Here is a 107025-nt window from a genome sequence, read left to right on the forward strand (position 1 = left end):
ATGGAATTCTCAGAAGTGCCTTTGGGGTGTGAAAAAGTGGGATGTCACCATTTATTTCAAGAGCTAAGTTTGTCCCAGGATCATGAGCCTGGTTTGTACAATCGCGATCAGACAGCCACAATCCCAATCAGGACACGAACAATCCTGATCAGGAGAGCCACGTGTTCCCTGAAATCTATTTCTAGAATTAGAATTTAGTGATTAATTGTCATTGTTGAGTCACCTCAGCACACGGTGCACAACAACGAAATGTGCATTTAACCCATATGTGACATCGTGACATAGCAGGGGGCAGCTAATTCAGCGCCCGGGGAGCAGTGCTTGGGGGCGGTACCTTGCTCAGGGTACCTCAGTGGTGCCTTGCTGGTCAGGGATTCGAACCTGCAACCTTTCGATGATGCAATGATCTTGTTTATATTTCAGAAGCTACTCCACTCTCAACCACAGCAACCAATTTTACGCAAAAAAAAAACAAAAAAACAATGGAGTTTGCCACTTCTACTGTGGCAAGTACAGGATATTAACAAAATGAATTACAGCCCTGGGGGCTATTTCAGTTGTCAAAGGCCCCCCTGCCACAGTTAAAGTTGTGGCCCCGGGGGAGGAGCCTGGAGGGGGTTGTTTTGAGGCCCCTTCTTTACATTAACGACCCCCAATCGAATAATCTTTTCCCATCATTCTTTGAAACGTTCTTACTTGTCAATGAGAAGCTGTGCACTTCAGGTAGCACGTTACGAGTGAGTATGACACCGGCTCCTTGTTCTAGTCATACTGTATATACTATGTAATTTGGTCTCACCCAGTCTGGATTGCATTACCACCACGAAGTGTATTGACAGAGCTAAAGGGTACTTTATAGTTAGTATTTGTAACCCAAACCCATAGATCAGCTCAAACATAATAAATGAACTTAAAAACTCAACAGCCTTCAGCTGTGGTATCTGATAGGCTGGGTCTGCTAGGTTTCGATATCCCCAGAAATCACAGGGATCCTTTATGCATCTGAAATCAGAGTTCGCAGCCTAAATTACCTCATAGTCGCATGCAACACTTCCGAATGCCGTTTTGAAAGTGTATTTAGAATGCGCGGTATATGAACTGCGCCCACATGCATTATTTCACGCACACGATTCCTTTTCATACAAATACCTAAGAGTGAAAGAACAGAGTTAGGAACACTCCTCAGCAACATGAATTGAATCTTTTCCTCGTATTTAGATAGTCGCAACAGAACCGGAAGAAAGGTGTGCGGATGACAGCGAAGTGCCGCAGGCGGTATCGCAAGAGCCGGGTAGGAGGGTGGAGCGACAGGCGGCGTTTCACGGGCAGAGGCGGCGCCCTGGTGCATTGAAAGAGCTGCACGTTGGCAGCGCAGCTTCTCCCCATCGCCGTGCGGAGACTGCGTGCGGGGGCCGCTGTGGGTGCAGCCAGCGATCGGCGCTGTTATAAAAGCTGCGGTGCTTCGCGAGGCAGGAGCGCGTCAGTATTTCTGCAGCCGCCCATCCCGCGTCTGGTTTTTTTTTCTTTTCTTTTTTTTTTTTTTTTTTACGGATTGTCTCCCCACCACATCTTCCCCTTCTCCCCCCCCCTCTCGGATAACTCTTCTCTGATAAGGAAAGTCTGGTGTATGGTTTTGGCTGAAGCTCGCAAGATGTCTCGTACCGACGAGGTCCACCGTATAACGGAGAATGTCTACAAGGTAAAGTCCCTCCCAGCAGTGGCGGCTGCCAGCCCGATTAATGATTTTCGCTATGTTTTCGAAATATATAGCGCTTTTTCGGGGTTCTTCGGATGCTTATATCTGCTCCAATACAAGCGGTTACTATGACTGACCTTTGTCATTACAACAGGTAACCTGTGAACTCCCTCTCCAAATGTAGCAAAGCGAAACAATTTAATGTATCTTATTTTTCCCCAGTCGGAGTGATTAAAATAAGAGACACAGTGTGTTGGTTTTTTTTTTTATTGTTATTTATTTATCTATTTTTGCCGCTGGCGTGAAGAAATGCTCTCGGTGATTCCCAAACTCTGCACTTACCCGCAATGGAATGTTATTTAAAAGGGAAATCGGCTCCACGTACTCCAGCGATCTGGCCATCGCCGTCTGGAGCTTTTTAGGTATTAATTAGGGATGATATCAGTAGGAAATAATTAATTGCATGTTGTTAAAATTCGTTATACCCGATGGAGCGCCCGGACTTTGAAGTGCGATCGGAAACCTGTGGAGTCGTGACACTATGTGCAACAGTGCGCAATCTGCCGGTCATCTCTGCGCCTGAATGACTGCGGAGAGCCGTGTGAACAATGATCAGTCTGATCGGCTGGATTCACCAGCACGCTCTTTGGGGCTGTAGTACGATTCTCATTATACATGAGATCTTCAGACAGACGTGTGGTTTCCAAATAATCGGGAAATTCTGTGTCGCGACAGGCATAGCAAACAAGCCTTCAGGCTTCCTAGTGTTAAAAACCAGTTTTGCGAAATATGTAAAGCTATAAAATACTTTACTTTCAGGGTTCAAGTTTACGGTTCGTTGGGTTTTCTAAGTAATTCGGAAGGTCGTGAGCTGGGATTTTTTTTCATTCTGTTCTTTAAAGGTAAAAGTGTGATATAACTGATTTAAGTTAGGCTATAGTGAAAATGCTCTTGTTCTCCCCACCTAAGTGAATATGTCAGTTGGCAAATGAACCAGAAATACTAGCTGCATACTGTGCCTTTAGCCAGAGAACTTGGCACCTGATACTTAAAATAAGACTGTGCGGTTCTAGTTCCCGCAGACACGCACACGCACATGCACAGCCCCGTAGACGGAAGTCCGCAGTGTCTCTGACAGGTAGATAATGCGATGCATGGTGGTGTTTGTGGGGAGAGAAAGAGAGAGAATCTGCTAAAGAAAGCGTTGTGAAGAAACGATGGACGGGTGTGAGTGATGGAATCTGTCGGTCCCTTACGCTCCCTCCCCTGCCTTATGCCGGCCGCCCCCGCGCGCCCACACAGGCGCGGGCACGCGCAGCCTGACATCAGGATATGGGTCGTAACTCCAGGAGCTGTGAAGCGGCTCCCTCTACTGTATACCTTCTTAAGAGATAGTACTCAGATCCCTGCGCCCCCCCCCCCTCCTAGCCCCAACCCAGCAGGTGCTGACATTAATAGGGCATTTTGTCTCCGTCTGTGCAGCATATGTGGATAGAATAACGCATCAGCACAATAATTGCTTTGGGCGCCATTTTGTTGTAGAAGCTTAACTGTTTTTGTTGTGCTTTTAACGAGAGAGAGAGAATAAAGCTTAAGGAACAGTGAGAGCAGGGTAATTATGACACTGTGAACTGTGCGGCTCACCCCCCACCCCCCCCAGAGCTTGGAGGGTTGATCACCGGGACCACCTGTTCAGTCCAACATGCTCGGCTCTGTGCTGTGAAATGTGCAAACCCACCACGACAGGAGAGAAGCCTGGTGTGAGGGAGAGAACCCCCCCCCCCCCACCTTTGGCTATTCTTATTTCTCTCCAAACCAGCTGGTAGAGAGGTGGAGGAGGCGGAAGTGCAGAGAGAGTCAGATCTTTGGTGTGGCTTGGAGCTTCTGCTCATCCTCCATTCCTCGTGCAGTCTCCCTCCCTGCCAGCAGGGGGCATAGTAGTTTCCAACCTGTAGCTCACTTGTTCCAATCGGAGGAGGGATTCTCTGGTGTCCCTCGTTGCAGGGTGCTTAGCACAAATTGCTCCTATGAAGTGTCTGGCTATATAAATAGGCTGGTGATGGGTATGAATGTTAGTCACTCTGAATAACGCAGCGCCCATTGAGCTAAAAGTAAATGTAGGCCAAGGTGAGCAATATAGGCTCTTGGCAGGGGCCACGTCTGTTTGACACCCAACTTATCAAAAGTGCCACCTTGAGAAGTTGATTGTGGGGCAGGCGGTGTCGGGATTTTTATTCCCCTTGAATGGGGGGGGGGGTTCAGGAGTTGCCCATGTCGTCTGCTGATATGACTGGGAGTCCTTGTGCTAGCGCTGTGGTTTTGTTAGCCAAGGGCAGTGGGCCGGGTTAGGTTTATTGATGCAGAGGAAAGGAAAAGAAAAACATGGACCTGGGACCAAAGTTAAACATGTTTCAGTGGTCTGGAATCATCGTGACCTGCTGTGGCAAGATTGGTGGGGAGGGGCATAAGAGGGGCCGTAAATTTGTACAGAGGGGCCAACCTTACCATTAGCCAATGATACGCTTTGATTCGATGAGTGACGGGGAAGTGGATACTATGGCAACCAATCAGCTTTCAGCTGGTGCCTGTGGCCCCGCCCCTATATTCACTCATGGACTGTAGCTGTCAACTCTATCAGTGACAAGAATGATATGGCTGGTACACTAGGCTGCACAGAAACATATCATCCAGTGTCAGACTGTTCTGGGTCAGTCTGCTGCTCCGATACGAAGCACAGCTGATGTTCCCACAGGCCTCTGCCCAAGGAGAGTCTGAAATCTGCCCTCCAGCCTGCATCCACAGGTACAGCTGATTAATGGAGCGCCACTTGAACCTGAAGCTCTGTGACTGGTTGCCGCTTGTGTCGCAGAAACCTGCGGTGGTCTGGAATCATTCACGGGAGCATGGGGGTGTTTAATTATGTGCCTGGGGGGGGTGGGGGGGTCACAGGTTTTGTTGGCATGTCTTTGCACAGATGGGCCTCCCCTAGAATTCCAGGTGTAAAGAAGGTGCTAATTAAAAGCATATCTAAAAGCTACAGGGTGCAATCCCTGGGGGACTAGAAGCGTAGATCCCCATCTGGAGGGATGTGTGTGCGGAGAGGGATGTGTGTGCGGAGAGGGATGTGTGTGCGGAGAGGGATGTGTGTGCGGAGAGGGATGTGTGTGCGGAGAGGGATGTGGTGAGGCTTATGAATAGGATGGGAAGGTCTACCTGGGGCCTCGGCCAACTAGAGGTGGGAGTCTCCGAAAGGAGGCGTGGTGTCTGCCCCCCTCCCCCGCAAGGTTAAGAAGGGGCAGGAGTAGATGATACCTTTCAGGCGGGTGTTTCAGGGTCTCAGACGTGAGTCACAGGCAGAGCTGGGTGACTCTACAGCCAGACTTGCATGGTTGAGGTATTTGTTAAGCTGAGGGATTATCTTAAACCCTCTGCTAGTTGGTTGAACCCTAACCCTACCTCCCACTACTGAGTCGCCCTCTGGTGAGGATTACAGGCCTGGGAGAGCCTGGCCCTCAAAGGCTTCTCTGAGCTGTTTTTCCCCTTGGCTCTGCTGATTGGCATAGTCGTCAAAGTTGATATTTCCGTGCAGTGATCCTTCCTTGGTGTGGCAGCTGCCAGTCATTCCTTGATTGATATTCCCAGCTAGACCTCCAGCCCTTCAGATCTGCCCCGGACAGAATAAAGCGCAGGAGCAATACCGTAGATCTGTAGAGTCTACAGTTGGTGATCTGTGAATTTAGACAGTGGCTTCGCAAACGTTCGTGGCCCAGCAAGGCCCGATGGATGGTTTGACACACTGGCAGGCAGTGTGGTGTGGCTCAGTGGTACAGAGAGGTTTGTATGTGTACAGCTTTAGTTGCCTTTGAGGAGACCTTATTTATTTATTTATTTTACGAGGACTTGTTCATTATCAAATCATCTTTCTTCTCCTGCCTCTGGGTTAGTTGGAATTGCAAATGTGCACAAAGGTAGAAGTGTGTGTGTGTGTGTGTGTGTGTGTGTGTGTGTGTGTTTATGCTCATTTTTGTGTATTCTGTCTTAACATTGTCCCAGTAATGCCCTTTACTCCCTTGTTCACAAAACCCTATTTTAAATTCCACGTCACCGTTTTCACCTTCATACTGGAAGCCTGGAATTCATCTCCCCGAAAGCTGCTGCTTTAAGTTAAATGGGGCAGTGTGTGGCTCATTGGGTTTGGGTGCTGTGCTTGTGGTCAGAAGGTCGCTGGTTTGGAATGATGTCCCCTTTGGGGCCCTGAGCTGGGCCCTTAACCCCCCAGTTGCCCCAGGGACTGCCTGCTAAGCCTGGTAACTTCTGCACTTAAGAGGAAGGTGCAGCCTTAGTTTACCCCCCCCCCCATCCTGAGGTCAGCTTTAGAGGACATGCTCAGAGTCCTGCTCCTTAAGCACAGTGGCGTTGTGGCCCTGCAGAGCTGCTGTGTGCTTTCTGGGTGGTGCCCCACCACAGACCGATACCACGCCAGGCTGTGCTGGTCTGCGTGAGAGTCAGCGATCACACAGGCTGCACACCGGGCCTTTGAGGGAGGCGTAATGCCTGGGCGAGGCGGTTTGATTTATGGATCTGTTTGGCTGTGGTGACTCTGCGCTGATGGGAGGGCCGTGCACATCTCCTCCCCCCCCCCCCCCCCCACCAGGTAGGCTAGCTTTCCACCAGGAGAGGCGGTCAGTGCAGTCTGACACCCAACCGCACCCCGCCTGTTGCCTAGCGAGGAATCTCGTTTGCGGCGCGACGGAAAATGAGAGGCCATCGGGCGGCGGTTTGATCTGTGAAAGTTCTCCACACCCCCCCCCCCCACCCCTCCCCACTTCTGTTAGATCTGAACAGATTTGTTCCTTAGCAACACACACTCGAAGCATTTCTGTCACCTCCGTGAGATCTGGGAGCTGGGCTTCCCGCCTCTGCGTCTACCTCTAATTCCTGTAATGAAAATAAACCGTCAGGAGTGACATGTTTAAGCAAGTTTCATCTCCCAAGGAAACTCTTGGCACGACTTGCCGGGTACTTTATTTATGCTTTTGGCTAAAAAAAAAAATAAAAAAATAAACTACAGTTGAGACCTGCTTTGTAGCTTAACCTCAAGGTCACGTGAAAGGGGGTCATCAGCACTCGGTGACTGGACCGTTTCTCGTTTTGGTTATGATTAGAAGGTCCAGAGTCTCCAACCAGAATCCTTCGGGTCTGGTAGAGCTACAGTCTGGAATATTTGGCTCTTTAAGCCAAACCATTGAGCAAAGCAAAAGATGACATAATGCCTTAGGCTTCGTAATATTGCATATATTAAAGTAACAACAATGTGGTTTATTACCTAAGGAGGTACATGTACCAATAATCCAATAATACACTTGAATCAGACTATTGTGAATCTACATTTTTTTTTTTTCTTCTCCTTACGCCCACCTTCTCTCTGTTGTGGGGGTGGAAAGAACCTGTTCCGAGCCCCCCGCACACACACACCCACCCACCCCACCTCACCCCCGTTACAAATTTTCCCAGCGTTTTTATTCTCGCTCGTCCTCGTCGCTTAGTGAACGCGGCCGCCTACGAGGAGGACGGCGATGGCCGTGCTCGGCATTCTGGAACGTTCTGAGCCAGTCTCATCCAAAATAAGGCCATTTCAGTCCCCCCTCCCTGCAGGCTGCTCAGCCAAAACATGGTCAGGCATCAGGAGCCGAAAATCGGCCTCAGTCATGTCTTTTCTCCACCCCGTCAAATAACACGACTAACGTCTGGTTTTACGATGAGAATTTGGGTTTAGTTCTCACTCTGTCGGTACCTGTCTGAATTTGTTTTCTTGTGGTTCTTACTCACCTTTTGTTTTAACCCTGTCGCTAAGGCAACAATTGCTAGAGTAAACTAGTAATGTTACGGACACCCTGTGACGTGTTCTGGGTGTGTTTCATCCTTCACGGAACTTTTCCGAAAGTTTTGCCAAAATACAGCGTCGTTAGCATGAGTTTAGTGTGGGATGTTGTTCTTGATAAGATCTACAGTGGTGCCATGTGACTCGGCAGGTTAGGTCACCGTGTCTGTACTCGGAAGGTCGTCGGTTCAAATCCTGGGGTTGGTAGAGTGACGTCACCGTTGGGTCCTTGAACAAGGCCTTCCAGGTGCTCTAGGAACTGGTTGGTCCTGCTTTCTCAAAAATATTTAAGGTAGGATAGTGTGGAGACTGCGGTATAAAGGACACTTTCTTTCAGTGGGAGAGGTTGTTCTGCTGCAGTATTGAGACTTTGTCCGATGATGAGCCTTGTTTAAAGGAGACTTCTGGTGTGGTTTGGTTTGGTGTGGGCGTGCGTCTGCTTCATTAATATGATTTAATGTGGGAGGCTATTGTAGCGAGAGAGGGAGATATGAGACAGGGAGAAGTCAGTGGGAAGGAGAGGGACGGACCGACTGAGCGAGGAAGGGTTGAGGAGGAGGCAGGCTAGGAGCGTGTTGGTAGTGGGGGGGGGGGGGCATACTGAGTGACAGTGCAGAGCTCTGTATCTTCATGGAAATGGCTCCTAATTACTGCGTGCTGCTCCAGGACTGTAATTACAGCTGGAGAAAGAGCGCGAGGCAAGGCAAGGAGGCCGGCGTGTTTTCTGCATGGATCATGACTGAATCAGAGCCGCCAGGACGCCTGTGTGTGTGTGTGTGTGTGTGTGTGTGTGTGTGTGTGTGTGTGTGTGTGTGTGTGTGTGTGTGTGTGTGTGTGTGTGTGTGTGTCTCCTCCACTTGCTTACTCTTCAAATTTCACTTCCTTGTGCTGTGCCTCGTCTGTGTCAAGCCAGCAAGATCTTCGGTGATGCAGGTTTTCTTTTTTTTTTTTTGGACACACAGCTCTCTCAGTGGATTCTGGGAAACCTTTTGGTGTAATATGGGCGTTACATTGTTAAACATGTATATGTGTGCGTGTGTGCGTGTGTGTGCGCACACGTGTTCCCTCTTTCACACTCGCAAAATAGAAACCTTCAGGTCAGGTGAACTGGTGGCCACTGTTGGCATGGAAACCGTTGCTGTTGACTGGCCATTTTCTTCTAAGTGCAGTCTGTATGAATATTGAGAGTAGGTTCTCGGATCAATGACGGGAGTGGCCGAACTATCAAGCCCTCACCGAGTGACGGTTCCCAGAGATCGTCTATCGACTCATTCCCCTCTCATCGACCGCCTCCTCCAGGCCAGAGCCAAGACCTGGGAAATCAAACCAGACCCTTTTAAAAGGATGTTTTTCTATAGTTGCTCACTGGAATGTTCTGTGGCTGCTCAGAGGTTTGTGAGATCGGTGGATGGCCCTGAAAAGGTTGTTCCACTACCAGGCAAATGAGGTAAGGTATTGTAGCTGTAGATCAGTCTTCGCTAGATGACTCTCATCTGACCCTCTCATTTCACTATTTGCGGTATGCCTCAGTCTCCCAAAGGCATGCAGGGAGAGGCGGCACCTCTAGTGGCAGTATTGGTGGGTGGGATTGGATTTTGTGTGGTAAATAACTAGTTATTTTGACTTCCATGGTTGTGTCGGCTTGGCCGGTTCCCATTGGGCCAAACACGTCAAGACTTCAGTTCTTCAAATCTCTACTGCAGTCACGGGGTTCCACCCACCCAAGGCTGTGCTGTTTTGCCCTAAGTGAATTCATGAGGTGCTTTATTGGGTTCATGGTTCCTCTTCTGCCTGCCTGTGTGCGTGTTGATTGGGTGAGGATGTGCAAGCTCTCCTACAGGCCTGCCTGCCATGTTTACTTGCTCCCTATTACACTCGGGCTGGTCAGTCGGCCTGGGACGTCCTCTGCACACGCATGCCATCGATTGTCCGCTTGTGCTGATCTTTCTGCCCGTCTGTCTATCAGCCATGCAGGCCTCATTGGCCCTTATCTACCACATCTCTGTCCCTCAGGGCATCCATGTCTAGGCCAGTTCTTTCCTCGTAGGCAAAGCTGCCTTTGCATATGCCGGTCAATCGGCAATGGGCTCGCACGACCCATAGCGTAGCGCTTCATGCTAACGTGTCACGCGATGTGCAGAGCTGCGAGGGGGGGACGAGCCTCCCCCGCCACCCGTAACACATCCCCGGCCCCCTCGCCCACCCCAGTACCACATTCCCACGAAGCTTCCATGGTTTGTTACAAAAGGGAGTCCTAGTCTGTCCCTGGCTCTGCCTTGCCTCCGGGGGAGGGAGGAAGGTCATGCAGATGAGCCATTTGAGGAATCTAAGGGCAGATAGCGTGAGGGGGGGGGGCTGTTAGGTGGAGCTTGTCTGTGATAATCTGCCTCAGTCTGCCAGCGCTTGGTATACGAGAACGTCCCCCACGAGATCAGAGTCCAAAGCTTTCCCCTGTGGTGGATGCCCTCCATAAAATTACATTTTTCTTTCATATAAATTTCTAAGAAATTAAGCGGCAAAGTCCTGTTTTATAAGCTTTAATCCTTTTTTTTTTTTGGAGGTTGGATTAGGAGACCCTCTGCAGCAGAACACAGAGTCAATCCCCACAGCAAATACGAAAGAGTATGAAGCAGATGTACATCTGTGTACGGAGATGGCCGCATGGGGAGTTTCCGGGCTGTTCCGTGAGCGCAGCCCGTCTCGGTGCCCTGGCTGCACTTTTGCGTCCCCAAGCCCTTGCCCGCGGAAACCAACCAGCTTACCCAGAGTTTTACTCATCGCTGTTTATTTGCTGTTCCACTGCTCACTCGCTGCTTACTTCTGAGTAATTTTAGATTATGACATGGACACATTGACGGACATTCTCGTATGTGTGCGTACACACACACACACACACACACACAGACTCATAAGTCAACAGCCAATGCCTTTTGGCTTGATCACCTGTGTGATCACACATCCATTGGATTGGGTGTGTTCAGATAATCGCTGTTTGTTGACACTTCTAAAAGGCCACAGAGGTGTGTGTGTGTGTGTGTGTGTGTGTGTGTGTGTGAGCACACGCACACATGCAGGCGGGGATGCTTCCGGATGTTTCCGCATCTGTATCTCGACAGAGAGAATCAAGGCCTTTGCTCCTGCTGTGAGGTGGCAGGCCTCCTCCCCAGATGTCACCTCTGTGCCTCTGCTCACACTCTCTCTCTCTGCCTCTCTCTCACCCTGTTCCTCGCGGCACGGGCAGGTAGAAGGTAATTACCACCTACTACCTGTGCCTCGTCGCCGACTCCCAGTGGGCGAGCAGAGGTGTGGCCGTCGCCAGTCATTATCAGTGTAATAATTAGGAATCGCATCTTGCCCGTTGCTCTCGTGGTCGTTACATGCCGTTTCGGGGTACGGTCTCCGTACAGCCCCAGCGTAGTCCCAGCTGTATCAGTAATGCCTTAGTAAAAAAAAAAAACCTTTTGGTGACTTTGCGATCTGCAGGTCAAAGTGTCATATTGGCAGTGAAGTGAATTGGATCAAATTACATGTGGAATTTTTATGATCTCTTATTATTATTATTATTATTATTATTATTATTATTTTAATCTCCTGCCTGTCCCTTTTTGACCTTTTCCCAACTCTGCAGCAGTTCTGGCCGGTGTTTCTCACCAGCGCTGTGGCTGCTCCGTAAAGGCGGGGGGGGGGGGGGGCACCGCCTTGCCCCCCCGCCCCCACCCTGGCTCTCTGTGATGGGGGTGTTGCCCATGTTACCGGACGTGAACCTTAACTCAACCCCCTCATACCTCCTTTAGCTTGTCCTCATGCGGAGATGGAGCATCATTGGATGGGGGGGGGGCTTTGTTCCTGACTCATCACTTATCCCTCTGATTTCTCGCTGGCTGAGATTCTATGGTCAAAAAAATCCCATCATCAGGTCACTGAAGCGTTTTCGCTACTTCGTAAATGCTTAGCTCGATGCTAAGGGATAGATGCTAAGGGGAGTATATCGGTAAGATCGTCCCGTCCCTCCCTGCACTGTGCGTGCGCTTTATACTTTCAGCAGCCCTGCTGCTTCACTGGACAGGAATTGCTGACCGTGTCCCTCCTTCCTAAGTTGTAAGAGAAACCCAAATCTTAGCCAGAAGTTTCATGTAGCTTCAGGGCTTCGTTTTCAATTAGCTTGGATCATGATGGATGACGGCACTTTAAGAAGACAATGCGATGGGCAGAATTTGTCGCGGGGTTCAAGGACGATGACAAATCGCTCTCTGGCTTTTTCCTGAAAAATGTAGCTGTGTTCCTGGTAACTATTGGTTAAGCGTCTCTGCACACTTCCAATCTAACCAGTTTAACCAAATACCGGATCCTGGGATTGTCAGTAATTAAATCCAGATTACCGGCAGATGGAGATTTCCCTCAGTGCCATAAGTTGAAAGCCCTTGCCTTAAGAACATCCAGTCACATACTGATTTAACCTCCTTACTTGTTTGTGTAGAGCGATACCTGTTGATACACCCCTGCTACTTTTTGGGAAATATGGTCATTAATATTCTATTGGGTCCTCCTAGGGACAGTGATTTGGTCTAATCAGAGACCACCCAAGCTGCTGGGGTTAACAGGCACAGGCATAAATCATATAAATGACTCATTATCATCATCCACATTATTAATTATCATCATTATGGTTATTATGGTTAATAGTAGTAATGATGATCCATCCGTCAACAATAGCAATTTATTATTTTTGCTCCAGGGGTGGCCTGACCCCATGCGCTCACTGTGTGTGTGTGTGTGTGTGTGTGTGTGTGTGTGTGTGTGTGTGTGTGTGTGTGTGTGTGTGTGTGTGTGTGTGTGTGTGTGTGTGTGTGTTTGTCACAATGCCCCCACAATGTGATTAAAAACCTGTTGTTTTGATGCTGTGGGGACCGTTTTTTCTATCCCCACAAGGGAAATTCCATTTTATAAAAATCTGTGATTGCAATCAGAAAACAAAACAAAAAATAGTCTTATATTTTGTTTGGTTACTTGTGGTTGAGATTAGGGCTGGGTAGGGGTTAAGGTTGTGTGTGTGTGTGTGTGTGTGTGTGTGTGTTTGTCTCAGGAGAGCAAGATGAGACGTGCAAGGATTGAATTTAGCTGTACCTTGTCACCTGTGCAATAACAAAGGCAATCCTATTCTGTTCAATTACTGTGTGATGTCTTCCTCCCTATGACTTGCACGTCGTTCCTTGACCAACCCAAACTGAAGCAGCATACTTATGGCCGTAATGATGATGTCGCAGCATGGACATCTCGCTTCCTGCATGCCGGTTCACACCCTCATTCTCGTCCCACCTGACAATGCCCTGCTAAATCCACGTCTGCCCCCTGACATGTGATGATCCACTTAGACGCGTGATTGTTAAATCTTCCTGGATGGGTTTTTTTGTGTGCAAGTAAAGCCTTGTATAAGAGCAGGGATAGTTATGCTTTATATCCCGAAGGGTGTGGTACCCTTCCTGTTTGAGCGCGCCTACCGTTTTTGTGCCTGAACATGTCGCCGTATGATCAACCCCGTCCCCATTGTTCGGCGCGCTGAACTCAAGATGTCTGGACTATAATGATGCCGTAGTAAAAGACCCGGCCTGCTTTGACGCTGCAGGACCAGGAGGTGAGTAATCTCCTCCTTTATGGCAGCAGGAACAAGACTAGTTCTGAGTGGAGCTTTGGGGATATTTGGTATCAAAGAACATGTTGCCTGGATTTGAAGTCCTCGGTTTTTTCCCCCCTCCCTGTATGTATGTAATACAATATTTCATCCCATTGAGATCTTTCACTTTGACTGCAACTGGCTTTTTGGCAAATTTTCTTGGAGGAAGTTCAAGTGCGGATATTATAATGTGATCTTATTTAGCATATTATGTCCATTCTTTCATGTTTTTTTTTTTTTATATAGAATTGTTTTCTTTGGCTGGTTTTCGCAGCCACGTCCCTCAGGTTTCAAAGCTCCTCCCCCAATATTAGAGCCCCACCCCCCAGACATATGCCCGCTGTTCTAGGGTCATGCCTGGACGTGTCCCTGCGTCAGACGGCGCCCCCGATCCTCCTCAGAATCAATGCTCGCTCTGTTCCCGTTTTTGTGCAGTCCCAGTTTCTCCCTGCTGTGGCAGGCTGCCAGATCACGGGGTAGGGAAGGTGACCCCTGGCATCAGCCAACCAGCGCCCTCGACAGGGCAGGGTCAAGCGGGCAGATCCGAGAGTGGCATGTCGTGGCTGTGGCGATTTGCACGCTTCGTACTACGGTTTTGCTGTTGGGGCTCAGTCCTTCTCGTGACGATTCCTCGTGTTTACTATAGTTGCACACGGACGGTCTCAGCTGGGATCTTGTGAGCCTTTGCTGGGAGAACGGCTATAGGTTTATGGGGTCAATGAGGTCTGGCTCCAGTCCCGACACATGAAAGATGCTTGCTGATCGCGATGGTGTGAGAGTTTCATGGGAGGGGCACTGCAGTATTTCTGCTACACGCATGTCGTCAGTTCTCTCACACAGTCGTACTCGTGACCAGTTGCTGGATACTTGCCCCCCTCTCAGCATCCTGGTTTCTCCACGGTACAAATTATGGTCTGTGACGCAATAAGCCTCCAAAGATGGCCTCTGATTTCAACTCTTCCCTCTCCCAAAACTAAAATGGCAACAAGGCAGTATATTGTTGTTCCCCAGCAGTGCATGCTCGTGGTCGTCCTGGTACGTGAGCCGGTGTTTGCTGCGTGTCTGTGTGTGTGTGTGTGTGTGTGTGTGTGTGTGTGTGTGCGTGTGTGATCTATCCAGAAATACAGGCTATGATGACAGCTCCTTCTCCTGCTAAAGAACTGTACTATTTCTGTTGCAGACCATCATGGAGCAGTTCAACCCCTGCCTGCGAAACTTCGTTGCCATGGGGAAGAACTACGAGAAGGCCCTCTCCGGTAAGCACACGAATGGCTCACCAGGTTCCTCTGCAGCTCCTGTTCTGCTGTCCCGTCACTAACCCCTGGACGATATCGGGGCGTGGTTCGCAAATAACGAACGAAAGCCAAACTGCGGAACGTAACATGGGCTTTATTTTTAACTTCTGGACGTTCGTTCCCGCTTCGTGCTGATGGTGGTTGGATGCTTCCTGAATATTCAGCCTGCTTTGGCTGTGCAACGGTGGGGAATCCCGGGGGGGAGGGGGGTCCTTCTGGAATGTGATGTGGTTTTCTTTGTGTGGTGTCCCCCCCCCCCCCCCCAAATTTCATTGCATATCAGAAGGTCTTGAAGGAAGGACTCTGCACCTTTTGCCTTTGTGCCTATATGCCTTCCTCCATTTCATTTGTCTACCTGTAATCAGAAGGTCACGGGTTCAAATCCCAGGGTCAGCAGAGTGATTTCACCATTGGGCCCTTCAGTATGGCCCTTAACCCTTAATTACTGTCTCACTCTGCTTTCCCAATGAAAAAAATGGGTGTTATTTAAAATAGAAGTGTCTGCTAGATAAGTAAAATGCATGCAAATATGTATACTGTACATAAATTCCCCACGTATTTGAGTTTGGGTGGTTGCATGTTCAGAAAATTATCTAAAATGTCTCATTCCAGTTTCTTTATCTACATATATGAGCCTGTTCATTGATCAGCACTCAAAGCTGGGCGGGTAAAGCGTATTGCGCTCACAGGGGTCCAGGCCTTGTCACTCCCATTTACAGACCTATATTTTTCAAAGTAAGTTCAGCTGGGGCTTGTGACTGTGATTTGATTTGTGGCAGCGTGCCTCGTAAGTGGACGATTGAGAGGTAAATTTCATAAGAACTTGAGCATTTGTTCTCAAGCCAGGAAATGTTCTCCTGGAATTTCAGTATCATTGTGCCTGTACATTACTTTAGACAAAAGCTTTTGCGAAATAAATGCAACTAAATTGCAGGCATGGCGGTAATGCTTTCTTTGGTTGTTTTGAATGCATTATCGCGTTGCCGGTGGGAGGGATTTCAGAAAAGCAAAGCTCAGGGTTATTCAAAGATATATGTTTGCCTTACTGTTCTTTCTGTTATGGGTGATTTTCACCCGTCTGGTTCAGCGGTTCCGATGCGTTTCAGTCAGTTTTCCAATCATCTTGTCAATCATTCACCTTGAGGATCCTCCCGGATGAGCCATTGGTGCAGGTTCTGAGTGTCCGAGGCTGATCCTGGAGGGAGAATGCTTGAGCATTTAGGAGCGAGCATCCAGGGGTGCTGGTCACGTTCTGGGGAAACGACAATATTTCTGGTCCAGAAGCTGTCGTCTCTAGACTGTAGCTACCAACCTCTCAGCTCTTCATCTTCCAAGGGACGTGTAATCCTCTTTGTGGTCCGCGTCTGCCCCCCCCCCCCCGGCTTCATGCTCCAGGAAGGCAAAGCACTCAGGTTATCTGAGGCTAATCCCTTCTACCCCCCTGCTTGCTCACGTGCTCCTCTGACGGGCCTCACCCCTCAGCGGCATCTGGGTCTCTTGAGGTTTACTGGTCCACCTACTTTTGAATTTTGGTCGCCATGGTAAAGTAGCGTAGCACGCTAGCTGTGTTATCCAATGGCGTCGCAGCTCAGGGGGCCCAGAGCATATTTAGCATGTGGGTGTTCTTTTGGCCCCTGCACAAGCACATCCTATAGACATTTTTAGATCTGCCAGATTCTGTTTTGTCAAAGCAAGAACTGAATTTTAATGGTTCTTGAACTCGCTCCATGTGAGGCTGTTTGTATCTTGGCTCTTGCTCAAACAATTCCTCTTAATTACGCATTTAGGACAACAGTTTTTAACATCGGGGGAAAAAAAAAAAAAAAAAAAAAGTGCAACTGATATTTAGGTTCGATTAGTGTAAACAGTGCATCTGATTAAATACCAGTTGAGGTGATTTAAGTTGGGAGTTGGTGGAATGGAATGGAAATTGAAAAATACCTGCGGAGATGTTGAAGATGTTGAGTTGAGGGGGTAATAAAGTGAGGCTGAGAAGGGGTTCTCTTAACAGTACATAGTAATCATATAACTTTTACAAGTTGGGTGTGACTTATGTAAGCAGTATATGAGGTGAGGTTCAGGCATTTGTGTGCACAAAGAATCCAAACTCTTGGAGACTGAGTAAACGGTTCAGTCTGACCTCCAACCTCATGCCATCATCAACGTTGACGGCTAGTATGAAGGGACTAGATCCCGAAATTATTTCCCAGCACAGAAAACATTCATATCAAAGATTAATTTTTATTTCAAAATCATAAAAACCAATGGACCATCAAAGGGCATGAAAGAAATATTTGTCGGTCTAGATATGACCAAAAAAAAGCAGAGCAAAACAGCATACTGAACCTCGAGTCTGAGTATATTACACGATGGGTCAAACTGACTGGTATTTAGAACGTTTTCTTGTGCACATGATTATCACCGGCCCCGACACCCAGAGCGGGGTGGTGTTCAGCTTCATATTTTTGTTTAAATTTAAAGGGGAGCTGATCTGCGGTTAAATTGCATTCATTTATTTAGTAGATTTTTGTGTTTTTAATCTAAAGCGACATAAATGAGAGAGCATGACCGGTTACTCTCTAGGGTAATTCGTTTTGAGGGCCTTCCTCAAAGGCCCAGTGGTGACCAACCCCGGGATTTGAACCTGGGGCCTTCCATTTACAAGCACAGCATGCTGACCTTCTGAGCCGTGCACTGCTCCCACACCATGCCTTGACGTGCTTCCTTCATGCCCACAGGTGTGACGTTTGCTGCCAAGGGCTACTTCGACGCTCTCGTGCGGATGGGAGAGCTGGCCAGCGAGAGTCAAGGATCCAAGGATCTCGGTGAGTCTCTTCTCTGACTGTCCCTGCCCGTTGTGCCCCCCCAGTACCACAGTACTGCCCCCCCTGGGGGGGGGGGGGGAGGTGAAGAGAAGAATGTGGATGTCACATGTTCAGGTAAACTCACTCATGGGTTAGAGAACACTGTAGCACTAAAGGCTTTTCATTAAAATCATTTTAGATGTTTGTCTACTGCCTTGTCGGTTCAGATGTTTGCCCCACCCTATACCAATTAACTGATTCGGATCATTATTCATTATTTGTTTCAAGAACTAGAGTGACTTGCTTTATCTTGAGTGATGCCAAATCGATCAAAGGAACCGATTTCACCTCTGGCTCTGGAATCTATTCTCAGAATCCTAGTTAGAGGTTTGCCTTGCAGATGTGGGTGTGGATGAAACAGTTTGGGAGCATTTGTATGGCTGGGAGGAAGTTGCCACGGGAACTAAAAGGACAAGAAGTAAAATTTAACAAGTCAGGCAGTCAGCAGAATCAGCCTGTTATTTCCGAAATGCCTTCTGTAAAGAGGAACATCACCCGAAATTCGGGGCAACAAATTGGAACAAATCTCCTTAAAAACAAACCCACAGGAAGATATTTCGGTTCCCATTTCTATTGTAAGTATTTGCAGTATAAAAATAATGGATTACGTAAAATGTTAATCTGATATGCTGGCTCACCGCCATGGCATTTATTCCGTTTTGTGGTAATTTCTGTGTGTGTGTTTTTTTTTTTAAATATGTTACTTTATTGTGATGTCCAGAGAAAATATGGGGCCATTTACCCTTTGCCTGTGGCCGTTCCCCATGAATCCTTGGGGCTGTCAGCAGCGAGAGGGCAGATAACTGGGGAAATGCATGCTGGGAGTGTGTGCTGAGCTAGACAAGCAGGAGCGGTAAACAGGAGGGTAAACCCGACAAGCAGGAAGTTGTATTCAGGGCGAGTCATGTGACCTGGAAGTGTCCCACATGCATTCTGGACCAGCAATTCTGGTTTGTCCTAAACCAATCTGCCCTGCTGACTCACAGAGGTGTTTTACAGAGCTGGCTTTGGGGGTGGCTGCTGGCATTTAGCGATTGTTTATTCTATTGGTTTGTCTTGTTAAATTGAATTCAGTTTGCATTATTGACAGTTGCCCCCCCCCAAGCTGTGCGACATCAGTTCCTAATGCTGGTAGACCTTGGGGGGCGGGGGGGTGGGGAGGGGTGCTTCCATGATTCCATGTGCTGACCCCCATACTCCCTACCACGGGTTCCTTCTACGCTTGGGCTGTTCTCACCGTTCACAGGGTCTGCTTATGGTCTGCCAGAGGGATCAGCACTTTTATGTTTATATGTGTCGGTTTGGGGGGGGGAATGCCAGGTCTGCCTGTGTGTGCGTGTGTGGATTATGTTTATATCACATTGTGGGGACCTGTTGTTTTGATGTTGTGGGGACCATTTTTCAGGTTATTTTGTTTGGTTATTTATGGATAAGGTCATTAGGTTGGTATTAGAGTTTTCCCCATAGAAATGAATGGAGAGTCCAAAGATTACAAAAGTGTGTGTGTGTGTGTGTGTGTGTGTGTGTGTCCGTGAAGCATCTTAACGTGACACCATCCTGCGTAAGTGTCCCCTGGGCTCCCCCGATAGGGCAGCCTGCCCCATATCGCGTTCATCCGCTCTCCCTCATTGTCGTCTCAGGTGCTGGAGCCTGCGTTTCCACCGGCCCTCTCCTCTGAAGCGTTTAGTGGTAGCGCTCGTTATCGCCACGGAGATGATGATGATGAAGGCACTCCGCCAGAGATGGATAGGGACGATCGCGTGTCTGCCTTCTGCTTTGAGTTTGTTTCCATGGTGATTAGCCGAGGTAATGCTTTCGGGGTTAACTGGACGACGTTCCCATCGGAGAGCAGGAATGTGGGATTCCAGTGTGACTGGAAACATTCTGGAATTGCTGGTACCCTCTGCCCCCCCTTAAGGAAGTTGCCAGGGTCTAGCCAGAAATGCAAGGGACCAATGAGAATAAGGGCAATCAAATTGATTGTGTGGTGTTCATTGGCTGAAAGCTCTGACATGCAGTGTAATTCAGTATATCAGAGGATGCCTCCTAAATCCACACTGGAAAAATACTGGAATAAAGTCCCAGTTCCAGCAGGTTTTGTTTTCTGGCAGGACACGACCCTGGAGTCACTCATCTGGACCTCCCTGACTCACAAAGAGGGTTACTTCCTCCACTGCCCCCCCCAAGCACGCAGGCAGAGACATTTGGGAACACTGGCTGATCAGGCTCACTTGTGATCTTCTGCAGCATCACGGTCAAATTGTTTCCAATTTGAAATCGGAACTCAGGCCCCTCTCATGTCCGTCAAGGCTGTCCACAGAGACTGCCTGTTCACATTGTCAAGGCACCCTTGTAAAAATTGTACGAGACCTCGATCACATCTTCCGGTTTGTACACAATCTCTCAAGCTCTGCAGCACCAAAGATAAATAAATAAATAAAACCTCCCCCCCCCCCCCCCATTTATTTGGCTGTCTGCCTTCTGAGGGCATGTGAAATCCACCACTCGGCTGTCCAGCGGAGCCGTCAATCTCCGGGAACATCTTGTCGGATTAAAAAAATAAATAAAAAAATAGGACATCCCCCCCCCACCTGGCATTAATAGGATTGTCACACACCGTATGTGTGTATGTGTGTGTGCGACGTGTGTGCATGCGCACATGCATGTGGTCCACGCCCCTCAGTCCCCGACTCCCACACTCTCCCACGCACCCCTGTTCTGTTTGGTATAATCATTTCCCTGTCACCTTCCCTCCCACACACACGCATCTCTCTCTCTCTCTCTCTCTCTCTCTCTCTCTCTCTCTCTCTCTCTCTCTCTTTCTCTCTACTATCTCCACTAGTCTCTTCCTTCCTCTCCTTCCTCCCACCGTCGTTTCCACTCTTCCTCCTTCTCCCTCCGTCTCCCTCGAGCTCGGGACCGACTGATTGCTGGACTACACGACATTCACGGGAATCGATAACTGGGAAACGGGCTGGCCAGTACGGTGGCCCAGTGTACGTGAAGTTCGCGTGTTCTCCCAGTGTACGTGAAGTTCGCGTGTTCTCCCCGTGACACGTGGATTTCCTCCTGCAGTCCAAAGACAGACAATTAGGCTAATTGGCGTCTCTAAATTTCCTGTCGTGTCTCAATGTGTGCACGCGCGTGCCCTGTAATGGGCTAGCATCCTATCCACTGTGTCCCCCTGCCTCGTGCCATATGCTGCTTGGCAGAGGCTCCAGGTTCCCCCCACGACCCTGTTCCGAGCAGATGGGTGGATGGATGGAAAATAATTCAGGCTTAGTAGGGTGTAGGTCTTCATGGGGGTTCTTCATGTCAGCGCCTGTAGCTGTGTGACTGGATTTGTGTGGGAGTAGTTAATTAATCATTAAATTGATTGAAATTGTAGGATTTCGTGGCCCTCACTCAGGAGTGGACCTGCGCACAGCAGACTGTCACACAGTTGATATTTCGGGCCTCCCTCTGCACTGCCCTCAAGGGTGGGGGGAGGGGGGCACATAACTCAGGGTTTTTTTGCAGCTCAGTGTAGTTTGGTATGAAATGGCAGTTTTCCTTTGTCAGCCCCCCCCCCCCACCAGTACCTCCCCACCTACCCCACCTCCTTGACTGTAGCGGTTTATTTCTGAGCACTACAGTGCCTGCTGGGAACTGGTTAGGAGATACAAGGTCTTCCTCCTCTTCATCCCATTCTGAACACACACCCTCATTCTCATTCAGTTATACGCTCAAACAAACCCTCTGCCTCATTCAGTTATACGCTCAAACAAACCCTCTGCCCTGCATTCATATACACACGCCCAAGCCATTCACACTCTCTCTCACACATTCCATACTTTCTATTCATTCTTGTATACACACACCCTTGTTTACACAGTGACGGACTGCTGCTCTTAATTTATATACATACCTTTCTAATTTGCATGTCCTCTAATATGAAATTCCTACCAGTGCTAACTTGCATATAAAGACTCTGTGCGTGTGTGCGTGCGTGCGTGTGTGTGGATTAGGTTTATATTGCTTTGTGGGAACCATATGTCCCCCACAATGTGATTAAAAGCCTGTTATTCGACTTTCTGGGGACGATTTTTCAGGTCCCCACAAAGATTTGTGAATGCAGTGAAAAGAAGTAAAAATGCCAGAAGTCTCATATTTAGTTTGGTGACTTATGGTTAAGGTCGGGGCTGGGTAGGGGTTAAGGTCGTCATGTTGGGAGTACAGTCTTCCCCATAGAAATGAATGGAGAGTCCCCACAAAGATATAATTACAAAAATGTGTGTGCGTGTATGTATGTGCGTTACTCCTTCTCCCCCCTCCTTAAGTCTCACCTTCCTCTCCCATATACTTATAACATGATGGCCTCTGACCAGCTTCTGACGGTCTGAGATGGGTTTCGGTCTGTCCCACCTCCCGGGTTCCCTTGAGAGAGCGCCATCTTCACGAACCGTGACGACGGACACGAGATGGAGGCCGTAGTTATCCTGGGAGAGTCTCAGTGCCCTCTTAGATTCCAATGGCAGCCATCCAGCAAATTTTTTTATTTTCTTTACTTTTTGCAAATGAGGGCCAGTCAGAGTGCTGGTGCTGTAGCTGGTGGCCATTTTGTTTTTGACTCTTTCCTCTGTCATGCTTTCGCTCTTCTGGTGCAAACGGGAAGTAGTGGGATAGGACGAGAGCAGCACGGGGGCACGTGCTTCACACCAGCTGCTGCCCGATCTGCTGCACGTTCAGTATGGTGATTTTGCACCAAAATAATAAACAAAAATGTGTTTCATTCTGCAAGACTCTTTCTGATAAAACTAACCCAAATTTTTTTTTTTTGCCAATCTACCGCTACCTCCCTCCCCCAACCCAACTGTCAAGTGGTTAGATATTTTGGCTTGATAAAGTGTCTGCTGTCTGGGGGGTCCATTTGGTGGGTCACTGGCCGCCTGGCGTGTTGTCAGTCTGTGCCACACTCATCCCAGCATGGAGAACAGAGCCTTCATTTTCCTAGCGGCTCACCATCCTCACCTGTAGGGGGCAGGGTTGAGTCAATCCGACAGGCCCCGGTATTATTGGCGTCTGGATAACGGGGGGGCGATGTCATCGCCGAGAGGGCAGTAGCACCCCAGCCAGGTCTAATTACAAAAGCGCACAGCATTGTCTGCAGAAGGGAACACTCTGATCCCTTTCTTTGTTCCACCCCACCCCTTCCATTTTAAGCAAAGGCTGGGAGAGCATCTCATTTTCAAAGAGCACATCGCCCTGTTTGCAGAGGGGCTGCTCGGATTCGAGCGATAGCAGGCTGAAAGCGATCGTTTTGGCTGGCGGCGGAGGGAGGGAGGGATGGATAATTTTCTGGTTTTACATCTTTGCTAGTGGGCCTCACGCTTATCGCACTTTAGTCATGTGCATTTTTAGGCCGCGGAGGTTTGCTGTGGACCGTTTTCGTGTTTCGACCAGTAGGGTGGTTACAATAAATTCTCAGTTCATTTTCCATATTGGATGTTAAGAATAGTGTAGTCTTTGCTCTTTTCAGTGTGTAATATATTACTCTTCCCCTCAACTTTGGGGGGGTCTGCCCTGAGGATGGTCTGAGTTATGTGTTTACACCCAGTGTCCTTGCTTGCTCAGCCTTGTCCATCCGGGGAGGGGTGCTGTGACATCATTGTAGTTGGCTTTCTTAGTGGGTCAGTAGGCTAAGGTAGCTCTGCTCTCGCCCTTTCGAAAGTAACTCCCCAGCCACATTGCCATGGTTCGTGCCCCCCACCCCGCTGATGTACGTCGGCACTTAAGCCACATCGCCCACCCAGTCGACATCAGCCAAGAGCAGGTTGCCAAGGTGGTCAGCGGAAGCGTTGAAGTTGAGCTTTCTGCGTCATTGAGAATTTAATGGGGAGGAGTGACCTCTCCCAGCCAATCGGATCACTGCAGGAGAATTCCCTCCCCAGCCACATTCGAGTCCCACAGCTGAAGGAAGATGGCCCAGTTTTATTTTGCTCGACTTGTCTCTGGGGCCTCCTGCATGTTCCAGTCCTGCATTTTCATTATCGGGTTGCGTACATCTTAAACTGGCTGAGTAGGCGGTGGTGGTAGGGGAGTTTTGCGGACTGACGTGGCACCGACGTGTCATGGGAGGCCATCAGGGGCAGGGCCGCCCACTTTAAACCCACCTCGGCATTCGGCAGCTGTGACGTCAGGCTCTGATGTCCAGGGGCTTGTGGGAAGTATCTAATGTAGGTTCCATGTGGAGCCTTGGAGATCTGCCCGTACACACGGAGCTCTTGGGTCAGGATCTTTGGGGTGAGGTGTTTCAGAGCACGTTTTCAGAAGGGACTCTACATGTCTCAACATGCCCGTGACGACGCGGAGCGGCTTCTGGCCAGTAGGGGCACACCTGCTTGCCGACGGCACCCTCGTCGTCACGGAGACGACTCGTGTCACAGCTGGAGTGTGACGGCCGCAGGAATCGACGGGAGTTTCCCTTGTCTTCACCCAGCTTGGTGTCCTCACTGTGTGTGCATGAGACTTTTCCTCTGACGGGAACAAAGTTTCAGGAAATGCACATTAAAAAACTAAAATACACAAAATCAAATGTTTGATATTAGTTGTCATGTGTTTTACTTTTGGAATGAGGTTAAGAATAGTTGTACTAAATTCAGAATCAGTCAGAACTTTCCAGAAAGACATAAATGCAAACATGCATGCGTGTGTATGGCTTGTCCTTTTGTTCTTGACTTGCCTTGTTTAGAGCAGATATGGCACCTCCCAAGAATGTCCTAGCACCCAAGAAATATGTCCCAATGTCAAGTACTCAACACGCAAGCACCTGATCCTTGGTCATGTGACTCATTTCTGTAGCCTTCGTCCACTCTGTTGTCACAGGGTTTTGCAAACAAAGCCCAACATTGGTATTACGCGTCAGAGTAAATAAGCACGTGTTGCGTAGAGAAATGCCATGTGTCGTGACGAGTAAACATACAGGAAGGCCCTGCTGGGACTCCCGGTACCTCCTAGCCACGCCCAGGTGCAGCACTGCGAACAGCTATAGCACCCCCTGGCTAGCTTTGGGGGAACTGCAACACTGTCACGGTTGCTATGGAACAAAATTTAAGAAACCGGCAAAGAAAAAGCCCAGTGCCATCTTCACCTGATTCATGCTGTATCTTGCATGGAAAATGAGAAGAATGGAGTTTCTGAAAGGTGCTGTTGGGGTTCTGTCACGCGGCATTGCCTCGCTGACTGACGCCATCGCCGAAGCTTCGGTAACCGTGCTGAAATCCGCGGCAATCCGGGGCGCATTCCTTTACTGCATCGGCTGTGTGCCTCTCCTCCCTCTTCCCATTCCGATGCAAGAAACTCAAGCCCATTTGTGGCACATGCTTAATGATCCCCCCAGATATTTGGCGGGGGGGGGGGGGGGTCAAAACAGATTCCATAAACTGTAATTTGATTGCTTGGTTTGATGGGCTTATTCAGTAGGAGAGATTTGGGGTAGGGGGTGATTGGGGGTGGTGTTGAAGTTCTATATATAACAATTAACTTGATAGTCAGGAAGTACATTTCCCAAAGCATGATGGGTAAACTTTTAGCATTTGACCAGATTTTCAGATTTTTAATGCAGGACTAGGGGAACTGAAAAAGCAGGTTTCAAGGCATTCTGAGCAGGAAGAAAAAAGATAACAAGGCCATTATTACAGGGAAACCTGGCAGTGCTGCTCAGTATATTAATATCACCGCAGAAACCTGCTGTCTTGGTGACTAGGGGCACGATGAGGTCATCCTTCTGTGACAAGTGTATCAACCCCCCCCCCACCCCCCCACCACTGAAACCCTTTGTGGATATTCAGTTTCCCATGCAGCATGAGGACTCTAAATGCAATGCTGGAGGCTGCAGTTTTAATATATTCCGGCGTTTTCCGCCTCTCCCCTTCCCCTCGGTCTGACTGGATTCCGCTTCCTGGGGACGCCATCGATTACACCGTCGGCCGGCTAATTAGGCTGCGGCAGCAATGAGATGAGAAAACATTGTCATTTTTCATCTCTGCGGTCATAGGGGAAGAAAAATGCTTATTATATTTTTTCCATCCTGCACCTGCCTGAACACAATAATACATATTTATCCTCATTTTGTACATTAGCACAGTAACATGGGAACTGGGCAGCCTCCGAAGTGCCTGTTCAAATGAGGGGTCCTCAGTCCTGGACCAACTATGAAGAATTTGGCGCTAATCAACAAGCTTTGTATTATTATTATTTATTTAAATATATACAGCTGCTGAGCTGAACACTGATCTCGTTCACATCTCCTCACATGCATTTGTTCCTGTATAAACGGCGAGTTTTTGAAGTCTTTATTGTGCAGAATGACCAGCTGATCGGAAGGGTCAGCTTAGCGTGATTCTCCCGTGCTAAAGATTAGCACAGAGTTGGATGTAACGCATGAATCCCCAGAAATTCCAGGCTTGCGTACGATGGAGGAACCGACCATGATATAATATTATGAAACAAAAATGTATTGAAGTAGCAGCCAGCTCTAAATGATCATTCCCATGGGCATTCATTACGGGGGGGTCGGGGTGGGGGGTTGTAGCCCCTACAATAATCGATACCAGCCAATACACACCCCCTGGACCCCCTTAAATGGGTACAGACCTCGACTGCCCCCCCAATGCTCAATCCAACGTTATGACCTTGATCATTCCCCTTGCACTAAGATTTTGATGGATCTGATTGGCCGGCTCACATCCATGTTTACGCCGCTAACCCAGTGAATATGTCAGTTGGTTCTCTGTTCTGCAGGCTGGTAGCTTTGCTCTTTTGGCAGTAGGAGGAGACAAAAGTACAGAGCTGCTTATGTCAAAGACTGGCTGCCTCCCTGCATTTTAATTTGTTGCTATTTAATTTTTGCTGGAGTCGGTGTGCAGATAACTACATTCCCTGTGCAAAAAGAAGCCTCTTTTTCTATGTAACAGTCCACATCCTATCCACTGTGTGAGTTAATATAGTCCAGTCCAAACCCCCTTACTACGAACTCCGACAGGGTTGGTCTCACACCTGGAGCTGGGAGTCAAGGCTGTGTCCAAAACTGCACCCCCCTCCTCCCCCCCCACAAAACAACAGTCCATTAGCCAGTCTCGCTCCCTGTCTGCGTGGCCTCCAGCAGTCGTTGAGGAGCCTGACTTCTTCAGTGTCTGTAAACAGACCAGCGTATCACCAGGGCCGAGCAGGACCGCCGCGTTGCCATGGTTTCGGAATTCCACTGTGCCACTTTGAGGATCGCTGCTTCTTCCCAATAGCCCAACACTGTGGAAGGAATTCAAGAAATGAAGGCTGTTATTTACTTATTTACTTACTTACCTCCCGACACCAAAATGGCCGCTTTCAGCACCTATTGCAGTGCCTCTATTGACTGTGTCTCTTCCAGTAGCTGGTTAGACCGTACAGGCGATGTTCTCAGATACAAATGTGGCTCAGAGCACCCAAGGCATGTGGGAGCAGGAATCCCCCCCACCCCCCCAAGCAACATCCTCCGCCCTGTACCCTGTGTATGCTAATCCGCTGCGGGCGCTAATGCTGCCTCACAGCATGTGATTCAGCGTGTGATTACCATTAGCTCCGTTCTTCATTCAGTGTAATGTTAATGTTTGCATTAAACAGGAGGCTACTGATTCGTTATGAAACCTCCTCCCCCCCCCCCGACATTACTTTGACTCAGCTTTCCCTGAAGCCAGGGATCACAAGCAACTTATTTAGTTTTGCATCAATCTCCCCAGAATCACAGGAATAAAAAACTGGAATTAGATTAGCCTCTCTGGCCTTTGACGTTTCAGTCGCGCTGCATCGTTTCTGGCTCGCAGTGGTCCTAAGAATTCACGTAGATGGGTGATTTGAACCCCAGTGCATTCTGGGAAGGGTTGAGGTCTGGGGGCAGCCAGCAGGCTATCTGGTCCTTATCAAAGGGGTTTGGCCTCGTCTTGAAACCTCTGTGTCCCATTTTTTATTTTATTTTTTCCCCGGCTAGCGTCTCCAGGTCGTCTCGCTCCCCTCTCTGCTCAGTCTACATCCTCTGTTCTGTGTTTTTTTATATATTTTTATTTTTTTGTTTTTACAATGCATTGCAAATTCAGATGAGGCAGCATGTAGGTATCGTTCACGACGCCCACACACACGTCCCCGGCTGCATGGCTGTCCCCGTGCCCCCCACTCCCCCCACCCCCTCTTTAAGGCTTCAGTTAGAGATTTCTGTGAAATTTATTATTGGATTTAATGACGTTTTGGTAAAACCGCATTTTAATTTTCTTACTCGACTTTCTTTTTTTACTCTTTTAAAGCAGATTTGTTTTTCTTCCTTTCCATATTAATGCACATGTCTTTTTTTTCCAGTGTGTGGTTTTTTAATAGTTGTCCCTGCTTTCTTTCTTTCTTTCTTTCTTTCTTCGTAGAACTAAGTAGTTCCCCCTCTTCCATTCCGTTTGTCTTGTTTCCTGTTTTATAAATGTCTTTTACTGTTGCTCTGTTTGTCTGTGTCATGACCAGTGTTCCGCCCTGTGTTCCCACCCCCCCCCAGTCTTCTCCCCTCCGTCATTGCTGCTGGTTGCTCGTCCTCCGTGTGGTCCTGTGTCTGCATGCTTTCTTGTGCACGCTGAAGTTCTCGCAGGGTCTTTGGTTCTCATCGATGCTCTTTCTCCTCCTCCGTTCTCCCTCACTCTGTCTCTGTCTCTTTCTTTCACATCTTCCCCGGTCCCTGCCTCCCTCATTTCTCCCTTCTCGATGTCGCCCTTGTGCAGGTGACGTGCTGTTTCAGATGGCTGAAGTTCATCGACAGATCCAGGTTCAGCTAGAGGAGATGGTACGTGCCTCCAAGCGCACTCATGCCACAAACTTGTCGTTGAGGCGTGGGAATTGGCTTCCGGACGTTGTCTTTACCCGAAGGACATCAGGAAAATGAACAGGTCTAGATAAATCTCTGGAATGTTCTCAGCCTACCTGCCTCGGTCTGGACCAATCAGAGCCGTCTCCTTTGGGCAGTGCTTTCCGTGGATAATGAATGGTGCCAGAATATTAAAAAATTAAGCAAGGTTTTTCAACAGGCAGTAACAGGCCATCACATTCTCATGATTCGGCGATGATGCACTTCTCGTAAGAACTAAGACCACTAGTCATAGAGCGGCCAAGGTCCAGACACAAAACTACTGTTACAGGTGCCATAAATGACTTAAAGGTCTTAAAGGATGGATTAAAAATTCCTGTTACGCTTCAGATATGCCTTCATATGTCATATACCGTCATAGTAAAAGCACTGCCTTTTGATCTTTGCGACATCTGTTTTGAGTTCTGATGCTGTTCGTGCACAGTAACGACGAACGCTTCATGTGGTCGGTGATGTTCTGTGTTTCTCATCGGCAGAAATATTTACCCAAGAAAGGCTTTTAAAAAGGCTCTTCAAAGGCTGTTAACACTTGCGCTAATTTTAAAGAGCAATTAGTAGGAGCCGTTAAGCAGCGGGTCCTGATGACGAATCAAGGCGAGATGGAGCTGTAACGCCCGGGATTCTGAGCTGAGGGGGCTTGTGTTCAGCTCTTTGGTTCTCATGTTTTCCCACGATGTCGTTCCCCAGCTGAAGTCATTCCACAACGAGCTGCTGACCGAACTGGAAAAGAAGGTGGAGCTGGATGCTCGCTACCTGACCGTGAGTCACATGACTCCTCCCATTTCAGCGATAAGCCACGCCCATGCGGCGGCAGGCGGCTTCCGCCCGCTTCCCTGTGATCTCCTGGCTCCCTCAGACCCTTTGATCTTCCACGATCTAACATCTGGCCTACCAGAACCATGGCGTGTGCCCATGTCTGTTCCATGTTATTCAATGCACGTAAGGTGGGAGGATAAAAGCCAATCATTAACTTTGTTATTTAAAGCCTGTCATTTGATTGGCCAGAGGTACTAGTGGAACTACACTGAAATCCCCGGCAATCTAGTTGACATCAGTGCAGTTTTCATTTAATTCAAGCATCATAAAGATCTTTTTTGCAAGAAATAGAGTAAATCCATATTTTTAAAGTTTAATATTAAAGAACTGTGCAGCCTGACTGAGGGAAGACAAATATCAGATTACTCCAGGCATCCATGAAAAGATTAATATCCTTGGAAGAAGTGGGCCACAGCAAAATGGTGCTCATGCAGAGAAAATTGTGAACAAATCATCAGTCAGGAGGATCAAATTAGGTTTGCTAGGCAGACATGCGGATGCAAGCACGGCAGGGGAAGCCTTCCATGCGCATTGAGCACTGCCGAAAAAGGACATTTATCTCTCAGGGTCATGTGACAGTCATGTGACCTCCATTTCTACAGATCAAGAGTAATCTGCAGGGCTTCAGCAATCAGAATATTTTTTTGGATACTCCCTAGACAGGGCTGATTTAAAGCAGGAGCCCCCTCAACAATGACACTGGGTACGCCTCAAGTGCCACAACTCTAACTCCAGTATCTCCCCCCCCCCCCCCCCCCACACAGGCGGCACTGAAGAAGTACCAGATGGAGCATAAGAGCAAAGGTGAGAGCCTGGAAAAGTGCCAGGCAGAGCTGAAGAAGCTGCGGAGGAAGAGCCAGGGGAGCAAGAACCCATCCAAGTATAGCGACAAGGAGATTCAGGTGAGCAGAGGTGGCCGCTTCCAGCCATCTGGAAGCTTTGGAGCCGGCAGGCGCTTCCCATTGGTCGATAGCAGGCAGTGATTGACAGCTCACGGCAAGTCCCGCCCACCAATAGATCTGAAGTCTTTTTGTGTTTGAGAGCCGCTCTCATGCAGCGTCTGATGGGAACGCGCGGTGACTCATGCGGGCCTTCGGTACGGCGCCTATGCCCCCATCCTGCTGACTCAGTCCAAGGACTGTGATTGAGGTTGGGGTGGGGGGTGGGGGGCTGGTGCGAGGGTTTTTAGGAATTGGAACCTAGAGATTAGCGGCGTGTCACCAGTGCTAGATAATGAGACATGAGGGACCACCTCAGCCAGCTGAAATTAAAAGTGTGTGTGTGTGTGACTGCAGTGGGATTGCCCAAGAACATCTGCCCATTGCGACATTTAATACTTAATAGCCATAATTATTTATGCATATATATATATATATAGTAATTACAACTACAGTGACATATATATTTATCCTGAGTCCAGCTGAGTAAATGCAATTTAGTTTCCAATAAGAAAACAACACATTTTCAAATATGCCTGTTCATCTCACAATATCTACAATTAGCCCGACTGTTCGCAAATCGCAGCTGTTCTCATTCACTTGGCTCTGTAATTCAGATGCAATTTTAATCCATCCATCCATTGTCCAACCCGCTTATCCTACTGGGTCGCGGGGGGTCCGGAGCCTATCCCGGAAGCAACGGGCACGAGGCAGGGAACAACTAGGGGGGCCAGCCCATTGCAGGGCACACTCACACACCGTTCACTCGCACATGCACACCTATGGGCAATTTAGTAACTCCAATTAGCCTCAGCATGTCTTTGGACTGTGGGGGGAAACCGGAGTACCCGGAGGAAACCCCACGACGACATGGGGAGAACATGCAAGCTCCACACACATGTGACCCAGGCGGAGACTCGAACCCAGATCCCAGAGGTGTGAGGCAACAGTGCTAACCACTGCACCACCATGCCGCCCTGCAATTTTAATATTAGCCGAAAATTAAGTTCTTTGCTAATAAATCCCTATAGCCTACTTTTTTAATGGGTGGAAAAAAATGAAAGGAGTGCATTCCACTCAACTGTGACTAGTTATGGTTTATAGCATTTGGTTGTCAGTTACAGATATCTCTAACTGAATTCTGACTACATGGATATCAGCTATCCAATTATGTTCTGTAGGCGAGTACCTTTTCCAAGCCGCATGTTGGTTTTGAGCAGTGACGTGCATTTTATCGCTGTCCAATGAAAAACGCGCATCTCAGTAGCGTGGGGGAAAAAAAAACCGCAAGTTCTCAGAAACTACTTTACAAAATAAACTTAACATAATGAGACACCTTTAGCACCGCAAACAGAAAACTACCTTTACACAGCGGTCAGTGAACAGTTTAAAGTTTTAAATGGATTTTTTTTTAAAATTATTCTATGGGATACAATTTTGTTCCAGCCAAATCACCCTATTCACTATTTCCAAGAAGTCGGTAGGTTATCGACAGCCAGTACAAAGGTTTGGACATAACTGTACCCTCTCATACTGTACATCTAGCATTTCACAAAGCTCTTCTAGAGAGTGATAGGATGTTTTATGAAGTCATCTTTGGCTAATTAGATGTTGGTCACTATCAGCAGATCGAGGATAATGGGGGGGTATTCCAGCTATAGTGAAAATTCGCAATAGTGGACAATAAGGACAGTACGATTCACTGGTGCACCAGCATACGGCGCTTTACAGCGCGACTGGCCCAGTTAATAAAGTGTGCGCCAGATACAATTTGGGATGAACGTGGGATGCATTAATTGCTTCTAACATCTTTCGGTAAAATACAATTTATTAATGTATAATTATTATACATCCTCTTATTTTTTAGAAATACCAATTTTTGACCAGTCGTTTTATTTTTAGATCGTTTCTGTACCTGTACCATATTGAATTGCGTAGCTTCATATTCTTTAGCATCAGGTCATATTGCGTTGAATTGCATTGTGTTGGATCAAATCGTACGGAATCACACTGCATCGCATTAGTAGCTGCCTCATATGTACCTTTAATATATCGGATCGTTGGCAATGCATTGGGACGTGTATCACGTTGGCCTCAGTTACTGAAATGCACATCTCTACTGAACATGCGCGCTTTTCCCTGGACAGCGACGATTAGAGATCGTGGATTTTGTTCTTCGTACGAGCATTTCTGTTTGAGATATCCTATGATATATTATGACTAGCTTTTTTTTCCCTGATATTTGATCAGTTTTATTGTTAGCGGTTGTATGTGAGGAAATGTGAGAACATGCGTGTTTTGTGTCTGAATCACGTGTGGGTGCGTGTGCCCATGTGCTCTGGGAGAGCATACAGGATGGGCTGATCGCGTCTCCACGGTGATCAGATGTCTGTTCTCACTTACTCATCGTAGCTGATATGTCTGTTTGTAGCCATAGTACAGGGAGTGAATCTGAGTACATGTCAAGGAGGGAGTCTGAGCATGTGGTTACAGTAGCGTGTTTGTGTGCGCCTTTCACGAGGTGTTGCACAAATCCCACAAGTTGACAGAGCCTTGAAAAGAATGCCGTCCCTAAAATCTGGTTCTCATAAAATGAATTTCATGAGCTGCATAAATTTCCATATTTTGGAGTGGTTTGGGTTCTGTGATGGGTCGGCACCCCATCCTGGGTAATCCCCTGCCTTATGGCCGTAACATCTGAGGAAGGCTCCGGATCCTCGCAAGCCTGTGTAGGACAATTGGGTATATAGGATGGATGGATGGATTTGGATGTTAATTCCATCAAAATGGAAGGCAATGGGAAGCCTCCACAGAAATATCCCCAACATTTGTGTCACCCAGTGGTTGGCTCACTGCCCTGGTCATAGAACATGGTGCTCGGTCATGCCTTGTTCAGAACTGTCCTCTCCATCCCAGACCGTCTTGCAGCCGAGTCCTGAGGATTAATTCCCTGCTTCCCTCACCTCCTTCGCCCCAGATGTGTGAGCAGCAGAGCCACTGGCAACAGGGAGTGAAACTCATTTCTTTCGACAGCACTAGCACAGCCCAGGAGGTTAGAGAGCTAAAGCAGAGGCTTGCAATCATTTGTCACCTTGTAAACAACAGCGAGGAAGCTGTCATTCAAGGTGGGGGGGTGACCGCAGTTTCCCTGGGAAAACAAAGGATGTGGCAGAGCCTGTAAGGCTCTCTAATGAGGGAGGCCTACCTTTCTATCTTGCTGAGCCCATTGAACCCCAGTCACAGCTATGAGTATGGTACGGTCTGAACCTTCCCTCTCACTGCCCTCCTTTGGTTTCTTCCAGTCCCGTAATGCAACTAATTGCCGCCATTTTCTTCCATCACTGCTCTAATGGGGCCTGACAGCAGACTTTGAAACGGTATTCGTTAGGAAAAAACCTTTCCTCGAATTCTAATGATCTTCACCATAGTAGCTCTAAGGCATGGAGGATGATGGCACGGCTCTTCACAGCTGCTTGTTTTTCATGACAGAAGTGATGCTAATAAACAAAGTACCCCCCCCCCCCCAACTCACTCACACAGACACACACCCAGCAAACTCCCAGTCCAGCTCTTCCCTTAAGCATGGGGACCGAATTGTTTGAACGCCACTGCAGCTGTCGGAGCTGCTAGAGAATCTGTTGGAACGGGAAGGAACCTCCTGAAGTATTCGTATGCAGTGCACAGGTGCATTGTGGGAGAAAAAAAAACCGTGACTAGAACAGAACACGTTCCGGGACAAACGGTAAAAACATTTCTGCATTTAGAGGGTGGGGGGCCTTTCCATAAAGACATCAGGGTATAGATACAAACGTGTGTGTGTGTGTGTGTGTGTGTGTGTGTGTGTATGTGTGTGTGTGTGTGTGTCTCTTCTCACACTGGCACCCACCCACGCGCATAACGCTGTGTCTCGTATAGACAGGATGCACTCCTCTAACTTGTGAAAGAGCTGACACTGGTGAACAGCGCAGCCTGGACCGGTACCAGTGTAGGTGGGCGGGATTCGTGTGTTACTGCGACTTAACCGTCCAATGGCGCAGTCACCCAGTGCCCCTCCTATTCGCCTGGCCTCTCGGTGGGCCGGATGACTCAAGGCCCCGCCCGAGGACGGCGGGAGCGACGGCACAAACTGTGTTCCAGCTCCTGTGTCCCCTGTCATCCTGCTGACTCATCAGAATTCTTGGCCCCCCTGCTGTCCACAATCTGGGAGATTCTGACTAGTCATGGGCACGCTGTCACATCTCTACTGGCTTGGTGCTGGGGTACTAATGGTACCGCTGCAGTACTGGGTCTGCTGGTTAGCTTTCAGGCTTCCGGTCATGATCCTACCTCCTGCCTGTATGAGGGGAAATGGAAGTCAGTCCATTTGGCGCAGGGGTGTATGGGGGGCAGCTGAAAGCTGATTGGCTGCCAAAGCACCCCCCCCTCCTTCCCTGTCACTGAATGATTCCAAATGCATCATTGGCTACCAATAAGGTTGGCCCCTCTGTATGAATTATGGTCCCTCGTATGCCCCCACCGTGGAAAAAACACCCTAGTTTGGTGTTGCCAGTTTGGTCTGGTCCGCTGGCTTTTTCGCCAAGCGGCCAAGTCATGTTCCTGTGCTCAGTGCGATACCTCACTGGCGTAGCTGATGCCCCCAGTGTTGTCCAAGTGGGGGTAGGAGGTGACAACCTAAAAAGGCAGCAATGAAGCAACTCCAGGGGCCAATCACCTTCCAGATGGGACCTGTAGCCCCTCCCCCCTGTACACACCCCCACCGGCAGTCACCTCTCCACAGCAACATTCAGTCACAAAACTTTCTTGGGTTTCTGGAACTCCCCAGAAAGTCTGTTCAACCCCAAATGTCACCCCCCCCCCCCCCCCCCCAAAAAAAAAGGAGGAGACCTTACTCTGCACCATTGGTGACCATCTCAACCCAAGTGTCTCAAACTGCTTCCAGATTATTTTCATTTGTTCGCTGCCTGATGAGTTGAAATGGGGAGGGAACAGAGAGGAGATTATGGTTTATTCCCCATCTTACGGCATTTGGAGTTATGTTTTCATTATTTATTCAGAGTAATTAGGCCCCGTTGGTGGGGGGGGGGTGTTTGGTGTTTGGTGTTTGATGTAGCCTGTCACTTGTGCACAGGGGACGTCGTCTTAGGCACCTTGTTGCCATGGAAATCGATGCCTCTCAGACAGAGTTCCTGTGGTGGCACAGCTTCAGCTTAGAGCGAACATCTGCCCGGTGATGAGGTTCTGCATGCTACAGGTGGGCGTGTCCTTTTCACGGTGGACACGCCCCCTGCCTAGTGAGGTTTGAGTGTGTGCATTGCAGATTGGTTCATCAACCTGTGTCTGCCTCTTGAGGATGAGAGACACTTAAAGACAAACTGTCACTTGACTAGACCCAACGTGCAGAGCTATTTACAACTTCGGTGATTAAGCTGTAGATCAGGGATCCCTACGTCCGATCCTAGAGGGGCTGTGACACACTTTGCAGATTTCCCCGCACAAACACACCCACTAAACCTGGCAATTGGCTGTTAAGCTAAATACTTTGTCTTTTGAGCAGGTTAATTTGCAAGTTGTGTTGCAATCCGGCCCTCCAGGACTGGAACTGGGAAACCCTGCACAAGACATTTGGTTCAGTCATTTCCCAGCATGCCGCAGTAACCCGTCCACTTCTTTGTTTTGACTCCACTTGGCCGTAATCTCCAAGGAGTCTTCTGTGTGAGTCATTAATGCATAAAATACTATTTCTTGCATTAAAGGCAGAACACTATTTGCACATTTGGCTGTAAAGCTGATGTCACAATGTTCCATTTTAAAGTAAGGTAATCAAAGCATGTTCAGATTTCGGTTTGATTTTTTTTCTCATTTATTTGTGTTGAGTCCCCTTCATCTGGCCAAGTAGGATCTATCCCAAATCACTGCTATAGTGAAAATGAAGTCTGGGGATCGCTTGGTATTCCGGTACATTCCGGGCAGGCTCTTGATTAAGCTTCTCCCGACGCCAGGACCGTTGATTATACAATCCTTCTGATGCAAATTGCATTCAGCCAAACTCGTTATCTGAAGACGAGCCGTGATCTAGGTGCTGTTGCGTCTGTGGCTGTGACATGAATTGCCTCGGTAAATAGGCTTTACCCAAAGAAAAGGATTTTTATTCCTGCTGAATAAGTTTGGTTTCTGGTATTTCAATTAATTAGTAGTCCATGAACAATTAACTGGGCTATAAATATTCGCTTCATTGGTAACACATTCACTTTTTTGAACGTACCTCATGTTTAGAGAATTATGATTATACATGATTCTGCATTTCCCGTGTATATGTATGTGTATATATATATATATATATATATATATATATATATGAATTCCAGCCCCTTTGTCCATGAGAGCACAGGGAACAAAGCAGGATTACACTCTGGATGGGATGCCAGTCCATCTCGCACAATCATTCAAACTTATGCAAAGTGTGTGATTTAATTAGAGGAACAGAAGCTAAACTGGTAATTAGCGGAGAGAAAACCGACGTACCGTGCAAACTGATGGGAGACCCCTTTAATACAGCACAGCCAAGCCCTGAGTCTGAGGCATGAGATGTGCATTTAGATATATGTAATATTTGCATCCATCTTCTGTTCTGTAACATCTCTCCCCCCCCCCCCCCCCCCCCAGTACGTGGAGACCATCGGCAGCAAGCAGAGCGACCTTGACAGCTACATCGCCGAGAGCTACAAGACGGCGCTCTCGGAGGAGCGGAGGAGGTATTGCTTCTTAGTGGACCGCCAGTGTGCCGTGGCCAAGAACAGCAACGCCTACCACGGCAAGGTGAGGGGGGCGTGGGGTCAGAGGTCAGGTGAGGGGGGCGTGGGGTCAGAGGTCAGGTGAGGGGGAAACAATGGAGCCTCAGTCTCAAATGTTTAGCTTCTTGGTGCTCGATAAACGAACGACAATGAGATGCCTTTCAAGCTGGCCGGGTATCGGCGCCATTGATCCGACTTGCCATGACAAGCCACCAATCGCGCCGTCAAACATGGTATTTACTGTCACTCATTTACAGCCGGTCTGTCATAAGATTGCTGAGTCACTGTGGCATTCATGTGACGTGTGCTGAAAGGATCTCTGGGAGCGTGTGCGTGTGCGTGTGTGTGTGTGTGTGTGTGAGAGAGAGAGATGCATGCTCTTTGGGAAGATCTTGAATGGCAGCCCCAGTCTCTCTCTCTGGACGGAGCTGCTTGATGCCCAGAGAGAGAGAAGGGCTCGGGGGGGGGGGGGGCACATGGAGAATGTCAGGTCCAGCCGCTAACCACCGTGTGTGGGCGTGTGTGGGAGGGGTTCGGTCTGATCCTGCTAAAGTGCTCTCTAAAGTGGGGGGGGAGACAGAGACAAACGGTTGTCTATGTGACTCATAGACAGGAGGTAAATGAGATGGGGGGGCGGACCTCAGATTGTACTGTATCCCTGTATCCTTCACTCACAATGAGGGGGGCAGGGGGGAATGGATGGATGGATGGAAGATGATGTGGGTACAGATGGATGGATGGATGGATGGAAGATGATGTGGGTACAGATGGATGGATGGATGGACGGAAGATGAGGGATGGAGCAGCCAGCCAATGTGAATCGCAGCCAGGCAGGGCTGTTGTGTATGGGCGTGGTGGTGTGTGGCGTGGCGTGGCGTGGCGAGCTCGGTGGGGCCTTTTACACCCACGTCGGCAACATGCTATGCCCCCTGCAGTTGGACGCACTCAGCACACTGCGGTCTCTGGGTACCCCTGCCTTCCCAGCTCATTAAGCTCTTACCAGTACTACCATCTTTATGAAGAGTTTTAATTAACAACTTGGTGCTGGAACTGTCATTAACGATCTGATAAAAATCTAATTAAACCCTTTAATTGATTTCTCTCCAGCTTTCCTGGAGCATCATTACGGGTGATTGTTTTCCAGTTATTGTGACTGTAGATGGACCCCCGTGGATCTTAGGGTCAATGTTGGTTTTCCTTGCATCTAGGGCAAAGATCTCCTGACCCAGAAGATCCCGATCTGGCAGCAGTCCTGCTCGGACCCCAACAAGCTCCCGGAGCGAGCCATCATCCTCGCACAGCAGCTCACCGCGCCGGGCGGAGGCCTCATCTCCAGCCCTCTGCACTCCTCCAAAAGCAACCTAGTCATCTCTGACCCCATCCCCGGGGCCCAGCCGCTGCCGGTGCCCCCCGAGCTGGCAGCCTTCATGGGCAGCTCCCAGGTAAGTCCTGCTTTTTGGATGTTTTTGTTGGGGGAAAAAAATGGCTCTTGCCCTCTGACTTAACCCTTAAACCCCAATGAACCTTGAGTCATGCAAGCTAAATAAATAGAGCAGAGAGACCCGGATTGGCCTCAGCAAGCCTTCAGTTCCCTGGGGAAAATGAGAAAAACAAATGGATTTTTTATTATTATTATTTTTTTTTAATCCTCCCCCTTCATTTTCCGGCCTATTCGGCAAGAGCAGCTCATGCCATGTGGCCAATCAGAAGGTGTTGTCCTGAGGCCCCCCCTAGGCCAAAACAGGAAGCCGGCCTCAGCTCTTTTCTTAATGACCAGAGTTCCTTCAATTCCACCCCCAGGGGGCGCCACTGACAGCTACTTTTTTTTTTTTTTGTACTGTTGCCCCTTTTATAAACGCTGGATGTGCAGCTGTCGCAGCTTCTATTTTGCATGAGAAGGGGGGGTGCTAAGTTTTGGAGGGAGTATGTTTAGATTATTCACAATCTGGCTCTGCACTCCCCCCTCGTTCAGAACCTCCTGTCCAAAACTTCCCGGAGCAGGATCTCGGTACAGATTGTCCACACCGTACTGCTCTTTCAGTACGCAGCTTTCACGGACCCCCCCTTTATTCTGCTTCGTTTACGAGGGACAGAGCCCCGGATGGGTGGGTGCGCGCCTCCCAAATCCCCACCTCATTAATGCAGCTCCCTCCCCACCCCGGACTGCAAACGCAAGCACCCTCCCTGCCATGTGCTTAATGAGACCCCTCCCCCCCCCCCACCGTGGCTTTGGCTGGCAGGTCTGGGTGTGGGCTGGGATGTAGGGATTTCTCGGCTAGCCTTGCAACACCTCCTCTGTTTACTAGGCTATGGGTGTAAATGAAGTCGTTAAGCAGCGCATATTAATTACAGGGGCGCCTCAGAACACACTCGACACACTTTGCAGCGTGCTAAATTATTACTTATTGTAGATTATGCATAGTGTGCCTCAACGCAGCATTCGCTAACCCCGCCCCAGCTACTTAGAAACCACGTCTAGAGACCTATTTTTAAAGCCACTGGGGGAAATCAGTGACACTTTTTTTTTTTTTTTTTTTTTTTTGGGGGGGGGGGGTGCAAATTGTTGGTGTCCCAGTGTGGTGTGGCCTCAGCCCTGCGAATGCGTGTCGTTTTTTCAATTTTATTTAAATCGCCTGTTTTTGTGCTCGTGTGTGTCCGATCCCAGAGGATGCTGGGAGCGGACGGAATGTCCCTGATGAATGGCACGACGGGGGTCCATGGGGATGATTACCAGCACTGGGCCGAGGGCCCAGCGGGCCAGGTACGGTCATCCTCCCCCCAGCCACAAGCCCAGACCCAGAGGCAGGTCAGCGACGTGTACTCCAACACGCTGCCTGTCCGCAAGCCGGCACCCGCCAAGAGCAAGGCTTCTGTGGGTAAGCCTACCTCCCCCCGCAAAGCCGGATTTGGTTCCTTCCAGTCTTACCTCATCAAGAGCTGGGAAAAAAAGCGATTATGTCCAATCTCTTTACAAAGACCAACTCTCTGGTAGAGAGGCTGTTTATCGCTCCCCGATAGTCGGGTCCTGCAGCCTCCTAATCTCATGGCAAACTATAAAACGTAGGTCTTTTCAGGGTCGGACTCTTTGGACAAAGTTCAAGTTGCATATTAAAGAGAGAAGCATTTGAGCTGTATAAGCAAGGTAGAAGGCAGACGTCTCTGCAATAGGGTTTAAAATTAATTTTAAAGCAGATGCCTGAGTGTAGCCGGTGCTGTTGTGTTCATCGCCCCCTGCAGGTGAGACCAGGACACTGCCCAGGTCCAGCTCAATGGCGGCAGGGCTGGAGCGTAATGGCCGGACTCGCGTGCAGGCCATCTTCTCCCACACCGCCGGAGACAACCGCACACTTCTGAGTTTCACCGAGGGTGACATCATCACCCTGCTGGTGCCGGAGGCGCGGGACGGCTGGCACTATGGCGAGAACGAGAAGAACAAGATGTGAGCGCGCGGGCCGGAAGGGGGGCCGGAGGGGGGGCCGGAAGGGGGGCCGGAAGGGGCCGGTAGCATGTGCACTTCCTCACTGGACCACACTGTCGAGCAGTTTCACGACTCTAACACACAGCTGCCTCTGGTCTGCATGTCCACCGCGATCCCGTCGGCCTTTTATCATTACACAGTTACACGGATCCATTCAGCACCGGCTCTACCGGAACACTGGTCCTCACCCCAAACCTACATCTCTTACTCGTGCAACTAAGCACATTCTAACTGATCATTTTAATGCAAAATGTGAAAGCTTTTTTGAATTCTCAGTTCAAAAGGACCAGGTAAACACTCCACTTAGAATTTAATTATCTCAATAAAGAATTGCTGGTTTGGTTTATATATTAATCATTTGTTATGGTCAGAGGTGCATATGGGGCGGGGTCAGAGGGGCACTGGCCCCAGCTGATTGGCCCATGGAGCGGGTCCTCCCATGTCACTCACCTATTCAAAACGTATCATTGGATAATTATGATAATGAATTATGGCTGCTTCTATAGTACTGTTCTTCCTGTCCAAATGGTCTCTCTTCCCCCTAACTTCTTCATTATAGGCGTGGTTGGTTCCCCTTCTCCTACACACGTGTACTGCCAGACAGCGAGAGCGACAAGCTCAGAGTCAAGTAAGCGTCCGCCTGGCCACCTGGCTGTTCATCTGTCTTGGGTGTGGCCAAACAGTCAATGTATCCTTTCATATTGCTCGTCACTGCATGGGGCACATGCACAGCAGTGCATCTCACATCAGCATGCCTGTGTTAATGCAGCTGACTCTAGTGTGCCTGTGTTCAGTAATGCAGTTGACACTAGCGTGCCTGTGTTCAGTAATGCAGCCGACACTAGCGTGCCTGTGTTCAGTAATACAGCTGACACTAGCGTGCCTGTGTTCAGTAATGCAGCTGACACTAGCGTGCCTGTGTTCAGTAATACAGCTGACACTAGCGTGCCTGTGTTCAGTAATGCAGCTGACACTAGCGTGCCTGTGTTCAGTAATGCAGCTGACACTAGCGTGCCTGTGTTCAGTAATGCAGCTGACACTAGCGTGCCTGTGTTCAGCAATGCAGCTGACTCTAGCGTGCCTGTGTTCAGTAATGCAGCTGACACTAGCGTGCCTGTGTTCGGTACAACGGGCCTGTTTGTGTTCAGTATTACAAATGCCATCAGCATATCTGTGTCGACTACTGCAATTATCAGCGTGACTGTGTTCCATACTATGGCCCTGGGCCTGCAAGTGTGTCCGTGCTCAGTACCACAGCTCACATAAGCATCCCTGTGTCTGGTACTGCATCATGTCTGCATGCCTGTGTTCAATACTGTGGCCCTGAGCCCCTCTGTGTCGAGTCCTGCAGCTCACGTCAGCATGCACTGTGTTCAGTACCTCGGCCCTGAGCCCCTCTGTGTTCAGCAGCAGCGCTGAGCTTCCTGTATTCGTGCAGCCTGCACCATGGGAAGAGCAGCAGCACGGGGAACCTGCTGGAGCGGGACGACTTGGGCTTTCCAGCGGCCGACTACGGCCTGACAGCCCGAATGCTGGCACAGAACCTGACTCACAGCAGGCCCCGCCCCTACAGTGTGGCGCTGTCGGGCTTCTCGCAGGTGAGAGCGCGCCCCCACGCCCACACACCCGCTGGATGCCTCTCGCATTAATCCAAGCAATGGCTCCTAATTAAAAAGATGAAAGTGGGTTGCAGACCGACGAAGGTAGCTTTGGCATATGGAAACGCCTCTGAGTAAAACCTGCATTCCAGCGTGCTTGTATTTTCAGGGTCCTGCGTTACCGCACTGCATTGTGGGAAGGGAGCAGAATTTTTTACTTGGCTTTGAGGGCCACCAAAATCATTAGAGGAAAAGGAAAATCAGAATCAAAATTGTTTATGTATCTCCAAATCATTTTACATAAAAGTGGTATATTTTAGGGTGTCATGCAAAATAGCCAAGGACCATCAAGACAATCGATATAATAAAACAATACATGCAATACTGTGCCTAGTGAAGGTATTTAATTGTTAGGGCTACAGGAAGCATATTGATTCAAGCTCTGGACCTGGGGCTCCAGTATTTAGGCAAGAAGATACATGACCTGAATTGGTCGAGCAAAATACAGCTTAATCCGTCAGTGAATAGCTATGTGACAGCCGCACACTGTGAGCTAATGGCGCCATCTGCTGGCAACGGTTGTAAATTCAGTTTGAGGTGTTTTTTTTTTTGGCTTTCTTTACTTTTTCAGATTTGGGTGTTTGAATCAGTGATGTGAATTTACAGCTTGCTTAGCCAGATGTAACTAAATAGCTTCACGCTCTGGATAAATGATGAGTAAACCAGATGTAATGACCTTGATGTGTTATATCTAAACTACAAACATACTTTTATAATGTCTTTGCTGGAATCCCGTTACGGCCACACTTCTCACGCCCTCGTTTTTCTTCTTTTTCTTCAGCCAGCACATGATGGGTACGAAGACCGGTTTCCTACAAGGTGAGACCGCAGTATCCCTGTTAAGTATAGACCTTTAGGGGTGACAGTGCCAAGATGACACATTCCATCTTCCGGCTGCAGGAACATGGAAGTTAGCTGCTCCTCTAGCAGTTTTTGGGAGGAGCATTTATCCAGCCCTGCTACTGTATCCATAACCTTTGACCTTCTGGGTCAGGGTGTATGTGGATATTAGATTTTGCTTGAGATAGTAACTCTTCGCCTATTTCCTGGCCTAATATGTAGACACTGTAGAGGTAGACTGTATGACAATGTTTATGTTTATGCCCTGGGTACTCAGTTTGGTTGATGGTTCTCTCGTAGCTGATATGCTTGGTCCCATAGATGTGCTCTTGGTCCAGATACTTTATTCTTTCCCTCTATTTCTTTATATTCCACTATTTCCTCAGCGTTTTACTTGCTCTTGCAACGTCTGCCGCCTCTTTGATAGTGTTTTGAGCATCTTGAGTTCGGAATACATTTAGTTCCATCAGGTGGAACTGGTAGCTAACCTGAGAACTGTGTGGGCTGGGGGAGGGTGTGTCTGTGGGTGATGTGACTGAGCAGGGTGAGTTAAAGTGAGGGTTTGTTCTGAAGGACACAGTGTTTTTGGGCTTAGTGACATCATCGCACGGCGTTAAGATAAATCTACCTCTGACATCACAGTCGGCACCCATGAGACTCTGAAGATCCTAACACTGACTGATGTCATTTATTTATTTTTTTTTTACCCAAGTTCCTTTCTTCTCATTTCCGCTTCCCCCACTAACGAGACGGCTATGATCACCTCCCCTTTGGCAACCTTGGCCATCTTGGGTTTTCGAGAATTTTTGAAATGTCGGCCCTTAGCAAACAAGGGGCTGGCTTCGCCTCTTACTGGGAAACCATATACAGTTCAGACAAAAGAGAATTAATGGCCTCAGTTACGTGACCATCACAGTGGACTGCAGTGCCAATCAAATAATGGCTTCCCCTACCCCAATAAGAAAAAATACACTTCCCATTACTTCTTTCTTTACTGGAATGGACTCGATAGCTCTAAAATATAAATATCAATATTTGAAACACTTGTGGTGAATGTTGCAAAAAAAAAAACTTAATTCACATTTTGGCATATTTTTGAACCCCAGACGTAAAAGGCAAATATTTCAAAGGTTCTGAAAAAAAAAATCGATGTTGAGGTTGAACATGTGATCAGAAGTCAGATCTTGTTAGGTGGGAAGGGCTTCCTTGATGTGGCAGGACTGGGTTAGGGATAAGGGGGGTTAGGACATGCAGGAAAAACAGCCTCCCCCCTTCCTAAATCCACTTCTGCCCCCTAGTGGTTGTCTTGCTCCATGTCAGACCTGGCGAGCTTCCTTCTTCTCTCTGTCCCGCAGTTCCGATGGCAAATTGATCTCGACAGTGTGAGAGCAGACAGACACATGCAGATCTGAATAGCACAGCACCCATCCGGCCTACACCTCTGCTGGCTCTGTTTTTGCATCCCCTCCCCCCCACCCATCTCCCTTACTGGGGAGGGCTGGGCGTGTCCTGTCATTTTGTCATCCCCAGTCTACCCCTGCCCCACGGTGGGTCAGAATGCCCCCCAAGATGGGGCAGAAGGGCCACGGTTAATGCGTGTGTGTGTGCAAGTGTGACCCACACTTTTATGGACTCCAGATCTCCATTAATCAGAAGAACGGGATGGACCGTCAAGGAGACAATGCAACGTTTGCTGGTCTCACACACTTCATTTTTTTATTTTTATTTTTTGTGGATTTGAAGGATGAACTGGCAACGTTAAAAGAATAATTTCTCTCCGCTGTGAACAGAGACACGTTGTCTGACCAATCGCCGTCAGTCCGCTTCTTGTCGTTCATTGTCATGGACACACTTTTAATAAAAAGCCACACCAAGGAAGGAATGTGGAAGGAGTTCCAGGGTTAGACCATGGGGGACTGGATTTTAAGAAAGAAAGAAAGAAAGAAAGAAAGAATTCTTGCTTGGATTTGTATTACAAAAGGTTTGGTACTTCACATCCTTTGAGATTTCTCTCTCCTTTTTGTGATGTGATGTTTGCGTTTCTCCGTTTTGGAAATATTGAAATGAGATATATTTTTCTAAAAGTTTGTTTCTGTGCTGCTAAATGAGACTCAGCTGATGAGTAGGACTGCTGGACGTGATGAAAAGTAATGATCCTATAACATGAAAATTATATGTATAAAATGGCTGCTAATGATGAAATGGGATTTATGTTTTGCAAATGGATGGTGGTTTTCTCGACTTTGTTCTGCGGCCAGGACTTTAAAGCAAGACCTGGTTATGAGCCAGTATCAGTGTGTTTATTTTATTTGTTTTGTGAATCAGATATTGTGTGAAATCTAATGTAAATCCTCGTTTCTGAAATCGGTTCAGGCGTGAGAACCAGTACATATTTCCTGTGATGCTGCACTGGGAAGGGGTGTGGCTTCAAATGGCCCCGCCTCATTTTCCACATGGCCCCTCCTACACTTTGCATCTAGTAGAGGAATGTCTTGTAACAGCAAGAGACGGCTGCATTTGCGTAAGTCAGAATGGGAAGAACGCTGCCATTGTTGGCCTTGCATGTCCGTCAAGTGGAACTGCCAGGATCTGATTGGACCCTGTAACTGTTGTAGCTCCTCCCACTGTTTAGTTTTCCATAGTGCAAAGCATCTTTCCATCAGTCCTTGTTCACAGTGCATAAGGAAACCCTTACAAAGATGCTCTGTGGGCCTGATTAACTTTTCTGGATCCCACACCTGATGACAAAGTAATACTTGATGAAATAACGACAAGATTATGTTTGAGTAACGTGTCACATATATGCTGCTGTTTAGTGTTGACTGCTGAGGCATTTTTTTGCCAAGTTTTTTTTTCCCCTATTTCAGGCATATTTTAATGTGTCTGTATTACTTTCTCAAAAGGAATCTGAAGATGGACATATTTGTAAGGGAATTAGTAGGTCCATTGTCATTTGATGTCATCAATTTCCATTCCAGCTTTTAGATGTGAGTTGATCCACCTCTGTTGATGTGTCCTCTGCACAAAAATACAAGGATTGAAACTGCAGCTCTGATGTGAAAGCAGTAGTCAGACATCGGTGTGCAGGTGGTAATGGACTAAACCACAATGTCCAAGCTGTATGCAATTCTGAAATTCACGCTGGACCGGTACTGTGATTCTTATGGTCACCACCCTCTCCCCCCCCCCCCATCCAATGTGGTACAGTCCGAATCCTGTCCAATCACATTTGATACTGAGTCATGTCATCTCCCTGAGCCATGTGTAGCCTTTGGCTGATTGGCTGATCCTGAACCTCCTCCTTGTCTCTTCCCGTCTATTGCCGACGTTGAGGATGAACAGGAAAGAGGATTTTGTTCTGTATGCTACTGCTAATGACCAAGGTCTTCAAGGCTCCATCTCCCTCCACTAGCCTTCCAAAGCATTTTTTTTAAGTTGCTAATTTTGTTTCGATATTGATATTATGGTGACTTTTTTTGCACAAAAAGCAGTGAACCCAGCATCCCTGGGGGCCCAGGTGCCCCGTCCCTCCCCCTCCATGTTTCTAAACTTGGTCTTTCACTGTGTTTCCAAGGTGACTGAAGTGACCAAGGCCCCAGCTCCTTTCCCAGCATCCTTTGCTGGTTCGTTGGTTCCCAGTTGTCTCCCGACTGATCTTTAGTGACTCATGTTATTCCAGCTGATTATTTCATTTTACGTTACGTTATATCCGCTGAGCCGTTTGTGTACTTTGTGCCAGCTTTCTCGTTGACCCTGCTACGTACGTGTCCAGATGCGATGGGAATGAACCAGAATGGCAGGCAGGCAGCCACATGTCCGCAAGGCTGGTGGTCTATATAAGTCTATATAATGGTTTATATAACAGTCTATATTATTGATGTCTTTCCTATCGAACTCGTTTTTGTCGTAAGCAAAAGAAGAACAAAAAAAAAATATATATATATAATCTAAAATGTGTATATTAAAGCGATTTATAGCATGCATGCTACTGGGAGCTCCAGAGCCATGTCATGTTGAAAAATGACCCTGGATGTATGTGACTTTATACTTTGAAAACGGGAAAAAAATAAATTTTTCTTCATACAAAATGTCCTTTTTTTTCCCCTCCCTCCCCCCCCGAAAAGTTTCAATACTTTTTAAATATATTTGAATAGGGCTGTAGTCATGGTGACCGGTATGACATGAGGTCATGGGAGGTACTTTTGGGCCCCTAAAAGCAAGTGACCATGTGACTCAATTGCTGCCTGCTTGCCCCCCCCCTTTCCCCCTCTCTCTCTCCCTCTCCATCCCTCTTTTCCTCACCCTTTTGGATGTCCTTGTTGTTACTGTTGAAATGATTACTGGAGAGATGTATTGTTTGATTTGCTTTGTGAGGCGCAATTCTGCAGTTGGTTGTAACTATGGGTCTCCTGGGTTTATATGTGACATTAACTGTAGCTGTGGATGGGTGAATATGTGAATTTTTAAAGTAAAAAAAAAAAAAGATTGTTACTGTGGGGGAGAAAAAAAAAAGTGTTCTAAGCTAAGCAAGACAGTAATTCATAAAAACAATTGGGATCCAACACTGGTAACACCTAACTGGTAACCTAATAAATAACCAAGTGTTAAAATTCTCACCTAATATAAAGGCAAAAGCTTCACTGAATGATTTGACACAAAATTCTGGCCCAGTTCAGAAATGTCTCTTCTGTAGGATTTAGTTTTTAACAAATATAACATTTTTTGTTAAGTAACCTGCTGTGTTTTCACAAAGCACAACATATGGCATCGTCAACGTGTAACAATGACTCATTTTCTGTAACTTAAAAACAAATCTCTTGCTTTTTCGCAAGTTCCCGCGGCGTTTCTGGTGTCCCTTTTATGCAGCAGACCAAACTGTGTCAGATGTCTCTCTTGTCTGTTTAAAGTTGTAGCCCTCGGTAAGGTGGCACGTCTAAGGTAAGACGTACAAACCCAAAGACTCTCTTTACCTTCCAGTTTGAGTCCAGAGCTTTCCCGCTTTTGAGAGCACAGGAACTCCGTAAGTGACCGGTCTCCGTCACCAACCAGCTAACCAATCATGTGTCTTCTCGCCCCGTCCGGCCTTTTTCTCTCTCTCTCTCTCTCTCTCTCTCCCTCTCTCTGCTGCGATTGGCTGTCTGGCTTTCTGGGGGTGGGGACGGGGCTTCGCTAGTAGTTTTCTTCCAATCCAGTGGCCTCTTTGAATTCTTCTTCATTGCACATATGCACTGTGGTGCCACCTGTCCCAGTCGACATCGTAAATCATCAAAAGCCATTTACCGTAAGCCACTGAAGGGAGCCACGTTTGGGTATGTTGGAAATGTGAACTAACCTTGCATGTCCCTCTGATCACAGCAAAACAAAATGAGCCCTCGGCTTCCCGGTTACTGGTAGATCTCTCTCACTCTCTCCTTTACTATTATTTACTACAGTGTTTCTCAATCCAGTCCTCGGGGACCTACAGATAGCTGGGAGGGAGCAAAAACATGGACTGTCTGGGAGGAAGCTGGGAGGGAGCAAAAACATGGACTGTCTGGCAGGAAGCTGGGAGGGAGCAAAAATGTGGACTGTCTGGCAGGAAGCTGGGAGGGAGCAAAAATGTGGACTGTCTGGCAGGGAGCTGGGAGGGAGCAAAAATGTGGACTGTCTGGCAGGGAGCTGGGAGGGAGCAAAAATGTGGACTGTCTGGCAGGGAGCTGGGAGGGAGCAAAAATGTGGACTGTCTGGCAGGGAGCGGGGAGGGAGCAAAAACGTGGAACCGTCTGTGTGTCCTCGAGGACCGGATTGGGAGACATTGCTTTACTATACTACTTGCTTGTGTAGATGTGGATCAGGGAAAGGCACCCTCCATTGTCTGCATGCTAAGTGATGTTTGGAGGATTAAGCAGGGTATGCATACCAAGCATGCCTGTTAGGGTGGTAAAATCCTCCAGATTCTTTTGAGAAAGGAAGCTCTCGTACTATTAGATGGAAAATGAGTAAGGAGTAACTGAAGGCATGCAATACCATATCACCAGGTGAGCATTGAGAACAAGGCAATCCCAAATGAGCAGCTGTGTTGGATTTGGATCTCTGACGTCTTCATTGGGTTAGCGAATCCTTCCGCTTGGTGTATTAAGTGCAGGCCACTCATTAGCCACCCAACACTTAATCTGCAGCAGCTTTAACTGGGATTGCCCTGTCATTGTGTTTTCTGGGTTTCATCCGTGTGTCCATCGTATGGGAAGCGCGATCGCGCCCGTTTTCCCCCTATTCACCATCTTTTCTTGCCCCCCCCCCCCCCCCCATCCTCCGCTACAGCCACTCTATACCAGAGGTGAGCCCCATACCCCTTGTCCCGGATCTTCACTTCTACTAGCTAAGACATGTCCAGGACAGCCGGAGCCTGACCTGCCCCCGCTGGGACCCGGATGGGACCAGGCACCTTGTCCCCCCCCCCAGTCACCTGGACAGTCTTTGATGCATCTGTAATATTCTGCACAGGGTCCTCACACAAAAAAAAGGGACTGAATGATACTCTGCTTCTTTATGATTTCTTTTGTATATTGACCAATGGTGGTGTTGTTATTCCTTTTTTTCCTCACCCCCCCCCCCAAGCTCTGGACTCCCAGGAAACCCCCTCCCCCTTACACCTTAATGGCTCAGATGAAATTGCCTTTGGTTATAACTCCTTAGAGCGCGTTTGAGAAGCAACCTTTTACAACTTTGTGTAAATACAAAAGCTCTCCCATTGCTTAACGTTTGCACTCTAAGTATTTGCTTCAAAAATTATGTATGTATTTTGAATCTAGGGTTTAGTGAAGAATGTATATGTTCAGACTTGGATATGTATGGATGTAATATTTTAATGGGGACTCGGACCAAACAAAACACTCCTCTCTTTTTGATGTTTATTTATAAAAATTTTGGCATGTTTCCTGTCTGTTCTATTTTGCTGTAGAGGTTTTTAAATGGGGTAGGTCTCTCTTTGGAGTCTGCCCTGCTTAAACCATCCACAGTCAACTTCTGAATCATTCTGTGGTGGGAGGTTCATACAATGCTTATCTTGTTTTAATAACAATGTAAATTTTGTTCGTTTCAGCAGTAAGTTGTTCTAAGACATGGCGTCACTCAGTAGACAGGCTTTAGACTTTTTAGAGCTTTTTAAGATCTTTAACACAATATCTAATACCTACAAGGGAGGTGAAATAAGGTGATTTTTGTTCGTATGAGATATGGGCACATTTCAGCGAATGAATGGATTTAACACTTTGTTGACAATGTTTGGAAGGCTCTGCCCTACAGCTGGATATCTTAGCTCGTTCCCTTCATCATGGCGAGTCAGGACTGGTGTGCACTTGGTGCTCAATGTCACCGCATCACCGCGGTTGACATCAACAATGTCGATGGGACGTGTCCAGACCAGAGGGATTTATCGAAATACCTTGGTCGTTTTTTTTTTTTTAACGGAAGCATGTTGGGGAAAAAAATGTAAAAACTATGCTTGCTCATAAAATGTGTTTTTCTTTTTCATTGATTCTTTAGAACATTATTTTTTTCAGGGTTTAGTCTTTGATTACTAATAAACAACAGTACTAGACTACTAAACAACACCTGTGTTAGCTGTATTGTTTTTTTTTTTGTGACTATTACAATCTAGTATGGAGAGTTCCATTGAAATTGCAGTAGTGTACAGTTGTATTAAGCTATTTATGAACTGGGTACTACATCTTAATTCCATTTGAGCTCTGGGCTTACTGAGCTCAGTCAGTGATTTATTGTATTCTGTATTGCAATCTCCTATTGCTGCACTCAAGTGGTGTTGAAATAGGTGTCAAAGGTCCCGGGTGAATAAAATGTCGATATGCTTGTGTGTGTGTGTGTATGTTTGAGACAGAACAGAACATTTGCCCTTGATTGTGAGGTACTCTCATTTTTGCTATATACTAAATGTGGTCAAACAAGTGAATGCAAGGTTTGTTTTGCTTTGATAATCAGAATGCTTGTGAGAAATGGTCCAGGTGCATCGTGAGTGTAAAGTATTAAATGGCGGGGGGGGGGGGGGAGGTTACCAAGGATGAACTCAAAGCACGTTTTAAATAATTGAATCCAAATCTTGATAAGAAAAATGGTAATTGTATGCTTTTACATGGGATAGTAAAATATATATTTTTCCTGGTGTGTTCTGTTTTTTTTTTTTTTTAAATATACATTTCCTTCAACACTTGTTTCATTTGTCTTTATATTTGTTTAGGGTAAAATGCAATTTCTTGTATTTAATAAAAATAAAATTTCAGCCCCTGCGTGTTTAATATTGTGAAATGGAAGCAGACGGAAATGGGGTCAGATGTTTCTTTTTTTTTTTTTTAGGTCTGAGGCTGTGTGCGAGCTACAGTATATATTTAGACGTGCACATCTGTCTCGGTTATCTTTATGCCGTAGGTCAAGCTGGCTCTTTTTTAGTAATTACTTGTACGGAGAGACGAGAACTGGCTGGACAACAGACGGGAGACACTCGAACGAAAAGAGGAAGGCGAGTGTGCGGGAAGAACCGTCGTCTAATTTATTTGTGATGTATGGTACAGCAGATTGCAACGGAAGGGGAAAACGAACAGAGCACGCCATACGATGGAGGCCATAACCTGACCATCTGTTTGCGGGACAAAGCTACTAGGTTCATCACTCCTGATTGGATACAGCATGTATGATAACTGGAAGCTAATTGGCTGAGCTAACGTTGTTACATCTCTTTGGCAACTATAAACTCTGATACTCCAATTTCTCAATATACTGTATAATACAAAAATAGAACAGATCATAGTCTAGTTAAAACTAAAATGTCATATTAAACCCATAAGTGACACAAACACTGCAGCACTGAATCGGAACTGCTTAAAAATTCAAATTAAAAGTCTAGTTAAGGGCAACAAACCTGTAGACTAGTAGATGGAGTATACGTTGTATTCATGTCTCTCTGGCAATTTCAAAAGGTCAGGCATTCCCACAGCAAAATCGAATTACCATCGATAATTTAGCCGAGCAGGAAAGGACGAGATACATTTGACAGTTACACAAACTCTGAAATAGATCTTTAATCACTGCCATATTATACCATATTATATAACATGATTTTCCCTGCTCGGGACGCATCGATAAGTATTCCACTGTACATCTTGAATTTTTTTTTTGTCATCACATAATTGTGTATATTTCATGTGCATTGTTTACAAAAAAAAGTATTTTTCTCGAATGATATACTAGAACAGTCCTATGTCTATATGCTCATGGGATTACGAGTAAATCTCTTGCATCCTTTGACGAGAGCTGATGGTTTTTGACGTGTGATGGAAATTGTCTGAAATGAGGCGAAGGAAAATGTCCTTATTCACGCAGTGGGGTGACGGACATGGAGGCCATTGCCCTCCCTACTACATTGGAGGGGGGGGGGGGGCTCTGGAGAGATAACAGAACCACCCCATTTACCCACTTCTGAAGGAGCCGTCGGACTCCATGTGGCACCGGAGCTGCAAGAATGCTCAGAATCAGTTCCCTACCCTGCATCCCTGTCCAACAGCGTCTCCATCGTCACCTGAGCCTGAGGACATTTTGAAGAAGTTTCATCTCCAGAGATGGAATGCAGAGGACTCAAAAACCCATGTTGTGTACAGCAGTGCCAAGACAATGTTAAGAAAACCACCTAGATGTGGAAGTTTTAAAATCTCAGTTATTTAAAAATACACCTCTCTGATTAGATCCATCTCTGTATCGAATGGTTCTTCAAGATGGCAACTTGGCACAAGGCAAGAGGAGTTCTTTTGTCTCTGCAAATGAGTAGGAAACAACAGTTTAGAGATTTTTGACAAGAAACCAACCATTGTTCGGCCAAAATTTTTTTCCATGAGGGTTGAGAGAATTCCTTTGTGCCCAGTGCTGTCACATGGGTTCAATACCGCGGTAATTCTGAATGCCAATACCCCCAACACCTTCAGGTCCTTTATCAATTGTCCAGCATCCCTTAGATTTCACATTCTAGAAGGTCATAGGCAGTACATCATGGGATAATTAGCTCCTTTCTCTACCCAGCCAGACTGGTCTCTTAGTAGGCTGCTTTTATGTCCCTAATGCACTGGGCAAGATTGCCTCCCAAACCTCTTGTACATATGGACCAATCAGCAAGCAGGTACCAGCAGCCAACCAGAGATGAGGACAGTGAAACCAAATGCCTTTCTTCGCATTCTTCCTATACAACAAAACCTCCAATGTGGAATGCAACATAAATTATGAGAGAATGTATATATAAGTTAAATATTTATCTTAATATATGTTTCTTTCTTATAGATACATTGTATATTGTTTTCTTCTCTGAGTCCATTACCCACATAATACTCAGCAGGTCTGTAGGATGTGATAGGGGCACCCAGGGTCGCCGAGGGTAAGTCCAAAAGAGGGAAAAGGAAAAACTCAGACCCTCCACCCAAAAAGAGCTGCTCTTTTATGAGATGGCCAGGGACATTTTCCGAGCCACACAGCAGTGTGTTTGTATATAGGGAGGGGGGGAGAGGGGGTGTAGAGGGTGGAGTAGCCGTTCATTCTCGATCCCCGTCTTCACTGCTCCCTGCAGGACAGAGGGGATGGTATTACAGGCCAAGAATTACGAGTCAGCGTTGCATCATCCTATTGTGTGAGTTCGGGTCTGAGTTACCTAATACTTATGGGAAGTGCTTACCACACCAGACACATTCTGTAAACATGCCAAACTCAATGGAAGCTATCGCATTCGCGATGCTCTCAACAGAACACTTAATTACTGACAGCGACCTGTCAGCCAATTATTAGATTACAACCCTCAGCTGGACAACTGATCAAGTGTCAACAAAGTGCTGCTTTCTCGTCATCATGACCAGGGCTCACCTCCCGCAGATTCCACGTCTGAGTCCGACACGTGTGTTATTGAGAAGCGAGAGACGCTGAATCGGGAGAATGGGGCAACCGGCTTCGCCTCCGGGACCACGGGGGAGGGGGTGCAGGTCGCAGGCTCCTCCGCGGCTGGCATGACAGCATCTTGGTCGGACATTAACGGGAAGTCGTCATCCCACTCGAATCCTCCGCCTGCGTGAACATGCTTTGTGTTAAGAAGCATTCAAGTAAGAATTGCATTGTACTCTGTACACTGTACTTTGAAAAAATCACAATAAAACTTTGAATCTTTGAATCCTTGAATGGAATCTCAAAAATGAGACTGAATCCCAGTCTGAAGATGTTCTTAAGTAGGTTAAATAAGGCCACAAAAATACAAGAACAAGTTGTTTCCAACATATATCTTCACGTGTATTCCTATATATTCATACATATTGAGCAATTAATCATTTTGAATTTAGAATATAGAGCGTTATGTCTTGTCATATTATACTCAAGCTCTTTAGCATTTTATTTTAACTGTAGATATTGTGTACAACACTAACAAGTGTTAGATTTGAAGTTACAACTAATGTGCATTTGTACTGATGTTTTATGCTACCATCAGTGAACATAACTTTTCCCCTGGCTGTCAAAATTCAAAGTCAACGCAACAGGCACGTATATTTAGAGACTGTGTCCGCACGGCAAGCTTACTCTCTTCTGAAACATTCCCATCCGAAGAGTCATCTGAGACACTGGCTTTCGCTGATGGGTCACACACATCAGAGTTTGGTTGTCCGCTGGATTCTTCCCCCGAGGGGAAGATGGGTTCCACTAGATCACCAGTGGGACTCTCCTTGGAAAAAGAATTGAGTTCAGTGACACAGTGAGATTAACTGCAAAGGAGAGCTGCAGATGTCACTATCCAGGGCTGTAGGACATTACTATAAACACTTCACCAGTTCGACTGACCCTGCTGAGTATGAGGCTTCTTTGTCTATTTCAGTGAAACTGCAATTTTGCATAACCTATCCATAACTTCCGGAATACCTTAATGCTGCATGGGCAAGTATTTTAGCTGACAAACCTGGTCGAACAAGTAGACGGTGACATCATCGAAGAAGGATACCGCCTTCTTCTTCCGGTCCAGCTCATCGCAGAAGGACTCGGTAAGCAGGGAGGGCATCTTGAGGAGGCTTCGGAGGTGCCGGGTGTTGCTGCGGTCGCTAACCACGATGGGCACGGCTGGCAGCTCCTCATCGCTCTCCTCGCTCTGCTCCTGAATGTTATAACAGCCGAGCTCCTCGTCCGACTCCTCACTGTCATCTGTCTCCTCCTCGTCCGCATCTTCCCCATCCGCTATTGGCACAAGAGGGACTGTGTCCTCTACCGTTTCAGAAAGACCCATTTCATCTGTGTGATTTTTCAGTGTTTTGGAAGAGGTTCCCCATGAGCCATTCTCATCTACTTCCACCTTCTCCTCAGCCCCAGTACAATCCGGCACTAGTTCATCCTTGTCACCCTCAAGCTCTCTCAAGACTTCCTCAGGAATATCTTCAGAGGTGGAGTTTGATGACAAGGGCCCAGGGGAGTCCTCTGTGCCTTTCTTCACCTGGTCACCTGAAGCAGAGTATTCCTGCTGGGCGGAAGACACCGTTGATACCGTGGATGAGGATGAGGTGCATTCTGAGGACTGATCCTCTCCAGAATGCTCAGAATCCAGTCCCAAACCCTCATCCTGAGAGGATTCTTTGGTCAGGCAGCCCCCCATTTCAGGGGGGGAGGGAGAGAGGGTAGAAAGGACAGGAACTGAGGAAGCACTGGATTCTGGCTTGTTATCAAACTCTATAATGTCCCTGCCTTTATCCAAACCTTCAAAATAATGCTTGCCCCCTTCTTTAATATGAGGACTGAACTGCTCTGTTCCTGTATATCTGGAAAGGTCCTCCTTCTCAGCTTCCTGGCCAGCAAGGTCATTGTCTCCTAACTTTTCTGGAAAGTCACCTTCGTCTTCCCGTGACCATCTCTCATTTTCAGTGTCATAGTCCGAGAAGTAGGCAGAATCCCTGTATGGGTTCTTCTCACTCAAGCTAGTCAGTTCCACTTTGGTGTTATTGGATGCTGAAAGGGAAACCACAGCATCTACACCTTTGTCCAAATCTACCTGAAGAACCATCTCTGCCTCAACTACTCCCAAAACTGGACTCCCAATTAGCCGAGGCTCAGAAGTGTCCTTCAAGATGAATTCTGGTGACTCATTGTTCTCTGTGTCATACCCACTATCTAGGGCTTTGGACTGAGAAGAAGGGCAGAAGGATGTAGGACTGAATGTCTCACAGGAGCCTGTGACAGAGGGCAAGTCAACTGAATCTACAGAGTCTGGGGTTTCTATGGTTTTCTGGTGGTGCTTAATAGTTACATTGATATCAGCTGTCACCTCGACCGAATCCACAATGTCCGTGAAAATCCCAGATGTGACATCTGTGATGTCATCGTCGTCATCGCTGCAGTTGTCAATGTCTACCATGCTGACACTGAAGCAACTGGCCTCCAACCCACTGTCTGCAGTCTGACTGCTCTCCGATGCTGGCTCCTGTGGTACGTCGGTAGGGGAGCATGGGGCCTTCTCGGAGAGGGCAGATGGGCTGGCCTGAACGACATTAACACTCATCGCATTTACGGCTTGCTCAATTGTTTCATCAGCTGTGTTTGATTCCAAGACATTTGACCTTGATTCTTCATTCCCTAGCTCTGAGTCCCCCTGACTGTCCAATGGTTCTGTCAGAGACAAAACACTGCCTCCTGTTGAAGGAGATGGAATCTCCTTATTTTCCTCCCAAGGCATCTCTATGTCTTCCTGATTTAAATGACTGTTAAAGTTAAAGTTTCTGTCAGTCGGGCTTATCAGTGCATCAATAAATGGAGGACTTTCTGCCATCTGCCGGAGATTAACAAGTGACTCTGATCTTGTGTTTCCTTCATTGCACAAAGGGCTATACGGTCCGCATTCTTCCAAGACTTGAATGTTGACCTCATTGAGAGCGATACCACCACAGATTTCAGCTGCAATTTCTGAATGAGGAAGAGGTATGGGTAGGTTGATTGCTGAATGTTGAATGTCTTTAACCTCTGCTATCTCGGGCCATGAGCTTCCCATATCTGGAAAAGTTGTAGTGTAGTGAATGTCCACGCATGTCTCTTGGACTCCTCTAACACATGGCCCACACTCAAAGTTCAAATGGTTGTTGTTGGAAGAACAGTTTGAGCTCCATTTGCTGGTCACCTTTTCTGTGAACAAATACGCCTCATCCCCAGAACTGCTTTCAAGCTCCTCTACGATCAGGTTTTCTTCTGTCTCTATGTCAATGTCGATAGTACATGGTCCAGATGTTGCCTTCTGTAGGGAGCCCATCATTGTGTTGTAAACATCGATAGCTGTACTTTTACTTTCAATGGACCCCTGTCTGCCTTCCAAGTAAGGATCACAATACCCCAGTTTGGGGCTACAAAGTGGTGGGGAAATTGTGAATGGGCTCCCTATCTCGTTCACCCCCTGGGACAGGCTGTGCATTCCCCACCTATTCTGGTGGGTGTCCGTAGGGCAATCCTCTAGAAGCTGGTTATCCGTCCCTCCAGGTGAATGTTGGTGGTATTCTTCCTCGCCATCTTTGTAGGAGAACCGTTGTCCAGAATTCCAGTTATCCCCAGATGCCCGCCTCAACAGAGGCTCCATGGTAGGAGAGACAGTCAGGCTGGTGTCAGAGTCATAGGAATCAGTTTTGTGAGTGCCTGCCGACCAGTAGGAATTCGCCTGGACCTCACCAGGGCAGTTGCCAGAGTCACCACTGCCTGGCATGCCACTGAAATGCCCCTCAAAGCTTGGGCTACAGTCCAGGTTAATGTTGCACTCAACGGGTTCTTCAATGCGTATGTAGTACTCGCTACTCACTGATGGACTGTGGGCACTCAGAACGGGCACCACCCCAGGGGTATTCAGCTCCTTGGCCTTGTAGAAAGAAGGGGACACCCCAAGGACATTCCTATCACCACCAGAGCTGTCCGTTGCACCTCTGGTTGGATAATAGATGTCCTGATAAAGGGGATTGCTTTGACCCAGCCGTCCACTGGTCGAGGAAGCACAGTAGGGCTGCTCGTGGCGCATCTGCTCCCACTTGTACTCAAAGTTGAGCCCGTGGCTGGTTTCCGTCACCGTCAGAATGTCATCCCCTGATTCGTCAGGGAAGCTTTCACCCACAGAGAAGTTCTCCAGCAAGGGGAAGGAGGACGACGCGGAGGAGGCCAGTTCCACAGCTACCTCGGTACCACCATGACCTGCACCAGGCCTCATGGAGCTCCATCGCGCCTCAAACTCCTCTTCCCCTTCACTGGAGCCCTTGGCGCACAGGTAGCCCAGCAGTAGATGTACTTCTTCAGCAGTGGGTCTCTGGTCAGGCTGCAGCCAGCAGAACTGCATCACCTCATACCTGATCCCAAACCAGACATGGGGTGGAAGGGAAATTAATTTTTAATTCTTAATAACAGCTCACGTGGTTTTCAGAATGCCATTAATGTGAATTGGTCACTGAGGATCTACCAAGAAATCATGGGTGAAAGCGAATGAGTGGAATAAGCTCTGTTTATATCAGCAGAATGTTCTTAATATGAGAGAAAGGTTATTCCATCACTTGATTAGAATGACTTAGTTGTTCAGACCTACTATGGAATCAGTAGAGCTGAATGACTTGCCCTTTTTCTGTTGCAGTGAACAACAGTGTCAGTCAGGACTACTCATATAGCCCTTAACTGGACCAGCAGGTATTCGTGAATACTCGCATTAATTACATTTTTTCCGTGTATGTCTGCCACTTCAGCTCTGTGAATTAACCTGGACATCTGATTTGCCTACGTGCCACTGGACCAGGATTTCAGACGGGTCACTCACCAGCGTTCAGAAAGCGGAATCTTAAGCAGGGGTTTTGGCAGTCTCAGCTGCTGCTCCTTCACGGCATAGGTGAGCACCTGTCTGTCTGAGTAATGCCTGTACGGCTGGTTGCCCAGCTCAAAGAGCTCCCAGATTGTCACGCCCAGAGACCTGCAAAGTCCAAACATGCAACCCTACTGTAAGATTTGCTGGTCAACTGAAGATGCCACCAGCTAGACTACATCGACTTGTCATGCAGTGATTCACTCCTATTCATCTACCCTTCTCTAGGAAATAAAGCCATAGCTAATCCTCCTTCAACAGAAAAGAATCCACCCTGTGGATCCCCTCCTGAAAGCAAGGTGTGAATATGGCTTGACTATAACAAACAGCACACAATTCCCTTGGCTCTCCTCCCCCGTCTTTACCAGACATTGCTGGACTTGGTCTGGTCCACCGTCAACAGGTTGCCATGGACCTCATCAACAATCTCTGGGGCAATCCAACGAAGGGGGACCCACAGCTGATCCGGTGTCACGAAGTAGTCATCCTTAAAGTTGTCATCAGAGATGTTCAAGGTTACCCAATGGTGACACCTTGACCCTATCTTGACCCTACAGCAATGGGCCCATCCCAAATGGTGCATTTCAACCATTAATGCCACCATGTGGGATTTAACATATTATTACTCATCAGTGTTACATTTTTCAATAAATTTCAACATTTCAGATTAAAGAATGAAGTTACTTTTGTGCAGTTGTTCTCTATTTGTTATATCAACTCGAAAAAATAGGGCCTGCATTATCTGTTTCTCGTACCACAAATGTGATTTGTCTGTCTGATCACACTTACTTTGTACTTTTCGTGGGAGAGGCCGTAGTCCCCGATCTTCACTGTCATATCTGCAGTCAGCAGACAGTTCCTCAAGGCTAAGTCACTGCAGGATGATATCAGATTTTGGGGGGAGAGGGGAGTAGAGGTGGTGACAGTGACTAATGACACCAGAGACACTGGAAAAGGACGGCAGCCTGACTCTCTTCCACAATCCTACACATAGCTGAGGCCATATGAGAGAGCAAACAATCAGGCTGGTCCCTCATAAGCAAACTTTAGCAGTAAAGCTAATAACGTGTGGAGCCAGATATCTAGGACCGTACTGCAAAGCAATGCCCATCTTCTTCTCCCACCTCTCTCAAGCTACGTATTAATGCAGCTGAAAACCAAAGACGAGAAATCCAACGGACGCATCCACGGCGATGATGGCAGTGTTCAACCCCAGCAACAAAATCACTGATGCTGGAGTTTTCCAGACCTACTCAGGCAGCACCAGGATATTGTTACAGGGACTGACCAATTGGTAGCCAGATCTGGGGCTTTCTGAGAACGATGCAGCTCAGGTATGCTGCCTGGAGCGAATTCAGAGCAGTTTGGGCATGGAGAAACCCTACAAGGGTCCTCAGAATTAATTGTGCTTCGTGCAGTGACTTTTGATGGTAATGAATATGTCAGAAGTTAGTGGAACAAAAATGGAATACAGAAGACTGGAACGGTTGACCTACCTGTGAATGTAGCTGTATTTGTGGAGATGCAGAAGACCAGAGGCGATCTCGCATGCAATTCGCTGGAGAATCAAGGGGTCAGGGGTCATCGAGTCAGTCGCCCGGCAGCTACGCAGGTAGCCCTTCATGTCCCCCTACGATGAGCAGGAAACTGGTGACACGCTAGTTGGCGTAGCTAGCATAACTGCCAGACCACTGGGAAGGGGGGCAGGGTGGAAAAGTCCCACTTCCTCAGAAACATCCTGAAACTCTGCACTCACCAGCGGGCAGAACTCCATGACCAGCAGGTACGGGGTGACCTCGGAACATTGTGCCAAGCACTGCAGAAGGGCAGGGTGCTGGAGGGCTCTGAGAAGGAGAGGAGGAACATGTAGACCAACTGGCCAACCTCATACATATGAGCTCTGCACTGCTTTCCGTCACTCTGCCTCCTGTTTTCAAGGCTGTGACCTTAATTGATTTTCCACAGTTTTTATGAATTATGTCTGCGTATTAATTTACATTTATCTGTTTAGTTGGCACATAATTCAAGGTGACTTATGATTTTGACAATTATACAGCAGCATAAATCAAATCTGCAACCTTCCACCTAAGTCCATTACTTTAACTATTACGCTAAACTGGCATCTCATTATATTTGCATTACATAGTAGCCAAACCATTGTGATGATGGATGGGGACAAGACAAGGTGAAGTGCAGACCGATAGGGCTGGACCTCCTCCAAGAACCTCATCTGCTCCTGGATGCTGGCACTGGCCTTCAACTCCCTAACCACCACTTGGGTGGCACTGTGACCCGCGTTGACCTCCCCCAGCAGAACCTGAAGCCGACGTGGAACCACAGCAAATAGAAAGAGAGAGATTGCTGAGATTATCACTATGTTGCCTGAATGTGCCACAAATGCAGCATCAGCACGGCGTGCCTCACCTTGCCAAACCAGCCATGGCCGATCTCCTTGAGGTACAGCAGACTATGGCGCCCCAGGTCCGATGACTTCAGCAGCTGAACTGGATACGGGTCAACAAAGTAGGGGCTGCTTAGACGAAGCACTGAAACCCAGAGATCCACCATACCAGCCAGAGACCTCCAGTCACAAACACATGCTTGCAAATGCTACTTAAGGTAAACCTATGACCCTACCAGAGATGATACATCGGCACTGATAGCACTTCATGTAGCGAACAGTAATGTATTAAGGGATCAGGCAATGGAGTGGATGCAACTGTGTTACTAATCGGATGAGAGTCCTGACTGCTGCAAGTCTCCAAGTCATTTCCAGGCTCTTCACAGAAACCCAAATGGCACTATATTGAATTCACACAGGTGAGAATCGCTGTACAAAATACAGGCAGAGGCACACACACATACAGTAGTCCTAGTCTAGTTGTGGGTCATGTATGTCGATATAACTGTAACTTTTCAGTGGAGAGAAGATATATAAATAAACAGAACGCTAGTGTTAAGCTTACCAAGTAAAACCTACAACCTGACATGAAAATAAAATTACTTCAAGATATCTTCTAGATTTATCTAATGAAAGAGTTGAAAGGAACATTGGTGGCACTTTACTTAAAGCTCTGATATATAATGCATTATAGATACCGTCATAATGCCTTTTAATGCATTCATACAGTATCATGAACACGGTTATAACTATTTATAAACAGGCATAACAAATTATAGCCATGTTTTTTACGCATTATGAATACTCTGTGAAGCTTTCATCTATAATGCACCTCCATCATATCTCCATAATGCATTATAATGGCTTATGCTGACTCTTATTATGCATTATGAAGGTATGTATTACATGTGTAAACACCGCGGACAAGTTTTCTCCTAGTTTCAGGCCAAACGGAGAAGCCGCCACCAACAGTGTCCGTGAAACACAGGACCAAGTAAATCTCTTCAAGTTACTAAATGTTTTACTGGATTCAGCTGCCTGCTTGGTAAAATCACAGCCCCACCCTAAATGTCCAGATGTGCTTCCCCTCTCGGCAATTGGCGGATGCACAGACCAGTGACTCTGGGACGGACCTTGCCTGGGTTCCCCGGTGTGCATGCGAATGCAGCACGGCACCACTCTCTCTGGACAAGGGTAATATCACAATAAGCGCTTATTGTCATCCCAAGTATGGGGGAAATTAGCATTTTCCGTGGGAAAGACAGACAAACGGAGCTCTGTGAGCACCAATAGTGCCTGTGTCATTTGTCCACCCTCCCCCAGTCGCTATGATGCACCCTGCCCCCCCACACCCAACCCCCCGGGGACTCACAGTCCCATCCCTGTTCTGTCTCTTCCAGCCGCACCTCCGCACCATGCTCCAAGGGCCGGCAATCACGCGGGTGTGCTCCGCAAGAATCGCACCCTTTGTCCAGCCCCCAGCGCCGTCCCGTACCGGGACACTGGCACACAGAGCGGGCTTATTCTCTGGATCACTGCTGTTCCAGGCGGTGGTTGTCATGGTGATGACACCCCCCTCCCACCCCACCCATCCACCCACCCACTAAAAGGGACATAGTGGTGTCTCTTTTTATTTCCCTCCCCCATCCTACTTGTGGCATTCCAACATGGGGGTCAGGCACCAGGCGGACCCCGTCCTCGAACATGAAACCAACGGCGTGGGCCAGTGCAAGCAGAGGAGTCCTCACAAGGCTATAGCCTGGACTGCACACACACACACAGCCACAGACAGGCACAGACACACACAGCCAGCGCCGCTGAGGCCTACTGACAGCTGCTACCACTGTCAGTGTGTGTCTGTGCCTGTCTGTGTGCGCCTTTATAATTATTACATTGTGGGGACCAGATTTCTCCACAACGCGATAGAAATCCATAGCTTTTTATCTTGTGGGGACATTTTTTTTTTCGGTCCCCACAAAGGGAAAGTCAATTTTATAGAAATCTGTGAATGCAATCAAAAATCTAAAATAGCCAAAAGTCTTGTATTTTATTTGGTTACTTATGGTTAAGGTTAGGGCTGGGTAGGGATTAAGGTCGTCATAGTTGGGATTAGGGTTATGCCCATAGAAATGAATGGAGAGTCCCCACAAAGATCTGAATAAGTGGACTGTGTGTATGTGTTTGACAGAGATGGAGCAGATACTGTATCACTGTGTGTCTATATGTAAAGGAACATAAGAGGAGCAAGATCGGATACCAGTCCTAGCAAGCATTTAAAACATAAATACACAGACAAGTGTTATCATGGAGCGTTCAAATGTGAAATGCCACCTTCCTGTTCTGTCAGCTCATTTCCTTATCATGACTTTGAGACAAAGAGACAGGAATCGTTTTCAGAGCGTGGAAGCAAAATAACTGAAATGCTATTCCGCGCCGTATTGGACGTAAAACCAACCAGATGTGGAAATCTCTCATCTGCCCAGCTGCATCGGGGTGGATCGCGATGATCGCGCTCCGCGGGAAGGTCTAAGACCTTGGGGACGAGTGGGAGGAAGCAGAAGTCGGCCGCCGATGAGCCCCCCCCCACCATTCCACAAAAATAAATACCACTGCCCCACCCCTTTCCTTCTCAGCCCACAACACCTGCACCAGTCATGCAGCCTTACTTATAGGATTTACCAGAGATTGGCTAGCTGAGAGACTCCCCCTCCACCAATCACTGCTTCTCTCCTCAAACAGAAATTTACATCAGCCCCGACTTCCATACCGCCCCCCCCCCCCTCCACCCTGCACCCACCATCGGCACTCAGTGAGTCATCGCTGCCTAGAGATGATGCTGCTTTCACAGCCGCCCTCATGCCAGCTTCCCGTGCTGACAGGATTCCCAAGTTAGCGCATTCCAGTTAGCCTGCTACGCTCTGTCCCTCCCTGCCGTTTCCATTACATGCAGTAGCACCCTACACAATACAGTGGTCCGTCGACTTGCGTCCTATCGAGTAACGTCCAATCGAGGTGTCCGAAGCAGACGTAGTGGGCGTTAGTGGAGATATCTTACCATGCGTGCGACATTAATTAAAACGTGTGTGATACAGTATCTTGTGTTTTACAGAATACTTAACATCTCCCCAATAATGATCGAGATACTTCCAAAATGACTTACATCATCACTTCTGGAACGTAACCCAGATGTAAGTCGATGGGTACCTGCATGTTCTTATTCTAGTTACGTCACTTCCGCTAGTATTTTGTACCTGTGATTCTTTTCATCTAGTCATATGTATGGTATATGTAGTCCTCTCTTGTCTCAAATACTCTACTACGCTACTTTACCTTCACAAGATAGCACTGCTACCATTAGAATCCACTTCTCTTCTTCTGCAACCTCTCATGAGTCGTGTGGGCAGTTCATACACCACATGCATTTTTAGACATCTAGCTGCCCGTTTCACAGGTGCCACAAGACAAGCTGATGGACCGAGAGGACATGGTCTCTCCGGGTGATGCTGGTGTAGGAGTAACGCTGGAGAATCTTACCTGATCTGCTCGGCTGCTTGGACACAGGGACTGACACCTCAGTCAGAGGCAGGACGTAAACCTCAGGGTCCGTCTGTGACGCGGGGGAGCCGACGGCTGAGAGGTCCGTCTGGTATTCCTCACCCTCCGTGTTGTCAAACTCCTTGCGGTAGGGGGGGTTGGGGGCAGGGTGATGGAAGGAAGGAGGTGGGGGAAGAGGTGCAGAGACAAAAGAGACACAGTTATGATGTCGACGAGCAAAACAGAGCCAAGATATACCAGGCCAATCATTGGTCGGTGGTATGAGGGCAAGATGGAGCACTGCTGTGCTCAGGGACGCCAAGGCGTGACCTCCTGACTCTTGAAACTTCTGAAGATGTAGACCCTCTGTTTACAACTGATTTTCTCCTGTCCAGTGGGAACAAAAAGAACGAGATACCATGCTGGAAATATTCAGAATCAAATATTCTTCTAAATTCATCCATTACAGTCATAATGGAAAACTGCGACCTCCTCGACCTCACCCCCCGCACCCCTTTCCACTCCATCCTGTCCCTGGTGGGGCGTCTTGAATAAAAGAGCTTCACACAGTCCTAGTGTGGCTTCTGGTCCCACTTATTGCTCTGTGTCACAAATGCATTTCCCACCAAACTGCACACATCAGTTGCATTTATTGTGGATCTTCTCAGTTACTCTATACCATCAAAGTACCATCAGAAACTCAATGATCTGCTCTAGAAGCATACTGTATTGCTTTGGTGAATGAAATGTTCACAGCAAGACAAAAAAAACCTGCAAACCAGATTTTCATTGATATTCCCTTTTTTCCCCTCTCTCTGTTTGGCATATAGAGAACTAGGGATAATTTCCATCCGCTTCCCCTTGCCACATGCCTATCAATCATATGCTAAGTACACAGGAAATTGCAGCTCCTCTTCCAACAAGATGTCAAACAATAAATCTGAAAATCAATAAATAAATGAATCTATCCATCAACACGATAACCCTTCTGCCGCAGAAAGCGCATGCAGCATCGCAAAGACTCCCGCAGGCTTCCCAGTCAACCAAAGCGGAAAGTAGAGTTCATACCCAAAACCGTCAACCAGACGACTGTTGTTGAAGAAAGAAAGTACAGTTTCGCTGACATCTGCACATGGAGACAGATCCAGGAACCTTGCTTAACTAACAGAAACACCATCGCCTTAAAAAACGTCCGACATCCATGCAGGACACATTGACAGTACATGCTCATGGTACTTCGAGGTTAGATTTACAGTATTTCACAGCTAATGAACTTATTCCCATAGCAAGACCAGCCTTTTACTTACCATTTGTCTATGCCGACCACATTTTATTCCTTGTGGGCTCCTTTATGTTCCATATTGACCTCAAACACAGCTCCATTACAAGGGCTTCTGGGGTCGAGAGCCGCCTGACTACTGAGCCGCGACCCTCAAGCTACAACCCTTGCGTTTCAAGATGCCACCTGGTGCCGTCTTCGACTCCCGTACCCCTGCGCGAGATCAGGAGAAACCCCCTACCCTCACCGGGCTTCAACGTTGGCTCTTCAGAGGGGCCCTGCGGGGTCCGACCCCGGCACCTTCCACGCTTCCCCGAGTCCAGCGTACACATCCTGCCCTCCCCGAGTCCCGCCGAAGGGGGGGGGTGTCGCAAGGCCAGCTTTTATAGCCACAGAATGCTGAAGCGGCCCCACCAACCGTGAAGCCTGCAGCCAGCCGGTGACCCCCCCACCCACCCACCCCTCAACCCCACCTCCCAGATAGAAGGCCATTGTCTCACCCCTGGGTGGGGGAATGTTCTAGAGCGTTCGAGATGCTCCCCCATTAGAACTCGGCACTGCCAGAAGAGAGACGGACAGACAGATAGACAGTGCAAGAGATACTGAGACAGAGGCAGAGATGGAAAGACAGAGAGAGAGAAAGACTTGATGTCCCAGCACAAGAGCACGAATCCCGGAGCTGTTTTGAACGCGGGTACGAGGGGAAAAGCCAAGAGAGAACCCTCACAACAAACAGGAAACATTACACCACTCCGAAAGAAACCAGAGATGAGGATATTAACATTCTGCGCTGATGATATCACTCTCTCTCTCTCTCTCACACACACACATATATACACACACACTCCCTCCCTCTTTTGCTCTCTGGGGCTGGACAACACGTGAGCATGTGTGGAGTTCTCTCATACACACACACACACACACACACATCTGCACACACTCAGAGAAAGCCCTACCCCACTCCCTGCCTGGGACCCAGCAGAAGGACGACCTTCCAAGCCTAGTCTAGTACACGGGGGATCCCTGGGCTGCTACAGTGGGTAGCATCACTGTACAGCAGGGTTGCCCAATTCCAGTCCTGCGGGGCCGGAATCCAACACAGTCTGCAGATTTCCCTCTTCAAACACACCCACTAAACTTGGGCAGATTAAAACGTGTTTGAGCAGGGAAATCTGCAGACTGTGTTGGATTCTGTTCCCACAGGACTGGAATTGGGCAACCCTGCTATGGACTAATTTAAGTGAGATGACCATCGCCACCCAGACTCAGCCCTACCCCATCTCATCCTGCCTTCACCATGCATGTCGTTCTCTCAGAGAAATACATCGATAAGTTGCCAGTATGACCAAACAATCGAGAGAATCTTTCATCAGGTTTTCTAGCCACACTTAAACGTAAGACCAAGACGGGAGCTCAGGCTGCGGGAGGCTGGAGTCCTTCCCAGGGCAGTAGGGGGCGTAGTGGTTAATGTGACCTTAAGGCTGCTGGTTCAGTTCCCAGATGAAGAGCATATGTTGTATCTTTGAGCTGAGATCTCAACAGTTCTGGTAATTATTGGGCCAACATCTGGACAGCAAAAGGCCTGATATTTCTTCGCTTCCTTTATGAAACACGAGACAAAATGTAAGGTACGCTGGCCCTGCTGACTAAGGGCCGAGCTACGCCAAGGAACGGCATGTTTCCACGGCCTCGGCTGGGGCTCCCTGCTGGGCGTGTCCCTGGGAGGACCGCCTTGGCATGACTTCCAGAGCTCGTGAGTCCAGCTGCAGTCTCCAGCGGCAATGACGATCTCCCCGCACGACGGAGTGAACGGCGTCTGGCTCGCAGCGTGGATCTCAGGGTGTCGTGAGCCCCACCCTTGTTAAAAACCCAGCGTCTCGTAATCTGTGACAATCCCTCCCATAAAATGCTGAAGCAAATTCTGGATGAAAACCCTCATCTTAAGGGTAGATCCACCACTTTAAATGAAATCCGCAAAGAATAATGTCCACTCATCTTTACACGATGTATCTCAGTCATTAAGGGGGGGGGGAGGGTGACAGAGCTCTTGAATAGCGATTCCGGCTCCCCCGGCAAACCCCGATCCGCGGTCTGTTTAAAGCAAAGGCATTTTCATCCAAACTAGCTGCCAGAAAGGGAGAAGCACCGGTACTGGCATGTTTCACCGTGCATTAGTTTCTTGCCGACACACTCGCTGCATGTGACCGACCAATCAGAAGATGTGTTACAGGAGCGCAGCAAGGCAGACCTACTTATCGGCCATTTCAATTGGCCGGGGAATACAGCAGTTAGCCTGCTTCCAGGAATTAACCTCCTTAAAGCGCCGAGGCATGTGGTGCTTCCAGGGGGCCCAACCCTCCAGGGCTTCCCCCGAGTGTCTCCGGGGGGGGGGGGACACACCGAGGCGGCCGCTCACCTTGAAGCCGATGTCCCCCTTCTTGCAGCACAGGCAGGCCAGCATGAGGAAGATGAAGGTGAAGAGCCCAGAGAAGGAAACAACGACCACGGCCAAGGAGGAAGACCAGGAGAGCTCGCTCAAGGGGGCACCATCTGCAAAGGGGAGAAGAGGAACAGCGACTGGCGTCAGGGTCTGAGAAGAGCGGATCTGAAGACCTCAGGCTGGGTTTTACTACAAAGAGTAACCGCTCAGACTCCTGCCATAAAGTAGCACGCAATCTCAGAGGGAGCTCCTGACCGTGTTGCTATAAATTATCGGAAGATGCTCTGATTTGACAGGCTGTTAGTTTTCAGAACGAGCTCTCCACACAGGCACTGCACACCCATCTCCACGCAGGCACTGCACACCCATCTCCACAGAGGCACTGCACACCCATCTCCACAGAGGCACTGCACACCCATCTCCACACAGGCACTGCACACCCATCTCCACGCAGGCACTGCACACCCATCTCCACAGAGGCACTGCACACCCATCTCCACGCAGGCACTGCACACCCATCTCCACACAGGCACTGCACACCCATCTCCACACAGGCACTGCACACCCATCGCCACGCAGGCACTGCACACCCATCTCCACACAGGCACTGCACACCCATCTCCACGCAGGCACTGCACACCCATCTCCACACAGGCACTGCACACCCATCTCCACAGAGGCACTGCACACCCATCTCCACGCAGGCACTGCACACCCATCTCCACGCAGGCACTGCACACCCATCTCCACGCAGGCACTGCACACCCATCTCCACGCAGGCACTGCACACCCATCTCCACGCAGGAACTGCACACCCATCTCCACAGAGGCACTGCACACCCATCTCCACAGAGGCACTGCACACCCATCTCCACAGAGGCACTGCACACCCATCTCCACGGCGGCACAATGCAGCCAAAAGTGCAGGAACTCCCCCAGGACGAGACTCCACGGCCTAACAAATGGAGGGTCCTGCTGGCTGGTCACCACAGAGGCATGGTGCGGGGGGGGGGGGGCAGATGAGTTAAACGGCTGTCAGTTCAGCTTTATCACAGTATAATGCTCTGTGATATGGATCGGGGTGGGGGAGGGGCATGTATCGCGTGTCAGAGTCCTTGCCGACCCATAATGCAATCTGGTCGCAAAACAATGTCATCACCGCATTCTTTAACAAACTTACCTGGTATTACATTTTAAACGGCGCCCGCCCCAGGCCCCCCACTTTCCTGGCAGTTTGCTGGCTCAGAAATCACAGAATTATACAATTTAAATAGGCCACGGCGAGGGGGGGGGGGATATTCATTGACGACGCTGCATCGGTCTTCTCCTTGGATCCGCTACCGACGCTTCCTTCAAGACGTCTCTGGGGGCGGGGCTGCACTGACACCAGCCTCGGAGTTGCCATGGAAACAGCTCCGCCAGCCGACCTTTCATGTCAGGCTGCCTGCAGCACCGCGCGTCCCCTGTTTATCTCGCACGCTTCTCGTCCCCATAACCTCCGACGCTTTCTGCCGGTATAACGACAGCTGCTCCCTCCATATGCTCCGCCCTCCCCTATTTTCCGACGAAGCGCCTCATCGTGCTGCAAACGAAGGCAACCCCTGGTCCAACGGCACCCCCTGCTGTCAAGAACTTGTACTTCTGTAAACCAGCAGGAGCGCAGGTCTAGTCCCTTGTTTTCTCTCCTTATATGATTTATCTGGTGCCCTGAAGTATCACCCCCCATCCCTAATGTTCTACACATCAACTGCTCTTCTGATACATGTCCATGCTCTTGTAACACAGTGAGTTTAACTTGACTCAGCTGCTGAGGAGAAAGGGACAGAGAGCCTGGCCAGAAGGGAGGTGAAGGAGTGTGAGCGCGTGTGGTTACCAAAGCAGTGCTCAGTCTGCAGAATCTGGGGCAGACTCCCTGAATCGGACTCCTGTTACGGAATGCTGGCATGGAGCTGGCGGCAGACACAGAAGCGATGTTGGGGGGGGCAGGGGGCAGGGACGGGGCTGGGGGGGAGCACAGGACCCCACAGGAGAACTGCCTTTCGGGTTGATGTTCTACATGATTCGAGGAAACCCAGAGCACGACTACGGAACTGCGGTCAGACATTCAAAAGGGAAACAGCAGATTAAGAGGACAGCGTCAAGCACCATGATGGCCACTAGGTGTCACCCTCGAGACACCCCATACCGATAGCTATTGCATGTCTACCAGGCTCCAAATGACCACACAACTCTCTCCTGCCACCTTCTGGCGTCCTGGAATTCCGACAGCAGAATCCTGAAGTTTCTGTGGCTGGCCCAGTCACTAACACGCTAAAGTGCCATCAGCGTGAGCTCCAGGGGACAACGGGGACAGTGGGAGGCAAACTCTTTACCCCATGAAACGCACAGGCATGGAAATGCTGCCACCTTCCCGGCCCCCATCACCGCAGGTCCTGGGGGAGCAATCAGTGCTGACAGCAGCCCTTTGTCAGAGACCAAAAAGAGACGGAGAGAGAGGTGGGAGAGCGAGGATAAGGAAGAGGTGGGAGAGATAAAATGGGAGGAAGAGGCAGAAAGGTAGAGAAAGAGAGAGTCTGGAGAGTGAAGAAGAGAGGGATGAAGAGAGAGAGAAAGAGAGGTGAGAGACAGATGAAGAGAGTGACGTGGGAGAAAGAAGGAGGAAGAGAGAGAGGTGGGAGACAAAAAGGAAGAACAAGAGAGGTGGGACAGAGAGGAAGAGAGGGAGGACGAGAATGAGAGGTGGGAGACAGGAAGAGAGAGAGTTGGGAGAGAGAGAAAAAGGAAGATATGTGGGAGAGAGAGGAAAAGAGAGGACGAGAAAGCGGTGGGAGACGAGAGGAAGAGAAAGAGAGAAAAGTGGGAGAAGGAGAGGAAGAGAAAGAGAAAGGTGGGAGAGAAAGGAAGAGAGAGGAAGAGAGAGGTGGAAGAAAGGAAAAAAGAGAGGAAGGAGTGGGAGAGAAAGAATGCGAGGAATAGACAGAGGAAGAGAGAGTTTGGAGAGAGGAAGAGAGGGATGAAGAAAGAGAGGTGAGAGACGGATAAAAAGAGAGAGGTGGAAGAAAGAGAAAGAAGGAGGAAGAGAGTTGGGAGACGAAAAGGAAGAGAGAGAGATGGGACTGAGAGAAAGAGAGGGAGGACGAGAGAAGAGGTGAGAGACAGGAAGAGAGGTGCGAGAGGAAGGAAGAGAGGGAGGACAAAAGAGGCTGAAGAGAGGGAAAAAGATAGGAAGAGATGAAGAGGTAGAGAGAGAGGTGGAAGACAGAGAGGAAGATGAAGAGAGGGGGACAGAAAAATAGAGGAAATGACAAAGAGGGAGAGAGAGAGGTGGCAGAGGAATAAGGAAGAGCTAGGAGGGGGGTGCGGCATGGAGGGGGAACAGGAAAGGGGAGGAGCATAACGATCCGCTCAGCATGTACAGAACGGCTTTGCTGCTGTGGGGGGGGGGGGGGGGCATTGGGGCAGGTGCCGGGTTTTTGATTATGGGGGCATTGGGGCAGGTATCTGGCTGATCGAAGGGCAAGACTACAGAAGCCAGCTGACTGGGGCGGGGGGGTGGGGGGGTACAGCAGGGCAGGCTGATTACGGCAGCGGGGGGGTGGGGGGGTATAAGGGGAGGTGCCAGGCTGATCGCAGGGGCATGAAGACTGAAGACGTACCCCTGGGTCTTCTGTGTCCTTGTCTTAGGAGTTTACCCTGGAAGATATTTGTCCTGGGGGGTGAGGATGGGGGTCCTCACAACCTGGTGATCGCTGCGATTATCAAAACAAAACAAAAAACACACAACACACCAGCCTCTGTTTATACTGGAGATGGCAATGAAAATCACAGACGGCCGGTCGTTCTCTAACCCTCACAGGCACAGTGACCCGATCCTGGCTGATGTGCCCCCTCCCTGTCGCCCAAGACACCTGGATGGCGATAAGCCAAGATTCCACAGTCTAACCCCACCCCTCAAAATCCAAAAAAAGAGCTTTCCTCTGCGTCAGTGCTGGAAGGGTGCGTCAGTGAAATCCGTTCCACCATTTCTGGATCATATTTTACATAACTGACCATAATGTCATTTTTATTTTCGTTACACACAGGTGCAATTATTGGATTGTTTTTGAAAGTGCATATGAGGGACTGTAATTCATGCGGGGGGGGGGGGGGTCAACTTTATAGTTAGCCAATGGTATGTTTTGGATTGGTGAGTGACAGGGTAGGGGGCACCCTGGGGACCAATCAGATTTCAGCGGGGGCAAGTGCCCCTGTGGCCCCTCCTCTGTATAGCTGCACATCAGGAGCAAAAAGAGCATCCTATTGTGATATGTCTGCTCCCCCCGCCCCCCCAGTGAACACACTCCCTCTTCTGTACACACACTTTAACTCTGCGGGTATTTTGTCAGCTTCTGCTGTCAGCTATAGACCCCCCCGCAGTCCCCAGTCACAGGATTTAATTAAACAGACCTGAACATCTGCTTAACAAACCTAAATAACCTTCAGCGTAGGACGTACATCTCCAGGACTGCATCTCTAGGGCAGTGAGTGGCTGAGTAGCCTAAGCTTCAGTGTCTGTGATTGGATGGTCGCTGATCGGAGCCCTGGAGGATAGGTCAAATGTCTGATAACCCTTAAATAAGGCTCTTAACCCCCAGCTCAAGGGGTGCTGCATGCTGGCTGACCCTGTGCCGTGACCCCCCCCCCCTCCCCAAGCTTGCTATCACCAGCATATGTGTCTCACGAAGAGCAAGATTGGGTAAGCGAAGACAAGTTTTTCAAGGTACCTGTACTTGTGCAAATATAGGATTGTTCATTTCCAGGATTGTGTAACGCTACAGGTTAAGTTGAGGATGAAACCAACAATGCTCTGCTCCAGAGTTCCCCCATTCCAGTCCTGGGGGGTATTCCACAAAGCGGGATTTCCCATTTAGCTGGGTAACTTTAGCCAAACACGAAAACTGTGCAATAGGAAGAAAGATGAGTGACATTCCTGTTGAACGATCCTTACATTTGGCTTAAGTTTTCCAGCTAATAAAGAAATCCTGCATTGTGGAACACCCCCCCCCCCAGGAAGGCCAGAATCCAACACAGTTTGCAAATTTCCCTGTTCAAACACACCCACTAAACTTAGCCGATTAAAATGTGTTTGGGGAGGGAAATCCGCAAACTGAGGTGGATTCTGGCCCCCCAGGAGAACAACTGAGGAAGCCAGCCCCAGTCCATGGCCTAATATCCTAATGGAAGGACACCCTGCAGAAACTGACCCTGAGGTGGGGGGTGGGGGCTGGCATGGACTATAGAGTGTCCAAGGGGTGCTCAAATGAGAACCTAGAACACACCCCCAAGTCAAAAATGATTCTTTTAAAGAACATATGATTTACAGTAACGTACGAAACACAGACGCTCTTAACACAAACGCTGGACGACGGAATTTCTTTACTCATCCACCCACTTGACATTTTCACATTGAAATATGGAAGAGGAAAATGTTGTAAAAAAAACACGGTAACATGAAAGAATAGCTGAGAAGCTTGTGTTTATAAGTTTCGGCGACGGCTGGCTGCGGAGACACTATGTGTCTTGATGTTGAGCCTCTGCGTTCCAGAATCGTGTTCTGCGTTCCAGATCTCACCAAGGCAACCGTGAATGCTAGCCACGATTACCGGCCCTCGGGCATTGCCCTGAGGGTGGGGTAGGTTTGTGGGTAATCCACAGGCATGTCCGCTGGCTCCACTGCCAAACCAACGTCACGCATCAGAAACACGACAAAGGATGTCTTTCATCTGTAACGTCCATATTACACACCAAATAGCTTCCTCTTCATTGCACAATAACCTACAAGCTGCACGGTGTACTGTCAGGTGCCGTTGTGCTGCCAGATGGCATGAGTGAATACTCTAGTTCTGACACCAGGGGGCGCCTTCCAACACAAGGTAACTGCCCAAGAACGTCAGCACTGTTTCCTAATATGATGGGAAGTCTTCCTCCAAACCCCGCCCCTCTTGATCTCACAGATGCTACCACTGGGGGAGTCCCCATAAAGCAGGATGAAGCACCGGCATGGTATTGTCATTAAAAAAAGAAATGCCCAAAAGTCGAAACGTAGAAACCGCTTGCTGCCAGAATGGGAGGAAATGCCCACAGCAGCAATGACCTCATTCCCCGTTTCACGCCTCCTATTACAATGAGTCAGCGCTGTTGCAAACCAACTCCCACCGGAGGGCGCCGCAGCGAGACAGGGTCAGGTCCCCTGGCTGTGGGGAAAGCGTGGGGAGATGCGGTTAGAGGCTACGTTAAGCCAGCCGGGAGAGTGATAGCTGGGATTACTGTCTGCCTGTCACAGCAGTAAGCACCACGACAGGGGGACTACACAACCCACCAATAAATATCATATATCGACACTAAGAGGAAGTGGGGCTCACACTCCTCTGCCTACATCATCATCCCCTATATTCCGCGATGCACCGGCGCACGTTACCGTCAGCCTGTGACACTACCACGCCCCTCCCCCCCGATTGCCTTCCATCCTCAGACCTGTCCGTGGTGCTGAACATCCAGGAAAGGCAGCGCACCCTGAAAATCACGCAGGCAGTGTTCAGGACAGCCGCAAATCCCTGTGACCTCGCACCCACAAAATCACCCAGGCAGTGTTCAGGACAGCCGCAAATCCCTGTGACCTCACACCCACAAAATCACCCAGGCAGTGTTCAGCCGCAAATCCCTGTCACCTCGCACCCACAAAATCACCCAGGCAGTGTTCAGGACAGCCGCAAATCCCTGTGACCTCGCACCCACAAAATCACCCAGGCAGTGTTCAGGACAGCCACAAATCCCTGTGACCTCACACCCAGAGAATCACGCAGGCACTGTTCAGGACAGCCTCAAATCCCTGTGACCCCACACCCTGAAAATCACCCAGGCAGTGTTCAGGACAGCCTCAAATCCCTGTGACCCCGCACCCCGAAAATCACGCAGGCAGTGTTCAGGACAGCCTCAAATCCCTGTGACCCCGCACCCTGAAAATCACCCAAGCATTGTACAGGACAGCCTCAAATCCCTGTGACCTCACACCCTAAAAATCACCCAGGTAGTGTTCAGGACAGCCGCAAATCCCTGTGACCCCGCACCCTGAAAATCACCCAAGCAGTGTTCAGGACAGCCTCAAATCCCTGTGACCCCGCACCCCGAAAATCACGCAGGCAGTGTTCAGGACAGCCTCAAATCCCTGTGACCCCGCACCCTGAAAATCACCCAAGCATTGTACAGGACAGCCTCAAATCCCTGTGACCTCGCACCCTAAAAATCACCCAGGTAGTGTTCAGGACAGCCGCAAATCCCTGTGACCCCGCACCCTGAAAATCACCCAAGCAGTGTTCAGGACAGCCTCAAATCCCTGTGACCCCGCACCCTGAAAATCACCCAAGCATTGTACAGGACAGCCTCAAATCCCTGTGACCCCGCACCCTGAAAATCACGCAGGCAGTGTACAGGACAGCCTCAAATCCCTGTGACCCCGCACCCTGAAAATCACCCAAGCAGTGTTCAGGACAGCCTCAAATCCCTGTGACCCCGCACCCTGAAAATCACCCAAGCAGTGTTCAGGACAGCCTCAAATCCCTGTGACCCCGCACCCCGAAAATCACGCAGGCAGTGTTCAGGACAGCCTCAAATCCCTGTGACCCCGCACCCTGAAAATCACCCAAGCATTGTACAGGACAGCCTCAAATCCCTGTGACCTCGCACCCTAAAAATCACCCAGGTAGTGTTCAGGACAGCCGCAAATCCCTGTGACCCCGCACCCTGAAAATCACCCAAGCAGTGTTCAGGACAGCCTCAAATCCCTGTGACCCCGCACCCTGAAAATCACGCAGGCAGTGTTCAGGACAGCTTCAAATCCCTGTGACCCCGCACCCTGAAAATCACGCAGGCAGTGTTCAGGACAGCTTCAAATCCCTGTGACCCCGCACCCTGAAAATCACGCATGCAGTGTTCAGGACAGCCTCAAATCCCTGTGACCCCGCACCCTGAAAATCACGCAGGCAGTGTTCAGGACAGCTTCAAATCCCTGTGACCCCGCACCCTGAAAATCACGCAGGCAGTGTTCAGGACAGCCTCAAATCCCTGTGACCCCGCACCCTGAAAATCACGCATGCAGTGTTCAGGACAGCCTCAAATCCCTGTGACCCCGCACCCTGAAAATCACGCATGCAGTGTTCAGGACAGCCTCAAATCCCTGTGACCCCGCACCCTGAAAATCACGCAGGCAGTGTTCAGAACAGCCTCAAATCCCTGTGACCCCGCACCCTGAAAATCACGCAGGCAGTGTTCAGGACAGCTTCAAATCCCTGTGACCCCGCACCCTGAAAATCACGCAGGCAGTGTTCAGGACAGCTTCAAATCCCTGTGACCCCGCACCCTGAAAATCACGCATGCAGTGTTCAGGACAGCCTCAAATCCCTGTGACCCCGCACCCTGAAAATCACGCATGCAGTGTTCAGGACAGCCTCAAATCCCTGTGACCCCGCACCCTGAAAATCACGCAGGCAGTGTACAGGACAGCCTCAAATCCCTGTGACCCCGCACCCTGAAAATCACGCAGGCAGTGTTCAGGACAGCCTCAAATCCCTGTGACCCCGCACCCTGAAAATCACGCAGGCAGTGTACAGGACAGCCTCCTATACTTTGCAAATTAGTATGAACGTTAATGAAGTCTAGTTGGGTAAAGACTTCCTGTCCCAACAGTATCCTGGGCTTAGATTTTCCTGGGCTTTGGGCCTCACTGTTCATATTTAAAGGAGTTTGGGGGTCATAGAATTTTTAGGCTGACTGTGAATCTCAGGCCATTGAATATCTCTACAGTCACGGTCACATAAATCTGTTGGATGGAGACGTTCATGTCGGCGATCATCTTGTTCTTTTCTGTTGCTTTTTGGGTTTGTCGTCTACAATGCAATGACCCAGTAAATATACAATACAATCCCCACCAGCCACAGTCATGTTAAAAAAGAAGGTTCCTCTTGTTCTGCCATAGGCTTGCTGGAAAATGTTCACAATCAAAATGACAGACGGCCTAAAATGATACAGGCATTTAATATAGTCAGGGGTGCAGTGATTTACAAGTAGACAACCATTCCCTCAATAGCTTAAAATGGAGACCTTCAAAACTATGTTAAATCCAAAGATAATATGAGGCCAGATAGGAGGTTACATGATGCATTTAGACGACATATTTATGTAAATGTGCTCTACTGTGATGTCCACATATTTTTTTAAACGCTTCTCCAGAAATGGAACGAGAAGGGGTCCTCACCGCCGGATGGAGCCGAACGCAAAAATGCAACTTCAAATAGCCGATAAGAGCCGATAGCTCCACCCCAACTTTGATGGTCGATCATTATTTTAGCTTAATGCCCCACACTTCCTGTCTCCTCCACGTCGTCTCTTTTGGTTTCTACTGTGTCCTGTGATGCCTAACCGTCACTTCAGAGGGCAATACAGGATTTCGGGTATAAGATAATATAGTCGCTCCCCCAACTTCAAAAAACCAAATTACGAAATCGACAAAGAAGACCCACTTAGTACAACTCAACACTTAAAAAACGCAGGGATGTATAAAGCTAGATACAAAAGAGAAGTAAATTGGTTATGGCCCACCACTGTCGAACACCCAGATTAAATAAATCTTTTGTTTGCTCAAATCAACACCTGGGACACCTCCCACCCCCCAAAACAGCAAAATAAAGAAAGAGATTGATAGCATAACCTACCTGAAATTACCAAATTAGAAGCCCGGTCCCAGCAGGACGACCTTATGTTCGAAAACACGGAGTTTAGTTATTTTAGTATCTTTTCATTTTTACCTTGTTTGCAAATTCCTGGGCAAAAAAAAAAGACATAATTCCCACAATTCTTCAAAGTTTGGGCACGCGTAAAGAGGTGCATGTCAGATTCCCGAGAAAAGAGAGAGTGGAGGTACGCGACATTAGCCGTTTCCGTCGGAGCTTTAGGTCACAGAATTCGCTTCTATGAAGCCCACGGACCATAATGCGCAGTTCCAGCTCTAAGCCGCCGTGACCCAGTTATCCTTCACCTTCGGCGCCGGATGCATCTGCAGGGAGGAAGAGCGATCCAACCCCTCCAGCATCCAGAAGGCAGATGCACCCCAGAAAGCGGCACAAATGCCAATCTGGACCCCCTCTCTCCCCTGACTTCTCTGATGCCCTCCAACACGCCCTCCCTGTCTCCAAACGCCAGCCCATCTTCACCTCCTGACCCAGAGCAATAAGCCCAATACACCTCCACTGCCTCACATCCTCATCCGGGTGCCCAAGCGCATGTATTTCAGTTAGTACAGATAGTAAAACCAAGAAGGCATTTAATGTTGTCATTTCACATCTCTGCTTTTTTCCAGAGAAGCATTTAATGCAGCGTAAGAAATACAGCGATTTAGATACAATCTTGGAATCGAGTTCGTTCCACAGCATCGGCCAAGGGATTCAAACCACCACAAACCCTGAGGTCATGGGTACGACATGGCTAAGAGCCCCACAGACGCCACCACACTGAACCAGGTATATGGATGCCATCGGTTGCGGGTTTTCGATAGGTGATTCCTCGCCACACATTGCCCCCACCCACCCCCCCAAGCACCCCCCCCGGTGACCACTACAGTTTGTCCATGTGCGGTAATCGACAGCAACACACAAAAAGGATAAGGGACAGCATGTGGCTCAGCATGCTGTGCTTGTCATCAAAAGTTAGTTGGTTCAAATCCCAAGATCGACAGATTGATTTCACCGTTGATTCCTTGAGCAAGATCCTTAACCCCACGACCCGTCTAACCCTGTTTTCTCAGGTGTATGTCACTTTCGATAAAAACATTGGCTAAGCAAATTAGATCTACGGAGCTCAACTCTGGTTGGCTGACGTATCTCCCCCACAAACAGGCAACCAACACGCAAGAACAGAGTAATGACACATTCAGCATCGGTCTGCTTCAGCTCAGGAATCGATTATAAGCCAGGAAGTGAGAGCTGCACGCCAGCCACAAGCAATCTGAAAGCATTCAGACAAGCAATACGTCATTGTTTTTGATATACAACGCTAAAAGCCACACCTTCCATACCGTGTCACTCTCCCCGTACAAGAGGAGAAGATCCCAGCGTACAGAAAGGAAGCAGGCAACAACGAAAGAGCCCACTGCTTCCTGTGACCTTCCGTACAACCTTACCAGGGTTAACGGCCAATCCCGCTCTCAGGCTAACCCCGGCAAATGCCTGTGGAACCTCTAGAGGGACAGCAAACAATAAGTTCCCTGGGTCCCGGCTAACTCACTCCTTGATGATGTCATCACCTTCCCAGAAACCCCTGCACCAAACAAACCACCAAAAGCTCCTCCCCTGCCACCCCCCCCCCCCCAACTTCTAAAACATGCCAACAAGAGTCAAGAGATTACTCAAACGATGAAAAAGCTAAATCCAAACTAGTTGTATGCCATCTGGATTATTTATCATTTTTGTAAACGCTCTCTCACACACATACACTCAAATACCTTGCACTGGGTGAAATACCCAAAATAACATGGTGAGAAGTCATTCTCTGTTCCAGCTCCTACATCGGGCCTTGTCCCTTGCCAAGAAGCCGGAAACAGAACATTCCCAGTCGTTATCCTCCTCAAAACGACCCCATCCATCGCCTTGGCAACATTGATGCTCCATTCAGTTATTCCCCGTTCAAATCAGTGGCCTGCGACTGATTCCATCTATATATTCACTTAAGAGGCATGAAAGTCATGGGGACAGAGGAAGGGGGTGTAGCTGGAATAGTCCAAGTGGGTTCGACCAGTGACCATCCAGTCAAGATGTTTTGGTGCCAAAAATCACTGCAACCTAGCACCCTGTTCTGCCATCTCAATAAAGGAACAGAAGAACGGACTGGAGAGGTTTTCTACACCGTGGTGCAGTGCATCAGCCCCCGTTTGTTTCCATACGCTTTTCTTATACATCTGACACTACGAAACCATCTCCCCGCCATCGTCCTAAGGATACCAAGTTTCTCCTTGCCCTTCCCGTTAGGGGAAGAGGCTGCCTCGAAGTCCTTCAAAGGCCGTGTGGTGATTCAAAAGAATCTGAAGCCATTGAGGGGGGAGCTACTCAACTCGTGATGTTACAGAAAATGACGGGACCTGGGGGGGGGGCGGGGGGGTGGAGGCGGAGCCACAGCGGACAGACCGGCCAGTGTGCGGACAGAGCAACGCCGGATACGTACAGGATACTGTGGTCAGCAAGACGAAGAGATAAAGGCAGCGAGGCAGAGAGGCACCGAAACAGCCACACGCAGCAGCGCATTTAATGCGTCAGGCAGACGGGTGGGCAGACATGCAGGAGCATCAACACCCTGTGTGACAGCCACTCAGCAACTGCCCCTACTGCGAAGGGAGGGGGGGCAACACTCCCACCATATCCCCAGCTTTCTGTAATCTTTGTCCTGCGGGACACATGCACTGCCACACCTGCACATTTTAAGTGTACCAATAGATTATGCGATGTGTCAACCATATAAATAAAAAAAAAACAACTGCCTATTAAGGATTATGAAATACCAAATTATATGTAATAAAAGAGCACATTATTTTTCTTAGTGCACATCAACATGTTTTCCTTCAATCGGTAATATGCTAAACTGGATTTCCACTGGGACGAGAGCTCTGTTTTTCCTGGCATTTGGGGGTGGGGTTGGGGGGATGGAAGAGGACCCCCCCCCCCTGTATCCATGGAAACCGATTTAAGAGGTAAAACACCAGGCAGAGGTAAGACAACGTTGCGAGGGGAGCCAGACGCATAAGTGGAGGAACGTGAACAGACACACCTGCCAAGCACAGCTGCCTTCCTGCCACACACTGTCTCCATTCCAGCTCTCAAAATTCATGGTGTCCAAACATCACCAACCAACGGCATCCGTAATTGTGCACCTCTTAGTATGTTATTTGTATTCACCCTGGGACAGGGGGTGGGGGTTCTTACCCTGACTGCATTTATGCGCCAACAGTCCAACAGTCTGCTTGAAGAGGGGCTGTTAACACCAGCCAATAAGCTTCCACCCCGTCCCCTAAATTTACCCCCACTGTTAGGTGCCAGAGAAACACAGATTATCTGGCTGCTTGCCCTGCTTGCATTGTTCAACCACCCACTCCACCTATCAGTCCATCCAGCACTGGCGTCTCCATCAGATCACCATCCATTCACTACGCTGTGATACACATCAGGTCGCGGGTGCAGTGACGTAGACACAAATACGCAATAAGATTCTGACTAGAATTAGCGTGAGCATTTCGTTCATCCAAATAACACCACGTGTACTAAGATTATCTACATATTGTACATACTATTATCATATGAATAAAACATTAAGCACTCTGCCCTCCCAGCAAACAGTTATTCTATTTAGGTTCGCGGAAATTTTTAAGCACTTACGTTAATAAAATAAATACATTTATTGACGTGAGTAGCTTATGCTCTTTTATAATAATAATAATAATAATAATAATAATAATAATAATAATAATTAATACAACAACAACAACATCAACAACAGTAATAATAATAATAATACTGTATCTTCTCGAGTACCTATGAAAAACTAAATACAAAAATACAGACAGACACATGCACAGAGCACAGGCAGAAAAGGGTCATTCGCTGTCTTTCAGGTCATGTTTTTTTAAGCAGATGTCAAAGATTTGGCTTTGATCGGCGCCTCCCGGAGGAAGGGCGCATCGTGCCCTCATTCCTGCGGCTTCTCGGCCGCCTCTCCGCCACGCTGCTCCAGCTCACACGGGGTTCAGCGCAAGAGCCAAAAAAATTATCTTTGGACTCCGGAGCGCAAGCATCAGAGAAATATCTCAACGTGCGACCAGGATGGACTAGGGATGGGTCCAGCCGGCGCTCCACTCACACTTTTTCTTTAAGGGGGAGATGTAAGGGAATTTCAGACTCACCTGTGTCGAAATGCGAACTGAAGGCGAAACTGGGGTTGAAAAAAGATGCAGACATGACCATCATGAAGACAGCCGCTGACATCCTCCGCCTGGTGACAGTCAGGATGTTGCAATGCAGTACTTGGGGGGAAATCAGAATAAACAGCTGCTCTCCAATATAGAATTAAAATCGAGGCATCTCAAACGTTGCATTTTTTTTTACTCAAACCCTCTCGGTGTCCCAAATAACGTCGCTCCAAATTTCCGATTCATAAAATAAACAAACCTCTGCATATATTTCCGTCCCCTTCTGTTTTTTTTTTTTTTTTGCCTCACCGACCACAGACGCTGACTGATCGGCAAAACGACACCCTTTTAGCCGTATTCGAGCATCCAGCCGCTGGGTGCAGCGTAGCGAGTGTCGGTGCAAAGCAAGCGATGCTGGAGAGCGCCGTGTCAACGTGATGCTGTTTATTTAAATGCCTTTCCCCCCTTGTCTCTGCACCAAAGCTCGGCCAGGCTCGCGATTCTCCATCCCCTCGATCCGATGAGCACGCGTTTTCCCGCACCGCCCAGCAAATAACATTAAAAACAAAACAAATGCATTTGAAGAAAAAAAAGAATTCCTGCTGTTCTTATTGTTGCTTTCCTTTATTTATTTTTTGCTCGGGCTACGAAAAGCCAGTTTCGCCACTCATTGGGTGCTGGATCGGGTGTAAGTGAGGGAGCCGTGTCGCCCGGGAGAGCGCCATCTTCCTAATGGACCGTTATACGGAATCACACTGACTCTGTCGCCCCGGAATCTGCAGGAGAGGAGGAGGCGGTGCGGGAGGAGGGGGCAGTGAAAGAGGCCTTAAATATCATTCTTTGTTTCTACGCATTACCAGTTTATTTTTGGTAATAATAATAATAGCACGTGTTGTTTCCTTTGTCGTTATAATATTGTTAGTAATACAGCTAGGGTAGTAACAATTATGATGCTAGTATAATAGCATAATTATAGTACAGCATGGCTTTTGCAGTTCTAATTATTTTAAGGGCAATTTTTGGTAACAGTCATGAACGTAACCCCTCCTCTTACATACAATATAAAACGTGCAGCTTTGCATTGGGTTCAGTTTCGTTGGGAATGAACGTCACGTGTTTTATAAAGGCATGGCTGTGACCCTCGTTTGCAGGAGCCGCTATATGCCGTCAGCGTGTTCCTGTCTTCACGTCGCTGACAGATCGGTCTTCGCTGACAGCCGAGCGCTTTGGAGGTCGGAGGCAAGGTCTGCAGCTGTGTCCGCCTCGGGGGTGCGATGGCACGCACTGCGATTTCATTCGCTTTGACCGGGGAGGTGGATCGAACTGCTTCGTACAGTCTTTCGCACTTGTGATCATTGCATTTAACTGATCGTTTGGTATAATGAAAATAAATATTCCGATCTCTCCCTGGAGGAGAAGGGGCCGGGAGGGGGGGTTGATGGCGGCGGTGACATCGGTTTTATTACCGCTGCGCCGATGATGTTTTCATGAGCATCTTTCTATTCATTAAATACCATACTCATATTTTATAAAGACCGTTAATATACATGCAAATTCTGTGAGAAGAATATAGGTTGTATAAATGTAGTCTGCAGGGCTGCCAACTTCAGTCACGTTGGCTGGCGTGAGATTTTCAGTTCGAGACAAGTCTGCACACACATTTATAAGAATGTAACAGTTTTATTACCTTGTAAATAGTCTGTAGGATTTGCAAAAAGCCCCAACGTTTTTGTTGTGGAAAATTTTTGTTTTATAATGGAATAATGTAGATTACCCGTAAGGTTTCTTGCGTGAGTGTCAGGCCGGATGCGTGAGAGCTCTACACATGTAAAGTGCGTCTCCACTTCAGCAAATTGCTATTGAAACTACTAAGACGTAGCGTAAAATAAACACATTACGGAGAATGATGACAGGTTCATCACATGCATAATTGACCACTTTACAACCACCTCCTATTCGCAAAAACCGCATGTTGGTATAATACACTCGTAGTTTTGGAGAATGTACGTATAAACTGTTAGCAAAATTCTGTGCATTCATTAATACATCCATCCAAAGTTACAACGGTAAACGTTTTCGACGGAGGGTGGAGACAACAAGGGTATATTAATAAACATAGGATTCAACCCGGGTAAACCCGTGCATTGATTTTAAAGCCCCTGGACTTAATGTTTAAAAACCAGACACCTTATGATCGGTCATCCAGCGGTACCGCAATGTCTGGCTAATTAAATACAAAACCTCCACTGGACACCATTCTGTTATATGGATCCATTGCATAGGACACCAAAGCACGAAGAAAAGATTGTGAAACTGGGGTGGCCAGCGTTGATCCTGATGAGGAATTTTAATTAGCACTTGATTGACAGGTTAAATTCCAGCTGTGACAGATTATCATCCCAGTAATTACTGACGTGAACCAACTAGGACGTGAGGCAGGGCAAAAACCCGTACACCCAGCAGTTCTAGAGGACTGGGTTTGACTACCCCTGCTGTAGGAAATGATCATTAACACCATGTAACCCTTCTGATTTTGGTTTCTCCCGAGTTTTTTGAACATTTTGACAGTTTCAGGCTGCTGTTTATTTGTCAAAGCATATACAGCAGAGTGTTACAGCTCATTCCACTGAAAGGCTATTTCCATTGCTTGCAATGCCGCTTCTGAGGAACTGGAACCAGCCGGTTTGATAAATTACCCATTCCTGTTCATATTACTGCAAGGTGTTGATCACTGTCAATTAAGCCTGATGCAGTGAATGAGGATGAGGGTGATTAAAAAGTAATTTGGGTGTTGTGATGAAAAGTATTTATGTTGATTACAACAAAGAACAAGGGTCACCTTGTTTCAATAAAATTAGAATTCTTAATCATTATCCTGACGGTCCACTGAACTAATCAACCTCATTGGTTTTTCAGATGCATATTTTTGAGGTCTTCTGTTGTCACTCTGCTACAAACACCTTTCAGAAAAGAACCACCGTAACACGGACATTTGGATTGAGATTGTCACGTCAGTCATAAGTTAGGAATGAGGGAGCAGGTGTTAAGGTAAAAAAAAGGGATTTAAAAGGAACAGTAGCCAGAAAATAAAAACATGATCTCAGGGGATAAAGAACAGAGGAAGTCAGGGCACAGGGGTACAATGTTAATGAGAGGACTGGGGAACACAGTACCGGGAAGCACTTTTATACAGAGCTGATGAGGAGCCAAATGAGAGGCAGCTGGAGTGAGTAACACAAGGGCAGGAATGAGGTGTAAGACAGAAGAAACAGAAACAGATGATCTGCTGGAGCAACCCCTAACCAGAACAGACAAAAGAGAAAGAGATAGGAGAGATAAGATAAATGATTAACAAGCCTGGCTCATTAGGGACACGCTAGGAGGAAACACGAGGGTCAGATGGGCAGGGCATGACAGAGATGATGTCATAGCTGTTTACTTTGATTTCAAGACGTTACAGCTGGGTTGCTCTGAATACAGTTTTATGTCACAGTAGAGGAAGAGAAAAATCACTCTACTATTTGCTATTACCTACAATGAGATCAGTCTACAATATGGACCTTGGAGCAAACCTGCCAAATATTATTAGCCTTAGCTTTAACTATAACAGTTACAATGGCTTGAGGTCTCCTTATGGTCCACAATTCCAAATCCATCATTTTACGTGACCAAACTGTAGTTACTAGATCAGCCATAATCCGTGAAGATGAGACACAGGTCAAAAACTTTTGTTTCATGTTTTTTTTTCCACTTTGATTTAGGTTTTTGTTTTCCATCCACTCCTACCTTTTTTTTTTCCCCCACATCCTTGACAAAAACGCCGAGTTAAAGTTTAACCTACAGCACATTCTAATGTCAGTCGCACCCCAGCTATCAGTGCAAAGCAAGATATTAAAAAAGGAAAAAAAAAAAAAAAAAACATCCTGCTCCTTTCTGATAAATTTGCAAAGCTTCCTGTCTCATCCTCTTCATGCTGCAGAAAGTACGGTGGCATAGTAGCCTGATTTTTGTTCAATAGCTTTGGTAGTATCTCCCTCCTAGTCCCAGGAAGACCATACACCTACTTTTGATTATATCTTTTGAACGTTTCCAATTTAAGCATCAAAACCCACCTGGTCAGCAATAGGGTGGGAAGTAAACTAAAGGTCTGCAAACTTGATTACTACACCCCCAGTTCTGGGAGCAAAGATATAAAATGTGATGATGACTCCCCAACAATGTTCCTGCAATATGGGTTCAATCGCACAGAATCGGAGGCTGTGTCGCACTCCGTGTGCTTTCGGTTCGCCATGACCTGAGGGTTGAAAGAGACCCGATCTAGTTGTGTTCTGGGGTAGAACGGAGTCCCGATGTGCTGGTGAGGAACTGACTGAGGGGCACGAAAGTCACCGGCACAGCAAGATGGAAGGAAGCAGATTGACGACCTCTTAGCCAATGTAATAAATATGAGGACAGGTTGCATGTTGGGGGGGGGGGGAAGGGTAGGCCAGGGGTATTTTATTCAGAGTGTGTGGCTTGCCTGCAGTTCACAACCTGTGCACTATGTAAGGCAACCGATACAGAGTTGAAGGAAATAAGATTAGCCAGGTATGGTAAACAACTGTAAGGCAGCACCTGAGGAGACCACAGTGCATATTCAGTAGTGCATTCTGGGAAAGTTCTGTCGTAATACGCCAGCGACTGAAAGCAGGTCCAGCTACACTACAGCAAATGGAGCCGATTCCGTGATCGACAGGATGGTGCTCGTGTATTTACGTTTACATTTCACACATTTAGCAGACGCTTTAGTCCAAAGTGATGTACGAGTGAAGGCATATAGCTCATTGCAAACATATATGCGGTCAAAGAGTCAGCCAGGCTGAGCTTCCAGTGAATGCCCAGCTACAGAAGTAAGCGGTATTGGAAAAGGAGCTATACAATAGCCTCTAACAAGGCAAGAACCAAGTAAGACTATTCAAGAGGCAGAAATGCAACATACAGACATTCAAGGAATGTAAAGAGTAACTTCACTGTTGGGCTGTAGTGCGAGGGGGTGGCATGTCACATGACTCATGGCCCCTAGAATGAGGCCCTTACTCACTGAAATGTTCCAGGGGTGTCCAATAAATGGACAGACCCATTTATTGGACCCTTGTACATCACTTTTGGGGGGGGGGGCAAAGATATATAAATATTAGGATAAAATGAATTATATTTTTCGATACATAATCTAGGGCCATGGTGATACAAAGACTGTATGAGGTAGAAGAGGGCCACACACACACACACACACACACACACAGGGCCCTGGGTCACACTTGATCCCATGCAGAAGTGAGTTTATAGTCCTAATGCCAGTTGGCATATTAAAAGTCTTATTGCCAGTCTAAATGCCCCCATGCTGCCCACCACATTAAAGGTTAATTTCGTGGTACTCTGTGGTGCAGGAAAATCTTTCAAAATTTATATGGGTATGTTATTTTTCCCTTCTGCCCAACACCATTCTCCTTCTTCCTCTTCCCCCTTCTCTCTTGCCAGGTGCATCCTGTCCATCATGGGGGCCACAACACAAGCACGTGGTAACAGATGGAAGGCCGCGCTTCAAACCATAGTGCAGAGGAAGCAAAAGGAGCCAAGCCACACTTATCCATCACGACCACTAGATGTCAGTGTATGACAACATGGGCTTGGAAGACCACTTACACCAGTTTAAAAACTCTGGAATTTCTGTTGAGGAAAGGGATATAGAATGACTGGTAAACCACGCGTCTTTTCTTATGACCTGGTCTTGGATATGGGGGTGCTGAAAATCAATCCTGGTATTTCACTTCATTGTTTTTCCTCTACCAAAGCAGGACCTATTTTAGGGGGCTGGGGCGCTACAATCTCAGAAAAAAAGGATAAAAGATGTACTTTGCTTGTCACTGCGGCTGTATACTTTTAAGGTACAGAAATGGTACAAAACGGTACAATTACCTACAGCTAAAGGTATAATTGCCAGATCCTTGAGGGTACAGCCCCAGTGACAAGCAAAGGTACAAATATTACCTTTTTTTATTAGCGTGTACCTATGGCATAAAACGCTGGTGCAACAACCATCCATTCACACAGAAATGTACACAAACACTCACACCAGTAGTCAATTTGGTAACTCCAATTAGCCTCAGCATGCTTTTGGACAGTGGGGGGCGAAACCAGAGTACCCAGAGGAAACCCCATGACAACACGAGGAGAACATACAAACGCCACACATGCGGAACCCTGGTAGAGACTTGAACCCAGATCCCAGAGATGTGAGGCTAAACACCAACCAGCAGAAAAATAGATTTTCGGGCCTCCTACAACTTGGGGCACTGGGCTGCAGTCCAGGTTTAGCCCCGTACCTAAGACACGTAACAGCTGTGTAAACAAACCATATTTCTTCTTCTCTATGACTAAGGTTTTCTGGTTTTATTTGAAAATAAATATCAACAATATTTATCATTCACATTTAGTAATACCACATAAAATTAGAAAGGATATAAGAAATTAATATTAAAATGTTTGGTAACACTTTGCATTAACTGCACCTTCGTAATGCCTTTATAATTCAGTGCACCTTCATAATGCATCCATAGAACATTCCTAAACAGCACGTAAACATGCCTTAACTTCGTAACATAAACAGGTGTAGTATACATTATTATACAACAATATCCTCACATTTAACTGGAGAAAACAGAAAATACAACATAGGAAGTGCATCTGGAATGTCTAAGGCTTATCAACGGCTCTCTTGTTTCTCGTGGGCGATGTCTCAGGTGTCCTCTAGCGCATATATAGTCGAATGAGTTTGTTTTGATGCAGCTCCTGCCAGAGCTTCAGCTCCATCCGGTAGTCGTGGTTGGAGAAGAACTGCACAGTCTGGAAGGTCCGGTCGTAATAGTGGTTAGAGTACTTCTGGTAGTCGGGGGTCATGAAGCCGTAGGCGCTGACCTTGGGTAATGACAGAATCATGATGTCACTGGCATCGAATTTGCACGTTCTAAACATCCAGAACCTATCATGGGATGCGTAAGCAATCTGGCAGGGCTCTCCTTGGATGGGATGCACGTTGTTAGGAAGTTATACAGTCGTCCACATACAGAGACCCGAGAAAGAGCGAAAAGCAAAGACCTGCACATGCAACAAACGCATCAGTGACAGGGCAGGTCTAGCAGGGGAGGCAGACGACAAGCGGACGGGTGCATCTCTACCTGATCGCACGTGTGCAGGGCAGCCAGCAGCATCACGGCACCGGTGGATGGCCGGAACAAGTTCCAGTAGCTGGTCTTCAAGATCGGGGAACGCAGGAACCTGAGAGGTGCAGGAGAACACAGTGTTCCAGAAGGGATTAGCACTATAGCCCTCAAAAAGCATATTCTGCTCACAGTATCAACAGTAACTGCCCAGTCTCACCTGTTTCTCAGGTAGCGGATGAAGTCTGGGTGATACATTTTCAACTTTCTTGCCGTCACGTTGGGGCCAAAGTATTTGGATGCCCTGGAGTGAAAGGAGAACAGATCGATGGACCCAAACCCAAACTAACTCTACACGGTTACATGACAGCAGTGATTCTCTTTGGTATAACACTAGACACTTTACCCAACCCAACAGCCCCTGAACTTCAACCTCTACCAGATCCCGGTCGTGGATGATTAAAATCTCTCTACAGTCTGCCTTCAGAGAGATATCGTTAGTATCTCGCTACAGTGCATGCTCTATTACTTGCAGTTCTATGAGTCATATACCCATCTTTGTTTTGTCAGCTAAATCCATTTCGGCACATTAATAAACCGGTAACAACAAACAGTTGGTAGTGCCTTGGATTTCTTCCATTTTCCCTTTTGCCCCAACATGCGACACATAGACGTCATGGAGGAGTTGGTCCTTAAAAAGAATATGACACCAGTAATATAGAAGTTATTTGCATCATCCAATACCAACAGGGCACAAAGAGGTAGGATACCTTTTGCATGCCAGATGGCAACAAGACAAACCGGTAACACATTACTTAAAGCAGTCAAATGATTGCATTATAAAGAATGCATTATGAAGATATTTATAGTGCATTATAGATGAGAGCATTCATAATGCATAATGAACATGGCCTTTGTTATAAATATTTATACCCATATTTATAATACTTTATGAATTCATTATAATGCATTATGATGGTATGTATAATGCAATTATATTACTAATTGTTACTTTTAATATATAAGTATTACCAGCAAACCATTTTAACCCTCAAACAAAAACACCCGAAATTAGTATGCTGTTATTGTTTCGTTTTAGGTTTTATTACCTTATTAGGCTATATTTTTTAAAATTGGGGAATTAGCCTGGTTGTACTGTTGGGTAACTTGCAAAATAGTTTTAAATGCCGACAAAAAAAAAAAAGAATCGTGATGAGATTGTAAATTGTGATCCTGCCACAATAAAAAATCATGGTGTGATATTGTGTCACATGACTCTCACATTGTGTCACATGACTCTCACATTGTGTCACATGACTCTCACGTTGTGTCACATGACCCACTCCTAGTCGTCGTCCCCTTACATCTCGCCGCGTTCTCGCCCTTTCTCCACAGGCGTGTCTTTCACAGCGGCCTTCACCAACACGTAGTCCTGGTCATGGTCTGGTATAAAGACATATCTGGTCTCCTGTGAAGGAGAGGTCTGTGTGAAATTCTCAGACAGGCAGAGGTGATGGTTCAAGAAGGTGACATCTACAGAGATAAATTGTTGGGTGTCATGTTAGGCACTGGGTGAAAGGATGGTAGGCAGCTGGGAAGCTTGCAGATGCTTCTGGGACCCCTGCCTGCATCCTAGGTCCTCTCAATGGAGGTCCATCTTCTCCTGGGGTTGAGATGTCCTGAGTGTCTCATGTGTATTTGCAGTTAGCAAGGAATTATGGGGAGGGGTACCTCATCCCTTGCCCAATACTACTCCTTTCTGTTCCAGGCTTGCAACGGCCATGGCGGAGTTACAGAGATTAGTTGTTGCCATTCCAACCGGACATTTTTTCTTTTGTACCTGTTTTGGCTAGTTTTCACTTTTTGATCATTAGATGCTCACCTAACTAGAACTACTGTCTTGGGTTATATCTTTGAGAATTTACGTTAAGTGTTCTCCTCGAGGATGTAATGCGAGATCAACCCGTAGAACATCAAACATTGAGTTTCACAATATGTCAATACATAGGAGGAAGCACCAGTGGTAACACGAGGAGGTTCTCACCTCGGACTTAGGGGGTCCCTCATGGTTCACTGTAGAAAGGATGGAGTTGCGCATGGTATTGGTGGAGAATGTGTAGATGGAAGTGCGTAATCCTACATCCTCCTCAAAACCCCGGATCACCGCTGCGTTCGTCCTGGAGGAAAGATGCCCGGTTTCTCTCTGATGACGCATTTGCAGCTTCTAGTGGAGTCGGGCCATTTTGGCGACATGTGGTCCCTCACCTGAAGACGTAGTGGTGCTGGTCGATCTCGCGGCCCATCTTGGAGCCACGAAGGATTCCCCCGTTCCCCACCACTGCACAGCGGATGCAGGAGGAGCCATTAGCCCGACTCTCCCAGTCGTCAAACATGAGCCCATTGGCCGTGGTGTTGAGGAGAGTGAGGGATGCAGCCAAGACTGGGTGAAAGGCGACGGGGGGAAAATTCCAGAATTTTATGAAATGAAATTAAATGAAATAATACTTCATTTGCCATTTGCACAGGCACAGGTATACTGGAATGCTTCTTTTTCGTATCCCGCTTACTCTCCTTCGAGACATATACAGACATATTTGGGGAGGGGGGAGGTTTAATTTTACAACCCTTACATTTGTGCATTCTGATCAAGAATGATTAGAAAAAACTATGAATTATCTGTTATTTATTGTATGTGTGGATGTGAAGTTTCATCTAAAATGACTACATATAGCCCCTTATTGCCAGACTGAATGTGCTACAATGCTTGGACAAATACAGATTTTTCACTTTGAAGATCATGTATTACGTATGTAAAAGGTGATAATTAAAGTACAAACAACAGCTGGTCAAAATCATGCACAGTCAAACAGAGCCTCTCTTACTTTGGTAGTCAACCTCCCCCCAGCCATGTGATCCAGGGTAGTTCTGAAGGCGACGGTACTCTTCTGGAGAAAAGTGCTTGTGCCACTGCAACACAGGGATCCTGGGCAGGATCTTTGGCTCGAAAATCGTCCCTGCAACTTTCTGCCGTATGCTATCCTGGCAGACCTGAGCAGAGTAGGGTTTTGGACACAATTACAATTAAACAGTTTTGGAGGATGTGCACCTTTTTAATGCATTTTCCCCCCAAAACCTCACCCTTTGTGGAAATGAGTCCTCCTGGGCATATTTGTCACCAATGTAAGGAGGATCTGTAGGTCCTACCACTGCAGGAGCCGTGGATGCGTGTAAGATCTTCGGGATCTCAGTGGTTCTGAAGGCAATCTTGATTCTGTTGATAGAAGGAGGACATGATCTCAGACAGTCAAGAGCTTAAAAGGTTTCCACGGACACTGTATCCATGTAACTGATGAAACAATGACTCAAGATTGCCGCATAACAGCTGCAAACACCTTAGACAATTTGATGCACGGACACCAAGGTGACTGCAGACAGGTGGGACCACCATTCTGGGGACACTTCACTTTCTGCCAAATACCCCCAGAGCTTTGTATGTACGCAGGCTGACCCAAGATCTGCTATTCAGGGTTTACTTCACATTCTGACAGTATTGTATTCAGTTTTCTCCCCCATAGTTTTCAATAATTCATTTGCACAACCAATCTGACGATATAGTGGTGTGCAAAAGTTTGAACACCCCTGTTCAAAATTGCTGTTACTCTGAATACTTAAATGAGCAGAAGATGAACTGATCTCAAAGACAGTTAAAGATGACACATTCTTCTCAAACATTTTTATGCAAGATTAGTGAATTTTTTTGTAGAATTTTAGAGTGGAACACCATGCAAAAGTTTAGGCACCCCAAGAGATTTGAGCTCTCAGATAACATTGACCAAGGTCTCAGATCTTAATTAGCTCACTAAGACTACGGCTTGTTCACAGTCACAACTGCAAAGGCCAGGTAATGCAAATTTCAATGCTTTGTAAATACTGTGAAAGACACAGACTCCTGAATCCTTATCCCAACAATCAGCTGTCATGGGCTCCTCTAAGCGGCTGCCTAGCCCTCTGAAAATGGCAACAACTGTAGAAACATACAAGAAGGTAATTTCAGGTAGTAATTTCCTCAGTTCATAATGTAATTAAGAAATGGAAGTTAACAGGCACAGTGGAGGTCAAGTTGAGGTCTGATAGACTAAGAAAGCTTTTTGAAAGAACTGCTCGTTGGATTGCTAGAATATTATAGGAGACAAGGGGATCAGAAAAATGTCACACACACACACACAGAGCCAAAGCTATGTCAGAAAACTACCATGCTGTTTTGTGGTGGTGAGGTGGGGGTTGAGAAAGAGAATGACAATAGCTGCCCATTTGTCAACTGAATTGTGTTTGTAGAGGCATTATAGCATATTCCACAAGTTTTTCATTTTACAGGCTATACGTCAGTGCATTCAGTAGGTTGTTTGCATTGTGGCAACAATGTAACAATGTGTTGACATTAAAAAGAAAATGTACTAAAGTATGTATTTAATTAAAGAACTCCAATGCTTGAAATTTAAGTAATGGAGTTGTGTAATTTCTCCACCAGTGACCATGGGCTACCTGAAGATGCACAAGCTTAAGGTTTCGGCCTGGTCCTCACAGTCCCCTGACCTAAACAACACTGAAAATCTAAAGATAGATCTAAAAAAAAAAAAAAAAAAAAACACAGTGCGTGAATGACAGCCCAAAGGTTCTCGCAGAACCAGAAGCATTTTGCAAGAAAGAATGGGCAAAAATCCCCCAAGCAAGATCTGAAAACTGGCTGCAAAAATGTCTACAAGCTGTGATACTTGTCAAAGAGGGTGTTATTGCATACTGGTTATGCAGGCTGCACAAACATTTGCCTCAGGCCGTTTTCTTCTTTTGTTATTTTGAAATGGTGAAACACAGAAATAAATCTTGCTTTGAATATTACATAAATGTGCCATCTTTTACTTGCTTAGCTATTCACAGTAACAGAAATGTTGACATTAAAAAGAAATTTAAATTATACAAATACAAAGTATTAAAATGAAAATACATCCACATACACCTGTTCATCCATCTACTCTATTAAACATGTTGCCCTTTTCACTCTCTCTCTCAAATTCATCTCTCCCATGAAACAACTTCCAAACTATACTGGATAAAATATCTATTATATTTGTTACAGGTCTTGTCCCCCCTCCCAGATTCCGCCATCTTTTCCTCCAGTCTTTTATTTAGCTAAGGATTTATGGACACATCACTACACGGGAAGATGCACCACAGAGTTCACCCTCAACAGCAGAAGCCACCGGACTGGTTTGGACAAAGGGTAGTGATCTTACCTGTCGAGGGACATGTGGGGGATTCCGCTGGGAACACCGAGTTGTGGACTGGTGGACAGGAAGAAGATGCCAAGGAAGAAGAACATAAGCAGAACGCATAACAGATGTCTCACCCGCCATCGCGTGGTTATTTTCATTGTCCTGTATGGACAGGTAGTCTTGAGTGGGCCAGACAGCAGAGAAGGGGAGGGAGGGAGAGAGAGAGAGAGAGAGAGAGAGAGAGAGAGAGTGGTCACAATGAGGTGAGTGGTGAGGATAATCAAACTGACATCTTATTGGACATATCTGTACACAATCATAATCAGCCGTTTAAGCGTTGTCCTTCCATATATCATGTTGCTAAACTTCCAGAAGATCTTTCAGTCACTGATACTGGCCCCACAAACACCGAATGACTTTTCAAGGGATTTGACTGTCGCAGACAAAGTTCCAGCATCCGAGTAAAATCACGAGAGTTTTGAGAAGTGGCGCGTTCCCGTCATCTCCATCGTTTGGATTAAGGGGGCCAAGATAGCCGTCCTATGTCAGTCTTTATCTTGTCTTGACGTTCCCAATAAAATCAACCGAGTTTAACATTATCATAGGTCTTATACTAACTTATGCAAATAGTGAGGTGGACATTGTCACCAACCAATATGTCAGCTCCCTCCAGCACCAAACATCAAACAGCAACACAGGTACAGGATCTCGGGTAGGGCAGACAGGTATGGAGGAGACTTTGAAATAATATTAGGTACAGTACAGAAGTACAATATTTTGAACGCAGGTTGCATGGCATTTCCACTGCATTCTACAGAAAAAAGTTGATTAAACAGTCCTACACATTTTGCAAGAACTGGGCTCTTTATTGCAACAAACGCAAATGTATAGCAGTGAAACACGGTCTGTATTACAAAAGTACAGCAAAAACAAAAGAAATCTAGTTCTGATCTTGCAAACAGCGACCCTGCAAGATCCCTAGTCTTAGTTTTGAAAAGTCTTTTTGGAGTTTTTTTTCGAAGTCTGTTAGTGTACAGTTAGCCCTAGAATCATAAGGACTATGGACGATTGAAAGGGACGAATCCAGCCCTTTACGTTACATGTTAGATAAGAAACATCAAGGAGATCTGGAAAAAAGTTACCAGTAAAACCTCTCGACTAGTGGAGTGGATAGATTAACAGGAAAGAGAAAGTTAAACTGCTTCCATTCTTAATCATTTTTTATACAAGGGATCAGAACGTTTGAAGATAAAGGTTGTAAAATAAAACATGTGGTTGAAAGTATATAATTAATTTTTGGGAATCAACCAACTCCACCTCCACAGCGTGTGGCTCCGTGCCTGTGCATGCCTGAGTTCAGAAGGCTGCCGGTTCGAGCCCAGCCTCGGCAAGTCTGTGGTTCCTTGAGCAAAGCCCTTAACCCCCGGCTCCCTGAGTGCTGCGACAGGTGGCTGTCCTTCACAGACAACTTACTCTCACCTACAGAATGAAGTTGGGGGAGGCGTAAAGAGAATTTCCTTATGGGGAATAATTAATAATTATTATTAAACACCCAGCATTCTGTGGTCCGTTGGAATACTGGCTAGGGATTGGCAGATGGGATCCCCTACTTTATTGTGCGAGTACATCTTAATATCAGAAAAACACCCCTCTGTCCTCACTTGCTCACTGTCAACAGCAAACTGAGGCAAAATGTCCACTTGTTCACTCACTCACTATATAGTGTTCACTACATAGCACACTCACTAGGGGTTACAGGCAGACGACGCTTGATATGTTTTGGACAATAGGAGGATGCTATGATGCATTCCATTTGAACTTGTAACTTGAAGATTCCGAGTTCCTGGTCAGAAATTTCTGCTAGAATGCCCCTGAAGTCAGAATTCCAACTGGGAAAGTAAGAGAAACCTACACAACCCTAACATCAGAATTTTAGATCTATAACTTAACAGAATTTATCAACAGAAGTTAAAGCTGTAGTTTTATACTGTTTATTAGCACTTACATTTTATTTGTGGGTCATTAAATCGGTCGTACACACAATACTGTCCAACCGCTATCTGTGAACATGTCGCTCCAGTGTTCTATGTGATGTTATCAACATATATGGCGGAGAATGACTAACAATTAACCAAGCTAGAACTGGGGCCCGTTTCAGAAAACAAGACTTTTCGCAGAGCTGGATAAGGTGGACTGAGCCAAATACAAATATAAAGACCATTTAAACTGGGATAAATTCAATCTGTCAAGTTATCTGGCTAAGCAAGAAACCTTGCCTTTTGAAACAGGTCCCTGATACTGCTAAATTGCTTTCTGACTTGCTGTACTGGAACACGGTTATCAGGTATGACTCCATTTCCCGCTCCAGCTTCCAGAATCTGAGGTAAATGGAATGCAGTATTACACTGTACATAATTACGCACCACACACTTAAAAATGTGACCTGTCACATAGACACGTGAGAACATTCCCACTAGCAATAAACCATGTTAAAAATGTATTTTTTTTCTTTATTGTATATTTTATGCTAATGTTTCTATTTGTTTTTTATTGTAATTTAAAAAAAAAACACCAGAACACGGACAGTATCCTACGAGACTTCAGTCCAGGACTTCTCAGACTTGTCATCCCAATGATGCTGATGCTGGGCCGCGAGCTCCGTACCCCGGTCATACCCCGGTCGAGCTGGTGTTCAGGGAACCCCCCCCCCCATCCCCCCCCCGGGCACCGCTCCTGAGCATGTCCGCGTCCTGCAGCAGCAGATAAGGTCCATCTGCACCTTGACCCTGGAGCAACTGGCTTTGGATTTAGCCAATAAATGTGTCTCGGCATTTTGCGCCGGCTGGAGAAGAGACGGTGAAGACTGACTAACCCTGCAATAGAGCCTGATACAGTGATCTAGACGCCATGAAACAAAAGGATTACGGTATCGAAATCTCTAAAGGAAAACATGGGCTTAGCCTTACTTAAATAAATAATAAAAGGAGGACTTAACCACAGCATTTATTTGCTTCTCAAACTTGAGACGAGTCAGGTAAACATCAAGATTATTTGCATACGGATTAGTGTGGCCCCAATCACCCTCAGGGGGTCTAAAAATTACAATCTCTGTCTTACTCTCCTTGAGTTTCAGAAATGTATTCGCATCCATAAACAAAAAATCCGATGCACCAGGCCTATCCAGGTCTCAGGCTGAGGTACACCTGTGTCTCATCAGTGAAACGACACTCCGTGCTTATTAATAATATGCCTGAAGGCTAATAAATACAATGAAAATAAAATACAACTGAGCGATGATCCTTGTGGAACACCATACTTTAGGTTATACAAGAAACTGAATAGGTTCTCTTCCCTAAAAAAAGAGAACCGTTCAAGTGCAGTACCTTCAATACCCACACAATGTTCCAGCCACTCTAGAAGAATTCAGTGATCTAGTGTCAAAGGCAGACTGAAATCTAACATTAGAATTTCACAGTCATTTTTGCCTGCAGATAACAGAATGTCATTAGTCACTTTCATTAAAGCTGACTCAGTACTATAATATATCACAGCTCAAAGCAGATTTACTATATCGCTCTCAGTCTTGGGGTTTATTAAAATGTTTAAACGTTAAAAAGAACCCTGGGTAGGTGGCTGTATTTTGCAAACACTCCTGAGTAAAATCTTGCTCTGGAAGATTTCATGGCCTTTTGGAAAGTAGGTTTCGGGTTTCATCTGAAATCCTAAAATCTATCTTTCTCTCCCATTTTCTTTCCGCTCTATTACAGCTTTGCTTAAGTCTTCTGATGGTGTCCACTAGCTTGGGCTGAGACTTACCTCTCGGGCGCACATTAAGAGAAATAGATCATCGAGAGCAGATTCACAAATGGAATAAAGAGCATGTCAAAATTTACCCGGAGTAGAATCTACACTTTGGTCTTTCAGCGTAGAAATAGTAGGAATAGGATTGAAAGTGATAGCAAAGTGGGTTACTATCATATTATTAATAAATCGCTTGTACCGGGATGGGGGACGATCATTTCCAACAGACCCCGGGATGCTAGCGATAAACATGTCATCCGATATACAGGTGGTACATATTTCCAGATTACTGTCACAAAACTATAAGATAAAGTCAGATCCAGTGTGTGACCAGCGCGTGCACCCCAGACACAGATTATGTCACGTTAAAATCGCCAATTAAATTGCTGAAATCTGTTAGATTTGAGGAACTAATGTATACACACATATGTGATATTTACATGACAAAATACATACTTTGTTTAACGAAGGACAGCATAAAGAAATATTTGTTCATTTGATGAGTAATAAGAACATAAGAACATAAGAACTATACAAACGAGAGGAGGCCATTCGGCCCATCGAGCTCGCTTGGGGAGGACTTGACTAATAGCTCAGAGTTGTTAAAATCTTATCTAGCTCTGATTTAAAGGAACCCAAGGATTCAGCTTGCACTACGTTATCAGGAAGACTATTCCATACTCTGACTACACGCTGTGTAAAGAAGTGCTTCCTTAAATCCAGTTTGAAATGTTCTCCCGCTAATTTCCACCTATGGCCACGAGTTCTTGTATTTGAACTAATGCTAAAGTAACTATTCGGTTGAACAGCATCCAAACCTGTTAGAATCTTATAGACCTGGATCATGTCCCCCCTCAGTCTCCTTTGCTTGAGGCTGAACAGATTTAGCTCAAATAACCTTTCCTCGTATGACATTCCTCTAAGACCAGGAATCATTCTTGTGGCCCTACGCTGCACCTTTTCTAAGGCCGCTATGTCCTTTTTAAGATATGGTGACCAAACCTGCACACAGTATTCTAGGTGAGGTCTCACCAAGGAATTGTATAATCTTAGCATTACCTCCCTTGACTTAAACTCCACACACCTGGAGATATACCACAACATCCTATTGGCCTTTTTTATTGCTTCCCCGCACTGGCGAGAATGAGACATGGAAGCATCAACATACACACCAAGGTCTTTCTCATAATCAGCTACCTTTATTTCAGTAGGTCCCATAAAATACCTGTACTTTATATTTCTGCTCCCTACAGTACATGGAGTACCTTACATTTGTCTATGTTAAATGTCATCTGCCAGGTGTCAGCCCAGTCACTAATTAAATTAAGATCCCGCTGTAGCTGCTGAGCCACTAGTTCAGTATCTGCTACACCACCCACCTTGGTGTCATCTGCAAATTTCACCAGTTTACTGTATATATTGGTGCCTATATCATTTATGTAAATTAGGAACAATAGTGGTCCTAAAATTGAACCCTGCGGTACCCCACTATGAACGCAGGCCCACTGTGACATTGAGCCTCTTATAACTACTCGCTGCTTCCTGTCCGTTAACCAGTTATCAATCCAGGTCGCGACAGTTCCTAAAATACCTGTCGCTCTGAGTTTAAGTGAGAGCCTCTTGTGGGGGACAACATCAAAAGCCTTTTGGAAATCTAAGTAGATGACATCATAGGCCTTCTTATCATCAACTTCCTGAGTAGCTTCCTCAAAAAACTCCAACAGATTTGTTAAACAGGATCTACCTCTCCTAAATCCATGCTGGCTATCCCTCAAAATGTTATTTGAGTCCAGGTAATCTACCATTTTCTCTTTGATTATAGCCTCCATAACTTTACCAGTTATACAAGTTAGACTGATTGGCCGATAGTTTGACAAATTACTTCTATCCCCTTTTTTGAAAATGGGCGTTATGTTGGCATGCTTCCAATCAGAAGGTACCACACCTTCAGATAAGGACTTTTGAAACAGTAAAGTTAAGGGTCGGCAAATAATATCCCTCATCTCTTTTAACACTATAGGCAAGATGCCATCAGGGCCCTGTGATTTATTTATTTTGAGCTTAGCTAGGCTTTGCAAAACATCAGCTTCAGTTATATATATATATTAGTTATAGACGATGTTGGATTAGTAATAAGAACTGGTAAGTTACTAGTGTCCTCAACAGTGAATACCCGTGCAAAACTATCATTGAACTCATTTACTATGTCAATGTCGTTTTCAATTATAAGACCCTTACTATCCTGCAGATTAGTAATTTCAGCTTTTAGAGCTCTTTTATAGTTAAAGTACTGGAAGAAACTTTTAACGTCATCCTTAGCCTCCAATGCGATCTTCCTTTCGACATTCCTTTTAGCTCATCTAATGTCATTTTTTAATTCAGCCTGTAGATTTAGATACTCTTGCTTTATTCTGTTATCATCAGTTATTTTCCATTTCTGGAACAAAGCCCTTTTCCTCCTTACTTTATACTTTATTTCCCTAGTAAACCACCTAGGTTGCAATTTCCTAGATTTATTCTTGCTGGAAACAGGTATGAAGTCCTCTTGCACTTGCAATAATGTGCTTTTAAAAAATTCCCATGCCTCTTCAACAGTTTTGTTATTTAACTCCATCCAGTTCACAGTTTCTAGTTTTAATCTCATACAATTGAAGTTAGCCTTCCTAACATTATATATTTTTGATTTGGACTTTGCTCTTCGGGCACTAAACTTAACCTCAATTTTAACCATGTTATGATCGCTACTGTCAAGTGGTTCTAAAACGTCTAATTTACCAATCCTGTCCTGGTTATTAGAGAAAACAAGATCAAGAATGGCATCCCCCCTGGTAGGGGTGTTTACAAACTGAGTAAAAAAACAATCCTGTACTAATTCCACCATCTCAAGTTCATTTTCAGAAGAGCCAGCAACAATGTCCCACTGCATCCCCGGTAGATTAAAATCACCCATAACTACTACATAATTTTTATTGCTCATAATCCTAATATCACTGTATAACAATCTGCTTTCCTCGGCAGCTACATTAGGTGCTCTGTAACAAACACCGACAATTAGGCTATTTGAGTTTTTGGCATCTAATTTTACCCATATAGCTTCCGTACTTTTACTTATATCAGTAAGCTCCCTTGCCTGCAAGTTTTCCTTTACATATACAGTACTGCAACACCACCTCCCTTCTTACCTATACGGTCTTTACGGAACAACGTGTAACCATCCATATTATATTCTTGTCCATCCTTTTTACTCAACCACGTTTCAGTTATTGCTATAATATCATAAGATATTATATTTTAATAATATCTTATTATATCTTTTATTATATCTTATGAGATAAGAGCCTCTAAATCATGAATTTTATTCCTAATACTCCTGGCGTTTAAATACAGACAACAAAGGGTAGGCCTATTACAGTGCCTACTTATAATATGATTTTTTGGGGCTTTCCCCCCAGTTACATACTTAACTAACCTCCCTGCCCCCCCAGTCCCTAGTTTAAACATTCCTCAACTGCTCTACAAATACGCCTTCCCAGTACACTGGTTCCCCTCCGGTTCAGATGCCACCCATCCGGCTTGAACAGGTCCCACCTGTTCCAGAAGGTCCTCCAGTGCCCCATAAACCTAAACCCCTCTTTCCTACACCATCCTTTTAGCCACGCATTTAATCTCCTTATTTCAGCTAACTTAGCCTGACTTGCGTGTGGCACGGGTAGTATTTCAGAAAATACCACCATGGACGTCCTGCAGAACAGCCCTTCTACCCTTGAACTAGTAGTTATTAGAAATAATCCATAGTTAGTACATAATTCCCAATGAGACCAGCAATATTCAATAGTTCCTAATGAAGTAATAGAGAACTACTATAATAATTAGTTCACTATTACCTATTGAGTAATTAAGCATAACTCCTTAGTAGTTAATAGTACCAATTTAGGTGTTAATGAAGCGCTACTCCTTTGTTGCTGCTTACTTCCTGCATATTTACCTGTTAACTAAGGAACAGTATTATAAAGTGTTACCGAAATATTTAATGCTGATAATTATTCTAAATAATTCTGCTTAAATTACGAGAAGTCCCTGGAGAAGACCGATGGAGCCGCTTGCACACGTAAAAAAGAGGGACGAGGGGGGAAAAAAAACAAATCTCACCTGCTCACACTTCGTAACACGGAGCGACAACTTCCTTTCCCCGTCAGCTTTGTGGCCGCAGGAGTGCTCGCCGACCGCTGAAATCCACTGGTGCACCAAGCAACAGAAAGGTAATGATCACAAAAGGCAGATATTTCTACATATATCGGTAACCCCGTGACTAATTAGAGGGGCATTAGAGCAGGCGACAATAGGCGCGGAGAGCCCGGACGCAAACACACTCACGAGGGATTCCCCGAGGAATACCAGCAACCTGGCTGCCAAGCTACCAGAAAGGTACTATATAAAGATGTCCTATTACGTTTTCAGAAGCCTGACGTACGAGTGTCTTTCTGTTTTATGTCAGAAATAATCGGGGGGCGGGGGGTGCTTCTCTGAAACCGAAACTACAAGCGTTGCACAACTGCTGGCGTGTAATAGTCATGTCTTAAATGGCACAAAGGGCGTCATAACAGGTAAGTACTGATATAGACCAAGATAAGCAGACCCTGTCACACGTTGAATGTCTCTTCAGGCCGCAGCTCAACCTGACATACGCCAGCATCCCTGTACGCCACCATGCCACCCCTCTGCTCCGGGTGCTTTCCCCATAAATCCCTTGATCTGTGTTTCAACAGCGTGATGCAAAAGTTCAGGGCATGGCTTTCATCTGTTTACAAGGCTCTCGGATTTCATCGAAAGTTTGGAGTTTTTTTGTCCGGTAGGGGGCTATTAACGATGTATAACTCGGGACAGTTATGAACTCGGCGGAAAACCCCTCAGTGTTCATGCGCATCGTCTAATGATTCTATATAACACTTTAGTTATCTCTTCTCAACGTGAGAAAGTGGCGTGTGAGCGTCTGAAATGCCTGAGACTTGAGAGCCCTGTGTTTAACCGGAGAATGTGTTGCATTACACAGAGTTCCATAAATATTATTTATATATATATATATAATCGTCCTTATGTATATATCTTTTCAAAATAAAATGTATTGCATTATACACATAGTTGCATAAATATTGCCCAAATAACATACGTATTTCAGTGACACTCGAAAGGTCAATGATTAGCTGAGGCGCAGCGACAGGCAATGGCCTGGGGCCCTGAGCTGGGGTAATACATTGTACCATGCATTTTACCATGCATTTTACCATGCATTTTACCATGCATTTTACCATGCCTGGGGAGGAGGAGTTGCCATACCAGAAGGAGTGTCCCTAGAATCGCATCTGGTGAATAGTATGACAATCAGAAAAGCTGGTTCAGCGGCTGGTGAAAATAACTTTGTCCTTTAAAGTAATCAGAGATTAATATTAAATATAGTCCAAGCAAGGGAATTTATAATTAAACATGCACGCAGTGGCTAAAAATTAAGTACATATATTTAAAATGAACATACAAGGCTAATATTTTCTCAGTGAGTGTTGTACTATAAAATGCTGAAGCTCAAAGTGAAAAATGACGCTTCACTTCACCCTCGTTTTAATTGTAAATGTACAGCGACATCTAGTGGAAGTGGAAGTGCACCTCTCCCCCTACATTTTTATGTCAGCGGGAATTTCACTAAGACCTAAAGAAAAAAAAAGAAAAAAAAAAAAAAAAAAAACTAGACTCTCAAGTGGCTGGCTTACAAGTGTTCAGGAATGAATACCAATGGCTCAGCACCGGATGGAAGAAGTCGGAGTTGCAGTAACTCATCAAAAAGCAGAAATAAACTGCCATCAATCTGCCACTAGGGGGAGACCAATCCAGACCCATGCTTAACGGGAATGGCAAAAGAGCTTGAAGATTACAATGCAGAACATGAATAGCAAATATCCATTTAAATGGAGAATAATAAACAAATGACATCAGTATTTTCTTAGAGGGCTCTGATAACCCTGCTGAGAGAAGCTGAAGGTTGACAGGCCAAACAGGATTTATAATGGATTAGATTCTTCTGGGAGTAATAGAGATGAGCATCGGAGAACTGCCTCACACAGAGATCAGACACTGGGGAGGGTTCTGAATGCCCCCACCCCCCCGACTCTGTCACCCGACACACAACAAGAAGTATGGGCTGGGGGGCCAGGCAGAGGAGATCAAAACGCTGTCTGGGTGTGAGAACGAGTCAGAGAGCAGAGCGCTGATTTAGGAGTACGGCTTCCCATTGACAGTGTCTGGGGGAGTGTTATTCTGTGGGGTGGGGGGAGTGCCCAGCCCACTGAGGAATTACTCACTGTGAGGTTAGACATCAGCTCCAGCATGTTCGGCTAAAAGCCAATAAGAACAGGAGGGGTCTCCAGCTCCTATTCAACGATTGTGGAAATACTTCAGGCCAAAAGTATAAGCTTAAGTCTACATTTGCAAATGGCGTCCCCCAATGGTAAAGCTTACATTATCAGCTGATGCGTACTTAGCCGATCCATGTTGCCTCCCCAGGCTGTGAGTTAATGTAGCTGGGTTTTACCTGCTGGTCTTCACCTGCCCCAGTGCACCTAGACAGAGGTGTATGCGGGGGCAGGACCATAGGGGAACTGACCAATAGCTGCGAGCTGATAGGGGAACGGGCAGGGCTGGGGACCAGTCACTCAGATTCAAAAATGGCCCTTCTTATGCCCCGCACCATAAAATATCCTAGAACCGGCCCTGCCCCTAGGTAGATAGGTATCCAAAATGGTGGTTGATGGAGAGCGTGGCAGATATAGGGTACTGAGACAGGCCAGGGCTGCCTACGCAGGCCTCAGACACCACAGGAAAACATCCTCATTCCTCGCTTTCATCGAGAGGGGCTAGACTGCCTAACCTTTAGTTTAAGACATCTTTCAGGTCTCCTAGGTTCGCATTCAATTCACAATTCTCTCTCGATCTCTATCAAACCCGAAGCACCTGAGGTCGTAAGCGTTGCGGCATCCTGCTCCCTCCTTCCGCTCCGCACAGCCCTGTGACCCAGAACATTTAGAGAAACGGCCAAACAAGATGAACCGATTGTTTTACAACAATTTTAAACATATTTTTAAACAGGAAAAAAATCTAAGCACATTGTTTATTAAATGTCTTCCAACAGCGTACCCAGAGGACAGGGAAAAATCGTTGAGCATCTCTGCCTGCTAAAGAGAAATACCCAAGAGATAGAATGGAAGTGATTCCAACTCAGTAGATCAACAATCACCTCGAGCCCAGTTAAGAGCCTGTTGTCTTTGTTTATCACCACTCAAGCTATCCATTGGTATTCACCCACATGGTTTGGGGGTCTCCTGTTGGCCACAATCAATCACCCCCCTAAATAGGCCTAAGTATATTCCTTAATTAGGAGATGCTGAAGCAGCATGTTCTGCTAACAAACTAGCAAGCTAGTCTTTCGACTCGCTAACTATTTATTTAGGTTTTGAAATACCTGAGGGGGCGCTGGGGCCACCCAGAAACAACGAACCCACATCTGGCTGGAGCAGCAGGATCATCCCACCATGCAGGAGAGATTTAGAGGAAGTGACATCACTGACTCTAGAGGAAGTGACATCACTGACGATGCCCTTGAAGGCCAAGGTGCACTGCTACGGAGGCAGCTCCACAAGAACCGCGGCCGTCGTGCAGAACAAAGGGCAACGAGACGTTTCGCTTTGCCACAACTTGAAGCTACTCTGCCTCCTGGCGTGCAGCCAATGGGGCTGTACGCAATGGCACAAAGGCTGAGACTCAGACAACGGTCCTCTATGACTCACCTTCCAATTGGTGCCAGCTGCCCAGAAGCGTTCAGAGGGAGTAAAAAACTCATGATACTCCCTTGTATAGACAAGTAGGGCAGAACCTATGCCAAGCCATCAAGGGAACATGTAGCCTGGCCCATGTGATTTAATGATTTTCTCTTCCTGCTCAGAGGAATGTTGTGCCCAGGGATGTTCTGGAAGGACAGAGAGGGAGAGCACAGCACACTCAAGGGTCTGAATTCTGCCGTAATGGCCACTTTTCAGGCCAATGCGCTTCGCCGGCGTTTTAAACCTTCCCTGCTGCAGAGACGGGATCACCAGCCTGCTTCCAGTACATCCCTCCCCCCACTCTGACCAAATCCATCACCATCAACAATTATCAGAGCTGCCTTGCGCAAGAAAGGAAGATCCAGGTAAACACCCCCTACCACCAGCCAAGCTAATTCGCTTGTTCTCAAAATGTTCTTTAATTGCCTCGCCAGCTGCGAATCATAGCCATTACGAAGCCCTCCTCTGCTCCTTCCACCTCCTCTGCTCCTTCCACCCTACAAAAAAGTGTGAGCAAGCCCTTCCTGTCTGGATACCCAGCCATTCCTGGTAGTCT

The 107025-nt window shown here is 47.1% G+C and overlaps 3 protein-coding genes and 1 long non-coding RNA gene across 17 annotated transcripts; 2 read left to right on the forward strand and 2 right to left on the reverse strand.

The window, feature by feature from the left end:
* The first annotated feature begins 1373 nt into the window (after positions 1-1373).
* On the forward strand, positions 1374-51115 carry LOC111852855 (BAR/IMD domain-containing adapter protein 2-like). Of its 6 annotated transcripts, none has more exons than XR_002840328.2 (15): positions 1374-1699; positions 14429-14504; positions 17282-17368; positions 28177-28238; positions 29007-29078; positions 29900-30037; positions 36737-36889; positions 38073-38306; positions 39530-39740; positions 40102-40303; positions 40902-40970; positions 41750-41940; positions 42782-42819; positions 47818-47860; positions 49141-51115. XR_002840328.2 is itself a non-coding variant. In XM_023829181.2 (15 exons), the coding sequence occupies exons 1-14, from the start codon at positions 1628-1630 to the stop codon at positions 47843-47845; spliced, it is 1602 nt and encodes a 533-aa protein (XP_023684949.1). In that variant the 5' UTR covers positions 1375-1627; the 3' UTR covers positions 47846-47860; positions 49141-51115. The 6 variants fall into 6 exon arrangements, 4 of the variants coding, with proteins under 4 accessions (XP_072561317.1, XP_023684949.1, XP_023684948.1 ...); XR_002840329.2 differs by having other exon boundaries at positions 41753-41940; XM_023829181.2 differs by having other exon boundaries at positions 1375-1699; positions 41781-41940.
* A 781-nt stretch (positions 51116-51896) lies between these two features.
* On the reverse strand, positions 51897-83072 carry LOC111852861 (serine/threonine-protein kinase LMTK1-like). 7 transcript variants are annotated; one of them, XM_023829192.2, is made up of 15 exons: positions 82597-83072; positions 82332-82451; positions 68333-68466; positions 64638-64779; positions 61127-61248; positions 60901-61019; positions 60459-60546; positions 60199-60332; positions 59492-59576; positions 59068-59189; positions 58661-58810; positions 54806-58202; positions 54433-54574; positions 53731-53928; positions 51897-53434 (listed from the first exon to the last, which is right to left on the reverse strand). In XM_023829192.2, the coding sequence occupies exons 2-15, from the start codon at positions 82411-82413 to the stop codon at positions 53406-53408; spliced, it is 4944 nt and encodes a 1647-aa protein (XP_023684960.1). In that variant the 5' UTR covers positions 82414-82451; positions 82597-83072; the 3' UTR covers positions 51897-53405. The 7 variants fall into 7 exon arrangements, with proteins under 7 accessions (XP_023684960.1, XP_023684961.1, XP_023684962.1 ...); XM_023829193.2 differs by having other exon boundaries at positions 64638-64776; positions 82332-83072; XM_023829194.2 differs by having other exon boundaries at positions 61127-61206; positions 82332-83072.
* Positions 83073-83081: 9 nt separating this feature from the next.
* LOC111852863 (uncharacterized) lies at positions 83082-88814 on the forward strand. The gene is made up of 3 exons (XR_002840331.2): positions 83082-83207; positions 83489-83581; positions 87855-88814. It is a non-coding gene; the product is annotated as an uncharacterized lncRNA (long non-coding RNA).
* Positions 88752-103411, reverse strand: LOC111852860 (alpha-N-acetylgalactosaminide alpha-2,6-sialyltransferase 2-like). Of its 3 annotated transcripts, none has more exons than XM_072705218.1 (11): positions 103241-103411; positions 102754-102840; positions 94825-94982; positions 92672-92804; positions 92416-92581; positions 91799-91973; positions 91578-91710; positions 90898-91001; positions 89754-89837; positions 89552-89651; positions 88752-89291 (listed from the first exon to the last, which is right to left on the reverse strand). In XM_072705218.1, exons 1-11 carry the CDS (start codon positions 103295-103297, stop codon positions 89124-89126), a joined length of 1365 nt encoding a protein of 454 aa, XP_072561319.1. In that variant the 5' UTR covers positions 103298-103411; the 3' UTR covers positions 88752-89123. The 3 variants fall into 3 exon arrangements, with proteins under 3 accessions (XP_072561319.1, XP_023684957.2, XP_023684958.2); XM_023829189.2 differs by lacking the exon at positions 103241-103411 and adding an exon at positions 102979-103151; XM_023829190.2 differs by lacking the exon at positions 103241-103411 and adding an exon at positions 103055-103124.
* Positions 103412-107025: the final 3614 nt, after the last annotated feature.

The sequence above is a fragment of the Paramormyrops kingsleyae genome, chromosome 22 (genome assembly GCF_048594095.1).
Source record: "Paramormyrops kingsleyae isolate MSU_618 chromosome 22, PKINGS_0.4, whole genome shotgun sequence".
Classification (NCBI taxonomy): domain Eukaryota; kingdom Metazoa; phylum Chordata; class Actinopteri; order Osteoglossiformes; family Mormyridae; genus Paramormyrops; species Paramormyrops kingsleyae.

Coding starts and splice junctions, on each gene's coding strand:
- LOC111852855 (XM_023829180.2), top strand. CDS start 1,628: ATGGTTTTGGCTGAAGCTCGCAAGATGTCTCGTACCGACGAGGTCCAC. Junction 36,890..38,072: donor GCAACGCCTACCACGGCAAG/GTGAGGGGGGCG, acceptor CCTTGCATCTAG/GGCAAAGATCTCCTGACCCA. Junction 41,941..42,781: donor CGCTGTCGGGCTTCTCGCAG/GTGAGAGCGCGC, acceptor CTTTTTCTTCAG/CCAGCACATGATGGGTACGA.
- LOC111852861 (XM_023829192.2), bottom strand. CDS start 82,413: ATGTCAGCGGCTGTCTTCATGATGGTCATGTCTGCATCTTTTTTCAAC. Junction 59,577..60,198: donor AAATACAGCTACATTCACAG/GTAGGTCAACCG, acceptor ATCATCCTGCAG/TGACTTAGCCTTGAGGAACT. Junction 59,190..59,491: donor TCTCCCACGAAAAGTACAAA/GTAAGTGTGATC, acceptor GACAACTTTAAG/GATGACTACTTCGTGACACC.
- LOC111852860 (XM_072705218.1), bottom strand. CDS start 103,297: ATGCTGGCGTATGTCAGGTTGAGCTGCGGCCTGAAGAGACATTCAACG. Junction 94,983..102,753: donor GTGTTACGAAGTGTGAGCAG/GTGAGATTTGTT, acceptor GGCCCACTCAAG/ACTACCTGTCCATACAGGAC. Junction 91,974..92,415: donor GGGGGAGGTTGACTACCAAA/GTAAGAGAGGCT, acceptor CCTTTCACCCAG/TCTTGGCTGCATCCCTCACT.